Source organism: Macrosteles quadrilineatus, unplaced genomic scaffold (assembly GCF_028750875.1).
Source record: "Macrosteles quadrilineatus isolate MER2022 unplaced genomic scaffold, UCM_ALF_1.0 Scaffold_3__2_contigs__length_128488019, whole genome shotgun sequence".
NCBI classification, from domain to species: Eukaryota; Metazoa; Arthropoda; class Insecta; order Hemiptera; family Cicadellidae; genus Macrosteles; species Macrosteles quadrilineatus.
In genome coordinates, this window is record NW_026542596.1 from 118,704,192 (window position 1) to 118,813,033 (window position 108,842).

At 35.4% G+C, this 108,842-nt stretch overlaps 3 protein-coding genes and 1 non-coding gene across 5 annotated transcripts; 1 reads left to right on the forward strand and 3 right to left on the reverse strand.

Annotated features, from left to right (window-relative positions):
• Nucleotides 1-25,888: 25,888 nt before the first annotated feature.
• Trnal-cag (transfer RNA leucine (anticodon CAG)) lies at nt 25,889-25,972 on the reverse strand. Its single transcript has one exon. It is a non-coding gene; the product is annotated as a tRNA-Leu (tRNA).
• A 4,355-nt stretch (nt 25,973-30,327) lies between these two features.
• Nucleotides 30,328-45,758, reverse strand: LOC128990559 (uncharacterized). Its single transcript, XM_054412979.1, has 2 exons — nt 45,513-45,758; nt 30,328-30,922 (listed from the first exon to the last, which is right to left on the reverse strand). The coding sequence occupies exons 1-2, from the start codon at nt 45,688-45,690 to the stop codon at nt 30,438-30,440; spliced, it is 663 nt and encodes a 220-aa protein (XP_054268954.1). The 5' UTR covers nt 45,691-45,758; the 3' UTR covers nt 30,328-30,437.
• A 12,775-nt stretch (nt 45,759-58,533) lies between these two features.
• On the forward strand, nt 58,534-82,626 carry LOC128991063 (fatty-acid amide hydrolase 2-A-like). 2 transcript variants are annotated; one of them, XM_054413791.1, is made up of 11 exons: nt 58,534-58,621; nt 67,477-67,653; nt 68,117-68,336; nt 68,926-69,143; nt 74,768-74,879; nt 75,832-75,995; nt 77,318-77,464; nt 78,158-78,262; nt 79,890-80,057; nt 81,100-81,282; nt 82,437-82,626. In XM_054413791.1, exons 1-11 carry the CDS (start codon nt 58,586-58,588, stop codon nt 82,536-82,538), a joined length of 1,632 nt encoding a protein of 543 aa, XP_054269766.1. In that variant the 5' UTR covers nt 58,534-58,585; the 3' UTR covers nt 82,539-82,626. The 2 variants fall into 2 exon arrangements, with proteins under 2 accessions (XP_054269766.1, XP_054269765.1); XM_054413790.1 differs by lacking the exon at nt 58,534-58,621 and adding an exon at nt 64,440-64,524.
• Nucleotides 82,627-83,050: 424 nt separating this feature from the next.
• On the reverse strand, nt 83,051-91,455 carry LOC128990461 (protein pinocchio-like). Its single transcript, XM_054412831.1, has 4 exons — nt 91,314-91,455; nt 86,233-86,358; nt 84,590-84,719; nt 83,051-83,627 (listed from the first exon to the last, which is right to left on the reverse strand). Exons 2-4 carry the CDS (start codon nt 86,355-86,357, stop codon nt 83,502-83,504), a joined length of 381 nt encoding a protein of 126 aa, XP_054268806.1. The 5' UTR covers nt 86,358; nt 91,314-91,455; the 3' UTR covers nt 83,051-83,501.
• Nucleotides 91,456-108,842: the final 17,387 nt, after the last annotated feature.

Genomic DNA, 108,842 nt, shown 5'->3' on the forward strand with positions numbered 1-108,842 from the left:
AAAGAGTACACTGAAATTTAATCCACCTCACAGCTTCCAAAGCTATTTAGCTCTGAAAGTCATTCGGTTGGTACACTACTTTTGCTCTTTATGTCCTACCTTCACATCATATTACGCTAGGAACTATCTCGAAACCATTTTACACATTACTCCAGGCTAGTCCTAGATTTCTGTGGCACTATATCATTGCTAAACACCATTAAGAATTGATAGGATTACAACCCGGCACCATTGGGGCCGAATCCCAGCGCTCTACCCCTATACAAGCTACACACGGCTTTCCAAATAGTGGATCCAATTTTTTTTTATGATAAGTCTAAGGATTTGTTTTGGGATTATTTATATCCGACCCGGATAGGATAGGTTAGGTTAAGTAATCAAACATTTTAAATGAAAGTGTATTTTCTGTACAAATAACCTAAACTGGTTAAATGGATATAACATAACTCAGCTGGTCTGGTTTGTATAAAAGAATATTATCGAAATGATAAAAAGAAATATATTTTCTGAAAATTTATACATAACCCCAACCCATAAGAGGTCTTATGAATGACACACAACCAGGAAGATATTTTCAACAATAATAATCATAAGTAAAACGAAGGGCTGAGTAGCATGAGTTAAGTTTCTACTGTTATAACTTTGAGTTGGATTGTTAGCAAACATACGTCATTAGGTAGTGACGTATTACGATGGCATCCATTATTGACCTCGGTTGTCTGACCTTTACACCTGGGCAATGGACTGATTGATTGATCACTACACATCATGTGTGGTTGCCATGGCAACCTATGTGTGTAGAGATGCAAATAGACTGTGCTCGTTGTAATGGAACTTCATTAACAAAGAATAAATAAATGTGTGCATAAGTTATTTTTGAAAGGTGCTGTGTGTGTTGTGGTGACATTTATTCTGTTACGGTAATTCTTTTATACGTCACAGTGCTATTTAAGTTTACAAGACCATTAAGTAATTTTGGTGGGAACATATTTTTTTTCAAACGAGAATAAAATATTCTTGTTCTCAACTGTTACAAAGTTAATACACATATGTCAATGTAGAAATAGACATGTAAAACATAATGGAGACTATTTGAGTAACTAAGGAGTTGTCGACAGTTTCGTAATATTTTCCCTTGGCTTTGATTTAGAAATAGGTTAAAGGACACCATTTATTTAAGTTAGGCTTATACATTTTTTACACCATTTTAACTTTAAAGCAATTTTAAGTGGTTATACAACTAACCCAAACAATTATAAAACATCAAACAAAAGTGTTTGTTGTTAATTACTCTTTTTATTCTAGTAAATGTGACATAACTATTTTAATGATGAATCCATCAAATATTAAAACATATTTTGGGAATTATAATTAGCAGTAAATAGTACAGAAATATTAAAAATTAGTTGGGAAGGGAAATTAAGGTAAGGGGAGAAGGACAGTGCCATATTATAATTATAGTAAAAATCATACAGGCTATTGCTAAATCAATTACAAAATAAATTCAAAAACAATTTCATCATTAACGATAAACAATAAACAGTGCGAGAATCAAATAATGAACATTGGCAGTGAAGGCAGAGTAGGTGAAGAGAGTGGGGAGTGGCAAAACTCTGCTACCAAACGCGAAACAACTTTCTGTTTGCTTACATTCTCTAATTGACTTGTTTCAATTCATTCTTTTTATCGATCTCTGTCAGTAAATTGTTTTCAGAGTTGCGTATTCGTAGGATGGTCCAGTTTGTTGAATCAATGTTGTAATCAAACAACCAAAATATTTAGTACACTCACTGGGTTACATTTTACAACCATCAACTGTAGTCAATCAAGTATTAAAAGATGCGAAATTGTGAGTGTAAACTCTTTTCCGTACAATCCATTTATAATCATGAATTGCAATAATTACTGGGAACACTTTTCATGGGGTTTCATGGTGGACAATGAGAAATTGTGTAAAGTAGTAAAGCCAAATATAATGTAAGTTACATTAATTCCTATCAAGTTCAACGTTATGTCAAATTATATCATTTAAGTCATATTGTACATGTTACATGTATATTAAATGTTAATTTTAACAATTTTAACTTCTATTCGTGAACGTACAAAGTGAGATACTGTACACGATAATGATTGTGAAGTGAGTAAAGTGTATGAGTGTATGTATAAGTGTAAAGTGGATGAGCAAAGTGAGTTTTATTGTATATCCATGGAGTATGAGTAATGTTTCCTACCACTGCATGGAAATGATCACATTGTCACACCTGCAAACACTACGCAAAATAGCTGATTTACGCTCTAGAGCGGGAATGGGCCTTTCCCGCTCACTACAGCTGATTTACCTGTTGGCGTTTCTACACCAACCACAGCCACAGATCAGGTAGGCCTAAAACTTATAGAACTATGACTATTCTAACGTGTTCACCAACTAGCATGGTCGAAATATGAGATTTGTACAGGTTCAAAATTAGAGTGCCCCATTTTTACTTTAAACACTTAAAAGTTTAATAATTATCCTTGTTAAACTTTTGGAAGAGTTTTAAAATATGAAAAGAAACGAAACTGTTGTTCTTTGCTTATTTATCAATATATGTTGATCAAATTTGGTAAAAGTATTTATTTAATACTAAGCTAATAACAATTTACGAAAGAATCTGACATTTTTAAGAAAATTTGTTAAAATAAATTAGGCAAATGTAAATTAGCTAAGTATACGGAGGTATTATTATTAGGTATTATTTGAATGGGGTGATATTAATACATTTAGTCTAGTGTATAACTACAACTACATCAATAGAATGCAAGTTTTCCCAAGTTTCCTGTGTTATTTTAAGTAGAAGACGGCAGCCAAGTCACGATTGACCCAGTTTGCAGTTTATTGCTGCTGAGCCATTCAACTATTGACCCTTTTAACTTTTTGAACACTTAAAGGGTGGATATAAAGCAAATATTTGATACTAATGAGTATGATTCCAAATGCTAGAGTGCTACCTAATACATCAATGAATTTGTGGAATTTACAATCATTGAAAAAATAACAGCTACCTAAACATGGAGCTACAATTAGCACAATTAGCTACACTTATCTCAATTAGTCACGATTATCACAATTAGCTTTACTTAGCTCAATTAGTCACAATTAACACAATTAGCTACCCTTAGCTCAACTACAGTTAGCACAAATTAGCACAATTAGCTACAATTAGTTACAATTAGCTACACTAGTTCAATTAGCTACAATTAACACAATCAGCAACACTTAGCTAAATTAGCTATAACTAGCACAATTAGCTACACTTGGCTCAATTAGTCACAATTAGCACAATTTGCTACTATTAGCACAATTAGATATGTGTTATTCAGAAATTAGCTCAATTAGTCACAATTAGCACAATTAGCACAATTAGCTACAATTAGCATTATCTATTGTAACAACCATTCGATCAAAAGACTGCAATAAAAAAGGATTTTAACCCTTCTATGTATTTTTTGAACATTCTATTCTGACGATAATGATAAGTGAACAATATATAGATATATCCATGAATCCTACAGAAATGTATGCCTCACTATCTTCGAAAGTTGAATAGTTGTGGATTTGTAATTTAAATTTTGTGTTGTAAAATAAATAAAACATAATTATGGTGCTTAGCCGAAACATATAACATGTATGATCCTCTTTTGAGCTATTTGTAGAATGAAATAATGTACGGTATTTAAAACATAGCTTTGTTATCATAGGAAATTTACATCTGGTACAGGGTTTACAGATAACTGCAAATTTGTATAACAATTTAGACAGTAGTTAAAAATCTCTTCACGATATGACAGTCACATAAGTTATTAAGCGGTGTAGAACGAATGGTTGCGGCATGTTTTCAAACAGTAGAGTCAATGCCGCAGGATCTACTGTAAATAAAACATGTGGCTCCTCAACCACCCAAAACCCCCAACCCCCAACCCACCCAAACCTACCTAAACCACCCTATACCACCTCGCACCCTTGCAACCTCCTTAGCTCGACAACCCGATCACGTTTTCCATCTTCATTAACAATTGATCATTCTTCAATAGTCTTTTAACGTTGTGAGTATTGTGTTACATAATTTGTTAAACTTCGTGTTGTTATTTTGTTGGTGGTTCTTCATTGCAAATGTTAATAATCGGATCGGTCAAGAGTCAACTTTTTTGTTGAGTTTAAAGAAACCTTCAGTGTTCCATTAAGAAAAATTGTAAAATTAGTTACACTCCCATATCTAAGTGCAAACAATCTATATGTAGACAGGTCACCAAATAAATGACAACATAGGTGAAAAACAACATAGGAGACCGAGAAACAAACCTAGTTCATATCATAGCAAACACGACCAAACTGCAAACACATATATAAAAAACAAATAAACAAAAATACAATACACTACAGTACAAGATTACAATTATTGTACAACAACAACAACAATTATTATTGTTTACAATATTACTTTAGACTTTTTTTCATTTGGGGGTTATATGTTTTTTTGTTGGTAAAAAATTATACTAAATTTACCTTGTATAAGGTAAGCTAGGATTCTCCGTTCAGTAAAATGCGTTTCTCATTTTACGTTCTTTCTTTATGTCTGTTAACTATATATCCCGAAAAACAAAAAGATATAGTCTAATAACACTGGTAACAATATATTTACACTTATACTATTAACTCACAAGACGGGAAATACATATCAAAGTTGGTAAGTGGTGATCGATTTCGATTAGGCACTCCAATCGAGTCTCGACATGCGAGCAGATCTGTCGCGTTCACCACGAATTAGTTAGTAGGCCTACTTTTAAATGTATTTTTGTACCGGTAATGTGTTTTTGTGTGTGTCGGAAAGACCGTGACGTGACCATATGGTTTAGAAAGTTTTTGTAGTACGATTTGACAATGACGCTTTGACGTCGAAACGCGCGTAATCATATTTTTTGGACACATGGATCACTTGGCGATCAAGGTAATGTAACCTTATATATATATATTATCATCAGTGATTCAGTAAAACAACATACAACATGAAGTTAACACGTACGATGAAGAAGATATTCTAACTATATATCTCCAATCTTGAGGATCCTAATAGTATAATTACTTAACCATATTTTAATCAGCTACTACATGCTATTTGTGTTTTAAACTATATCTTACTGTCTCAACAATTTAATGTAAATACAACTAACTAGTGACAACCAAATATCTTGGCTGTGCTATTTTCCTCTTCGGTTGCTTAGCCAAATCTTCCAAACATCTATTCAACTAAATACATAATGAAATAATAATTCGGGGAAAACCATTTTTAATTCCATTAAGGAATTTCTCGTAAAACATACCTTGTATAACAGATAATTTTTAGCGTTACTGAGATGCAGAATTTATTGTAAACGTCTAAAAATAAATTACCGCGCAGAACCTTAAAGAACCCTGATATTTTATTTAGCGCTATTTAGGGCCCCCAGAAAGAAACAGTTTTGGCCTAGGAAACCAAGTATCCTTCAGTTAAACAAATGCTACAAAAGTGTAATGCAGGAAAGGAATGTTAAGAAAATGTATTTACTTATTAATACATTACTGTGTATTGGCTACGCAAAACTAAGGAGAATTAAGAACAAAGTCAGCAACTCCATTAAGGGTAGTTGACAAGCTAATGGGAGAAAGTGTGTGTCAGATTGCTTATGCCATTTTACCTTATGTTGTTTGGACCGTTATACATAGGACTTATTGCATGCTGTACATGATTATTCGTTTGAAGCAGCAGGTCGACAACAACAAAAAACATGTCTTAAGACAGTGCAATTTAGTGCATGATGGTGTTCTATCCAACAAGTAGCAAATAAATAAGTATTCCTGGTAAAATTTTAAATAGTTGACTTAAATTAGGCTTAGGGTTTTTTTTCAATCTTAAAATTGCCATATGCACGAATTATATAAATTTAGGCCACCTAATTTTCTTAAATAACTGCACCAGATCCTTAATTGTGTAACAATATTCTCAATTGAGATGAATATCTTTGAGTCCAAAATAACCACTCGAATATAAACATGTCCAAATCAAACTCAATTTATTGCAGTTATCAAAAGTAGGCTTTTTATGCAAAATGTTACTCCAAAGTTTGTTCTACAGCTTCAGTGACAAAAGAGCACTAAACTCTTGAAAGTAAACTCAATGAGAATAATCATTCTTAATGAAGATAGAAAACGTGATCGGGTTGTCGAGCTAAGGAGGTTGTGAGGACGAAGTGGTTTAGGGTGGTTTAGGGTGGTTTTGGGTGGGTTGGGGGTTGAAGGGTGGTTGAGCAGTGGCATGTTTTATTTACATCAGATCCTGCGGCGTAGACCGTATTGTTTGAAAACATGCCACTACCATACTGTTTCAACTGTTTCCGGGTTTTTAATGTAGGCTTACACATATTTTTTTGATATTCTTCTAGGCAATCGTTACCTCAATGATAATGGTATAATAATTATTTTAGTTACTTTGTTCATGATATATTGCCTACACATATTACTCACAAAGATAATGTCAAAACTTCATTTCAATCTTCCAAAATTTAGTTTATTTTCAATTTTTACTGTCTCGTTAATCTAAAATCCTACATTCTATTCCTTACAATTCAGTAGTCTTTTCTAAAACGTTTATTAGAAAAATAATGAACATAATTGACAACGTATTTGTTTATTAATATGAGGATATATCCAACATATAAATAAGCAGATATGTTGGATATAGTTATTCAATAGTTACCAGTATATAGGTTAGGTTAGGGCAAGATAACCGGAATATAATTCAACCTAACCTAAGGGTAACCAATTTAGGTGTGGTTAGTATAATACCAAAGTACCGAATAATTTATTTTTGTAAAAAAATACAACCGACTTCAAACGCTCTAAAAAGAATGAAATAATTTCAATAAAGTAAACTTTTGTATTAGGTAAGCTCACGTATTTTAAGTCGGCGCGGCTCTATGATGATTTTTGATACAAAATTGAAAGAGGGTGTCCATATTGCAAGTGACTATCTATAACTAAAGGTGTTAATCTGCATGTCTTTTTCATAGTTATGCGTTAAGTGTTATTTTATTACCGTAATCAGAGATCGGCATTAGAGTGGTATTAACGATTATCTTTAAAAATCGTATAACGCATTTAAATGTTTTTTAATTGGAAAAGTAACGTTTTAATACTAAACTAGCTTCTTTTCCCTATCATAATATCAAACTAAATTAGTTTCCTATTCATATAGAACATTTGTGTGTGTTATTTTCATAATGCATTTATTCTGAAGTAGGCCTAAACATAAAATACAAGAAGATATTTCCTTTAATATATAAACAAAACAGTTCAGTATGTTTTTTTTATATATTTATGTTAAGTTATCCAGCTACAATTTATTAATTTTCAAAATACACACACAATATTTAGTTTCAATCATATTTGCAGTTTAAGCCGCACCGACTTGAAATACGTGAGCATGCCTAATACAAAAGTTTACTTTATTGAAATTATTTCATTCTTTTTAGAGCGTTTGAAGTCGGTTGTATTTTTTTACAAAAATAAATTATTTCATGATTTTTAGTGACTGTATAAGTTTTTATATATTAAATACTTGAGGATTTTTGATAAGCAAAACTGTTTGACACAATCAAAAGTTCCACAGAACAATCATTATTTTAAAACTGCTTGAGTCACCTTTTCAGGTTACATAATCAATGGGTATGAAAATAAACATTTTTAGATATTCCTTAAGAAGGAAAGAGTTGTCCATTACATTAGGCCTAATGACAAACTAATTGTCTTTTCTAGATACATTGACATGTCAGACATCATCGTTTCCTGCAATCGGTGTACTTCTACATTATAAAAAGAAATACAGTAACGTCTCAAGCCTTATGGAATGAAAGTTATTCCTCAGCTACCAGCACTAAAAAATCCCTCAAAAGTGGAAAATTGGTCGTTAACACGTATAGTACCTTTGGAAAATATTATATAAAAGATTGGTTCAGCTTAAAGTGGTGTAAGTCATGTAGGGGGTTTTGTTTGCTCAAGATATAGCCTAGTCGAAATTGCAAATCATCTTCCTCTAAGACTTTCCAAAGCAGGCATAATAGTATTGATATGATATAGTAACTGGGTAGAGAATATTAATAAACATTCCACATCTGCAAATGAAATATGTATATGAAAGATTGGTTCAGCTAAAAGTGGTGCAAGCCATGTAGGTGGTTTTGTTTGATCAAGATATAGCCTAGTCGAAATTGCAAATCATCTTCCCCTAGGACTTTCCGAATCAGGCATAATAGTATTGATATGATATAGGCCTAGTAACTGGGTAGAGAATACCAATAAACATTCCACATCTGCAAATGCATGTTTAGTAATTAAAATATTTATCGCTTTTAAGACAATTGACGATTATGCACTGTCACACTTCTTCGGTCGTGTAAGGAATAATTGCATTTAATTTATATTTAGACCTGTTTTACGAATGCTTTGGTTTTCACAATACACCTTTATTTGTCAATATCATACAGCTATTCACTGAAACATATATGTTTTTGTAAGTCAGAATATTCAATACTAATAACAGAATTACTGTATACACAAATCAGGTCAAACGTTAAAATAAATTTTTTATAGTAACCAAAACAAAATGCATTTTTCTCAATGTAATTCAAAGGCTCCATGGCAAGAAATAGTTTATTGATCAGTGAAGCAACTGTTTTATGAAGAATTGTCTGTAGCTTCATTTAAATGGTTTCAACTAACAGCTGTAGGAATGTTATTATTATTTATTGCCTTCTCTGCACAAATGTAAACAATCTGCACAAATGTAAACAAAACAAATGTTGAATATTTAAGGTTTTCAGAATATTTCACCGAAACAAATATTATACTTAAACATAATATATAAGGTACCAAATAGAAATTCTCCTGGTTATTTTGGTGGTGGAACCACACTGATCGGTAAAAGAATCACAGAGAAATTGGTGAACATACATAAAAAAAAAAAAACATCGCCACAAACAAATTGAGAACCTCCTCCTTTGTTGGTAGTGGGGAAGTCGGTTAAAAATGAAAAAAAACATGCAAATACAAGTTAAATTTTACGATTAAATATTCTTAAAAACAAAAGTAATATAATTTGTTATAGGTATCACTATAAAGCATGAACGCTATATTTGGAACCAGTATAACAATCATCAATACCAGCAAAATGTGTTCAACTCAATAACAAGATCCTCAATAACAGATCGCCCTTGACAAAAAGAGTAATTTTCAAATACCTTTGATTCTATACCCCTAACCATGTTATTGCCTCGATAAGAAGTCAACCTTGATAATAAGTCTTATTTAATCCAAAGGAGCAACTTGTTATCAAGGTTATACTGTAAATCCAAAACCATTAATAAAATAACGAACAGAATCAGTGAAGTTCGAAGGAAGATAAAAGGTTGGAAAATAAGCTGTTTCATTGACAGAAATCGGTAAATGATATTGAAGAGTAAATTGGAAACAAGTCCATTAGTGACTGAAGCGAGTACTGTATAAACATAGATGTCACTCACTACTGGAGGAGATATTTCACCAAATCACCACTTCCTCCCCCCCCCCCCCAACCACCGACCACCTATACACCCTCTAACGCACCTATATTATACACATCTATGGAACAGCTTTGCCCTTATGGTTTGTTATGGGACCTACGGATATTAATTACTTAATTTAGTTTACCACGAGTAAAAATACAGTGATGAACCTTATACACGCATTTGTTGTCCAACTGATATAGAAAGTTTGATTCAGTTTGCAAAAGAATACCAGATTTCTAATTCGATTTCTAATTCCAAACAGTCTAGTAAATTGCTGATTGGTAAAAGTAAAGTAAACGTCTATATCAATGATACAGAACTATAAGAAAACATTTGAGGGCCTCATCAAAATAAACATATTTACATCTATAAGCTACGTTCTAATCTATAAATGTATAATTGTTACTTAGAACTTGCATACAAAACACTAAAATCCCTAATGGCTATACAAATTTAACTTTGAAGACAACCATTATTTTTAGAAATGTTAAAACGTTTACTTTAACGAAGTAATGAGCCCAGGATGGAAACCTTACATTACGATTAACCGAAGATAATTGGTTCGTTTAAGCTTGTTTATAATATTTATACAGGGTGAATTTTAAATGAGTTCCCCCCCCCCTACTTTTTTTCTACATTTCTTAAGATATCATCTCCGGACCACGTCAGATCATTGTTGAGTAGTAAGTATTGGATACAAATTTTTTTTTTTCAAATGTAAAGGTAGGGTTGTGACCAATTATTTCAAACAAGAATTTTACGCTGATTACAATGCCGCAATTAGTTTTTAAAAATCTTGATTCGTTCTAAAGTTATGAGGACTTTTTATAACTTTATTTTTAGCCCATTCTAACATTGTGCATTTACAAACTAAGACCATAATCTCAAAATAGTGCTAGATAAAGATAAGTATACACCACCATTCATTGTCGACATATTTTCACTTGGTTATGACGGATGTAGTTTTTTCAGCCGCCATCTTGGAGCCGCCATTTTGAAATGTGATCAATTAATTTAAAAATGAAGGTGGTGTTGTGACCCATCATTTTGAACTCTTTTTTTATACTGGACTCAATGCTGCAATCCGTTTTTGGTTATCAAGCTTTCTTGATGAAATATTAAAATACTCTTATTTAAAATTTCAATATTTCAAAATCCAAAGATGCAAATGAAAAATTGATTGCGGCATTGAGTTCAGCATAAAAAAGTAACTCAAAATGATGGGTCACAACACCACCTTCATTTTTAAATTAATTGATCACATTTCAAAATGGCGGATCCAAGATGGCGGCTGAAAAAACTACATCCGTCATAACCAAGTGAAAATATGTCGACAATGAATGGTGGTGTATACTTATCTTTATCTAGCACTATTTTGAGATTATGGTCTTAGTTTGTAAATGCACAATGTTAGAATGGGCTAAAAATAAAGTTATAAAAAGTCCTCATAACTTTAGAACGAATCAAGATTTTTAAAAACTAATTGCGGCATTGTAATCAGCGTAAAATTCTAGTTTGAAATAATGGGTCACAACCCTACCTTTACATTTGAAAAAAAAAACTTTGTATCCAATATGGCGGATCCAAGATGGCGGCCAAAAATGTATACTTTATACTTTCTTATGAAATGGCGACCATACTATGTAGGTATTTTAAGCCAAGTATGAATATATACCCAGTCAAAATGAAGTACTTACTACTAAACAATGATCTGACGTGGTCCGGAGATGATATCTTAAGAAATGTAGAAAAAAGTAGGGGGGGGGACTCATTTAAAATTCACCCTGTATGTATTACTTAAGCTTTTCATCTCATTTACTATGAATAGTAAGGATTAATCTTTATTCGCTGAAAAATTTATTCACCTCACCAATAAAATAAATCATTTACTGTTTGGAGACCTTTCTTACAAGGGTGATAAGAATCAAGCCTATGGATTTCTATAAAAGTTGATTTTCCTTATGGGTGTGAATGTTAAACATAATTAAGTGTTTTGTAAAAACCATAGATGGGAAAACTCCACATATTGATTTAAACTTTAAACGTGTTATGTTATATTTTGAGTATGTAGGTGTAGGTAACAAACTGACATGAATGCTGCAGACAGATAAACAGGTGGACTTGTCAAAGAGGAACGTTGAGAGGCTAGAGACTAATTGGTCAGTAGTTGAAAGGCTTTGACTTGAGACTAATAAGACGAGTCTTTGGTCGGTGAAATAGAGTATTTCACGTGATATGTTGACTTCTTTAACTAGGTACTGTCAAGGAATTCAAAAGTGATGGTATGAGTGAAATACATTATGACATTTGCAATTGATTCAGATGTTTCGTTTGGATTGTAATTTTTAATTTATAAAAACTTAATTTCTAGGGACATAAATTACTTGTAATTACATACGTTGACGAAAATTGTTGGAAAACGTTGGAAGAGAGAGAGTTGGAAGTTGGAGTGGTTGGATAATGGTTGGACGATGGATGGTTACATGAAAGCATTTTAAAAATGTTGTTGACTAAATCAAATCAATATACAGTAGACTACTGTCCACTTAGGCAGTATGACATTAAGTTAAAACATCTTAAAATGTGCCAAGAGCTAAGTTTGGTGTAAAAAACCCATTGATTTTGAAAATTGAAATATTCAAGACTATTTAATACTTTGAGAACTCTATCTATTTCAAAGTAAATTAATTATCGTTTTTTATCCGTCCATTCTTATTCATTTGTCTCTTGCGTAAACCAATGTTATAATCATCCAATTCACCTGGTAAATGAGAAGTATATTATAAGGCTATTACATGAGTCTATTACTGAGGGCATATATTAAAGCGAGGAGGCAAATGTGTCTACTCTTTAATCAGTGCTGAGGATATTAAGTGATTTCTAAAATAACTAAATTGTATAGTAAAAATCAAAGAAAGCGATGTTTATGCAAAACATTACTCCAAGCTGTCCTCACAGCTCGAATGGAGAAAGTATACTAAACCCTTGAAAGTAAACTAGAGAATGATCATTGGTTAATAAAGACGGAAAACGTGATCGGGTTGTCGAGCTAAGGAGGTTGCAAGGGTGAGAGGTGGTTTAGGGTGGGTTGAAGGGTGGTTTGGGTGGTTTAGGGTGGTTTTTGGGTTGAAGGGTGGTTTTGGAACGGCATGTTTTATTTACAACAGTTCCTGCGGCGTTGACTCTACTGTTGAAAAACACGCCGCAACCTTGAGTAACTTAAGTTATGGTTCCGCAGACTGCGGAATTTCCGCCATGCGGTGCGAAATTTTCCTCTGCGGAATTACGACACTGGTTCAATGGAGTTCCCTGTGTCTGGTTCCACTGACGTGCGTTTACGCGTCCGGAATTTACGGTTCCCTATGGCGGACAAGTCATACTGATATGAGAGCATTTGCAGTGCGGAATCCGCCAGCGGAGACTAACCATCAATTATTATGACCATGCAGTTATTGCAATTATATGTCTTGTGCGGTCAAAAAAAGGTGTTGATGGATGTTTTCATCGACCGAAGAGGAGGAACTTGTCGAGTTGGTGAGTCAACATTAAGTGCTGAGGAAGTTGAGTCACCTGGAGTACAAAAACATCACAAAAAAGACATACTTTGGTATACAATAGGAGAACAACTTGGGATCACTATGAGTTGACACTAATAAAGATCGACAACATCATCGTCAATTTCATCATAAAGCATCAAAGCATCACGAGGTTATTAGAAGTGTTTAACATACTTTGACTGCAAGAAACAGCTTTTTCCACATTCAGACTGGGCAAATAGTGACGGAAACAGCTAAATTCAAATACATTTGTTTCCTTTAGTAAAAGAGGTGAAGTCTCTTCAACAACAAACAGAACAGTTCTGAAAGTATTCACATTTCAACCTATTAATTAATAAGAATTGAATACAATGCTTACCTTAGTCCCAACTGATCTCAAGCAATTAAGAAATAAAGAAAACCTGCTATACAATAAGATGTGGTAAACTTTACTCATTACAATCAAGTAAAACGCCCAAAGATACGATGTAGCTGTTTTCAGTTTGTAGAAAAGTGCTAGTGAAACGATGGCGGAGCAAGAAGGGGATTTATTTGGAAGATGACCCAATATAAAACAGCCTTCTCTAGACCCCCTTCGCCCACTAGGCTGGGGTGGACGAAGGGTAGCTTATTCTCAGTTGCATTACTCTCAACTCTCTCAACCCTCTCTCTCTTTATGGCTCTGATTGATCGTTTCATTTTCTGTCTTGATAATGACTTTATAGTAAATTAGTTGAATTGATTAAAGTAGTATTTGATTTAACTAAGACGTTTATAAATCTCAGAATTGTAACTTTAGTTATAGAATGGTAAGTAAGGTATTTGTAAATAGCTTTTGTATGTACAGTATACATATATAGATATTGAACGACGATGAAAAAATATTCATGCAATGGTTATTTAAAGTAATTTTCAACTGGCATTTTGATATTAGTAGTCCGATTTCTATTTTCTTTACGTTAGTTGTTTAGTTTTGTCAAGACATGTAAAATGATACCAAACTCGACCATACTTCCTATTCGAAAATTTTGAGCTAACCACACCGCCACTTCCCCTAAGGACAAAATTTTGAAAATTAACCATAATGTTTGTAGCTAGTCATTTTTAAACATGTTGCCGCAAACTGATTGCTAGTATCTCAATTATTTAAAAAGTGAAGGGGGTGCAAGTTAACTTTCACCCACCCTCATGGCTGTTTGGATTTAAAACATTTTAGGGCGGATTTAAAAACATTTTAGGGCGCCATTTTGTTATTATAATATATTATTATGATATATATTATTATAGTGGTCCAATTTTGGTTTTCTTTGTGTCAATTGTTTATTTTCGGCAAGACCTGTAAAATAATACCAAACTCGGCTACACTTGCAATTTGAATTTTTTTACCTACTTCCTACCCACGCTACACACCTAAGTGAAAATTTACACCTAAGTGAAAATTTTTCAAAATTTACAATCATTATTGTAGCCCCTCATATCTGTGAAGGTTGCCAAAACCGATTTCAAATATCTCACACGGTTGAAAAGTTAAGGGGGTGCAAGTTACTTTTCAGCCACCCTGTATAAACATGGCAGAAAAGATTTTCCTCTACGATCTCCAACTTGATTTGCTCGACTCCACAATCCAGAAGAAACATCGCTAAGTACTGTAGTTGGAGTACAGAGCTGGATTTGGCTTTTACATGTAGAGAAAATGTGTTTTTTGTAAATTAAGTGTTTATTCGACTTAAAAGTACCGACATATTAACCATATTTACTATGCATTACAAGCAATGAGTAACTGGCACCAAACGCTTTGTTTGACTATTTAATACATTTTCTAAAACAAAACTTCAAAAATCTCTATACATAAAGTGTTTCTTTGGCCGTGTATTAATTGTACCAAGCCCTCAAAGGGTTCAAAAAATGTTACTTAGTTCCGACAAGCCCGAAGGTACTGTGTTCATCAGCCATTAACTGTATTACCATTGACATAGTCAATGGTATTACTATAACTACTTATATTGCTGTCTATATCACATGCAGCAGTCAGTGTACGTGTGATCACGTGTAACTGTCACGTGTACGACCACGTGTATGTGAGCGTAGATGATACAGTATTGTCTACAACCCCTACAGTTATACTACAACTGTCTCCCATGATTAATTCTGTGTTTATCAGCCATCAACTGTATTACTGTAACTACTGATATTGCTGTCTATATCACATGTAGCAGTGAGTGTACGTGTGATCACGTGTAACTGTCACGTGTACGACCACGTGTATGTGAACGTAGATGATACAGTATTGTCTACAATCCCTACAGTTATACTACAACTGTCTCCCACGAAGGTAATACTGTGTTTATCAGCCATCAACTGTATTACTGTAACTACTGATATTGCTGTCTATATCACATGTAGCAGTGAGTGTACGTGTGATCACGTGTAACTGTCACGTGTACGACCACGTGTATGTGAGCGTAGATGATACAGTATTGTCTACAACCCCTACAGTTATACTACAACTGTCTCCCATGATTAATTCTGTGTTTATCAGCCATCAACTGTATTACTGTAACTACTGATATTGCTGTCTATATCACATGTAGCAGTGAGTGTACGTGTGAGCACGTTTAACTGTCACGTGTACGATCACGTGTACGTGAGCGTAGATGATACAGTATTGTCTACAATCCCTACAGTTATACTACAACTGTCTCCCACGAAGGTAATACAGTACTGTGTTCATCAGCCATCAACTGTATTACTGTAACTACTGATATTGCTGTCTATATCACATGTAGCAGTGTGTGTACATGTGATCACGTGTAGCTGTCACGTGTACGACCACGTATATGTGAACTGTAACACAGTTTCATGTTACGTAAATATTATGATTACAGTAACTAAGGGGAGTAGTCATGAATTTTGGTTAATCTCATTAGTTAACTGACAATTACTTTTGCTGGAATGCTGGCATTTTCTTCAGTCAATTTTGCTGACACTTATCACACTTATATAATGTGCAAATAAATAAGGTGCTATGAAGAAACTTAACTTTTTAATCGATTTGTCATGTTTTTAGTTCTATTATTTGTATGTTGTATACAGTATTTTTGTTATATCTACATCGCAATTAAAAAATAAATGATTATGATGTTTACCATGGATTATGTTGTGAATTGTACGATAATACCATTCTATAACTATACCTTTATCATTTAATTCTTGTTGACCGGCATATTAAAGTGTTTTGAAAATTACCATTCCAAATTGATATATTATATATTTTATTATCACCGTGCTTTTTGTAAACACTAACAGTTTATTGAGACAAAACACAATTTTGTAAAAAACGAAATACCGTACAGTAATTAAAGTTAAAATAAAAGGAGAACGTTATTATCATGCAGTAGGATCGTATATGATGTATATATTGTATGTGTGTGTGCTCTATAGAGAGCTTATCTAGGTTAAGTAGCAATTATCGGACTTAGCAGATGTGGATATAGTCATGACTAATGTGTTGACATGTTGTATAGTCTGGACTGTACTGTCTTGAGTGGAGTATATTAGTATAATTAGCAATGTAATTTAGATTTAATTTAAATTTCTAATTGGGTTATCCAGTGATGGTAAAAGCTCATTTAATTTGGTGCACGGTAGTTTATCTTTAAGCCTAAAATTGAACCATACTTTCTAGCTACTTAATGTAAGTAATAATTTACTATATTATTCTATATAAGAATGCTGCACACATTTTAGAGTTTTTCCATTCAAGATTTATGGTAGTGTTATGTAGCTGTATAGTTAATTATCACAAGAAATAACTAGTCAGTTTAATTTCTGAAATTGTGGTAGTGATTAAAAAGATTAATAGAAAAACTCCGAATTCAAAATTAATTTAAGTTTTGTTCATAAAAATTACAATAAAATGTATAGAGTAAATCTTCCTTTCGATCGAGTATAGTCCTAGCTTAGTTACAATATTGTTTTTCTCCATATCATTAAAATAACTAGAGGTTGTCCAGTGGTCGAAAACTCGATCGAAAATATATAATGTACAGATTTCTCTATTATCACCTCAAGCTGTAAATAAAACATGTGATTAGAATTTTTCCATTTGTTTTGATATTCTGTTTATATTTCGTTGTTATATCGTCACTAGCATGGCAACCCATAAAGCCCATGTTAATTTGTTTTAATTTAAATTCATTTTTTGTGCTTTTTTGAGCCTATTTTATTTTATAAAGGGATTCTGCACATCTGCAGGAAAATATCTTTCTAGCTGAGAAAAAATGGTTTAAAGAAACATGCCTGCCTATTAATATATATAGATACTAAAGGTAATATAACTTTTCCTACAGTCACTCGACAAAGTTGGCTTCCTTGTACTGTTTATAGTACAGAAAGCTGCTAATTGCTGTATATTTATACTTTGCCGTACGGTTTATACTTTGTCGTACGGTTTATACTTTGCCGCACATCAGGATTCCAACAAAACAACACAAAACAGCGTAATTCTATTATGCACGTAATCCGTGTACGCTTGGAAATAGGTTGGCAACACTTAAAGATAATAATACTATGAGCAGCTGATTGACTTATAACTACGATTTAACCTGTCATTTTGAGTTTATAGTTTCGGTATTTCTGAACTTTCTGGAATTTCTTTTAAACGTTTTTAAAACATTCCTACGATCTTAATAAACAAGAAAATACCTTTAAAGCATTTTTTAGGCGCGGAAACCACTTCAAATTACAAAAACATACGGAACTATATTCTCAAAACGCGGAGCACATTTCTTGCCGAGGAAAAATAGCGGAGTGATACAGACCGGGTTCTACTTTCTCTAGGGCACCTATTTGTGTTGCCAGCTGAACCTAAAAACGTGTTGTATAGTGTTTGAAAGACTTATTATTTATATGCTTTATATTTATTTATTTATTTATTTATTTATTTCCCAACGGTTTACACCAGTTTACAAGAATGTATACAATATTAAAAAATGGCAAAATACATGCAACAGTGAGTGGTAACAGCAAGAACATAATTAATGAACAAAAATTAACAAGTAACAAGTAACAAGTAATAGATACTATATAATAACAATCTTGAATAACAATAACAATAGCAATAACAAAAATAACAAAATGGACAAGGAAAGACGATAAGTTAACAATATAAATTAGAAGCAGTGAAGATAGTTTTGGATAATAGTACAATGTGGCAAAAAATTTGATTTTACAAAAAAAGACATGACATGAGAGGTGATACTTGGCAGCAACAACAGGAACGATTAATTCGACTAGAGCTAAGGAAGGTGAGATTCTACAGTTAGTGACTAGAATTATTATCACATAAGCAGGGAGGCGACCTTTCTCCGGAACGAGGACAATGAGTCGTGGAAGAAGTCCAGGTGGATTGCGACATCACTCCCAGTACGTAGAAGTCTCGAAAGGCCGCTGTTAGCTGCATAGTAGGTGGGTTGGTAGCGTCTACGGAATATCGTTTTGGAACGGGTTCCTGTTGGTATATGCAAGTGGATGCCGCAGAGTAGATCCGGACAGTCCAGGAGCCCATTAACCAACTTGAAAAGTGTCAGTAGGTCCGAGTGTTGCCGCCTCACGTGAAGAGGGGTGAGGCCAAAAAAAGATTCGACCTCACTCACAGGAGTACGTAGGTAGTCAAACCCAAGCCTACATCCAAGAAGTCTGACGAAGCGGCGCTGGATGCTTTCCAACTGGTTAATGTGGTTCAGTTGATGAGGGGACCAAATTGTGGAACCATACTCAAGTATTGGACGAACAAGGGCTTTATATAAGGTCACGAGAGTAAGGGGAGAGTTGAAACCCTTTGTTGATCTTAGGATGAATCCAATCATGGAGTTTGCTCTTGCAGTGATGTGCGTAATGTGCTCCGTTAGATTTAGAGATGGTGTCATAATAACTCCCAGATCTTTAACTTTGGAAACCCTCTTCAGAACTGATTCATTGAGTGTGTAGTCGTGTATTAAGAAGTCCGAACCCCGTTTGAATGAGATAACTACACATTTGTCGACATTCAACTGCATAGCGTTATTTTTGCACCAGTCTTCAATGTTGTTGAGAGAGTTTTGGAGATAAATTTTGTCACGGTCACTTGATATCCTACTAAAGACCTTCATGTCATCTGCAAACATGAGAAATTTTGAACCTATTACAAACTTGATGTCATTTATGAATAGGCTAAAGAGTAACGGGCCAAGGTGGGACCCTTGAGGAACACCAGACAATACTTTGAATGGGCGTGATGAACTGCCATCGCACTTAACAATAAGATGTCTTCCTTTTAGGTAACTATCGATCCATTTAAGCAGGGAGCCACAAACACCATAGCCATCAAGCTTAGCTATCAGAAGGCGATGATTGACCTTGTCAAATGCCTTTGACAGGTCAAGATAAATGCAGTCTACTTGGCATACATTATAGTGACTATACACAGTTACCTATGTATAGTGACTATACATTATAGTGGCATAGTTTATAGTGACTGTAGGAAAAATAGAATGTGTTACACGAGTGCAAAAGGCCTTTGCTGCACTCGAGATCATTCCACACTCGCCTGCGGCTCGTGCGTAAACATTGCTCTCGTGTGCAGCAAAGTGCCACTTTACCCACTAGCTACACAAATAACTATTTCCATTTCTAATCTATCATTGTTGGTATAATTCAACAACGATTATAATTAATGGCCATATGAAACTTGTGGACATGTGTGGCAAAGCAGGACTGTTAACATTAACACACACATTAACATTAACATTAATGGTCGTCCTGGTGGCAAACTGCGTGGCCTCCTCAAATACTAGGCAGAGGAGTCTAAACGGTATACATAAAAATTGCGCAAATACTAGATTATACAATTAGTGCCACTTTTGTTTCGCTATGGCCTTTTAGCAATGAATACAGAACCTTATAAGAACTTTATAAGGTTTTATATTCATTGCTTTTTAGAGGCTTTGCCCGAACTCTTCACACTAGGGCTGCCCATTCTGAAATTTTGGCGAAAAAAAGCTGATTGTACAATGTCTGCAAAGTTATAGTTCATTGCATTGATATCAAAGAAACCAGAACCAGTGTGGCAAAGTTGTCATGGCAACTACATGTTAATGTGTAAACAATCAGTCCAATGTTCTGGATAAAAGGTCAATAATACATCAGAGGTCAATAATGGATGTTAACGTGCGTTCAATAACTTATAATAAATTATGTACAGGTTATCTTTATAATATAGGGTAGTGAGTGGTTGCCATGGCAACTACATATGTTATTGTATAAACAATCAGTCCAATGTTCTGGATAAAAGGTCAACAATACAACAGAGGTCAATAATGGATGTTCAATAACTTAAAATAAATTATATACAGGTTATCTTTATAGGGTAGTGAGTGGTTGCCATGGCAACTGCATATGTGAATGTGTAACATTCAGTCCAATGCTAAGGTGCAAAGGTCAACGATGTATGTTGACTTAAAATATCCGTCACTAAGTAGTAAGTTGTGTATTTACATCTCAATCACAAAGTGATGTTTCCGTGAAAACTAAACCGGATGGGTAATCAACCAATTCATGAAACTTAGTCAAAGGTCGGTACATCTTAAGTCAATATTATCAGAATTTTTACATTAAGTTTACATCAGCCATCATCCTAGCAAAATTTTCTGTTATAAAACAGATTAAGCTCAGCAAAACGTATAACAAATATAAACATATAACAAGTAAATAACAAGAAGATACTTGCCGACTCCACTGGAGACTATTCTGGCACACATAAGGCATTGTCAATCAGCTGTTTCCTTTGATGTTAATTGTGTAAGACAACTCATGTCTAAGTGCATCCCATGAAGCTCAAGATGCATTAGTGATACAGATCAGAGCAATTAATGCCCCAGAGTACTATAGCTAAGTCGTGCATTATTTGCGCCAAGCCCACAAAGGGTTTTAAAATGTTCCTTAGTTGCGCCAAGCCCAAGCCAGGTAGGTGTGAGTTGCCGGCAGAAAGAATGTTCTTGTTTACGTGTCCTAACCTATCCTATCCTAATCTAACCTAACCTAACTTAACCTAACCTAGCCTAACCTAGCCTAACTTTAACTAACCTAACGTGACCTACTTCGTTATACAGTCAAAGAGGGCCACCACTCGGCGTGGTTAATGACGTATCTGGTGGTTCCCTGGAGTAGTTGGCGCAATTCAGGAATACACGACTACCTGACTCAGGTCAGATGGCGCATTTTTAAGCCCACCTTATCTTCTGCCTCTTCCAATGCTGCTCCCACTTCTATGATTTCCTTGGTTCTATCCCTCCTTGGGCCTTCCTAATGGTCGTTTCCCTTCTGGCTTTCCCATATTTGTTTCTTTTAATAGTAAGCCCATTTTCTCCGTAGTACGAGTCCTGCCAACCTTAATCTCATTGCTTGCACGTGTGCAACTACATCAATCTTTATACATATTCCTTATCTCCATACTACGCCTTTTTCTCCTGCGTTGGGTCATATATCAATCCAAAAGTTTTCAAAAACAATAATTTTGCGTTCATTTGAACATTAATATTTCAAATTATATTTTATCGAAGATTATCTATGACTATATTATGCTTTATCAATTTTATATGCGTAATAATATTTTATATGATTAAACCCCAAAATACCTGGGCTGAGATGAAAGTGAACGGTAAATGAGTAAGTGATTTTAATATGTTTTGGAAATTTACTAAAACCAGCTTATTCTTCATGTCCTGTAGCATATTTATAAAGAACAATACAAAAGAACCTCTGAATATTTAAACCATTAAAGGTGTGTAAAAAGGCCCTTTCTTAGATTAAAGAACATTGAAATGCTAATAAAAGAGTCTCGTCGATTGCACCAAGTACTGTGTTTTAAACTAGCATTGAGTAAAATTTTAGAAATATAGCCTAAACATCTTCCACCTATTCATATACATTACAATAATTACTGCATATCATCGATAGTTAAACTGTTTAACACATATGGCCAAATTAATTGATTGCCCAAACTATGATCAGAGGCTGGTTGCCATGGTTACCATGCAGGAGAGCAGCCCATTCCAATACATCAACATAAACAGTTGCCTCCAATGTCTGCGAATAAGGCAATATTACATTTACTTGCACTCCGTTATTTCCTTGTGCATTTCATTGGCTGTGAATTATGGTTTGTGTGTCATGTATTCTTTCACACAAAATGTTCCTAGAGGGTTTCTGAACATAATTTGGAGAGTAATGATGAAATTTATCTATTTTTAACAGGGCCAGTTGTGATCACATGACCACTCTCTTACACTTAACCACTTAAAATTAAACATCACAATCTTAATGGTGGTGTCATTATAAACTTTTTGACACAGTGTAACATATTTACTCCGATTTATTATCCATCGCACGCAGAGATAAAATAAGTAAAGCATTGGGGACAGTAAGTGTAAAATTGTTAAATCGAAATTTCAAACATTAGTGATTGTACATCCTTATAGAATGTGGAATGTAAAGACTTTGTATTTGGCTTACGACTTAATCGTATTACAAGAAAATAAAGTACTACATCAAATCCTCCCATAAAGAGCTAATGCCAGTGAATAGTTTAATTCGGCGTAAGCAAACAAGCTAAGCATTTAAAGTCAAAGATATGATTGTGGAAAAAGGTTAAACAACTACTTGATAGTTAAAAGGAGCAAGACTATTGGCGGAAAGTAGTTGTAAGGGTTGCCATGGCAACGACCGCAGTAGATGCATTATAGATGGCACTACTGTTTCTGTTACATCCATCTTAAGGTTCCTCTATGGAAAATCACAATTAGTGATTACTTTGCTGATGTGTCTTAAAAATTAGTTGTAAATTATGATTGCAAAACGGTTACCTACCGTTCTACTGTTGAAAATAAATAGACGACCCACAAACAGTTGGACTTAATGCTGTATGCATCACTGGCTACGTCTACGAGAAAGATTTTCTTGCATTTCATTGGTTGGAACTGTTAGGTACACTTTAGGCACAGACAATGGAGTTATTTAGGTACAACGGAATAAGTATATTAAATCATTATTGCATTGGCAATTTACTTCGGTTGAACCAGCTACGAAACTTATATCCCAACCTAAGTGTAGCAACAACGCATGAGACAACACAAAAGCTGTTAAAAGTGAACAAATATACTTGCGCATAAAGGTTAATGAATTTCTTGATTTAAATAAACTTATCAAATTAAAGTACATTATGCCTTATTTACTACTATTGTTGGTGTAAAAGCAATGACACCATCGAATCCAAACGACGTCACACCACGTCACCAAGTCGTGGTCTGGTGCGACGACAACAATCTATTACACGCGACACAACAGATAAACACCTCTCTCTCTCTTCTCTCTCCCTCCCCCCCCCTCCCTCTCATCCCCTCCATTGACAGCCATCCTTCCTCACAACGGTAATCCTTCCCTTTCTCACAACTTACTTTGACAGGCACCACGACGTCTACAATCTATTACACGTGACACAGCATAAATATTTTAGTAAATATTTTCATCATCATAGTTTAAAACGATTAATCGCCAGAAAATATTATTTTATCTCATACCACAGACTAAAAATCCCAGAATAAAGTGTTACTTGCCCCAGTCTACGCTTATAATCATAAAATTTGATATATTTTTCAAGTGTATGGTAGTAAAACCTTATAGCCTTATAGAAAGTGGAATTTATAGACCTTGTATTTGGCTTACGACTTAATCGTACTACATGTTTACCCTTTATTCTAACCTTCCCACATCATCATCCTGTTGGGCTGCGTTGAGTCTTTGGATGAAGGGAAGTAGTAATGTAGTGAGTTGCCCAGCAATAGGCCTCCTGTCAGGGACAGTATCAGAACTCGTCCATCCACCCACAAAGATAGTAATCAACTACTTCAACCGATATAATACCGTCTAAATTAACTTGTTCGTAACTTCCATTCATCAATATTTCATCTTGCATATGACGTTCACGCTTTTAGCCTTGTTTGTATCCTATATACCTATCGATTGATACTATCTTATTATCTTATATGTTAAAAAACTTTTGCAAAACTAATGACAGCTAGCCTGACCATACTACTGGACCGATTTACACACGGGTTGTACCAAAAGATACGTTATCGGTCCTATACAGTGCACGTTTTATTTGTATTTTGAAAATAGTTATGTTAATTGGGTCAATAATGGAAATTAAACTTTTCTTATGGAGATTTTACATGGGGCCAAATTTGTAAGCTTAGTTACGAAAGCCCTTACACCATACAACTGGACCGAATTACACACGGGTTGTACCAAAAGAAATGTTATCGGTTCTATATGTGCAGGTTTTATTTGTATTTTGAAAATATTTATGTTAATTTGGTAAAAACATGGAAATTTAACTTTTCTTATGGAGATTCAACATGGGACCTATTCTATATATTAATAGGTCTATATATAAATAAAGACAAACATGTTTATTAAACCCATTTTTTCTCAGCTCCTGTGCATCGCAGGGAAATCTGTAAACAGCCAGTTTTTTACTAAGGTAGAACGTTAGAAAGATATTCCTGTAGATTTGCAAATCCCTTTATAAATTAGAACAGGCTCAAAATAACCACAAAAAATCAATTTAAAATTTAAAAAATATTAACATGAGCTTTATGGGTTGTCATGTCAGTGACGAAATAACAACAAGATATAAACAGAAAATCTAAACAAATGGAAGAAATTCCTGTCACTTATTTTATTTACAGTGTGGTATTAAAATGAAGTTTTCACAATAATATACGAGTTTTCGACCATGTTTTAGTCCTAGTTATATTTTAGTGTGTTTATTGAAAATGTCTTAAGTGCAGCCAAAGTATTAGAACATAGAGCAATGACAAAATTATATGTTCCAGTGCCTTACAACTGTGAAACACTCCAGTTTATACATAGATGTGTTGCGTTGTGCCTTTTCGATGGTACGGCACTAGTGAAAACGTCATTCGCCGGCCAAAAATAACTTTGGACATAGAAACCATTACTGTAATGCTGTAACATAATTACCTGCCATCTAACGTCACAGCCTGCTTTCTAAAGTTGTTCTGTCATAAAGTTGTAACTGTGAGTTAATATTCGCATAAATGAAGGATGAATGAATTTAACTACCAAAAATTGTGCTGTCAATGTTGTCAGTTGAATATTTCTTATAAATAAATTAAAATTATTGTAATTTAAGAAAACCACCCTTGAAGAGACTTACCTAACCTTCTAGCGACTGTCGTTTTAAATGGCTTGTAATCGTTTAACCTACGGTTTGAATAAATAAAAAAAGGGGTATTTTTAAGGGAATTTATTACATAACTTAATTAGTGCTATGATAAAAAAAGTTCGGTTGAGTAGGTAAATACATTTAAAAACATGATCTTAGTGGTGATATTTTCAATATAAAAAAGTATACATTGTATAGTTCGTGCTATAGTATGTATATAATATTGACATATAAAATCAGAATGAATCATAGCCCTAGAAATATTTTCTGCGTGATTTCACCTTCTTAACAAACCTACTGTACAGATAATAGCCTATAAAAACAACAGTAAGAAAACATGATTTTATCAGTAATGTTTGTTCTTCGAAAAGGCTCTAATTAGTCAAATTGATAATTTTACACCGTATTATTGCGAAAAGTATGCTAAAACGAAGAACGCACTGCAAAATATTAATGTCAGAAGTGGGATTCGAACCCACGCCCACAGAAGTGGACTGCGACCTGAACGCAGCGCCTTAGACCGCTCGGCCATCCTGACTTGTATTTACAAACTATTATCTGTCGTCAGCGCACAAACGACAGGGCAACACTATTATTCATGGGAGTGACGCCATTTTTCTGTACCAAAGAGAGTGAGTTGAAAACTTTAGAGTAATTGTTGAAAAGATGTAACCAATCAGCATTTACTATAACCTTCAACAATGGGTTCTTGGAGGAATTTTATAAGTTGTGGACAATCGATTTCCCACTACTAGAAGTAGAGACACATACGAGTAACTTGGGTATACTGTATTTGATTAGACCATGTAACCTGCCCTGTTTAGTTGTTCAGTTTTTTACTGGAGGTTCAGACTAAGGTTCTAGCTCATGAAGTGAGAAAGACAATATAACGAATAAAGTGTACAAATAATTTATTCTGTTTGTTTATAGTTTACACCGCTTGACAAACGATTGCAGACATTTTCCATCACAATTAGTGAACAAAACATGTATATTTAACTGATCGTGACAAGATGTTTTCGAAATAATTTCTTAATGAGATGTGTTACTTTTTGGCATACATGTAACTAATGTCTTGATTAATTTGTTTGATAAGGTTACACAATGCAACAAGAAACCCCAAAACCCAAACACTAGACAAAACAAATCATTCAGCACAAAACGCGATTCAAATCCTAATCACGGCGAAAGAGCGGCGGCGACAGCGGGAAGAAAAGAAGAACAAAGCCGCATTGTTGCCAACAATGAGCTAGACTTCTCGTAGCTGTGAGCGGTTGTACACCGACGAAATATAAATGGCAGCGAACCCCCGGAGAAATAACATTCATTTGTCAAACGACCACGTGACCCAGCGAGCCAATGGGAGGCGCTCACCCCCGGTCGATAGTAGTATCGGCACACGATACGCGACGATGGCACATTTTGATTTACCCCCACTCCACAGTGCTTATCTTACTTACACATGTATTATTGAAGTGTTATGCAAGAACTAACCTCTTTCTACACCCCTAATCAGGTGTGTCATTTACTATGAGACTGTATTGACGCGTCTCCAAATCCCCCCTACCGCTCCCACAACCCTCAGACGGCTTCTTGATAACTGATCCCTCCCCCCCCCCACCATCACTTCCTTGTTTTCATCAAATTGACCTTCTTTCAACGTTTTACTTAGTTTTAACTAGGTTATACGATAATATTTTTGTTTTAGAGAATTTCAGGGATTAAAGCTATTACAGTACCGTAGGTCACATGGTTCCAGGACCGATGTATTTTCTGTTTTTATGTTCCCAGAGGCCAAAAACACCATCCGTTCAAATTCATTAATATTTGTTATGTGTGTGTGTGTCCGTTAGCACGATAATTCGAGCAAGAATATAGTACAAACGTGTAATATTACGTTTATTCGAACGAGTTCACGAACCAGCATGATCAGACCATAGGAGTGGGGTTTTTATGTTGGGATTTATGGGGTAAAGTTGGGTTTTGTCGTTTTTGGGCCTCAAATCATAAAATTTTCCAATTTATCTCTAGAGCATTTTGAAGAACTTAAAAAACAAATATTTTTTGGAAGTGTTTTTCTATGGTTATTGATTACGGTGAAAATTCAAACTATTGTTAATTTAAAATTCCTATGTTGTTCTGGAAAAGTAAACTGTTGTAGTTGGCTTCTTTATGGATATATTTCGATCAAACTTGGCAAATATTTTAATTTTATTCTAAGCCATTAATGTTTTAGTAAAAAACAATTTATTACCCTCCCTGTAGCAGCAAACCTAGGTACTCGTTATAAACCTATTGTTATGTAAATAGATTAAATTGAAAATCAAATCAGGAAATGGAAATTTGCATAGCCTGCAGGTTTGCTGCGGTGGCAGTATTTTTATTTGTTTGATTTTGGAGTACTTTTGGTTGAAAACGAGTGTTATATTTTCCTTCCACCTTCCAAGGTAATTAAAATGTATAATTAGGAGTGGTTAATGTATTCTTTTCATCAGATTAACTGCACTATTCATAGGAAACTTGTTGGTTGCCTGTTTTAACGCACTCTCTACGCATTCTCATGGTTATTAGAGGACAAGTGCGTGTATCTCGGTCGGCGGCAGGGGAGCAACAAGTCCTGAACTACTCGACTGCCAATCTCTCAGTGTTTGGAGCACATTTTCTAGGTTTTCCTACTCGACAATGTTGTTCTGAGAAAGGCTAGTATATACAAATACACCTTATATTGCTCAAGATTTGTACACGATGGACTCAAGACATTCATACCTAACCAACATACAGGTGGCAATGGTCCAAAGAGGATAGTGTTTTGTGCAGGGTTAGGCAACTGCTTGTGTGCAGACATCGAATTTTTTTTTGCCGACTACCGTTTTCCAATGGGCGCCAGGACGAACCTTTTATCTAAGAAACAAAGACCGAATCCTAATATTCACAAATGGTCAGTTTGTAAAAATATGTTATCCACATTTTCTTATTTAAGTCCTTTTGGAACGAAAGGAACTGACTGTTTTAGATAGATCTCCCTATTTTTCATCATACGGTTGCGCTACAGTATTATTCTTTTTACGCGTCTGGTGCTCTTCTTCGCTGGATAAATTAATTGCAAGAGCAGTAACAGAAATTTGCAATAGTGAAAATTATCTACAATTGTGCTGAATTTTTGACTATCAGATAACCTCGAAAATCTAATATTCTATTTAACTCAGCAAAAATACTAAAGATACCTGTAAACATTGATATATTGTCCTAACCACTTACTCGACCTTATAATTCCTTCATAGAGGGTTGCTTCTACAGGGAGGGATTTACATTGTTGTCCCCAACATCACAAAATCATCTCAAGAGTGGAGAACCCTTCTCCGACCCTTCCTTCACTTTTGGTTTTAGGGTCTTGATAAATACGCGGGATTTTGGGGGAGTGTCCGCGCCACGATCCATTACCATTCTGATTTGCGATTCCATTTGGTTGTTGTCCCTCACCCTCGTTTCCCCGAGTCGAATTTATTTCAATATCCATCAGTTCCAAACGTCCTCAGGGCGAGTTTTACATATTGCTTGGTGACGCGGTTCGCGAAATTCCAGTTCACTTGATCAGCGGGAGAAACGATGTTTTCGCTGTAGAAAAACGCGGGACTTACAGAATAAATTGTACCAGCTAACTTACCTTTTGCTTTCTCCCTAGCTTGTCAACATCCCTCATAATAGCATTGACTTTAAATGGGTAAGCGGTGAAAGTAACAACATTATTGGTAAATCGCAAATATTACGATACATTTTTAAACTGTAATATCATAGGACGTAGATTAAACATACTCGTTGGTTAGTCTGTGGTAATATTTACAGAATTTTTGTTGTACCATTTTGCTTGGAGTTGAAAGGACCACAACATACTATCTTTTAATCAAAATTCTTAGCCTTTTATGAGGAAATCCTTTTTTTTCAGTCATATCATGAGTTTTTATGGAAAAATCGCATATAAACTCGAAATAAAAAATAACACCTGGAAGTAACCTGAGTTGGCCTACACACTTACAAAATTCCATTAAAATATTCACCCATTTTCGCCCAAAACTCGAAAATTAGCATTACTTTCTGCATATGCCCTATGCATAGAGAAAGAAAGTAAAATGTCGAAACACTGACAAAAGACACCTCCCTCGCCCCAGATTGGGGTTACAACAATTCCAAGGACTGGTGAGGAAGGGCCATCGAAGTAAATAATACGGTAAATAAATAAATAATGTAAATAATACAACGATGGGAAGGGCCCGTCCTTTCGCAGAAGGACTATTTTTAGGGCTCTGTATTCGTGCTAAGCCGTCAAGTGGCTCTAGAAGCAGAATGCACGTTGGACTGAACATTTAAATAGGTACTTAATTAAATATGAAAACTGGCTATCCTATACAATTTGCTTATAGCATTAGTATACTAAGAGATTTAATGGAATAAATAAAAGATATAAGTTAAGAAAGGATTTCATAATACGTAACTAACTAGGCCTTTGAACAATTAATATTTTTTTCACCCCCCCCCCCAAAGTTCATTTGTATTAATTATAATAATTTCGAATTACATACCTTGCAGATTGCATTGACTTGTTTTGTGGTATTTAATTTCATATTTACATCTGGCTTTCCTTGATTAAGACCAAATGCATGTTATTCGCCAAACGATCAATAAATGTCTTTTACCTCAAGTCCGATATATAATTCTTGACTATGCTTAGAGATTTTGTCTTACAGAATATTTCTTTTGAAAAATTAAAAGTGTTGAGCAAAGGGTAAATAAATATATGAATCGTAAGTGGTTGCATTTTTTTTTATTTGCTACGTAATATCAAATAATGATATAACTGTAAAACAGGACTAAGAAGAAAATGTAATTAACCTCTGAACATTTACCAATAATTTCTGATTGTGGACACTGGTTGTGTATATACAAAGGGGTGGATTTGATTATGGTTGTGGCTAAACCCTGTCAAGTAAACCAGGAACATATTATGGTTAAGTAAATTCAATTAGGGCATTTAAAACATCCCTTCGAAACTTCAATTTGTCTTGAAACGGCATCGCCCTTAACATAGGCAATAGAGATTTGAAGAAGTCCATGTCGTCAGAGTCACAGTCTTGGATGGTCATTATCCTGGGCCTGACTTCGTTCACAGAGTTTTCCTCGAAGTTTTCCTCCTCGGCTTTTCTTTTCCTGTCGACCGTACTCGAAGAACACTGTAAAGTATCTTCTATTTGTGGTTTCGCATTGCTGTGTTCATCAAAAATTTCTTGGACAAAGTCTGCAGCATCGAAATCACTGTCGTCTGCAGATGGAGACGGGGGTCGTTGTGAATGATTCGGGTTGGATAAAAACTCGAGTTGTTTGGCGTAAATGTAAGGCTTCACAGCCCTTTTCTTGCTTGTCTTTTTATCCTTTAACCGCATGAATCGTACGTAGGCGTCTCGGATACTCCGCCATTTTGCCATGACTTCTTTGTCTGGAAAAGAAACAAAATGTATTAATGGTTGTTTTTGTTTGGTATATTGCAGGTAGCCTAAATTGAATACACTTAATTGTTATCCCTTAAGGCCTACGGCTGAATTCAAACATCATCGGATGCGCTATTAACTGTCCTTGCATTGGGTCGATGAATTTACAATGTACAAAGACGGGTGATATAGATAGTAAGCCGTGTATGATATGTTAGAGCCAACGCTAATACAAGGCCGCGGCGTTGGTGTGTGGCAACGTCGCACCGATCGGTAATAACAAACGTGTAAACATAAACATTGCGCAGAATATCCATTATCCATTATTATGAGATCGCAGTGCTTCACCGTGTGCTTTCACTCACATCGCGGAGAGCCGCTTTTTACCTTTTACTGCTCTTCATGATCATCAACGGTCTGGTAGACAATCCTGAACTACTTCAACTGGTTTACTTCCATCTCCCAGTCTCCACCCGGAGATCTCCCTTCTCCAAGCATCACCAGCCAACTGCCTACGCTTATCATAGCACAGTCCCTATATAGTTAACATCGTCTGGGGAATGCAGTCCAACTTGAGTTCTTAGTGCACCACCGTGTGCTTTCACTCACATCGCGGAGAGCCGCTTTTGACCTTTTACTGCTCTTCATGATCGTCAATGGTCTGGGTAGACAATCCTCTGGTTCAGGGTGTATACTATTTTATTAAAGTGAAATTCCAGGTTTTTTCCTGGTTTTTATAAGTTTTTACAGGTTCCCGCGTATTTGTTTGGTTTCACTTAAACTATAATCAATTTAAGACTTGCAGCTTAAGTATACAATATAAACTTACATCAAATTTGTTTCAAAGTCCAGTGAGCTAGTGTTGAAAAAGTAATAATCCTTATTATAGTAATCATTTTCATTATCATGATTACTTAAGGCCACGGAAACATCTTCTCTCTCGATAGCAGCAAAATCCTGAATATTATCTTCATTTTTTATGAACACATTATCAACGGCGGCTAAATCCTGAATATTTCCTGCGGTCGTGTGGTCGCTTCCCACAGTGACGTAAACGTCATCATAGAAAAATCCTGGACATCTCCCGCGGTATGTATACATTATCGCCGTCTCTCGCGATCACAGAAACGTAATCATCGTCATCCACGATCGCGGCAAAATCACGAAAATCTTCCGCGGCCGTGTGGACATCATCATTGCCTCCCGCGGTCACGTAAACGTCATCGTCATCGACCGCGATCACGGCAAAATAACGAAAATGTTCCGAGGCCGTGTAGACACCATCATTGACTCCCGCAGTCACGGGAACGTCATCGTTGTCGTTCACGATCTCGGCAAAATCATGAATATTTACTGCGGCAGTGTAAACGTCATCGTCGTCTCCCGCAGTCACGGAAACGTCATATTCGTCGTCGTCCGCAATCTCGGCAAAATCATGAATATTTACTGCGGCCGTGTAGACATCATCATAGCTTCCCGCAGACACGTAAACGTCGTCGTCATCGACCGCGATCACGGCAAAATAACGAAAATGTTCTGAGGCCGTGTAGACACTATCATTGACTCCCGCAGTCACGGGAACGTCATCGTTGTCGTTCACGATCTCGGCAAAATCATGAATATTTCCCGCGGCAGTGTAAACGTCATCGTCGTCTCCCGCAGTCACGGAAACGTCATATTCGTCGTGAGCATATCACGCGGCCATGTAGAAATCATCATCGTCGTCGTTCGCAGTCACGGCAAATCACGAAAATCTTCCACGGCCGTGTAGACATCATCATTGCCTCTCGCAGTTATGGAAACGTCATCGCCCTCGTCCGCGATCTCGGCAAAATCATAAACATCCGCGGCCGTGTAGACATAATCATCGTCGTTTCTCGCGGTCACGGAAACGTCATCGTCGTTTCCCGCGGTCACGGAAACGTCATCGTCGTCGGCCGCAATCACGGCAGAATCATGAGCATATCACGCGGCCATGTAGAAATCATCATCGTCGTCTTTCGCAGTCACGGCAAATCACGAAAATCTTCCGTGGCCGTGTAGACATCATCATTGCCTCTCGCAGATATGGAAACGTCATCGCCGTCGTCCGCGATCTCGGCAAAATCATAAACATCTGCGACCGTGTAGACATAATCATCGTCGCCTCCCGCGGTCACGCGTCATCGTCGTCTCCCGCGGTCACGGAAACGTCATCGTCGTCTCCCGTGGTCACGGAAACGTCATCGTCGTCTCCCGTGGTCACGGAAACGTCATCGTCGTCTCCCGCGGTCACGGAAACGTCATCGTCGTCGGCCGCTGTCGCGGCAAAATCATGAGCATTTCACGCGGACGTGTAGATGTCATCGTCGTCACCCGCAATCGTGGCAAGACGCATTTTACGACTACAATCTTCTACCGGGGCTAAAATAAAAATCCCGGAATCGGTCCAAAAATCCTGGCTTTTTCCCGGTTTTTTCCAGGTCCCTTCAAATTCAAGGTTATTTCCCGGTTCTTCCGGTTGTCCCGGTTGGTATACACCCTGTTACTTCCATGTCCCAGTCGCCCGTCTTCACCCGGAGATCTCACCCCTTCTCCAAGCATCACCACGGGGTGGCGGATTTTTATCCCCCTGGAATTTTACCCCCTGGGCAAACGTGACGTCACAAACCAGGGTGTAAAATTCCGGCCGCGAAATTTTGAGTTTCAGGGTGCAGCACTAATATATTTTTGCAATTATGATAACAGCTAATTTGGAGAACTGTCAAAGTAGGGTTGTTTACAGTAATGTTTATGTTTTTATTTTAATACATTATTTGTGATATTGTGTGAATGTGTGATAATTTACTTTTAGGGAATTTCCCATATAGGGAATTTCCCATATAGGGAATAAACTATTACCGTAGTACTCATGGTAACACCTGGACCCGGGCCCGATTTACTTTTTCGTTTTGACCAAAAACACCATCCGTTCAAATGTATATATGTAAATTTATATATTTCTTTATATATTTAATGATTAGGGAGGAAATTCCAAAAAAATTTAAATTTAAAATTCCCATGTTATTCTTATGAAGAATAAGTCAACTGTTAGTTGTAGTTTACTTGTTTATGAACATATTTTGATCAAATTTGGAAAATACATTCTTTTCTTACTAAACTACAGTATTAACATTTTACAAAAAAAAAAAACAATTTTTTATCCTCCGTGTTGCAGCAAACTGAAGTACTCGTTAAACTAATTATATTTAAATAGGGAATAAATGTGATATTTTCATGTAGACATTTTAATGAAAATCCAATCAGGCAAATGGAAATTCGCTAAGTCTGCAGGTTTGCTGCGGGGTATTTTATATTGTTTAGATGCAGTGGTGGAATATAATTGCTATGGTAGATGTGTAATTAATACTATATCTGTAATACTATAGCATACCGTAAATGTAAAAATAATAACCAAATTCTCTCAAGCCTAATACTCGCCCATTGCAAACGCAAAGCTAGAATATAACTGCAAAAAGCGTTTTTTACTTATACGCCAACCCCGTACGAAGAACGGGCACTCTGCTACTAGTAGTAGTTAAATAATTGAACCTAAAGATTGCGCTTATATAGATTACTGATGGAATACGACCACCATTTTAACAAAGTCAAACTAATTGTTTTCTTAGTTCTTTGTTTCTTAACTAATTTAAAATTAATGAATAATGTGTTTAATAACTAGAACATGTCCATTATATTGTGACGACTTAGTGGAAGCAATGGCATCTTTTATGTCACATGAACTATTTCAACAACAAAAACTAAAGGGCCAAATATAATATTAGATTGTAGCGCTCTCTTTGTGAGTGGCTCATCATTCAAATGTATGTTCGTTGTTACGTTATTATAGCGTTAAATCATTATTTGTACCAAAAGTAGCAGTGGCGCCGGACAAGCGTGTGTCTTCACACTAGTACGGTTTCGTCCGGCGCGCGCCGTACGGCACTCCTGAATATTTATTATTTTCTGTTCAGTTCTGTAGTTGCGATGTTAACACCACGGCAAAAGAAGGTTTTAGCCATGTACCTAGTATGGAGGCTAAGAAAAAGAAGAAGAAATATTAGGCGATTTTGGTTCACCCCTTGATAATCACCTTAATAATCGGCACGAGTTTGGGGCATCAGGGTGTTATTTGATTCCTTACGCAAAGATCAAGAAATATTCTTTCCTTATTTTCGAATGTGCAATACGAACCCAACTTACCAACCCTCCGAGTAAATCTCATTAACTACGCCTCAGTGAATACTCTACTTAAAAGTTCAAATAAAATGAATAGGCTAATTTAAAATATAATAAATTCGTCAGATCTGGAAATATGTTATTGTAGAAGTTTAAAAAAAAATTATAACGTATAAAGTAGTAATTTAATACTAAATATTCTCAGCTAGTTATTAAAAGTATTTGTTTAAATACTTTATGATGGCCGATTTGCATGGGATGAACATAAAAATATATGTTTTGTGATAACTTTAAATATATTATTTTCTGATACAACAATATAAAATTTCTTAATAACTGTTGCACCCTCTTGGTCAGGTAGTTTGCCTAAATTGAGACAGCATAGGGGTTGGTCCGTGCGGCGCGCGCCACACCGTGTGAAAGGGTGAAAGCTCCCATAAGAACCAATAGCCCTTCGCCGAGTTGTCCGGCGTAGACGCCGCGCGGCGCTGTTGTCCGGCGTAGGTGCATCCGGCGGTAACTCGAGAGCCGTGCGGCGATTTCACCGCACGGCGCGCGCCGCATCGTGTGAACGAGGGGTAAATGTTTTCTTGTCCACTGCCCTAATGTTATACTTGTGATACCTAAACAAATGACTATCTTGGTAAACTAATCAAAACTTTCCCAAACTGTAAAATATATTTTCAAACAAAAGTTAGCTTTGGAAAAAAACCTAGCTGCAAATCTTACAATGGCGACGGGAGTTCACTTCAGAATCCAAACTCAGTCAATGGATTCAGAAAACTGGTATATTCCTAAAAAGCGGGGTAGAACATCAACAATACATAACTATACAACTGTTCATTGATGGTTAGCGTTAGCTTTCTAGCCAATGGGTTTTAACAATGGAGTACGTATTTAACACTATGGGGTTTACTTAGTATGTATGACGCGTGTGTAAAGGCAGTGTGTATGATGAGACGCAGGTGACGCAAGTTCTGCGCCGCGCCGCTCTCCGCTGCGTCCGGGCGTCGCATGTTTGTGCGGCGGCCATGGCATCAGTCGGGATATCAGGGCTACTAACGCCTCTTTCACACGACGCGGCGCGCGCCGTGCGGCGCCCGCCGGATCCGGCGTAGGGCTATGGGAGTATATGAGTCCTTTCACACTGTGTCCGGCGCGCGCCGCGCGGCGAATTCGCCGCACGGCGCGCGAGTTACGCCTCTTTCACACGAAGCGGCGCGCGCCGTACGGCGTCCGCCGCGCGGCGCTGCGCCGGACAAGCGTGTGTCTTCACACTAGTACGGTTTCGTGCGGCGCGCGCCGTACGGCACTCCTAAATATTTATTATTTTCTGTTCAGTTATGGCTTTTAAATGAATACTCCACTTAAAAGTTCAAATTAAATGAATAGGATAATTTTAAATATAATAAACTAGTGCACCTGTTGCTCGAATTTGAGCAATTGCAAAATATTAAAGGAGTTTTTTTACGAATAACTGTCACTATTTCCGTTGACGTGTGAGAGTCAACTCAAAGATAATGTAACCAATCACTCCACTCCAGTTATCGAAACTGGAAACGAACTCACTCTGAAAACGAACGCTCACTCCACTCCATCTATCGAAACTGAAAACGAAAACTCTTGTGTGTATCATGTGTGTACTATGAACAGCTGTAATTAATACAAATTATTCGTCCGTTTAACTAAACAAAATCTTGTCTTCATAAGATATACATTGGGATTTTGATAGCCTGAGGGGCAAAGCCCGAGGACTTTTACTACAGGAATTGGTGAAAGGGGGCGTGTACACAACAAATACTTAATTTTGACACATCGTTTGTAAAAATCGGTTCATTATTAACGGAGGAGTAGTATTTCGTAGAAATCACCTTCACGTATTATATATAAGTATTCGTCATATCTGAAAATATTGTATTCTAGAAGTTAAAAAAATGTTTCATTACGTATAAATTACTAAATTATTAATTTAATACTAAATATTCTCCTCTAGTTATTAAAAGAAAATTTTTGTTTTAATACTTTAAGTTGGTCGATTTGCATGGGATTAACATAAAAATGTATGTTTTGTAATAACTTTAAATATATAATTTTCCGATACAACGATATATAATTTCTTAATTAACTGTTGCACCCTCTTGGTCAGGTAGTTTGCCTAAAATGAGGCAGCGATGGGGTTGGCCCGTGCGGCGCGCGCCGCACCGTGTGAAAGCTCCCATAAGAACCAATGCACCTTCACCGAGTTGTCCGGCGTGGACGCCGCGCGGCGCTGTCGTCCGGCTCAAGGTGCATCCGGCGGTAACTCGCGCGCCGTGCGGCGAATTCGCCGCGCGGCGCGCGCCGGACATAGTGTGAAAGGACTCATATGCTCCCATAGCCCTACGCCGGATCCGGCGGGCGCCGCACGGCGCGCGCCGCGTCGTGTGAAAGAGGCGTTACCGCCGGATGCACCTTCAGCCGGACGACGGCGCCGCGCGGCGTCTACGCCGGACAACTCGGTGAAGGTGCATTGGTTCTTATGGGAGCTTTCACACGGTGCGGCGCGCGCCGCACGGCCCAACCCCTACGCTGTCTCAATTTAGGCAAACTACCTGACAAAGAGGGTGCAAAAGTTAATTTAGAAATTATATATCGTTGTATCGGAAAATAATATATTTACAGTTATTACAAAACATATATTTTTATATTCATACCATGCAAATCGGCCAACTTAAAGTATAAAAACAAAATTTTTCCTTTAATAACTAGAGGAGAATATTTAGTATTAAATTAATAATTTAACAATTTATACGTAATGAAACATTTTTTTTACTTCTACAATACAATATTTTCAGATATGACGAATACTTATATATAATACGTGAAGGCGATTTCTACGAAATACTACTCCTCCGTTAATAATGGACGGATTTTTACAAACGATGTGTCAAAATGAAGTATTTGCTGTGTAGACGCCCCCTTTCACCAATTCCTGTAGTAAAAGTCCTCGGGCTTTTCCCCTCAGGCCATCAAAATCCCAATGCATATCTTATGAAGACAAGATTTTGTTTAGTTAAACAGACGAATAATTTGTATTAATTACAGCTGTTCATAGTACACACATGTTACACACAAGAGTTTTCGTTTTCAGTTTCGATAGATGGAGTGGAGTGAGCGTTCGTTTTCAGAGTAAATTCGTTTCCAGATTCGATAACTGGAGTGGAGTGATTGGTTACATTATCTTTGAGTTGACTCTTGTCAACGGAAATTGTGGCAATTATTCGTAAAAACCTCCTTTAATATTTTGCAATTGCTCGAATTCGAGCAACAGGTGCACTAGTTTATTATATTTTAAATTAGCCTATTCATTTCATTTGAACTTTTAAGTGGGGTATTAATTTAAAAACCACAACTGAACAGAAAATAATAAATATTTAGGAGTGCCGTACGGCGTGCGCCGCACGAAACCGTACTAGTGTGAAGACACACGCTTGTCCGGCGCGCGCCGCTTCGTGTGAAAGAGGCGTAACTTATAGGGATTTTTATATTTACTTCAATCGTAGTAGGATAAATACACAAAACTTGCAAACTGGTGCTCAGAAAAGAAAAACAATAGCACCTATCACACCGGTGGCAACAGAAAGTGAAATGGGGGAGGCAATGCAGTACCGTGCTGGGCTGAGTTTGTTTTAATCAGTTGGCAGCACTTGACAGCGCCGCTGCGGCGTGCCGTAAGTATAAAAGCTTCCATATAACGCAGGCGGCCACCAGTGGCCTCGTGTGAAAGGGCCCTAACGCAATGCACCTAGAGGCTGCACGTTTCTGCGGCTCGTATGTGCACCGTCGTGCATCTAGCTAGCCGCAGCGGCCGTGCGCCGTGTAACGGTAATATGTTACCGTTACACGGCAGAGTAAGCACCCATGCACCTCAATGCACTTAAGGGCCGACGAACGCAGCGGCGTGCGGTTACGCATGCAAGGCAAGTTTCACAGCGCAAGCCACGCAAGTACAGTACACGAATGTTATGATCAGCAGATCAGCGCATGTTGGGGTGCAGGACACGCACTACGCCAAGGTCGACGCTATTTTATTCTATAGCGCCATAGAATAAAATATTTAATCGTTAGCATATGATTGTTTCCAGTAACAATAAAGGACTACAACGTTTACCACATAAACCCTCAGTTGTGGAACGCGACTACAAATCAAGTATACTTTTGACTCGGCAAGACATTATTTTTATCAATCTATCAGCGCTTTGTACCGAGGTACAAGGCACAAGAATGGCGTAAGAAAGACCCTTTTTGCGACAGTTTAGTTTTCCACACGATGAAAATAATAACGGTAAAATTAAGTCATCCCCTACACTGGAGTACTTGAGGTAGGTTGGGAACCGGAGTTTTGCCAACGGGTGTCAGGTAGATGGGGGGATGCCGTCGGCCACCTCTTGGTGCGGAGATTTGCCAACGGTGGGGGCGGGAGAAAGAGAGTGTGAGGGAGGGAGAGAGAGCGATTGTCAGGGTTGTCTACGCTTGGGGTTGACGACCAGGGTGATCACTGCGTTCATAGGAATGCAGTCGCATTGGGAGGAAATGTATAAGATTTTTGAGCCAGGAGCACTCATGACACATCGATTCTTCGAGTGATTATTAAAGAGCATCCATCTTTCTCATAACAGGAAAACGTACATATGTCCCCTAATGAGTTGAGTATTTATCCTTGTAAATTAATGTTTTCTTATACAGTAATTTTCAACTTTATAGTAGCATACTCAAGCATAGTAGTATACACGTGTCTTTAAGCGTCTTATTTATTAGATGCACCAAAAATGTTCTTAAACTCTTCGCCTTAAATAATGAAAAAAATTCAATTTATATTTGCACCATTAAGTTCACCTAAACAAATAAATTAGCTCTAAGACGTTGCTATATTTGACAAGAGCTGTGTCTAAAATCCTGTTTTCATGCTGAGATAACGCTTTTATTATTTATATAATTATTTAAGGCTTGCAGTTATATCTCGCGTTTTCCCATATATTGACAACATTTTGTGTATCAAATCAAATGAAATAAAAATATATATGGCTTCGTTTAGTTGAGATTTATCCAATATTCGCTTACAAATCCCACTTAGAAGGTCCTCGTAGCAGAAATCCTATCCTACTAGCGAAAACTTAGGGAATTAGGCCTAAAAGAAATCATATTTAATAAGTTTGTACTGCTGAATTATTTTTATTGATAAAATAATTATCTGTTAGTAATTAAGAATTAAATATTACTTAAAAATATGTTTGCAAATAAATATTACCGCCGTTGCGTCACAAAAACCTTCGTAGGTACTCAGCGAATTGCAAAGTTTATAATACAACTTATGTGTTATAACTTGTACTGTACCAAAATGTATTGAGATATTTTCACTATATTATTATTTGAGAAAGGGACTTCTAATTGTTGGTATTTAAACCAGAATAAGAATGGCGGATGAGTGTAGGAGGATTGTAGTGCGATCTGGAGGATGATGAATGATGAAATGTTGCTTTGATGTCTTCTGACGACGCCGATTTTGCGATCGTTGAGAGTCAAATTCAATCAATCGTTAATCATTCAAATTCAAATCTTGTAACAATATTTTCTTTCTTAAAGTACGGAAACGAATTGACGCAATGTCCAGATAAATTCGCGTACACGGTAAAAGTCACTGATGTTCACTTTTTTACAGAAAATAGGCCAATTATAGGAAAACCAGGAAAACTCCATTTTCGACACTAGTAACGAAATAAACCATTCTAGAGGTCGTCCAGTGGTCGAAACTCGATCAAAAATATGTAGGCCTACAGTTAGATTTTTTAGCTAGAAACGGTTGAGGTACGTTGGAATATCTTTGAAGATGAACCTTTTTGGCTGTAGGGAGTGTGATCATGTGTTAAATGTTCACATGTAAATTTTAAGGTTAAATCAAAACAAACCAACTGGCATGTTGTCAATTAGGGACAAAGTTGTATTACTTACGAAATAATGTTCACTTAAGATCAAATTAATTAATTTAGTATTACCTATGCCATTGTATGATTCATTAGAATAGATTCATTGTTTGTTTAGGCTGCTGTGTTTTATAAACCAAACTCAAATCTTGCTATACCTCGGCCTATCGTATAACGTTTCACTTTTTGATACCTGGTAAACTTATCAGAATCCATAAGTGAATTATTAGCAATACAATTTAGCTGTTAATTATAATTTAACTGTGTCAAAGCTCAAAACGTTAGGCTATAATTTCATTGAAAAGTATTAAAAGTATAAAGGCTTATCTCGTCATCTCGAGAGTATATAATTCTGTTGACCCCTAACTTTAAACCCTTAAAAGGTAGCCAAACGAAACGTAAATTATCCCAACAGTTTATCATGTGTATCCCAGTCACAGCAACTACATTATTCTATTAATATAATGATCGACATTAATTTTGAAAGAAGATTCAATATTTTAATATTTGCTCATGTTAAATTATTTTCTTTTTAAATCAACCATCACTTAATTTGAAGACCATAATTAAATAACAATTTATTCATAAGTTGATTTGGTATTAGGAATCACGTTTTTATTTCACTGTAAATATTCTCTAATGACCAAGTGATTTTATTAAAGTAAAGTAAGTACATTTAACGATTGGCAATTGAGTATTATGTATGCCAGTTTGTTTGTTTTGATTTAACCTCAAAATTTGACACGTATGAACACATGATCGCACTAAAAAGGTTCATCTTCAAAAATATTCCACCACAGCTTAACCACTTCTAGCTAAAAAATCCAATTGCACTGAACAGACTTCTCTATTTTTCACCCCAAACTGTAAGTTTGCAAAATCCGTTAGCATGGCAACCCATAAAGCTAATGTTAATTTTTTTTATTTCAAATTCATTTTTCGTGTTTATTTTTTAGTCTATTTGAATCTTTAAAGGCATTCTGCACATCTACAGGAAAATATCTTTCTAACAGTATGAGTAGATTTTCTCTGCGATGCACACGAGCTAAGAAAAAAGGTTTTAAAGAAACATGCTTGCCTATGTATTAATATATAGAAGATAGATGGTTACAACAATGTTGCTTATAAGAAATGTACTATTAAATATTTGTTGGTATTAAAAATTAAGAATTATAAATAGGTACGGAACATATACTGTGTAAGTTAAACAAATATTACAAGGGTAAAGAGTTGATGTTTTGTAAAACTATGCTGTTTCCGATTTTAAATTTCTCAATGACTGCCATTTTGAATTGCTTGAACGTATACATGTGGTAGTCAACAAAAAGTAAGATCCTGTTAGTATTCATACCTTGATCGACTTTAAAGTTGATTTCAATAATAGTTTAAAAGTTAAGTGGAATTAAATAAAAATAACAAACAAACCGACATGCAGAAAAGTAGCCATTTTAGACCCATGTTTTTAAATATGTTTTTTATTAACATAAAATACAAGTGGACAACATTTTTCCAGGGAGTTTTTATACACCCTGTATAATATACACACATAACAATTAACAGTTATAAACAATCTGGAAACCTCTATCTACTGAAGTTAGCAGTTGTCTCGCACGTGACTTAGAAAATATAAAAAAACGTCACTAATGAAGTTTGCATTCAACGTTAAATGATTGCATTCTGTTACGGTTATGTAAACCAACCGTATTTACTATTAACCGCATTTATTAACTGTATTTTGCTAATGCAAAATAATTAATTAATGTGGCCACTGTTAAATGTTTATTTTAAAATATCTTACGGGTACTTTCCTGTTAAAGGGAACATTCATTATTATCGATCTGATTTCTTTCGATATATCGATAATTTTGTTTTCCTTTACGATCCATACCTTCTGTTTTAATATCTTCAAACACATTTAAATTACAAATTGTCATCTGATCTTGTTTAGGCAAAACATAAATAAGTAAAACTGTTTTAAACTAACCTAATATAACTAACCAAACTTGCTGGGTTTGCTGTATCATTTAAAATGTCGTTTGATAACAGAAAAGGCATGTGAGTAATATGAAACGGAATTTGGAAATTTTACAGCAAGTTTGGTTGGTTAGGTAAGGTTAGTTTAGAACATTTTCATTTCAATATAATACTAGTGTACCTGTTGCTCGAATTCGAGCAATTGCAAGGCATTACAGGCATTATTTAAAAAAAATTTCCGATGACTTTATAAGAGTCAACTCAAAGATTATAGAAATACTAAAGATGTACACAACAGTTAGATATAATTAAAATTTTTTGTAAATATCTTATCTTTTTTCAAAAGCTGACTTTGTTTTTTAGTGTTTTCTAGAAATAATCAAAACCCATTGCAAATACTTCATTTTGACAAATTTAGTAAATCACAATTTAAATATTAACAGCTGTTTCATTCAAAAGTAGTGTAAATGTATGCATATGGTCGTGATGTAAACAAATCTAAAGAGGGGACTTTAAAGGCCTCAAGGGAATTTACCTTGTTTCTCTTTTGATGGCTCATCTACAGACAAAGACCTTTCTTTAGAGACCCCTACCAAGTTTCTACGCCCAGCCGTTCTCTGAAATTAGCAGTGACAAAACCCCGTTTTTCCTCCATAAGAATAACATGGGATGGGAATTTAAAGGCCACTGGGGCAGAGCCCCAAGGGAATTTACCACATTTCTCTTTTGATGGCTCATCTACAGACCAAGACCTTTCTTTAGAGACCCCTACCGAGTTTCTACGCCCAGCCGTTCTCTCAAATTAGCTGTCACAAAGAAAAACAGTTTCAAATTAATATATAGATTTTTAAATTGTTTGTTGATACTGAACAATATTTACTTATCGTAGTTGTCAGCTGACATCTCGTTCATTATCGGATCAAAAATAGAATATCGATGTATCGGAAAGAAATCATCGATAATAATGAATGTTCCCTTTAACAGGAAAGTACCATTTTACGCAATGCGGCCAAGGCCAAAATTAGTACAGCAGCTACTATGGTTGTACCAACTATTATATTAGTTTTCTGAATCTAACCATTTGAATCCCCAGTTAAATGTATGTAAATATTAAAACATATACATATTTTAAATAGCGTATCCTGGAAGATGTTATTACGGAACATGTACGTTTTCATTTTACGGAAAAGGCGGATACACTTAACAATCACACGTCCTTTCCACAAGAAACAGTGTGTCAAGAGTGCTTCCTGGCTCAAAAATTCAATACATTTCCTTTCTCAGTCAGAGGTGCATAACTGCATTCCTTTGTACACAGTCAGCATCCTGCCTGGTTTGTCCACCCCTAGCGGAAGCCACCCTCACGGTCACGTGTAATCTCTCTCTCTTCCATCCCCCTCTCGCGCCAACCCCCAACCGTTGGCAAAACTCCGCAGTATGAGGAATTCGCGGATGGGGACCCTTTCTACCTGATACCCGTTGGCAAAACTCCTACACTCAGGTAGGTTGGCAGCACTGCAGCAGATGACTAGGTTCAGGTTGGCAACAGTGCGTGGGAGTGCCGTCCCTCGTTCCTTCCGCGATCGTGATATTCCATTGTTCCACCCCACACCCCACATAGAGAGCTGAAACCCTACTGTACTGAAGTGTATAAGTATAAGTGAAGTGTGTAAGTGTGAGGCCCTCTCTTCCTCGTGCGTACTTTTTTGATATAAAAACGTTCTGGAAATATTGAATTGAAACATCTATGTTTAGAACGTTCAGAATATCGGTATTTATAATCAACAGACACCGAAACTTAACCAATGTTAATGTTCTCCGCCAACATCGACATAACTTTATAAATGTTTTAGAATACCGATATAACCAAATCGGGGTTACTGCTCCACAGCACAGAATTAGAATGATTTGCATTAAAATTGTTCTTCTGAAATTATCTATAGCAGATTAGTCATAAAATAAATGCTCTTACTCCCGGAAAGTAGTTTTCGTATCTTTCATTACCGGTTTAAACGGAAAAGCTTTGTTTAAAAAACAGTTAGAATAATCGGTGGATATCGTTCTACACCTATCGATATATTGGAAGCAATTATACTATCAATATTCAAAATATAAACATCAATATTTAGCATAGTGAATGTGTTCTGTATGGCGTAATCACGACTATTCAACAAACCGTAGACTACTTAAGTTACTCAACCATTCGACTTTTATACCATTCGTATCTCCATCACATAGACGCATCTAGGTGTAATGCATGAACGCACAAATATGAACGTTTAAACTTATTTGAAACGCACGACGAGAAACACAACAAAATGGCAACCATTCACACAAACCCGCCAACAAAACATATACAACTACCCCTACTTGCTGGAATCTGTTTGTCATACAAAACCTACAATAGGATTTTTCAAGAAGATAGCACATGAAAGAAATTTTAAAGAAACAATAACTGTTAACTTACACACAACGTCCTGTTCGGCTGGCGTCCTTTCCTCAAAATCCATACAGAAAAGGGAGCACATTTCATACCACTGATTCTGTCGGACACTTTTGTCTTTGTAAGAGTCAAAAGTCTGGTCCCAAAGTGCTGGTCTCTTCTTAATCTCCGCGATGAACAACTCCGGATCAACGTTGTTCATCTTGTCGTATCTGCAATGTCGACAACGCAAACGAAACTTCTGATCGAAGGAACGCAACGCACGCTGATGCTCGACGCGACAACACTGCGCGCCGCGCGCACTGCGGACTGCGTACGTACTAGTGCCACGTGTCTACTTGACGTGCACTCCCTTCGACTGTCAACACTCGACTCGCACTTAAATTCGCACAGGGCCTGATTAGGCTGGAGTGCGATTTAAGTAGGGCGCCAAGTGTTTTAGGGGGGTGCCAGACGACTAAAAGTTGGGACCGGGGGCGTAAAGATGTTTTATTCCAAAAAAAGATTCGCGCAGATGGGGAATGAGGCGGGGAAGGGTGGTTCAGCAGATTTTCATAATCATTATATTTATAGTAATAATTGATTTGTAAAAACATTTAACGATACTTTTTGTTACATATAAATACAGATAAATGCTGTAAACTAATTAATTCCATCTAAAAGCCCTAATTGAATTGTTTTAGGCCTAGGTGATTAACAGAGTTAATTTAGAAAGTACGCATATTATTGTTTGGTATTGGTTTTTTGATATTTACTTTTGATTCAATACAATCATATGTTTAATAAAATGTGAAATAAATACATCTTACTAATATTATAAATCTGAAAGTTTGTGAGTTTGTGTGTATGTTTGTGTGTATGTTTGTGTGTGTGTTTGTGTGTGTGTTTGTTGCTCAATCACGCATAAACTACTGTACGGATTGGGCTGAAATTTGGCATGATGATAGCTCACATTCCCGATTAACATTAAAGCATATTCTAATCTCAAAGACCCTTTCGGGCTCCGCCCCAGTGGCTCTGTAGTTCCCCATGTTAATCTTATGATTTTTCATATTTAAAAGGAATTAATGAATCTTAACAGCTGTCTCAATTAAACAAGTTGGTTCTGTTCTATGATGTTCAACAGCATAAAAGTTACAAGGATTACCAACAGGGTGCAGCACTATTAATTTTTTTTTAAATTTATGACAACAGCTAATTTCCAACCAAAAGGTGAGTGAGCGTAGCGAACGAACTTCAACCTTGAGGCGAGTTAGCGTAGCGAACTAGCTAACCTGAAGGCAAGTGAGCGCAGCGAACGAGCTCCAACCTAAAGGTGAGTGAGCGTAGCGAACGAACTTCAACCAGGACGCGAATGAGCCATGCGAATAATTATGAAGCTAAACGGGGCGAAGCCCGCGGGTACAGCTAGTTATCTATACTATTATATAAAAATCTAGTGGTGTCTGTCTTTATGTTTGTTACTAATAGGCGCATAAACTACTGAAACTGACTGGGCTTAAATTATACAAAAATATAGCTACCATACCAAGGACCTTTATAGGACTATTCACACTTTAGATAAATATTGTTCACACCATTTGCCTTTTCACAAATTTTTAAATCGTAATTTCATATTACTATCCATAGATTAGTTATGATGTTTTCTAATCTAGAGGTAGCTACTACCTATCTATATTATGACTTTTGACACTTCCTGTGGATTTCACATTCTATTCTAATAATGAATAACTTTTTACGAGCGTCATGGTCATCGCATGTATATTTTCAACCAAGTTCCTCTTAACTAAAACCTACCTTCGACATAAAAATTTATTTATTTATTGCTCTTTACAATTGTTACATTGTGTAGCATTTTTACATTGTGTGATTCTAATATTTATAATTACATAGGGGTTATTTTATAAAATTACACTTTAAATTAATTTTAATTTAATTTTAATTTAAACATTAACATTGTTTAAATGCCGTTAAATTTCCTAATTCTAAGCTGATATAAGATTTCAAAAAGCACCATTTAAACATACATCAACCCCAACGTAGACGCATCTACACATTAATCATACGGACGAAGGACGGGTACTCTGCTAGTCTTAAATACAGTAAAAAAGTTTTACATTCCTTGGACAACCGATTTGTTACTATTTTTAAAAGTTCCTAATCAAACCATGCATTAATTTATTATCAGTTTTCTTTTGTTTTTAAATAAACTGAATATTAGTATAATGCCTTTGGCCATTTTTAATTTTAGAATTCAGTAAGTTATTAGTATTCATACTTTGAAATTTTGAAAGTGGTGGCAGAGAGGAGGGGTAGTGGTAGGGAGGAGGGGGCGCGAAAAAACGTCAGCCTGCTGGCGACTAGACCCTGGATTGGATTCGCACTCGCACTCGCAGTTCACTAGTTCACACTTCACAGTTGGCAATGGTAGTCACTTACTAGTCAGTCAGGTAATAAGAGAGAAAGTAGCTGGAGGTTGGTATCAGTGCGTTGCCTGAAAGACGTTTGTTGTGTCCGTTGTGCCGCGCGACTAACAGTGTTGCCACTACCACTACACCAACTCTCTCACTCTCAGTCGTCCGTTACCTCTCCGTCGAGACCGAGTTTATTGTCCTATACGGCGTTTAGCCACCGACAACTACTGTATAGGGTTTCTCGTCAGTCTACGGTCGAAGACACCACGACACGACAGGAAACAATAGATTCGCAGTAAGTTATGGCGATGGCACAACTGTCTGAAAATCAGGACATCTGAGCTGACCCAGCTGACTTGTCAATGTGATGCGTTGCGTTGCGTTCACTACTCTATGATCAATTTTCTCGACAAAAGAGTGTCGGATGATTTTAGCCAGCCATTTAGTGTGCTAGGGTGTTATGAAAATCTATCTATATATTTAATACGCGACATGAAACTTTGTGAACAATAAGGCTTTTTTGTTTTAAGATTTAACCCCACATATTATATACCAAAATGTTCGTCTAGGTGTGTAGATGTGCAAACTGGTTTTAGATTTTCGAAATATATCATTTTAAGGGCGTGGGGTGCCCTCAAAGTTCCTTCCATAAGGATAACGTTGTGATTGATTTGAATGTTATTAAATTCTGAAACAGATGTCAATACATTACTGAAAAAAATTAAATCCCAGCTATTTTGTTTTATTTTGAAATGTAAACAGTTTGCATGTTTTCAAAAATAATTAGATACCCGGCAAAGAAATGTTACCTATTATAGAGAAAGGTTTTACATCACATTTTTTTATAAACATGCCAAGGACCCGACGACAAAGAAATATTGCTGGTCGGACACGACAATACGGCAAGCAATGCAAAACGTAAGGAGCCCAGACGAGGAGCTGAAACAACAGTTATAGTGGCAAAGTTTACTTAAAAAATTACACTGACAAATACAAGAATTCACCAGCATTCACTTGGCGAGATGACATTAAAATGTCAGAAATGTGCTGCGCTACATTTTAAAGAAGAACAAAGAGGACGATGCGAAGGATTTTAATCCTGCTGCCATAAAGAAAAAGTGAATCTACAACCATACCGAGAAATCAATAATATCCAGAGCCTACTTAAATGGAGCAAATCATTTGAGCAGAAACTACAAAGAGAACATTAGATCGTACAACTCTGCGCTCGCAATGGTCAGCACTCGAGGTAAAATTGAAGAACATAACGGTGGAGGGCCTTTCATGTATAAGGTGCACGACACAATTTATCACTCAATTGGCACCTTTCAACCGTCAGAAGGGGAGCACATACATCGAAACCGCTGTTTAAGGAAGAATGCTAAACAAAGCTAATGGCTCTTGCAGCACTGAACTCATGCACATTTTGACTCATCATTTGGTTGATATTAATCCATACGCGCAAGTTTTCAGCATTATGAGCTCCGTCCAGCAAAATACTCTTACTGAACAACAAAAAGAACTTAGAATGCATATAGCCAACGATCGAGCTCAAGACCAACGTCGATACAACGACGCAACTTTTAACGACGTTGTTATAATATCCTAATTTATTATTCGTGCGAATTCGCAAGGTTCACCTAGTGATATTTACTATCGTATGTTGTTCCGTATGACCAAGGAATGGAGTACAATTTATTAATTTCCTTAATTTTGAAAGTATTTATAACAAGTTTACAACTTTGACTTTGAATTAACGTTTAATTTTTGTTCAATAATTGTTGTTTATAATGTAATGGTAGTTTACGCAACGATCGCGTAAAGATAGTGTTTACGACACGGGTAGAAATTTAAGGCACGATCCTTGGTGAGTGCCTTAAAACTTCTACGAGTGTCGTTTTACGCGAGTTGCGTTCACTACTTTACATACGACAGTTTTTTAATCAATCACTTCACTACTCTTAATTTAAGAGAGGTTATGTTTTCGTCTATTCTCAGTGCCAGTGACGCAGCGAATCATTGAGCGCGTTCTGGGAACATGTACCGGTGCAAAAACTGTGTCGTTCTGGGAGACCGGTGAGTTAACCTAGCAGACAGCTATTTCCTCTTTTTCCTCCACGGAAATTGGTACGGTGCATAATACACCGGCGGATTCTGATTGGTCAGTTTCTTTGACAACAGCTTGCAGCCACGGCAAGATGGCGGGTCCACCGAATAATGTTCATTAGTTTTATAGGTTATGTTGCGTAATGAGTGATTATAATTTATTCTATGAGGGGGTTAAATTACGTATTAAGTGAATAATTATCAAATAATTTATTCTGTGAGGACAAGTTTGTTTGGTTTAATATTATAAAGTAAATAATAGGTGAATGTGTAAATTATAATCCAATGTGTACCGTAAACCGGTGAATAACCGTTCTGGGATACCAAGACTCTTGCCCCGGGGCGGTACCGGTGAGTTAGTCACCGGTTAATCTGCACCGGTGCACCGGTACATGTTCCCAGAACGCGCCCATTGTTACCAACACTAGCAGAACTTATTAACAATTAAATTGGTCTAAACAGATGATTAGTTGACATTCGAAACATTACAATTTTACTTCTTCTCTCTCAATCCTTGTACCTCATTGGTCCGATACCCGTGTTGTTATGTAAAATACCATGCTGTTATGTGAATCTTTTCAATTCTGAGAACTGAACTGAATCGGCTACTTAAAAAAACGGCCGTAAGTAAAAATATATGCAAATACATTACAATCTGTAATACCCTGGTAGGTAATACCTCACAAATACATAGGCCTACACCTAGGAACCTATTTCCCCACGACTGTAGTTAGCTACGAAGGTGAAAACTAAAGAACCACTTTAAAACTATCCAGATTTGATACTTCGAATACTTTGAACAGTGGCGTCATTTCACAAATTCCTTGGGTGGGGGGGCAAACACCGGGGGCTATGGAATATCCCCCAGGAACCAAGGGGGGTCCGGGGTCCTCCCCCTGAAAATTGTGCAGTTTTGAAACAAAAAAAGAGGGGTTTAAGCTTATTTTAGTTGTCAAAAGCACTTCAAATTAAAAAAAATTATGAGTAAAATTTATTTAAATTTAGACAGAAAGTTAATGAAACTAAAGAATTATTGACAACTAACAGACAAAAACACAATAATTTTTTGTTGGTAAGTTAGTCATCTAAGAAAAATTCCATGATGTATTAATATTATGTTTGTTATAAGATTCATGACCAATTTCTCTTAAAGTACAACATTTAGCAATAAATACGGTTGTTCATAGCCTATGATTACAACAGTTTATTTTGGTTTTTAAATCAAATACAAGTATTTAAGAACTTAAAAGCAAATCAAATTTAATCACCAATAAAATAATTTGACACAAAAGTACAAAAGGTTCTATTTAACTATATTAAATTGGTAGTCTACAATGTTCAAAATAAATTACATAAAATGTATACACATGTATAATTTTAATGCTTGAATAATTCATAAAAGTAAATGACAAAGCAATGCTTCTAAAATATCTGAATTTTTATGTATATATATATATAAACTAGAAGTAAGTGGTTTATCGTACAGCACCAAACAGAAAAAGTAAATGAATAACAAAATTACTAATTTATGTAAACTCAAAATGAGCTATATCTAAGACAATAAAACAAATATAATTTTTGTTTCAAATTACTGTGCAAGAGTATAAAGATTTTTGTCTGCTGTGCATTTTAGGATTTGACAGGAGAAAATATTTTTTTATTGGCTAGTACAGCATATTTTTTTCTCTAGCCCAGGATCCAGGGGGGGGCAAATGACCCCCTGCCCCCCCCCCCCCACAATGACGCCCCTGACTTTGAATACTTCGCGGCAGCTATATACCTAAATCAAATCATATTAAAATTGTTGAAGTGATAAAAATATTATTACGTGTATTCTGAGTAATACACACAATATCTATAACATACACTTACTCAACCAAGAACCAACAATTACAATATTTCGAATTTTCTAATGTCGGTCTCGACCTGAGTTTCCTAAATTTTTGAAACAACAATAGTGATGTCGTCATCGTTAATTAATGTAAATTTTAAATTATTTTCCCATGATTTCAAAAGGGCCGATAGTTGTACCCGGGACCAATTTTCTTTTTCGTATTAATGCCCCCAGAGGTCAAATGCACCATTCATAAAAATGTATGCATAATAGGTTAGGTAAAAGTATAGATACCCTCTTAACTTTTCAACGGGCTACACCATGAAAATGAAACTCTGCCAACCTATGGGTTAAAAGTGCGATTTTTGGTAATTATGGGAATTTCACCCTGGACCTAACAAAACAGGGTACTTAAAAGGGGCTACTTCTAGAGTATTTTGATTTATTTCAAAATATTAAAAAAGTGTCACAGCTGTGTTATTTTTCAAGCGATTTTGATCAGGTGTCATTAAAGTCCCGTAAAAATAAAAATGGTTGAAACGATTTTTTTTTTAGTTAAAAATAGTTAATCCCTCCGATTTAAATTATCTATACAACTCTCAAATAATTATTAAAGATATTATAAAATCAATTTACAGGCAAGTAAATACAGTACAAAAAATACTACTTAACTGAAATATGAATTGGAGATTTGATAATAGAGCCGTTCGTTTTATACAATAATCAGCCTCAGTATACAATAATTAATTGTCGTAGTCTACACAGCTTTGACAATGACAAGTCACAAATAAATGCAATCAAGTTATTTTCGAAACAAACTGTAAACGCATGGCCAATAAACACCAGAAAAACAACATAGCAAAAAATAACAATGTAGCAGCAACTTTCCAACACCTGTGTGGTAAATACTTTAATTTCAAACATACTTGAGCTGTTTACTAATGGTAGTTTGCACAATCGCCGCTTGTGTCGCTAGCGCCCAGGCTCGCAACAGTTCGGAGACTCGCCGCCAGGTGTCTCTTGTATCGACTTTGCAAACCACTGTCGTTTGTTTATTTATCAATCAATTAAATTGCATAAAGCAAATAGTACAACAACCAAACTTGTTTTTAGTTAGACAAATAAACATGCAATTTGTTTTAAAAAGCAAACCCTTTTACATTTGAAGCCGTTGTGGTTAAGTGAGAAACTTCTGTATCTGTTGACACTCGCAGCGATTTGTGGTACTTGATACATAGACTAACCCCACTTAACTCTAATCCTAATAGGAGATGACGGTAGAACGTTACGTTAGGGATGGCAAAATTTTTCGTTTTGTCGATATATCGGGTTTCCGATATATCGGAAGCAATATATCGATGTCTACGATATATCGACCCCCAAAATATCGATATTCCCGATATATCGGGACAACGATACATCGAAAATTTTACTTCGCTTTTCTATAAGAAAACTGCTTATTGTAATTACAAATGTGCAGACACAGGGAACATTAAGTGTTATTTAAGTACATAGAATCACGAAAAATGTTATCTTTAATTTAGATTAAACATCATGAAAAAATTAAGTTATACACTTTTAAACTACTCAAAGGTGTTTTACACTTTTGTACTTAGAAATGTGGCTAGGTTAGGTAATGCCAAACTCTCTAAAATTGTTTATCACAGTTTAATTGAAAGTCATATAAAATACCCCATTGTGCTCTGGGGTAATTCAAGCAAACATAACCTGCAATCTTGTTTTGAACATTTTAGAAACCTAGAAATATTAACTGTTCCATCATTGTTCATTTTTGAAACTGTTTTATATGTTGAGGAAAATAATTTTGCTCAGCCTCATAATCATAGGTACAACACTAGAAATAGGGCCCTCAATCCATCAGGGCAGGGCAGCCAACTGAAACGTTTGTAGACGAAAAGAAAAGAGAGATAATTTAAATAACAAATAAACCACTTTATAATTAGCCTATATTTAAAATATACATTTAAAATGTTATATGGGCTTGCGATTGGAACTTAAATTCCCAAGAAAATTTAAATAAAATGACAATTTTTTGTCATTTTATGAATCCGATATATCGGACCCAAAAACATCGATGTCTCCGATACTATCGGGAAGAATTTGTCGATGGCAATATATCGATATATCGGGGCCAGAATATCGATGTTTCAAAAATATCGATATATCGTTGCCATCCCTAAGAACGTAGAATTTAGGCATTAAGTAATGCCGTAATTTAAAACTCTTTGAAAAGCCGAGAGTCGTTTCTCTGACCTGAGTTCGATGATTGGCTTGCAAGTCAAGTATAGCAGTATAGCAAGCGTGTGTCGGATTCAAAGGAATACAATCACAGTCTAACAATCCTATATATAATATGAGTAAAGTTTGAATAATTGTTACTTCGATCTGGGAATCGGCTCTAGCAAAATAGTTTATATTTACGGAGTTACTAATTTCTATGTAAAAAAAAAGTTCTAGACCAGTAGTATAGCCAGGAAAAATCTATTTTCACCATAATACGAGTACAAACTTTTGAAAATTTAACATGGGCCTTATGAGAAAACATTCCGCCAGTGTTGTCATTTTGTTTACATTTTAAGATATAACTCGACGTTCTGTACGCACGGGCACCTCAGCTTGCGCATGCGCGGAAAGCTCCTGAAGCACTTTCCTAGGTAACTGTTACTTCTGATGTGTCTTAGCTTCTAACATACAATTTTATCAACTTGAGACAGTGAGAAAGAGAACGACTCGACTTTGCGTTCATTAAATCGTTTGATGTATAAGGATTTGTTCCAGGGTAATGAGTTTCTAATCCATTCTTATAAATCTATTCTTATATTATCCACAGCTTTATTAACTGTTTATTAAATACTTTTGCCAATATAAACGAGCTATATATCTTATTTTTTATATTTTTAATGGTTTTAATTATAATTATCAGCACTGAATTATGCCTACTCTTTTCGTTGGCTGTCGTGTCGTGTCGTTGTCAATAAAGTCGTCTGATTCTGACTGATGTCAGATGTTACACTGAATCAGTCACAGGGATAATAATTAATTGTAACTTACCACTAGCTTACCTCCTGAAGATCAATCTTATAATATGTTATTATATATTTATAATATGCAATGGTTCAAAAACATTCATAAATAATACAAATATTTTTTAATTGAAGAACAGCTAAATTGCATATTTCACAGTTTCATGCAGCTTTTTCCATAACTATGAGGTAGGTTTATTTTAATCTAAAGTTTTATCATGGATTATTTATTCTAAAACTATGTCAATGATTACAGAAATAAAAAAGAGATTCAATAACCGTTGCTGTATCATTGCGGCTCTGCTTTGGATTTTTTAAAGCGTCATGTATGTTATTGATATATTTTCATGGAAACAGTATGAAAATTACGATATATGGATGGTTTTTATGAATTCGGAGGCTATTTTTTATAAATTCGAACTGTTGAACATGTGTTGGATAAACTTAAAATAACTTGCACTTTTTTTATATTTAGGTCAATTTAGTAATAATTGCGTCTTCTACATCACTGATTAAATAAAACTAAGAAAAATATAATACAACTTAGATGTACGCAGTATTTTTTTGTTTCTAAAATCAATTAAATATATGTTACTATGTTTACTTAATTATTTTAAAATCCCTATAATCTTATTAAATGTTTTCGAAAATCGCCGCTTGTGTCGCTAGCGCAGACAAGCAGAAAAGAAACCTCCAACCAAAAATCTTACTAATAATTGGGCTTTAAATGAGTTATCCTGACTTATGAAAGCGCTGATCTTAGTCAGTAACAAAGCTACACAGATCATCTCACAACAATCTACGCTCATCCTTCACTCGTTGTTATATGGGTTGAAATACACACATGGGTAGCTCGCAATCCTTAATGAATATGAATATATCCTTTACAAAAATTAATGTGGTATAAAACGGGCATTTCCTGACTCGAAAAGCGGATTTTTTTTAGTCGTATGGGCTGGACACACCGTAACTACATGCGGCATAATACATTATTGATTAATAACAAATTCATGACATAACGTAAATGTATACAGGGTGTCCCGGAAGACTCTGGATAGTTTTGTATATTTGTTCCTCAGGTCAAAACAATGCAAAACACCACATAAACATGGGTCTAAAATGCCTGGTTTTCTGTCTGTGTGTGATTTTCACAAATGTATCCATAACTTTCGAAATCCTTAATTTAGCGATTGACTTGAAACTTTGTACGTAACTAGTGACAGATAGACTAATCTTTGCATAAAGTATGAGATTTGTAAATTGTACCAATTCAAAATAGCGATAATTTAAAACTGTATTTCTTAAAGGCGAGTGATGATACATAAAACTATCAAGAGTATATTGTGTTTTTAGGACATTTTATGGCAAATCCAACACATTTTTTACAAAAATGCTTTCTCTTGATTGTTTTTGTATCATCACTTATTTCAAAAATATTTAAAGAGAGAAAATTTAAAATGACCGCTATTTTAGATTGGTACAATTTATAAATCCGATACCTTTGCAAAGGTTATACTTACCTGTCACTACTTACGTACTAAGTTTCAAGTCAATCTTATGGAGTTCAAATGTTTGTGAAAATCACATAGACAGAAAACCAGGCATTTTAGACACATGTTTATGTTATGTTTTCCCATACAAGTGGTTCCAGAGAGTTCTGGGACACCCTGTGGCATGTATCGTGCTTAATTTTAAAATATTAGTTTAGAGGTAGGCCTATATCAATGCAATTTACATAAGAGTATGCAAGCCAATCGTCGAACTCAAGTAAGAGATTGACTCTCGGCTTTTCAAACAATGATTTATTATTATTAGTGCTAGAAACACATCTTATCTTTGGTCAATTCAATTGTCATTGGAAATTGGGTACCTCTATGTATCAAGTACTAACAATCGCTGCGAGTGTCAAAAGATACAGAGGTTTCTCAACCACAACGGCTTCAGATGGAAAAATTCATTATTTTGTAAATAAAAAAACTTGTTTATTTATGTAACGAAAGCAAATTTTGGTTGTTGTACTTTTAACTTTATCCAATTGATAAATAAACAAACGAGAATGGATTAAAAGTCTGTGGAGGAGACACCTGGCGGTGACTCTCCGAACTGTTGCGAGCCTGAGCGCTAGCGACACAAGCGGCGATTGTGCAAACTACCATCAGTAAACTGCTTTTAGAGAAGGGAAGTTCGGATCGGTCGGTACTTGTTCCCAGTAGGGAAGCACTTTTTATACAGTAGGGAGGGAAGTCCCTACGTACGTTCGTAATCATATCGATCTATCTATTGATAAACCTATGGTGTATTTTGCTGTCTTAATTTTAATTTTATTTTTAAATTTTTTTAAATATTGCTACAGAATAAAAAGTAGATACCGTCACTTCTGTAGTAATACTCCACAACCGGTGAGACTATTTCAATCGTTAAATCATAGTTTTTCTGCTTTTCACACTCAATTACAAATTAGTCTTCAGCAATAGAAAAACGAATCTACATTATTCTATGCTTTAACACCAAATAAAATGTTTATTACAACTTCCTAATCACCTCAATGCTTTTAACATTTATGTAAATTATATTGTTCTTCTCTACCACAAAAGTTCACTATGCAACCACTAGTCTTTTTAAGGAATGTGTTATTAGTTAATGTATTTTCGTAATCATTGATTTAAATGGATGCGGTTCTAGTAAAACTAAAACCTATGAGGTCAAGGAAACTAATTTTATGTAAGTCAATGTCAGAGCACATTTGACAAGGATTTATAGCTACTGAGGAAATGTGTTCTGGCTTATGTAAGGTGGCATTAATCAGAAATCGACTAATTTTCAACCCGTTTACTTTGCAGAAAATGTTATAAAAGCCTAGATTAATAAGCCAGCATATTTGTATTTTTTCAGTGACCGTAAACACCTCTATAATAATGGTTGGATCTTTTCATAACAAAACTTTTCCTGAAAGTTATATTTTTTAAATTTTAACTGTATACTATACTAATGTTTATTTTATAGCATAGTGAAAACATAGCACTCGCTCTACAGGCTAAAGCGGCTTATGAACTCACGATAAATTCAAATAACACCTTTTTTGAGCCTGCAACTACCTTAATTCCGACCTACGGCAATATTAAATCGATCCTTTAGTGAATTTCCCATAGCCTATAGGAATGCGCTATTGCCGTATATGGTAAGACCTGGGACATGAGGGAAAATCCTTTAGAATAATGAAATATATTGTGTATATGTTTGGGTTAAGTTAGGTTAGGTTAGTTTACTTTATATTATATAAATTAATTGACAAGGGTAAACCAGTTTTATTAATGGACCTTTTTTCCTACAACAGCGTATTTTATACTTTGCCTACAGTGGCAACAGGAATTCTATAGAATGATTAGGCAAAGTATATAATGAGCTGTATTTCATATGCCTGGTTCATTTTATGCATTGAATATAGGCCTACTTCACCTGTAACATTATACAATATTGTAAGGTTCCGAAGACGAGTCGCGAGTTCCAAGGAAGAAAACAAACAGGATAAGGATAACAAGGACAAGATGAATGTTATTCTTGATCGTCGTCGTCGGCCAGCCAGTGAGTTTCCTTGACAGTGACCAAGGTGGACTAGTGCTACAACGGTACTTGCACCTGAGGTCAGTTGTACAGACACTGTTGTAGGTTGTAGTGGTGTTGTTAGGTACTTCACGACAAATGGAGGACGAACACACACAGAGGCGGAGTAGACCAGTGAGTTATATACTTAGTTATTGATAGTTAATGAAATAACTAAGGATAAATTAGGGATGGCATGGATTGGTTCGACAAGTTGATACCGGAGACTACATATTTCACTTTCTCTAGTGAACTTACCAGCTCGTCATACTATGTTCATGCCAGTAGGCTTTGTATATGGACCACCTTTAGCGTATTTTTATTCGAATAGTAGGTAGTTTAACTGGATTGAGCTTATGTCCAAATCATATTTTCTCTCTTATTTTTTCGATACGATAATTTTTCTATAGTTCTCAACGAGTTATCTTTCAGTTTATTTTTTTTTATTTAGTGTAGGCTATGACAGAAATCAGAAATCGAAAAATCACTCTGTCAGATGCTTGATTAAAGTAACTATTTAACCTTTTAGGTTTAATTGTTGCAAGGAAGTTGACAAAGTTATAGTTATGTATTGAATTCAATCGAAGTAATCCCAAACTATAGAAAATTTGTATACTTATTGAATCTTTTTATATGAGAACTCAACCGAAACTCAAACACTTTGAAATAAACTGCATCAGCAAACTGACACATACTTTTCTCCCATCAGCTTGTCAAAACCCCTGAAATGGGTAAGCCGTGGGATCTTTTAAGGGGAAAATCATAAAACATGCAATAAATTGTGAACAGTAATTAATTATTGTTAGGGTAGGGGAGACCGGGACTGGTTGTCACATGGTCTGGTTGTCACAAGTGTTGTAGTTCCTCTATTTTCCACTAGAATGCACCGATTTGTGCTTCAGCCTACGCAGCATCCTTCCGTTGTTTGTTCAAAGTAGTATCAGACCCTTAAGTAAACAGGTGGTTGTGTTGTGTCCAAAAATTTTTTTTCAACTGGCTGAGTAAGTTTTTCTTCATTGACATATTACAATACTGTACTGTAGTACTTAAGTAATTTGTTTATTGCTAAGGTGTTTATGAAAGGTCACATTTAGAGGTATATTTATGTGTGTTAGAAACTAGGCTTAGCAGATAGGTTAGGTCTGTGGAGCCGGCTTTTCAAAAAATATGGCGTCGGGGCTGGTTGTCACAAATTGACGGGGGCTAGTTGTCACATGTGATAAGCAACCCCATATTCGTAGACTATTGTTTTTTTTTTTTTAGAAAAAATATGCAAAGGTATATTTTAAATCTATGCAACAAATACCAAACACTCCAAATCCATTCCTAAAAACATTCTCAAAGGAAAGGGATGGATTAAAAAAGAGGTGCGCAAAAACACGAAAAATCAAGGTGGACGAAAGTTCTGAAAGTAAGAAGACGACTCATGTTTTTGTATAATATGTTTGGACTCCTTCACAAATAGCCGTCCGGGCGTAGAATGGGTTCAGTGCATGGAATGTAAACTTTGGGCTCATAGTGCTTGCACAGATGGATACAAAATTTTGTCTGTCGAAAACGTGAAAGCAACTTTGTTGATGCAGATAGTGAATGACGACCCAACCTTAATAAAATGGACAGAATATGTTAATTTTTCAATAATTCTTCTTTGAATACTTCTAGCTACTTACAGTGTTCATGAAATGTATTTGTACTTAACAAATAACATAAAAAAACAAATATTTTGTTATTTTGACTTTGACAACAATTTTCTCATATAAAATGTATGTGACAACCAACCCCAAGTTGTGAGACAACCAACCCCGACCCAGGGGCTTGTTGTCACACTTGCAAAAATATATAAAATACTAGAGAACCCGTGCGGCTCAATGAGCCGCATAGTATGAAACATAACGCCGAGGAAAACGTTATGTTTAAATTCGAGTAATTCTAGTTACATCTTAGAGTTGTTTAAACACTTGTTGGAAACTAATTTTATCTCTATTTGTGTCGTCAAGGTTCGCCTACATTATTTCTGCTCTCAGTTTTAACCTATAACTTCTAATGAATGCTAAACGATCTGCTTCAATTCGAGCTAACATGTTGCAACGAAGTTTTTCCAGCATTGAGAATTTAAGAAAATTGTTGCCTAGACATCCCCCTAATCAAACGAATTTTCTCCGTAGAGAATCCTGAAAAGTGGAGTGATATCAACCATTTAATGTGCTCCATTTTTTACCCACAAACTCTGGGTTATCAACTGGAAAGCCATAATATGCTTTGAATAGGCTTAAGCAGCATCACCATGAAATAGGTTAGATAACAATATAAACAATAAAAACATAAGGTCCGCCAAAATTTGGTATAATCTTACTACTTGAACTTATCATAGTCAAGGCATTATTATTGTTTGTACTAATTTTTTTGAGATCTGTCAACTGTCAGTGTCAGAAGTAAACATTTCTCGCATGCATTCATTTGATCTGACATTAGGCAAGTTTATTTTACCATCGTGACAACACGATGTGCTTCGTATATTTTTTCCCTTCCATAGTAAGTTGCATAGCAGAACTGGCAAATACTATTATTCATCTCACCAAGTGAATGTGTATCTGGATGGGTATCTGTTAGACCAGGCCTCTCTTTTTCTACTCTCCTTATACGCATAAGATACCTTATTATTAATTGTCTCCTCCTCCCGTTTTCAATATTTCTTCTTTGAACTTCAGGCATTTTCCGTTCTTCCAACAAAACTGATTAACTTGGTCTTAACCTACTGAATATTAAAACATCCATATTTACTCCCAAAAAGCTAAAAGGTTTCTTTTTATAAACAGCTGTTTTTTTGTTTTTAAATTTGTTCTATGTATTTCTTATGGGGAAAACCCGACCTTTGAGAGGGTCTCACGCCCTTAAGAGTAGACATTTTAAAGTTCTAAAACCTTATTACAAAACTACATATTGAGACGAATCTTTTGACACCTTAAACGTTGAAATTGGTCCACAAATAAGGGAGGAGTTGCGTTAACAAAATACGGCTTCACGTATTATATATATAGAGATATTTTTTAATATACTTTAAATCACAATAACGTTTTGAAAATTAAAGCAAACGTGCACAAAAAGGTAAAAATGTAAATGGGATAAAGTTCAACTCATTTACTTAAGTAGAAAAAAAAAATAAAAAAAAAATTTAAAAATTGCGACAACCAGTCCCGGTCTCCCCTACATCATTCCATACATTTTTGGTACTTGGTAGATAAAAGGACCATGAATACATAACGTACTAAATTTGAATCAAAAAGGTTCGAGCCATTTGGTGAACATCCGATTTCCCGTTATGGGATGGACTTCAAAATTAAAAAAAATATAACTTCCAGAGATATTGTTAATTAGTACTCACATAGAAAAATGTAATCAAAATCGCACCACAACAGATGTGGTCTGTAGTTCTGTTCACATCCGGCTGTATCACTTTTGTTCCGTGGTTTAAGGCAAATTTCTTTACATTTAAAGGGCTGTTTTCTTTACATCACTTTTGTTCCGGGGGTCAGCAAGTAGATTTCGGGACCAGCCGGAACATCACTTTTGATCCGCGGACATCTCTCTTGTTCCGCAAGAGAGGGGGCTGTACTCTCCCTCACCCAAATAAATACTCTCTTACGCATTCCTAATTCTTTCATTCATGCGGACTTTAAAACTCGTTAAATTATCATTTCCTCCTTAACAAAAATATCAATAATTATAATAATTTAACCTGACTAACCTACCTAACATATGAAAGAAAGAATTGAGGATAGCGAAAGAAAGGATTTAGGGGATTTAGTGCAGTCCCATCTCTCACGGAACAAGAGAGATGTCCGCGGAACAAAAGCGATGTTTCGGCCGGCCCCGAAATCTACCTGCTGACCCCCGGAACAAAAGTGATGTAAAGAAAACAGCCCTTTAACTGCAGAACAAAAGTGACACACGCTCACATCCACACAACGACATCATTTCGAAAACAACTTTTTTGAGTTCATGGGATCTAAAACTCAAACTCGTACATTTGGACAAAAATAATAATTACTCTACATAGAAGAAAAATTAAAATTGATGTGATTTATATTTCTCTCGAATTAACAATCACTAGCTTATATACAGTAGGTATTGTAAACTTAACAAAGAAAGTGATTATTTTTACTAGCCTTTATACTAATATCCGTTGGTATCCATTATTATGTATTTGTCATTTATTGATAAAGGATTTATGCTTGAAATCGAGAAACAGACATGCCAGTTTGTGGTTAACATTGACTTTATTATTGACTTTAGCTAGTTTCATTAAAGGCATTGTAACCAGACAGAAAGTCGTAAAATTGACTATAATGACTAAACATGCATTAGTTACATCTGTTGAATCGTGAAACTTCAAGGTAAAACTAATATTCTGTTTACTTCCCTACTTTGAATTATTTACAAGTTGTGAATCGTTATCTTTCGATCGTCAAATGTCGTCAAGAACTAATTATTGATGTTTAATCTGATCCTTCCTGTATTCTAAGTCATAAACAAGCTCTCAGGATATTCTGATGTGCCTCATTCTAAGAAACAGAATGGTAATATTTCTTGGCTAATTTCTCTTGTAAGAACATTTATCTAAATTGCATTCTTCTTTATTTTCCTGCGCTAACAATAATACGAAGATTTTTGACATGGTATACCAAGGTGTTATGAATCGATAAGTCATAGAGAAAAAATACGATTGAGTCACACAAAAGTTCCAATTGTAAATAGAAAAATGCTATACATTACTGATCGCCTACGTTTCGCAGACTATTTTATTTTAATATTTTGTCCGTTGAAATGGAAGAATTCGAATATGTTAACATTGCATGTTTGTCTATCGGTCATAAAAACTTGAAAAATTAATACGGTTATGTGTACTGTACACAATGTGTATGATAAAATGAAGACGAAAAACTTACATAAAACACCCCCGCCACAGCAAACCTTAGAGCGGACTTCCATTTGTCTGATTATATTCAACTTATTATATTCCTCATTTATTCCCTATTTAAATAACATTATGATTAAAGAGTGCTTAGGTTTGCTGTTACAGAGAAGGGAAAAGGTGCGTTTTTATGTCAATAATAAGTTATTGTATGAAATAAATACATTTGCCAAATTAGATAAAATATATCCATAAACAAAAAAGCAAACTAAACCAGTTAACTATTTCTCCGTAACATAGCATTTTTTTACAGGGTTTTAAATGTTTTCGGTCTAATTTTTATCGTACCGTACAAAAACGTTTCTATGTAAAATATTTACGATGACTGTAATAAAAATGTCACATTATTACGTTTTAAGAGTGAAATAAAAAAACCATTTTTGAAAAATCTCAAAGCCCCATAATATTTTGTTCTTGTTACCCGCATTAATTAAATCACGCTATAGGGTACTAGGCTATGAAATAAAACAGGAAGTTGAAAACATCGTTGATTATGTGTAGGTTGTTTGAGATTAACCTTAAAGGTATTTTAATCCTTTAAAAGGTTATTTAGTTTATTTATTTATCAGTCCTAATTACCTATCAATGTTAACTCTCCATAGTTTTATTTAACTGCATATAAAATCAACAAAACAGACCAATTTATTTACCTCAATAAATCTCCAATATCAAAACAACTTTGTAAAATGAAGCATGTTTAATAAACATCAAACACTAGAAACAAACTACCTTAATGTTTTACAAACAAAGCACGTACAGTTTAGGCAACACAAAGCGCAGAGCACAGTGTCGCCAACCTTAAATACGTGACCACCGAATTAACCTCTGCCACAGCTTATACAGCAGGGTCTCATAATGTTTGTCAACAATTAGCTTCATTGTTGAACCATATGATTGAGAAGGGGAGAAGAGGTGGTACATCGTGGGGGGGGGGGTTATCTATCAGCTGTTCCAAGGCCAGGGAATCCCCACAACTGTTGTGACTGTCTGTATGAGTGCATGAGTGAGATCTACTATGAAAACAGCTGTGCAGGGAGTGCTCCAGCTAGCTCTACGAGAACAGCTGGTATTTGTTATCATTGTTGTATTTTTTGTAGTTCCTGATCTTAGCATAATTCACTTGAATTACCGGTACTCGTATGATATTAATGTAGTTTTTAAAGTAGTTTAGAAATTGTTTGGAATGAGTGTTCTTTTGGGGGGTTAGCTACCTACACATTTTCTAAAAATTTTAGAAATTTTTAAACATTTATTTTAGTACCTATTTAGGAAATAATAACTACAAAAGTACTACTGGTGGAATAAGTTGTCTTCGGTTAGGTTTTTGATCAGGAACTAACCCTTCCAATATTTGAGGCTTCACTTATAAATACACAATCAATATTAACATTTTACTCTGAAATATGTCACCTATACATTTCCAAATTTACTTACCTTGGCTTTTCTGTATCCAATTAGTTGCATCATCTACTCAAACTAACAGGATTTAGCTGTCAATTCCTCTCTCCTACTCTTTAAGTTTATTTTAGTAGAAACCTAAAAATACTAACTAACTTATATTTATGTTGATTATATTTTAGGAATTTTTTATTTATACTTTAGAAATTAATTTTTTACTTAAGAGTGTTTTTAGAAGACTAAATATTTATACATTTCACAGTCCAATTATTCTTTTGAAACATGTATTTTGTGGTCAACTTATGGTATACATGGAGGTTTTTCATACAATTATCTGTTTACGATTTTAAAATGTACCTAAAAAAATGTATTCTATATCCTAATATACAGTGGTAGAAATGGTATTCATCAACCACAAAAATGACGAGATATCTCAAGCTATGCACATTGCAAAACAAATTCAATTAACTTCTGGATTACATGTATTTGAAACCTTTATATCTTTAGTAAGATCATTAAAAAAAAATGAGGGTTAGCAATTTAAGAAATTTTTAGTTGATTTTTAAAGTAAGTCTCATTTTCATGCTGCCTCAAAATCCATTAAATTTTTTAAATATCAACTAATAAACCTCTAATGAAAATACATTTTGATCATAAGCCAGCATACTGAATAGTACTAAGAAGCAAATGAGTCTAATAACATTTGAAAAGAACATCTGTTTCCCAAATGCCACAGTAAACATAGGCCTAATGTAATGTTCACTTCCACAATCAATGAAAATAAAATTCTATGAAAATAAAAGGCCTACTGTAGTTTCAGAAGGAAAAAACTCTACACAATGTGTTTTTTTTTGCTACATAGTATATCAGAAATCACAAAGCAGAAACAATAAAAGGCCAAAAAGCAATGACCCAAAGCCTTATCAGTCAGCTGTTATCAGAGGTCTATTGTTGCAGCTGAACTTTTACCTTTGTTGTCTGTGGTTCAGCAAAATCTTATCACAATTTTAACATTAAACTTTTATTTTTAAATAAAAGTAATAATGGGACATTTTCAAATTGTGGAATTGTTTTTACCAGCATTCTAGAATATTTTCTGCAATGTAAAAAATATAGATTTTTTATACATACTACCGATGTTACTTATGATTTAACTTTAGACATACAGGTACTTTAATATTGTTCTAATGGGTGGTAATAATGTTGGCTATTTTACATTAATATAAAAATAAACATTTCATGTTGTGACTAGTTTGGAGTGGTTTTGTCGTAATGACGAATAAGAATAATTGTATGACAGCAAAAGCACCTTAAAAATAAACATACTGTATTTTATTTCGATAAACTTTTTTCCGGTAAAGATATAGGTATACAGACTGTCCCAAAAGTCCCGGACCGGTTTAATATTTTCTAAACGACAACAGATAAATCAATAAGATTTTGCACAACAACACCACACCTAAAAATCTACTTTTTTAAGGAAATATCAATTTTCTGTCACATCATGGAGACGTCCCACAAGGAGTCAGAAGGAAATCTTAAATAGAAGCATAGGTTGAAATGTACATCAAATTAAAGGTCTTTGCTAGCAGAATATAATGCCGCAAATTTGAACTCAAACGGACAACCGAGTCAAGAATGACAGTGGTTCAAAGATTCATCTAATTTGCATTGCTATTATACGCTTACTCCTCGGGGGGCACAGCCTTAGAATCGGAAGAAAATTGTTAACGTAAGCATAGGTCGATATGCACATCAAATTAAAGGTCTTCCCTTGTAGATTACAATGCCGTAAATTCAAGCTCAATAGAAGGCCTGAATAAAAAATGGCAGTCGTTCAAGGATTCAAAATGGCAGATTCAAGAAATCTTTGAACGGCTGCCATTTTTTACTCAGTTATCCGTTTGAGTTCAAATTTGCAGCATTATATTCTGCTAGTAAAGACCTTTAATTTGATGTACATGTCAACCTATGCTTCTATTTAAGATTTCCTTCTGACTCCTTGTGGGACGTCTCCATGGTGTGACAGAAAATTGATATTTCCTAAAAAAAAGTAGATTTTTAGGTGTGGTGTTGATGTACCAAATCTTATTGATTTATCTGTTGTCGTTTAGAAAATATTAAACCGGTCCGGGACTTTTGGGTCAGTCTGTATATATTTATATCACACATTATTAAAACTGAGCAATTAACTTGCTGATAAACAACATTTTTAAAACATGAATTTGTAATTTTTAAATAGTCAACGTTTCGAGGGGTGTATTGGAGTGGGAACGGATGGGAATGGCGTTCCTACTCCAACTTTTCAAATAGTCCTATATATTGAGCCTATTAGAGAGTTCTTAGAGAATGAAAGCTCCCTCTCTGGACATTTTACGACCATCCCTCTGAACGTTCTAACTATTTTTTTTTTTAGTTTATCACCATAAAATCAGGTATTGCCTGTGATCAGGTAACAATACTGACTTGGAAAAAGTTGCACCAACACATCCCTACCTGTTACATACCTTATACCTTTCAAATCCCAAAACAGGGTTTATTTACTGCAATACCGTTAAGACATTGGACGAGACTTGTTTTTCCCGTTACCATGGTTCTAAAGGTGTGCTACATTCTCCAGCTGTTCTCATGGGTTGCTCGCAATGTGACCGGGATGTCCGTGGGTGCGCTACGCTGCGTAGTGTGGCCCGTGACGGCTGTGAGTGCACTCAAAGAGCGCAAGACTGTTTCTCCTGTCACGAACCCTCTCCTGCTGCTGACTGCTGGGGAGCTGGCACGTCGAATCAGGACCAAACAGGTAAAGTAATAGTCAATGGTATAAGTTTAGTTGTGGGATCTTTGTGCTGCTAGGCAGTGTTGGACTGATGGGCGGAGTTGCGACTATGGTGGTGAATTCAAGGTGGTGAATTTTTGAGTCTAAATTAGGTTGGAAATTTTCTTTTTTTCTACAGGATGATGGCTTTATGAAACTTAAATATATATAGATTTGTAATAAAGAAGCTAGATAACTTTGGACGTGGGGACAGTAGGCAGTGGAGTACGCCTACAGAGGTTAACCGTCAGTAAAATATACTAAATTGTTATATTCTAAGCTACCTACCACTCCCTACAACTCCTTTTATATGACTAACATAGGTCAGTTAATTGAGTGTATTAACAAATTCCTTGCCTCCTAGTTTAGTTAGGAAATAATTCTTGGTAAAAAGACATCATTATATTCAACTAGAGAAACAAATTATCAAAGTTCTCATAATTTTCAGGTATCCTGCTCAGAAGTGGTGGCTGCTTACATAGCTAGAGTACAGGAGGTCAACCCGTTGGTCAACGCGGTTGTGCAGGACAGGTTCGAGGCTGCTCTCAAAGACGCGGCACTGGTCGATGCTCTTCTAGCCTCGGGCCAATATTCTGAGGCTGAGCTCGAGGCTAACAAACCTCTTCTGGGCGTGCCATTAACAGTAAAGGAGACTATCGCTGTTAAAGGTAAATGTTGAGTTTTGATTTACTAAAAGTGTTACCTTTGTTTGGACGGGATGTTAGAAACTAATTGAGCTGACAAACCGCAGTCTGTGATAACATTGAAATAAAAGGGTCTTTTAAAACCCAATTAAGTAAAAGCTCTGACTGTTGATACAACTAGACATTCCATCCATCATTAATTTTGTCACCGTGATTTTAATAAAAACCATCATAATTGATGTGAGCCACCAACAGATTGTACTGACTCATTGTTCTTAAATTATTGTGAACGGACTCATCAGTTTTGATGTTTGTTAGTTTTCACGTCCAGTGCCTTTGGACCACTGAAATCTGTCATCGCTTGCTGATTGGTTCCTGGAATCTGGTACCCAACTTCAGCTGCCTCTCTATTAGGTATCTTAGGATCTGAAGTAAATTACAAAATCTTAAATATATAAAATGAAGTAGGTGTACGCGTACATCTATTGAAATGTTGTGAGTTAACAAGAGGAATTTTCTCCCTACTCCAGCAATTTTAGTGAGTATTTGATAACCACAAGACCCCTCGATTTTAAACGTCCCCCTCCGAAAATCATAAAAAATCTTATTGCAGGTATGAGTAACAACGGTGCCTTCAGTCTAGTGGAGTCCCACATAGCTGAGGAAGACGCAGACATCATCAGACTACTGAAGGCAGCTGGAGCCATACCCATACTGGTGTCCAACACACCCGAATTGTGCATGAGCTGGGAGACCTTCAACCCACGGGTGGGCACGACCAACAACCCGTACGACACCCGACGCACACCCGCTGGGTCCTCAGGTGGGGAGGTATGTAGAGAAGCTTTGAATTCAGCAATTCTATTCTGGGTATTTTGTTAGGGTTTTTAATTTTAGCGTTTATTAGAAAAGAGTTTAGATATTGCGGGATAGATCAAAATAAATATAACACTGATTGTCATTCATGAGGCTATGGATAATGTCTAAGCAAAGATGGCGACTAAAAGATGCATAAGTGGAGAATAGATGCAGAGCCGTCTTTATAAAATGCAAGGCCTGGGGCAATACATAATTGCGAGGCCTTGTTTAACCAAGCTCACCGGGGGGTCTGGGGGGTACGGAGGTCCCCCCCAGCTGAGAGGGGGGTCCGGGGGTCCCCCCCCCCGGAAAATGTTTGTAAAATTATACTTGTAAAGTCGTAATTTTAAGCACTTTGACAAAAAAAATGAATATTTTACACTCTGAAAATGGGCGTGAATATTATTGCTAATTACACATATTATTGTTCCAATTCCAAAGTGGATATCATAAATATTGCACACGAAATTCTTCACAATCATTAATAAAAAAAAAATTAACACTTCTCCTTTACTGTGGATTGTGAATTGAATTTACACTTTGTAAATTAAACAAAGTGGCGGGACGACAATTAATAGTAAATGCTCATAGGCTAACTTGTTTATGTACTTTTTGTCAAGATAGGTTTATTGTGTTTACGGCAGTTGGTCTGTAATGGGGGTTTTAAAGGTAAAAAAATTACCTATAATTGTCAATGAGTTTTTAATAATAATTTAAAAGAGGTAGTATCATTACAGCGTAATTGATTAACAGTATTACTTTTTACTTTAATGACAAATATTGTCATAGGTTTATGTTTATTGCGAAATGCGAGTAGTTTACAGTCAGTCTTATCCACGCTGATTATCCATTCAATCCAGTAAACATTTACATCTGTAAATAAATTTAACTTAATTAATCATACAATAGAAGTTTAATGGCACCAGTACCAGTAAGAGTAAGCGTATGACTCACTCACATTCACCGGGGTGGCTGCCGCGAGGCTCGGGTTCCGTCATCGCCGCCGAGCTGTCAAACGTTGTTTGATATTCTTCTGTGTTTTAAATGTCGTTCGTAGGTTTTTAATTGATACAACAATTGATATAGGTTAATTCATAATAAATAAGACATATTTTAGGCACATGTATCTGTCTGTCATTTATTTTTTTATTTTCATTCCAAAACATTAACTTATTTCTAGCGATAGTAAGGCATCGCCGGGCAGGCCTCGCCAGGCAGGCCTCGCTGGGCAGGCCTCGCCGGGCAGGCCTCGCTGGGCAGGCCTCGCCGGGCAGGCCTCGCTGCACGAGGCCTTCTCCGGCGCGAGGCCTGGAGCGGCCGCTCCACTCGCTCCACCCTAAGGACGGCGCTGAATAGATGGAAATAAAGTTTAGAGTTACCTAAACAAAATGTGAAAGATCAATTGGGTCCAGTTTCAAAGGGAGTTTAGATTTTACCGGAGAAACTGGCCTTCTCCCAATCACTTCGGTAGAATGAAACATGGAAGATGAACAAGGCTTGTGTGTAAGCTACTAAAAGTTGAATCAGTCTTTTAGGAAATCAAAGTTTAATGTGTTACCCAGTTTTAAGAACTTTTTTTGATTAAGTTACCTTATGTTTTGTTGTTTGCCTTTTAGCCCAGTCAATAAATGCTTTTTATCGCAACTAAATGGTGGAAAGCTGGATTTTGTATATGTGATAGAACCACATGAGAAGTGTATTTTCCCAAAAGTCCCCACTTCTACCCCTTGAGCTTTCCCCCCCACCCCCCTCCAAACATAGAAATTGCAGTGTTTTACTTAATTGATCATAAGTCGAATACTATGTCAGCTATCGAGCTGCAATTTGTTTTATTTTGTTTCTGATTAGTTTTCCTACAACTTTTGTATTTATAACATTTTTCTAAAACCAATACTTAGGGAGATATAAAATTTAAACTTCGTTAAAAGCTTTGTTTCAGAGTGCAAAATTTTGTTTTTATCTATGTATACTTTTAATTAGAAATAATACGCAAATATGGTTCAAACAAAAGTTTTAGTACGTTTTTCAAGGTTTACAAATATATTATTGGTTAGTCATCTAGGTGACCGGGTGAAATGCTGGGCGTCGGCAAAGAGAGCGCGTGCGGGCTAGTTGAACACCTCTGCGCTGCGTCATCGCATCTAGCCCAGCCAATAAACGCACAAACTGCCTTTTTTCGTAGCTAAACAGTGGAAAGCTGAGTTTGTTATATGTGATGGAACCACTTAAGACATGTATTTTCAAAAAGTGCCCGATTCTCCCCTTGAGCTTTCCCCCCTAATCCCTTCCAAACCTGGAAATTACAGTCGTTCACTTTACTGGATATAATTAAAATTCTACGCATTCCATCGTAGTGAAATTTGATTTGTATTATTTATAATTAGTTTATCCAATTTTTTTTACTGAAAGGTTTCTTATAAGACTATATCCAAAGAGATATAGCATTTTAACTTTTTTTATGTTTATGTTTTAGAGTACACAATTTTGTTTTAGCCTCTATATATTTTTTCGAAATAAATTACGCAAAATGTTTTAGAAAGAAAATTTTTGTATGTTTCTTAAGGTATATAAATATATATTTGTTTAGTCATCTAAAAAAACTGATGTAGTGTGGGCGTCGGCAAAGACAGCGCGTGCAGGCTTCGCGCAGCGCAGCCCCGCCCGTCGATGCATAATAAGGACCGGCACCGTTAAGTTCTCAACTGTTTCATAAAAATCCTAAGACTCCCTAATTTGTAGCTTACTTTACTACCAAAACAATCTGTTTCCAATCGAAACAGTGACTAAATGAAGTACCTCGCGGTCAGTAAAAACTTTCATCGACCCACTAATCCTTGATACAAACTGCGTCATTGTTATGTCCCTCTCTTCACGCTTCCCACTAGTAAGGGTTAGCTTTCTGCTCTGCCATGAGTTGTAAGCCTGTGCTAAAATAATATCACGAACAACGTAGAAAACTGTTGGTAATATTTATAAGCCATTTTTAATCATGGTAATGTATACAAATTATAACCAGTCAATGTTAAAAATAACTTTTTTATTAAGTTTTTAATTTAAGATAACATGAAAACAATCAAATATTAGAGAACATAACGTCAACCAAGATTCACAGTATAGAGTCTCTAAAAATGATTGATCTCGACCACGTATTAGTGCCGTAAAGCAGATTCGTAATACATTGATGCAAATGTTTACGAAAAAACCCCAATTTGATTGACACATCTACACAATATGTTTGGAAAGGAAATTTGAATAATCTATCTGTATGTATCCCGTAAATAGTCTTGCCTGCATGTATGGGGACACAAATATAGTTTTTTATTTACTTATTGATAACTTTTGGATATATGCCTTATTACATTAATTAATTGGAAAGTAAATAAAAGAAAATACGTCTAATAGCCTAACAATTAAAACATAAATTTACCCTTATAATGTTACTCACAATTCTGTAAATATACATAAAAGAAAAGATAAAAGAAAAAGAGAAAAAATGAAAGATGGTAAGTGGTGGAAGATTTCGATTCGACACTCTAATCATCCTCAGACCCATAGGCGAATTGGGTCATCTCATCATTGGGTTCAGTAGGTTTCTTACGCAGCTTTATGTAATGCAATGTTTGTATCCGTGTACATTATTGTCAATAGGTGTAGCCGTAGACAGAAATAATTAAAACTATTATTATTTCAAGTGAGAAACGCGTTAAAACTGACAATAAATTTTTTTTTTTTTTTTTTTTTTTTTTTTTACTGTTTAGATCTTTACTGACCGCGAGGCGCAGTTAGTATAAATCTTGCGGAACAAAGCGAGTCCCATTGGTGGTAGATAATGGAAAGCACATTGTAATGCAAGGAAGAGCAAAGAGTATGTTTTTAAGTGATTTTTAAAGTATTTATTAGGCCTAGTGTTCTATACCTCAATCTATCAAACGTCTATTGGTCAAAGATGAAGAAATCAAGTATTACAGGTATTGCAAGTATAACAAGTAAGTAGGTAGAGATTAATTTACCTGAACCAAAACTGGTTATTATAAAGTAAATGATTGGGTTCCATCTAAATAATAATTGTTTTTGCAGTTCACGGTTAAGCTTGGATACAGATTGTTTTGATAGTAAAGTACAAAGTACAAAGCCTTAGCATTTGTATACAACCACAACCTTTGAGAACTTAGCGATGTCGGTGCCTACGACGCGATGCATCGACGGGCAGGGCTGCGCTGCGCGGATGCTTTGAAGAAGCCTGCACGCGCTCTCTTTGCTGACGCCCTCACTACATCAGTTCGTTCTGTCGACTAACCAAATATAAAAATATATTTATAAACCTTAATAAACATAGGTACTTAAATTTTGTTTCTGACACATTTTGCGTAATTTATTTCGAAAAAATATATAGAGGGTAAAACAAAATTGTGTACTCTAAAACATAAACATAAAAAAGTTAAAATGCTATATCTCTTGGGATATAGTCTTATAAGAAACCTTTTAGTACAAAAATTTTGGATAAACTAATTATAAATAATACAAATCAAATTTCACTACGATGGAATGCGTAGAATTTGAATTATTTCCAGTAAAGTGAACGACTGTAATTTCCAGGTTTAGAAGGGATTTGGGGGGAAAGCTCAAGGGGGGAATCGGGAACTTTTTGAAAATACATGTCTTAAGTGGTTCCATCACATATAACAAACTCAGCTTTCCACTATTTAGCTACGAAAAAAGGCAGTTTGTGCGTTTATTAGCTGGGCTTGATGCGATGACGCAGCGCAGAGGTGTTCAACTAGCCCGCACACGCTCTCTTTGCCGACGCCCAGCTCTTCACTCGGTCACCTAGATGACTAACCAATAATATATTTGTAAACCTTGAAAAACGTACTAAAACCTTTGTTTGAACCATATTTGCGTATTATTTCTAATTAAAAGTATACATAGATAAAAACAAAATTTTGCACTCTGAAACAAAGCTTTTAACGAAGTTTAAATTTTATATCTCCTTAAGTATTGGTTTTAGAAAAATGTTATAAATACAAAATTTGTAGGACAACTATTTAGAAACAAAACAAAACAAATTGCAGCTCGATAGCTTACATAGTATTCGACTTATGATCAATTAAGTAAAACACTGCAATTTCTATGTTTGGAGGGGGGTGGGGGGGAAAGCTCAAGGGGTAGAAGTGGGGACTTTTGGGAAAATACACCTCTCATGTGGTTCTATCACATATACAAAATCCAGCTTTCCACCATTTAGTTGCGAAAAAGGGTGTTTTATTGCATTCATTGACTGGGCTATTTGAGTTCTCAAAGTTCACTTGATAACGTATCTCACCACAGGGTGTAAAAGGTTCTATAATTAAAAATAAGTTGTCCTTACAGTTTGGTTTGGTTAAAAAGTTGCTGCAATCAACCGAAATTGGTGATTAACATCAGCTTACTCTGTCGATGACTAAATTTAACTCCTCTAAGTTTTATTCTAAAGGTTACAATTACATAGAGATGGGCTGCCTACATTTATCATTAGTCAAAGGTATTGCAGTACTTTTATTAAAACTTTTATTGAAACTAACATGAAATATTAGAGTCTAACCTAGTTTGCTTTGCAGGCTGCCTTGCTTGGCTCAGGTGCCTCTGTGATTGGTGTAGGCTCGGATATCTGTGGGTCCCTCAGACTTCCGGCAATGTTCTGCTGTGTCTACGGCCACAAGCCTACTCCAGGTTAGTATGCCAAAGGTATTTTGTTGATAGAATAAACATATTCTTGAAGCTAAAGAGTCAGACTTCATAACCAGGCATTATATCCTCAATAAGGAAACTATTTCTATGACAAATCCAGTAGGATTCTATCAAATAGTAATATCAGTACCTTTGTCATTTTCGTCTACAACAAAGTTATAGTTGGTTAAAGGATCTGTTGGATTAGCTTGAAACTTAGAGCATAGAATTTTCCTACTCAACAGAATGAGTGTCTTTATGATGAGTTTTAAATGAAAACCTGTAAAAAAGTAAGATTGGTAGTAAAGAGTAGCAGTAAGGTGCAAAGTACTAAGTATAGTGTCTAGGTTGAAAATCTAACATCATCCCCCTCGCCCTCATGTATTACAATGCTCCAGTTGGAGGAAGACCGTGTCCTGTGTGATAGGAATTTCCTCACAGTGCTCACCGTTGCGGGGGCTCTTCCTTGCTTGTAACAAGTATATATTTCTACCACAACGAACAAGAGCTGAAAGCGTACAGTTGTCTCATAAGCAATTTTCCTCTGTGGTGGTACTAAGATAAGAGCTTAATTAGAGGGTTGGTTGTCTTGTGTTTGTTTAAGCCGAGAACTATTTAAATTGCATTGGCCTACCCAGCTATTTTTTAACCTGACACTTACAAATAAATGCTGTCACCAAAATCATATTGACACTCATATAAGATATTTGCGCCTGTTATTTTTTGTGTGGTTCGTCTCCATATATATTTGTTTTGAACATTAGCAAAATATATATATTGTTGTGACAAGTAGGTAGGTATTCAACCAGATTGTTCTTGAATTTAAAGTTGTACAACAAAAGTACAAATTAAATACAGGGGCTTCAAAAGTTGTTATACCGTCCCACAACAAACTAAAACATATACATTAAATTCAATTATTTTACTATTTGTGTGTTTAATCCGTTGCTTTCAGGTTACGTAAGCAACAAAGGCCACAGACCAAGTTCTGACGATGAGAGTTGGGATAGGTTCTTTACCCTAGGGCCCATGTGCAGGTTTGCTGCGGATCTCCCCATTATGCTGCGAACTCTAGTCAATGACTCGTACAAAATACAGGAGCTGAGGCTAGATGAAGAAGTGAGTTATATATCCAAGTCTGTTAGAAGAATACCCTTTTTTACTCTTGTATTTGATGTCATCATGTGGTGCACTTAACATTATCAGCATAAAAGAAGAATTAGAGTTAGAGTGCAAGCCAGGGCTGCTATAGTAAATGGGCCTGGTGGGCCTGGGCCCATAGGGGCTCCCCAGCTGATTATATAAATAAATTATCCCGGTTAAAGAAACAGCTGATCTTGTAGTCTGAAACAAAGCTACAGAGATCATCTCAGGCCAGGCGCACACAGGCGATTCTGAGTCTAGCAACAGTTGCCTGACTAAAATGTTCACCATTGTTTTAAATTGGAGTGCGTACACCGAGGAAATAGTCTAGGAACAGTTGCGCAACTGTTGCAACCGATGTTCCCGGATCCAATTTGCCAGAGACAGCTCTGCGACTCAATTGTCACGGGACTATCGCTCCAGGTTTGGTATCCATTGAAGCAAGTAGGTATAGACGCACACACATGCGACTAAATTTTCGCTGTGTCGCTCAGTCTCACCCCCAGGAATTCAACTACTCGTGGCAAGAATTGTCACAATTGTTTGCTCTCTTTATGCTGTTTGATGTTTTTAGAAAATTATACTTAAATATGAGTCTCCGTGATGAGGATGTTGAACGATGAATTGATGAAGTTGAGAGTCTTTATATTTAAAGTCATTGAAAGACTATTCGGATATTTATTTGAAGAATAAGTTGAGGGATGAAGTGTCCTTAGCAGTTACTAAAGATTGGAACAAAAACCCAACACAAGAGGATAAAATCAAACAGCAGATTGTGAAGTACACAGCAAACTTTTACTATTGAGTCACTGAATTCAACTCCTTCATCGATAGGTCAAAAGAAAATGCCCCATTTACTAGCTAAAATTCCTAAAGTACATTCCACCATTCTTCGTGCCTGTTGTTGAAGACTTGTTTCACGACTAAAAAGTTGCCTTTGTGCGCACTCCAGCTCAACTGATGCTAGAATTCAGAGTCTCCGAGTGGGTTGCGCAACAGTCCGCCAATTAGTTGGGCAACTGTTGCTAGGCTCAAAGTCGCCTGTGTGCGCCTGGCCTCACGTGACCTACACTCAGCTTGCATTCATAATCAGCTTGAAATTCTCACCTTGGGTGTTGTCTCAGTGTTATGATAGCGATAAATAAATTATAAATGATAATCTGAAAATAACCCAAGAGCATTATATCAGTTCTTTTCTTGAGTAGAAATATGACAATGTTTACAACACTGCCTCTTATCTGACCATTTTCATATCTAGTATTTCTTCACCAATATCTGTGACCTGTTCTGGTTTATAGGTAGACGTTTCTCGCCTGAAAGTATTCTACATGGAAGACGACGGCCCAGACAAAGGTTACACGGATCCGATCAACCCAGAGATCAAGTTTGCCATGAGGAGAGCCGTCACCTATCTTCAAGACAAGTACGGTATACAGGCTACTAAGGTTTGTGTTCCAATGTAACTTTCTTCTCTTTTACCTTGATGTACTAAAGTTTGCTTTCCTGTAGTTTTAAGAATATTTCAACGATCAAAAATCTTTATTGCCGTTGATCCACACATTAAGCAAATACCTACCTAACGCTTACAATATAAATGAGATATTACAAAAATTTTTTAGGAGACTGTAAAACAATACTTGGTGTTGAGGGGCTCAAATGTGCAACTACATCATGCTTGTCACTCTGAATGATTCTCCGTAGCTCCTATCTCCTTTCAAAACCATCCAGTTATACTTTCTATATACTGGTACTTCCAAAACAGTTTTATTTGTGATATTGTATGTACATATGAGTTTATTTGTTACAAATAAATAACAACCAGTATATTTGATGACTGCTGTGTCTACACGATGCCAGCTGGCAGGCAGACTACTTGCCTCAGGGACTTGAAATCTGCCAGATAACCTGCGTGCTCTACTGGCCTCGTGTGAACGTGGCTTCAGAGCTTTATGTAGCTCATCAGTCATCACCTTTCCTTTCAAGATGTCACATCTTATGTGATTACAGCCCGTTACAGCGACTAAAAGCTTATTGCTTAAGAACTTTTGCGGAACTTGTATAATCACATAATTCATAAATTGTTTAAGAAATTCTTCTGACATAGGCACGATTTTGTTTAAACATCTTTATTTTTGTAGGCTAATATTCAAGGGCTGACTGGTATTGTTAACTATGCCACATTTATCATGGCCAGGATGAAGGGAATACCAAATGTCTTTCAGAAAGATGAAGCGAAACCAGATGTAAGTATATTTCCATCCTATATAATCAAATTCGCATTACAGTAATAGTATGTAATGAAGCTTTCTTGGACAGTTGAATAAATTAAATGTAAAACTTAAATTCAGTGATAGTGAAGTAATTAAAGTACACTAGTCATACTTACTTACCAGCACCCTACTTCTAAAATATTACATGGTGCGACCGACAAATTTAGAATGGATTTTTTGCATCAATTATATAAACTAAATTTGGATAAAACTTAAAAAATAGAAAAAAAGATTTGCAGTGGGTTACTACAAAGTGGTGTATCCTTGCGCTCATTCGACAAATAGAGAGGTCTACCTACAGCGCCTGTTTGAAAGCCTCCAGGTCTAACTCTCTCCAGAAGTGAATTGTAGAGCTTGCTAGTATAGTAGTTATAGCCCCTTTCGTGTCTAGGCATGACACCATCCCGATAAGTCAAGGAGATGGCCATGTCAAGTATTGTGTATGCGTTAAGCGTTAAGTCTTCCCATTTTGAAAATTCAGCATAGTTTTCCTTCAGTAATACTATGCTGTTTAGGATGTAATGGCTGCAAATGGTCAGTACCCTAATGTTCTTGTAGAGAGGTACAGTTGTCAGTAGACTTAATCACCCTCAGTTATTTTCTGAAAGAGAAAGATGTTGTGTGCCGTGTGTGTGAGGAGGGACCCCAAAGTGTGATGGCATAGCTTATGTGTCTTTGGAAGAGAGCACAGTAAGATATTATTTCTAGATAAACAGCGCAAGTTCCCTAAGAAGATACACAACTTGACACACACCTAGCCAACATGGTTCCAGAAGCCCATGAGTTTGACAGCTACTTCACCCAGGTGGCTGGGCTTAGTTTGCATAGCAATGCATAGGTTTTGTCTTCCTTTATTTTTAACAAGTTTTGGTTGAACCACTCAACCAGTAGCCTATATTTTATGACTGCTGTGTCTGGTTCTAGACAGAAGGGTTTTTGCCTCAGTGTGTCACTGGTTCATGGCGTTTCCTCTGATGATTGGTACAGTTTCGTCTGAAAACAGGAGAGTTTGTTTTTTAAAGACAGGTTGTTAATGACAATAGTGAAGAGGAGTGTGAAACGGACTGAGCCTTGAGGGACTCCATGCAGCAAACTGTTAACACCAGTGATTGCACTGCCAAAGGAGACAACTTTTTTGCTGCCTTCTTGGTAGGAGACAATATAGTATGTAGGTTTTATCCTGTACTTCCTAAGCTTCCATAATGGCATGGGAGACAACATAAAATGCCTTACTACATAGGACATGGAACACATTTACAGTTCTATCCATAAGGTTAGGAAGTATTATGTCTTCTGATCACTGTTCTTTGACTCTGTGACTTTATTTAGTCCCTCCTTCACCCAGTGGAGTCACCCAATGCTCATCATATTGTGCGTGAAGTAGAACAGGAACACAAATCTTTTGTGACAATCAGCTTTTAAATTAATGAAGGATATCTCTGCCAGAAGCATAAATTTTATTGGTGATCACATTGATGATCAAGTAATGCAATTAACTTTATAAACAATCTCTTTAAGAATCCATTAAAAGTGTACAATTTTGAAATAGTTTCAGCAGTGACAAATATTCTGAGCGTTTTCAATTTAATTGTCAATTTAGGAATGGAACAGTGTTTTTTCTACGTTTGCGAAACGTCTGGTCGGCCAGTCATCATCTTCCTTGAGCTGTCTGATGTATGCTCCTCTTAAAACTCTGGTGGACAATGTACCTCAAGAAGACTATGAGATAATGCTCAAGAAAAAAGAACACATTATGAACCAGTTCAAGGTAATAAAATCTAAACATTCAAATTATAAAATAAAATTAATACTATTTTGCCTATCGATAATCTGTTTGGTTGTAATAAAGCTAAAGCTGGGTTGACCTAGCAAAGAGCAGAGTGTGAAGAAGCAATTTTCTTCTCATATAACATTAACACATAACCATCAAACATCTAAACATTAGGCCCTACCATTAAATTACCTAAAACAAGATGAGATTGGACTCTGCTCTCCTCGCTCCTCTTCTGCCCCTTGGAAACCCAGCCATTAACAATATTAATATCACACATGGTGGGGAAAATTGAAACAGCAGGGAAGAAAAAGTCCCCTTAACTATTATTGGTACAAATAATATGGTCAGTAACAATTTCTTTCCTCTGGTTTTTCCTCGGGTTAATCACCCAGTGCACATCAGTGGAATATAAGAAAACACACTATTTAGGTAATTACTGGAAGGAGTAACACAGGCCGGGGGTTGAACGTTGAACCATATGTCAGTGGTGTTGAGGAGTCTGTTTCAAACTGCTTGTTACAGTAATCAAAACCTCCCCAAGATCGGTTATTTCTACCAACGCCCCAAAAAAACTTTTAGGCTTAACCTTCCTAAAAGTGCTATCATTGACTATATATAGTCAATGGTGCTATCTATGAACATATTATAAAAGATAAGTTTTCTAAGAACAATTTTAATTTGGTTGAAACAAACTTAGCCCAATTGTGTCTTTAAGATCACAAAGAAATAAAGGTACAGAAGAAACATTCAACTTAGGTGGTGTCTAGCACTATAGTCCCTGCACAAAGTCCAACACCATCCTCATTTACTACAATGTTCAAGCTGGAGGAAGAACCTGTGCCTTGTTTGATAGAAATTTATGTATAGTGCAAGCCGCTAGGACTCTTTGTTGCTCGTCACAAGAATATTTCCAACATAACATACCAGAGCTGAAAGCTCACTGATATCTCATAAGCGTGTTTCCTCTGTACTTTAATTCTCTGTGTTAAGACCAATTTTGCGACCCCTGTTAGAGTTAACTCTGTTTTGTGTCCAGGAGTTGTTGGGAGACAACGGAGTGTTTCTGTACCCCGCTTTCCCACAAGCTGCGCACTTCCACGGGCAAATCTTCTACAAGTTCCTAAACACCGCGTACCTGAGTGCTTTCAACGTGCTGGAACTTCCAGCTACAGCTGTTCCTCTAGGACTCAACAGAGAGGGCCTTCCTATTGGCATACAGGTAACAATGTTTAGCAACTGATAATTAATTTTATTTTCACCACACCACACAGTAAGCAGCTGTTTTATACAGTATTTAAACCAGAAAGTTTACCAGAAAGTAAAGTGGAAAGTATTTGAGCCAGAAGCAACCATTAAAGACAGCTGGAATCCAGTAATTTTACCAATCACTCTCACAGTGAAATAACTAAGTTTTGTTTTCCAGCAAGGGTAGATTAGGTGAGTGGTGGCAGGCCGCCGTTGTGACTCACACGTCTGATGCCACAAATGCCAGTACGATGTTTATGGCACAGCAGATTGCACAGTGTGATCTGTGATTTTTTAAATTAATTTAAATATAAATAAACCTGATGATACAGCAATTCTTTGCTGGTTTAATCAGTTTTGTGACACAGGAAGTGTTTTGAAAGGACGTTCACCTGGCCAGCTAAAAACAAGTGATGAAAAAGTAAAAGAAATCCGAAAATCCTGCATCGGGATCCCAAAAAATCAATTTATCAGCAAATTATTCAGTTAAACATACCTAATTTGATACTCTATGATGTTATTCATGAAAGATTGAGACTTTGTGCCTGAAAAGTTCAGTTAAGACATCAGATTAAACCTGCTGATCGTAAGCATACATACTTAATTAGCCCGTTTTATGCTCATATGAGATTGATGCCATACCAATCCAAATTTTAATAAATTTTTCTGAATTTTATTGAAGTATTGAAAAAAAATTTAGTTCTTTCCCCTTCCATTTGACGTTTAAATCGTTTTATTATCTTTAATAGTGCCCAAGCAATGGCCGTTTAAAGTCCCTGCATTCTCTTTCGTAGACCCTCAGTTCTACCAAATTTAATATTCTTATTAACTGAATTAGGTTTACCATTGTAACATATTATGACAAGTTTCCTAATTTTTAAATTTTTTAAAATTCTGTTTAATCCCTTTTAAAGCACTTACTTAACTGTAAAAAAGTTAACTGTAAAAAGCTGTATGTAACTGTTAAAAATGACACTTCATGTATAAATTCTTTTGTAGAAAAGTCTAGACTAAAAGCCCTAGCTTTCCTTGAAAAAACGTACACCAGTACTTTACGAATGCACTAACATATATCGTGACTATTTTTTATGGTTAACCATTTCATCCAGATAATATTTTTTTCTACAGGTTTCTGCATGGCAGAAGCAAGACAGATTGACCATGGCCGTAGCTGCTGCCTTAGAGAAAGAGTTTGGGGGCTGGATTCCTCCAAGTCAAACCAAAAGATAGATTCTTCATTAAAAATTGTTATTATTGAAAATGTTATGCATCACACTAAGTGAAAAGTTTACTTTTATGTGAATTTAATCATCAATAAACTTTTGTATTTAAAGACAAGTTTAATAATATTAATCCATTATTCTCATGATGCGAGCATAAAAGGAAATGCCCTTTATCGATGAAATCTATGCCAGTCTCTTTACATCTTAAAAAATAAGCATCAAAACTATTATACCAGATTTTATAGACCATATTTCTTTAGATTTTCCTTTGCACACTCACACGCCTATCAACCTCATACTTGAATGGGAGGTCTTGATGAGAAACTTCTGCAAATAATATTAGTTTTTCTATAAAGCTTCCCCTAAGGCAACACACCTTTATTAAAGGGTCGTATTTAATCGCCATCATGGTGCAAAATAGACGTAACATTTAAAATTGAAAAATGAATTAGGGAAAGAAATAAATACAAGACTGTATGATAATCAACATTTACTAGACAAAATACTTTTATATGAGAATGTGGAAATTCAAACTATCACAACATTAATCTTACGTGAAACAACACACTCAAAGGTATAAAAGTACATAAATAGTAAGGCCTATAAATATTTTCTAATATACAAATTTATATTTACATTGATGTTTCACAATTACAGTTAAATATTTATTACAGTTTTTTTAGAGAATTTCAAGAATGAATACCTATTTGTACAAAGGTCATTTTACTCACAATGACCCAGATTATTTTTAATCCTTTTACAACTCATAGAGACTGCTCAATTTGGTTGAAGATTTTACTTTATTGAAAATAACAAACAATTTTGCAAGTTAGGATTAAGTTTTACTAAAGAGGAATAGAGAGGATGCAACATTTGGTCACTGTTGGAAACAAAATATCTACACTAAAAGTCATATTCACAGCTCCGTACTGCACAGTTGTGCTATATTCTCCTATAACTATAATCTTCATTAAGACTTGAGATTCAGTTTTGACAGATTTTTGCAGATCGATGAATCTTTTTCCTGTGTTGTTCCAGACTCAGAGGTCTTTTTAAGGCATTCTCCCGTCCAGCGAGCTTTTCCACTAGCATGCGACTGTAACAAACAACCTTCAGTTAACAGTGTTACAATTAAAAATACAGGGTGTCAATAAAAGAATATTACAGTTAAGTTTATAGTTAAGTTTTGCTGTTGCTTCTTAATTTACAATGTGTATCTGTGTTGGTTGTATCAGGTACACGCCTAAGTTTACTTTTACTTTTGTTTCCGAATTAGTTTATCTGAATAATTATTGTGACCTAAAATCAAAATTGATGACTAGCAGATACATATAGACAAAGTTGGCCAAGACATTAGCTTCCTCGTTTTCCCGACATCATCCTGTGTTATGTATTCTTTAAACACACCTTAGTTGATAAATTAGAAGAGATAATTATAGATGGGATTATAGATTGGTGGTGGGTTATTCAGACTTTTAACCAAGCTGGACAACTTGTTGTAAGCTATGCATCTTTTAACACTAATACCGAAACCCTACCCAGGCTGACGCTAACCGAAACCCCCGGTCTGTGAGACCCCGTTTGAAAATAATGGACCCCGCTTAGAAACACACAAACCGAAACCCTTGGCCTGCTTGACCTCGCTTTGAAATACACTAAGGCTGGACTTCTGAGACGGGAATGTTATGAACAGACAACCTGTCAAGGTACGGCACCCACGCAAAATGAACAAACAACCACCAGAGGTAGGGGAAGAAAAGGGGGGAAGGTATTGGGGGAATGGAATCCCCCAAGTAAACAGTGTTGCCAACATGCGTTTGTGAAAATTCCCATGGGTCTGTCAGACCGGGGTTTCGGTAATAGTTAAGTTTACATCAACTATCCCAGTGAAATAAAACTAGGTATAAAATATAATTTTAGACACTAGTTAACACACTCCGTTACTGGCACATTCAACTGTTCTTTTAGAATGCAATTGGCTACGTTGGTCCTTTTAGATAGGGTGTGCTTCAGCATACAAAGTCAATACTAAAACTTACAGGATCAGTTTATCCTTACCAAAGTAATGTCTCTTTTCCACAGCGAGTTGCACTGTCCATCACACTGAGGGCACGGCCTTTGGAGGGAATATCCGCCACATTCGGCACAATCCAGACACACATGGTCCTCCAACCAGCTGACTCCACACCTGCAACCCGACAAAACAAAATTTAGTTAATTTATTGTTGAGTAAAATAAGTAAACCAGCAGGTTAAATAACACAATGGCAATGAGTAATTTGTACGTTTAAGGTGTAGCTAATTTTAAAGATCAAATTAACAATATAAAACAAGATATAGCTATTTCACCAAATATAATCCAAACGGTAAGTATTTATACACCAAAAATCACCACATCATCTTGTTTTAATTTAGTATTTGGTGATGTAATCATTCATAAGTTTGACAAGTTACAACATTCATCTTTGGAGCTCAAGATGGAAGATTAAACTGATTGTGAAGCAACTAATTAGAGACAAGGACAGCTCACATAAGTCCATCTCAAGGAGGCATGTATACAGTATATTGGATCCTAAATCCATATTTCTCCCACGAATATATAGGTATATATATTTATTAATTACCGTTATCATCCTCTTAAGCACTAAATTAATTCTTTTTTGAAGGTCATTGTTGGTAATGGTGAGTAAAAATTGTGATAGAAAATGTTCACAATAACCCTTAAACCACTTAATTAATCTTAATATCTAAATATGGTTTTGCACCTTCAAAGATACTAGGTGATGAAAACCGTTTGTTACATTTTTCAAATACTTTGATATTGGTAAAATCCATTCGTTAAAGAAGAGGCTCTATCTAATTTGACATCAGACAATTTTATCCAAAGTTTTTATTGAGTGCGTTTCACAAAATCACATTAGTCGCAGAATAAAGAGTTTATTATTGACTTTATTCTGTGCTGAAGGAATCATTGCATTGTCAATGTAGGAAATTACTTAATATTTAAACACAACACAAGTGTTTAACTACTGTAGCAAACCATGAACACAGTCTATTATCTCTGAACTTTATCACTGGAGATACTTTCTGTTTATACAACTACAAGAATATAACTGAAATTACATTCTTCTGTTTCCTGTATGCATTCATAAAATGGGTTGAACATTTTAAAATAAACCTTTCAACATTTGGTCCTAATAAGAGTAAAATTATGTACAAATGACGTTTTTGTATGGCTGGAAAAATATATATTTTGATTGTTTACCACATTTACTCAGGAGAAGTGGGTATTAAGTTTAGAGCAAGGACTTTGATCCTCGAAGTTACAGGTTCAAATTTTCCCAATTACCAATAAAGTTTATCCACATGATAATGCCACGACATTTAAGTCTGAAGCAATATGTAACCGGTTCCATGCTGGGACCTAACATCCTAGGCTGTGAAGGTATAACCAGCAATAATTTGGGAGTGAACATATGAGTTTTACCTGGCGTTAAGGGGCATTTCCATATTTCTAAGAGTATAGGATATAAAAACCATATTTACTCAAAAGAAACACATTTTCAACCTTTCCATTATGGGTCTGAAACATATTCCTAATAATAATAGTCTCAGTTTTTGCGAACATGAGAACCAGATTTTTAACTCATCTCCTCAGTTTTTTGGTGTGAATAAATTAGTGTAGAATTTTTGTAAACTTACGTAAAACAGGAATACATCTGCAGCCTGATCTCTTCTATGGACAGAACTGATGTTTCCGTGTAAAAGTCTGTTTGTTGGAATCCGTGGTTGTACTGAGAGTTTGGATGAACACTTGCTACTGACATTCTGCAACGAAAATATCCATTTAAAATCAGCGGATTCATGAAACTCTAGACAATGTCTTGAGATTCGTAAAATATTGAACACTCTTCAGTTTGGATCCTGAGAAAAGTCAGTAGCCCCCCCAAAAAAATGGTTCTCTGGACCCAGCTGTCCTTGATCATTGGGCTTTCAAATAATATTGCTGAATAAATAAACAGCGGATCTAGTCAGTAACAAAGCAACACAGATCACTCCATACTACACTCATCCTTCATTCATATTTGGGTTGAAATACACACCAAGGTGTGTGTCTGTCTTAAAAATAATAGTTGATTAATGATTAATGGCATTGTCTACTCACTGCCATTGACTATATAGTATTGACTATATATAGTCAATGGCACTGTTAAGGTGGAACATAACTGTAACTATTTTTGTATTTATGTGTTAACAGACAAATTTTAAAAATATGAAAGTAAAAGAATAAGAATACGTAAATTTCTTGAATAAATAATTGTAGCTTACATTGTAAAAAAAAAAAACACAATTACAAAATGTATAGAAAAACTGAGGTACCAGTTTCTGAGAAAAAGTATCTTAAAATCGTACAAATTAAAATTGCAGGGATACTCTTAAAAGCTTTTAACCCAGAAGGCTTGTTGGAAACATCATTACTGCAATTTCTTCCATGATCCACTACAACTTACAGTTGGTTGCATGGGAAAATTATTACTTTTCATTTAGGTCCTTTGTTATATTTATTTTTTCAATAATGTTGACCATACTATTTATTCATACTTCAACCAAGTTTGAGTGAGAAGATAGGAGAGAGTCGCATTATTTGTTTACCTTGTGAAGTAAAATAAAAATGATCTGAATATAGAGATGAAGGCTACAAAAATCAAAATTAACATAATTTGCCTTTTTATAGTCAATTACTGTACTAAAATCGAATACTCAATAAATCAGGAAATAACAAGATGACTCAAAAAATGTTCATACAAAATAATTGTTCACACATTTAATTACGTAGGATCCGTCGTTTTTTCCATTAGCTATTTATTGTAAGAGCATTGACCTTTATCACAAAAAGATTGACTAAAACAAAATATTTAGTCTTAGAGAACAAAACACCACATTAAAGATATCCAATGACAACAAAATGTTTTTTATGTCACTGTTTAAATCAATATAGCTGTCTTTTATATCTTAACATCACAAAGATGCATACAACTTTAAATCTATAAGTAGCCGTAAAATGACGAAAATAACCGAACTTCTAAGAACAAAGATAGATTGAGAGGAAATCAGGGAATTCTGGGAATTATTACGAAACATTCTGTAGGAAACTCCAAGAAGTGTGCGTGTGTCTGTGTGTGAGTAAGATATTAGGCGAGTGTTAGTGTTAGTAAAGTTGTTTACAGGTAAACAGGAAACCCTGCGCGTGTTTCCAGCGACATGACGGTGTTGGGTTTCACCTATATTTGGAGGAAGGCGAGACAAAATACCCGATTATTTCACTCCTAATCAGGACAAGTTATTTTTAGAACGGAAAGACTAATTGAGTTTGGAAGTCGAGAAGTATCTGAATAGAGATAATTCATTTAGAAATCGTTGCATGAGTTGTAAATTTGACTACCGTGCAAGAAATCAACTGAGATTAATTTATGATAAGATGAAATTAAAGTGTTACGTTGAATTTCCAATATTTGGTTTTTAACAAGTTTTGTTTCTGGAATTTCCTTGACCAAATCTCAAGGAAATGTAGATTATTAAGTTATCAAATGAGTGTGGCCGGCAAAATCGCCTATCTTTAACCATTCGTACTAAACTAAAAACTAGACATATTTCATGATCTATTGGGATTTTTCTCCTCAAATTTAAGATTATATTAATTTATAGATTTAAATATTCCGATATTTTGTTGCTTCGTTGTTCTTTTGACAGTGATGTTAAGTTTCAACATTTTTGAACCAATAATGTTTACCATTGGTTTTGAGAATGCGGCAAGTTGACTCTCGTACTAATAAAATCAGGTTCTTAGTTGAATATTTTATTTTAAATTTTACATTGTTCACTAATTTTAGGTTATGCCATAATGGAACAAGCAACAGTTTATACTTTTTTCTATTTGATTGCGCTTATACGTAACCAACATAACCTTGAGAAAATACCTGTATGATTAAATCCGTCTGGATTTAAGTTAATATATATTTACTTAAAAAATGTCACTGTTCGTACATGACATGATTATACCATTTTTAATGAAGTACCTTCATTAACTAACACCGTTAGTTAAATTACCGAAATTTAACGAACTGCATTTAAACTCTTATGATAAAATGAGAAGAAATATTAACATTTAAAAGTTCCCCATATAAACCGGGTGGAAACATAGTACGTATATAACAGATTTTTATTAGATTTTTTAAATCTATAGTTTGTTTTTAAATATAAAATTTTACAAAATTAAAATGCATTTGTACACAGTCTAGTTTTACGGATAGTTACTGTAAACTAAAACTGGCCAACCTACAATGGTAAGTTTTTAATCAACATTTACGAATTATAAAGTAAATACCCCCGCCGCAGCAAGCCTGCAGACTAAGCGAATTTTCATTTGTCTAAATTGATTTTCAATGAATCTATCTAAATAACATTAGGTTTAACGATTACCTATAGGTTTGCTGCTAGAAGGAAACGATTTAAGTGGAGGTTTTTAGTAAAATATTAATAGCTTAGCATACAATAAATAAATTTGCCAAGTTTGGTCAAAATCAAAATATATCCATAAACAAACAAACTACAACATTTTACAATATTCTCCATAAGAATAACATGGGAATTTTAAATTTACAATTTTTGGAATTTTCTCTGTTACCAATAACCGTACAAAAACAATTTGATGTACTAAATTATTTGTGTTTTTTTAAGCTCTTTAAAAAGGTCTAGAGAGAAATTAATATATTTTGTGTTTTGAGAGACAAAAATGAGAAACCCCATTTTTCACCCCATAAAGCCCCCGTGAAACCCCGTTCCCATGGTCCGATCATGCTGGTTCGCGAGCTCATTCAAGTTTATCCCGCCTTAAACCAAATTTCATCAAAATCTGACAAAAATTACTCGAGTTATCACGTTAACGGACATCAAATTTTGGTACTTATATAAAATTTTGAACGAATGGTGTTTTTGGGTTCTAGGGACCTCAAAACGAAAAAATAAATCGGTTCCGGGTCCGATTACTATGAGTCTTACTATGAGACCTACGGTAACAGCTTATTCCCTATAAGGGAAATTCGCTAAAACGAGGAAATTTCACACTTTTGGGATAGAAAAAACTAACATTATATATTGAAACAATGAGAGAGCGAGAACAGAAAGAGACCAGACAAGGTCGATAGGGAAAGTTCAGCTACGTAGTCAACTAATGCAGTTTCTCTGTCCTTTCACAAGATACAAGTACACTTTATCTGAAACTATTTATAATATAAACTAAGAAGTGAATAGCATTGATAGTCCATAAATACATAAGTGTACGATGGAATTCCTTGGCTTGTGCAGAAGAAGATGAACTTGCATGAAAATTAAGAAAATGAAATCAACATGGAAAATTTTGATTTTTCAAATCCATCACGAATGCTGCAGTTGGTTGGATATGTTAGTGTCAGAGCAATAAAAATTGTAGACATAAGATAGCAGCATACAGTGGCAGCGACAATAGCGAAACCCAGGGTTGAATGGTTAAATGAGGGCATTGTCAATTGATACTCCGACTGCATTCTTATGTCTCTTTTAGAGGTCTTAAATTTGCAAAAGATTCTCAAAGAAGTTCGTGCAAATGATTCTCATAAACGTGTAATAGGCTATGTTTGTAAAATAATATTAAAACATACTGCACTTTATACGTAAATCATAAAAAAAACTAAATTTGAACTGTGAAAAATACACAATGAATTTAAATTTTAGGTAATAAACTAAGCAATGTAATATAAACCAGATAAACCAGGACGAAAATAAAATAATATTTACTTACAGGATGTTTCTATCATAGGTGTCGCACATTTCGATTGTCTATTCTGATGTATTTTGAATGTGTACAAATTCGACAGAGATTTATCTTAATGCTAATCATTGACGAAGATTGATAACGAGTAAACAAAAACAATCGCAATCGTGTCAATCAGTAGCCATACGTAATCACTAATCAGTAGCTACGTAAATCTCTTATCAAACACAGATTTGACGTCAAATATATAAGGTCGTCACCAGTTTTATTTATTTCGCGTAAACATGATGTTAAATGTTAACAGTTCGAAGTGTTTATATCTTTCACTGTCGGATAATATTCCAAATGTTGTGTATCGACACATTCTGCCTTTCCTCTCAGGTAGCGATTTCTTGTGAAATTGTTTTGTTTTTGTTTACAAAATATCACGAATTGCATGTTTCAGTTTCAGCGTGAACTGACGTGAAAGTATTTCAGTCTTAAGTGAAAGTTCTGGAGCACACGAAAGTTACAGAAAATCCCTGTTTCAATGTCAGTTGCTAAAATTATTGATTTTAGGAAATTTAAGATAGTTAAATATGCCAGTCTATTAGTTTGTAATTAGGCACCTTTCTGTACTAAATTTCAATTAAAATTCCCAGGATCGTTTTAAAATTTTATATTTACATTTAAAAGGTTGAATCAAATTCCTACCTTAGCTAATTTTGCACTACACTTATCTCCATCCATACTTGGCTTAATACCTATTTACGTATGATTCCCATTTCATTTAAAAATATTAAAATGCGCTGTTTTGTTAAGCACAAATGACTAAAAATATTTTTAAACTCCACAGCACATATTGCAAAATAATGTCGAATTTACTATGCATTATAACTTTGTGTCATAAAAAATAAAAACAATCATCACTAACTAAGACAATGAAATCTATAAAAAAAATGTGTTAAAAACCATTAATTGCTGTATAACTTACCTTCACTTTGCGATAGTCCTACGAATTACACAAATATATCACAATGTGTTGCACTTGTGTAGTAAAACCAACTTAGTAAACTTAACACAACAGATGATCGACAAAGGTACAACACCTTTCTTCGACCAGTTCTCTAGCTATACTAACGGTGAGGTGAGCAAAGAGTTATACTGTAAAAGCGAAGTCAGTAGCCGCGCTGTGGAGGGGGCAACCGCTGAAATATCCCCACAGTGATGGGAAATTACCCGTATAATCTTGAAATTTCCCCCGGGCGTCATTATCTAATTAGAGAATTAGACAGTTAATATTCCACTGCACATTATTAGGTTCCTGTCAATATGGAAAATAATGCTTAATGTTTTTTAAGTGAAATGTTTTAACTCAACCCGTCTTAATCACCCATGGAGAATTTGGTTGTGTTGTTATTCCTAAAATTTGCAAAGTATTAGAGCTTAAGTTAAGTATAGACATAGACTAAACTTGCTCCTTAAAGAATCAATACTGAATCTTTTTGGACAAGCTGTGTAGACAATATTGTAATGTTAATTCAGGCCAGTTGATGCAAAGGGTTATTTTGTTGCATACAACTTTTTCTTTCTTGTTTTATTAATATTAAAACTGTTTTACCAAAATATAAGTAGCATCTATAATAGACTTGCTTCTGGTATTGTATCTAAATCGTACACGGCAAAGTAAAATCTACTCCAAAATTACATATGAACATTGACTCAATTAGCGTGATCAAATAAAAAACCTTTTTGAAAATAGCAACAAGTCTATAGCAACAAGTCTTACAACAATATCACTTTTACTTTATGACGAAGATATAGTCCGTAATCCCAAAAAGAGTAGGCTATACAGTATTTTATGGATAACGCACCACGGAAATGTTAAAACCCCTCTATTCGTCTATGTTATCCTTATTACAGAAACAAAAAATTACATTATCAGTTACTAAATGTGTATTGTTCATTTGCCCTGTAGACTTGTACAGTTTTGATTGAACATTCGTTTGTTCGGGTTTGGTTAGTTCGTACAGTAGTTGCAATTCACTTTTGCGAATTTCTCAGAAGTTTCAAACCAGTTTGGTGTAATGGCTGCATGTACGTCCACTATCGGGTAATTTCATGCACGCACACACACTGATTACATACATTAAAGGATGGCTGTGCATGTACGAGCAGGGCCGGATTTAGCATTTTTGCGCCCCTAGGCCCAAAACAATTTTCCGCCCCCTAGTCTGGTCCCAGTCAGGTTCCCAATCAGGTTCTTTCAAACCTTTATTAAAAACTATATCACGACTATAGGCTTAAGTTAATTGCTTGAGTATCACTCTTCGTCGGAATCGTTGCATTGCAAGTTTTTTTTTAAGAATTGACTTGTTTAGCATTAACAAAATGCCGTCTTAAACACTTTTAACAAATTTATGCCTTTACTAAATGCTCACGTTTGTGGCCGTGGCCGCCGTGGGACTGAACTGAAACAAAACAACTCAACTCACCGAGCATTCATGCAAAAAAAAAAACATGGCCATTGATTCCAATTCAGGGTCAAAAACATGAACTCCATACAGTACGTGATACCATAGATTAAACATACTCCTTTAGTAGATTTGTCATCGTTTTGGATTAGCCTAGCTGAAAACAATTCTTTTTATTTAAGGAGTATGTTTTATCTATATTTAAACCTAGTTTATAAAAAAAACAACAATCTAATCATTAAAAATTGGTCGTCTCCTGTTTATATTAAAATAAATTAAAACCCACATCATAGAACTAAACCAAAAATAATAGAAACAAAATTACGTGATAACTAACATCAAGTGTCACCAACATAAACTAGACATTGACAAATTTTGAATTAACAATGTCATAAGAAGTCGACTTGAGTGAGTTACATTTAACCTATGGTTGTACTGCATCTAGGCTTTGACTATTCAATGATCTAGGTTATATTTCCAAAGCAAAACAGAGCAATATTCCGGCCAACAATACCGATTCTTAGGTCTGAGGAGAAAATTACAGCATTAATGGTGCTTTGAAGGGTATTGCATTTTTCTAAAATCTAATGCAAACTGAAATTAATATTTTTTCGTAAATTTTAAAGGTAAATTCATTGTTGATTTGATATTCATCACACCGTATTATATATTTTTATTAGTAATAACTTTTGTTTTGTGAAGTGAGGGTGGTAACAATGTCTACCACGCATGCCCCCCTAATCACTCTGATCAGATAGTACCGAGCCCGAGCCAGCATAGTGGCAGTGCAGTGGCAATACGATGCGTACCGCTAGGGCAGGGCGCTCGTCAACGTCAACATCCCTACAGCCTACTCCCGTATAACCGGTGTTCGCCACCAATTTTGTAACGAAATTGATGCGTAGTTCCGAAAAATAGTTTAAAATTCCTAACAATTATTTCTTCTTATGAACCTCAGAATCATAACGCTTAAACAGGCAGTTTTTTTTTATCAACTAAGACTATTTATTTTCATTTTTAGATATAAAAAAATCCTCTCGGTCGTGCGCCCTCTGGGACCTTGCGCCCATAGGCCCGGGCCTACCGGGCCTATTGGGAAATCCGGCCCTGTGTACGAGCATGAATTATACCGAGCTCTTGCACTTGCATTAAATTATTCAATTCTTAAAAGTTGATTTTCAAAGTTTGCAATGTTACAATCTTAAACTCAGGTTTTCTTCTAAAATATTATATTCCACCCAATATAAAAATGTAGATGGATCTAAATTAAATAGGTCTACTTTGAGGATTTTAGTGGTAATTTATAGTTCTGTACGGATTCCGTCATTTGCATACAGCATGACAAAATTAAACATGTCAAATGCACGAAGCTATACCAAAGAAAGGGGATCATATTAAATATCCGAAATAAATCCATAGGTAGTAGGCCTACCGTGAAATAAAAATCATTATCAGTTCCGGGGTTTTCGCAAACCCGCGCCCCCCTCCTAATGTTTAGGCCCCCTTCATTACACGAAGTGTCATCCCTAGTAGTCAAACACGTGGCTATCTTTGAATGGTGGTAAATTAAATTGTGCATGTTTAGAATGATTTATGACTCGGCCAATAACCGTAAAACAATAGAGATAATCTTAATGTAGTGTGATACGACAGCCATAAAGTTGCCAAACAAAGTGTTACACAACACGTTGTATGTATACAAATAGTTCAATGACCGCAAGTAAATGTATCGAGTAAAATGACTCATGAAAATATGACAGACGCGACACAACTTCGAGTCTGGCTAAAGTTTGTCGAGTAAACAATGTGATGAATCAGCTGATTTAGATGTAAAATATGTATTTGCAGCTGTTATTAAAGTTGAATACTCCAGCCATAGAAAACCTGCAGATTATAATTTTCCCGAATGTATTTTTACTGAAATATTTCTTAAAAATTTCAGATTTATTCCCTAGTTTCATAAAATTGGGTTTTACACGTAGGCTACTTAGGGTTTTTTGCTACAGGGAAATATTAATAGCTGAGACTAAAATAATGAATTCTACCAAAAACTTTATACAGATAAATCTATAAACAGGCAAACTACAACAGTTAACCTTTCTTCCACAAAAGTAACACCTACGAAATGTTATGCTATGAAGTCAAAATGAGCAAACCCAGTTTCCACCCCATCAATCCCTACATACCGGTAAAACATTGTCCCCATGATCCGGCCTTGGTCTTGCAATGAGACATATGGTAATAGCCCTATGTGGGAAATACACAAAAAAAGGAACGAATTAGGTTAATGGGATAAATAGAGAAAAAAACACTAAGCGCATATTTTTTAGAACAACACTTTTTATGTGATGCTGCAAAACAATCTTAGAATGTACTGTATAATTTTGAAACAGCCGACCAGGCAACAATTTTACGTGCGATTCTGCAAATAACCTTACTGGCTGTTAAAGGTCAAACCGTGGCTGAAAAGCGTAACTAATGATTCAATAATGAATAATGGTAACATAATCAGTCTAGTTTACTATGCAAATCTTCCACTGCTACACACCCGACTGGACCGCAGAACATTCTGATTACGTAACGTTGGTTATATAACGCAATCAGTTCATTTGTGGACTGATTAGCTTCGTTGTTTTATTATTTGTTTTGAAAAATTTGCAAAAAAAATGCATTTAAAAAAGCATGGATGAATATATTTAATTTAGTGACCGTTCTTATCGCATGAGAGCCTTCTTTCAAACAAAAACCTTTAGTAGAACATAATTATCATTAAGTGGAACGAGTGGAACAAACATACAGTAGTAAAATGGCATCAATTTGTGTACATGGTCTCACGCTTAACAGTCGCCGACTTGCTGTGCCGATTTTCATCACAAATACAGAAAATGTAAAATATATTGACTGATATTACCACAAGTTCATTATGAAAGATTGTTTTTTATTGGTTTATTTAGTTAAGATTTTGTTGGCACGAGTATTTGTATATGTCATCATTATATTGTATATTCAGGATCCAAGTTTGCGCGCGTACGCTCACTTCAGATTTATGCGCTCACTGCAGCAAGTTTAAAATCACCTGCTTTCTGATGCACAGCATATTTTGTCCTCTTATGATTTGACAAATGTGAATCATATAATATGTTCATAGTCAATGGTAGATCTATCATCATCGAAATGAAATCTATGAATGTTGGCGAAAGCTTTGTAATTCGTACAAATTTCACCATAGGTATTTATTTATTTTTGAAATATTTATATTACCGAAACGAAATATAAAAATAATAAACAAACACACTTCGTTGTGTTAAAAGCATACACAAGCGTTTCGTTAGCAATCTACAAGCCCGCTGACTGCTATATCGAACCGTCAAGTGTAATTCTTTGACGGCCTTGTCCATTTCTTTTGACACGATGTTTTTGATAGATTGAGTTCTCAGATACAGCTGTTGCTGGATCACCCAGACAGTCCTTGATTGTCTGTAGACATGCTAATGTATCAGATGTAAGGTGACCTCGCCTAGCCTAGCCTTGGACCAATGATGTAAGAATCAGGAAGTGGCTTCTGACCTGTCCTTGTCCTGTCGCATCCTTCGACCTGAATCCTGAACATCCTCTGCCTCATTACCTCCTTTAGTGTCCTTAGTCCTTAGCTTGCATAAGACATCGGAACTGTGGCGCAACTAAATTTAGTAAGGTCCCTAAAGAGGATGTCAAATTTTAGATTTTTTTAAATGAGAGGTTACCAAGTAATATTCATAAAACGACCACAGAGTGTTATAAATTAGTCCTGACCTGTCTGGCACTAGTCTAGATAAATTATTCTGGGCATATTAGTGGTGAACGCTCTATTGAAGTGTCTACCTCTGTTTGTAGAATCCCTGCAAACCCTTAAACAATACGGGCTGTGATTGTTTTATAGCTTAGTTTTATTTATGTAATATTGTAGTGGTGAGACTATTTTTAGTCATACTGCAGCTATTTTTAAATACATGTTGCTGGTCTATGCTGAGTACTATATAGTACGCTAGGGAGTAAAAGTCAGCTGTTGTAAACTTCAATTAATCAATAGCCTGTATCGAAACTATGTCCAGATTGAATGTGTCGATTGTAGCTTATTGTCGCATTCTTGTCAATAGTTCAACAATCGACAAATCGAATGTAATCTAACACAATCGTAATAAACGAAATGATTGAATCTCTTACTAAACTAAACAGCTGTCTGTTTCGGAGCACATGAAAAGAGCCCGAAATTTTAATCCCCAAAAAGGTTCACTAATCTTAAGCATGGAAAGAGCCCGGGTCTCCACAGGTACCTGAGGAGGAGGACGCTGACTCGTTTTCTGAAATAGTGTTGTGTTTGGTTGGGTTAGGTTAGGTTAAGTTAGGTTAGGTTAGGTTAGGTTAGGTTAGGTTAGGTTTGGTTTGGTTAGGTTAGGTTAGGTAAACAGACTATATATTTTAGTAATGTAAATATCTTTTAATAATCTATATTTTAATAATGTATCTTTTTACAGTGTATCTTTTAATATTGTAAACAAATTCATGTATTTCAATTGTGTTATTGGTTCTTTCTCATTTGAAGACTCGTTGTGAAAGTTCTAGGTTTTTCACCGGTAGGTATTGACAGCCTAATGATTTGACAGCCTGAGCTCTTTTCGCACCGTCCTGGGAGGGACCTTGGAGGTCCGGGTTTTTGGGCTCTTTTCATGTGCGCCCGTCTGTTTGCATTAGCAACATTGGAAAGAAGTCAGAAGTCGTCTTGAAAGGCTATCTTTACATGAACAGTATTTTGGTTTTGTTACTTAGTTTCCTTAATCATGCTCTTATACATACATATAATTCATACATACATATAATTCACATACTTATAATACTGTACATCATTCCTTATACATATAAGCATCATTGCATATGCTCATCATGAACAATATAGTTCATCCCGTGGGCGAAAGCGTCCTTTGGACCCTCGCTCGTCACTTTGCACCCTAATGATGACTATATCAAATACCACATATTATAGGTTAAGAAGGGTTTGTAACAAAACAATACGAAACAGAGTCAGATAAATACCATAGATAAACACACTCGCTAAGTAGATTTATCATCCTTATGCTGAAGCCAATTTTATTGTTAGTTCTGTCCGATGCACTATAGAGGTCGTGTTTGGTTTACATCTTGTATCTTGTCATTTCAATAATTTAAAACCTCGTTTAACCAAATAAAATATTTAATCATAGACAATAACTCATCCCATAGTTATAAAAAAACAGTAAAGCACAAATCATGAAATTGACCCTAAATAGAAACAACATTTCATCGACACTAGCGATCAGTGTCACCGGACATGAACTAGACACGAAAAACTAGCTTCAAAATGTACAATGGGATAGGAAGTCTACTTGTGTTGGTTAGTCTATGTAAATACCTACCAGGAAACCGCAGATTTTGAAGATGTCCTCATTATCATGCTATACAACTATCAACTAATAGTGAGTCCTCAACCTTCGTAAAAGACCTCGCCACCGATGGAGTCTCTATTTGCAAACATTGAAAGCCAACACTCGAAATATGAGTTTGTCGTGAATAACAACCGACAAGGTTGTAAATGCACCTTGAGCCGTTTAACCGCAGCCGAGTCATATGGTATACGTTAGAAAAGATAAATTAATACCTACGTATTAACTTGCGTAAAAAATATTATTTATTCGTATGGTTTAATGGTAACTCATCATACTCTAGGTAAAAGTTGTTTGCGTAGCTTTAATAATAATATTTAAAACTAAAAGTCGTAGTGAGTACTCATTGTTGAGCTGTTTATTTCTGTTTGACTCTTGATTCTCGAAAATGTTTTTCAATATTCGTGAAATATTTAAATGCACACACATGCAAGAATTCTATAGATCTTTATATTGCTCTGAATAGAATTCATATCCTACTATGAATAATAATTTTTAATTTTCTGATAAAACTATTTGATATAATTGTCAACAATTTAGTTAACAAGAGATTGAATTATTTAAAGTCTGAATATACAACACTAAAATGAATGGAAATTATAATTGCAAAAAACTACGGAAGAGCAAATGTTACAGAAATAATTTTATTTATTTGAAACATCCTCCTATACCAAATTGGTTATGAACGATTATCATCATATACATCCTTAATTGTTCCTTATCTACGGGAATATTCAAATAATTTCTCTACGATACAGTTTTATATTTTTAACACAAATACACCAAGACCAACTAAATATTGAATATTAGAGTTGCAGCTTTCAAACAGCAGAACTGAAATACAAGCCGACTTGACCGCAAGGCCATTTCAACGCCTTCATTTGATTATCCAACCTCGAAGCACAAAGTTATAAATACCGGTGAAGTTTAAAGGTCATAGAGTATGAAGTGAACAGAAGCCCAAAGATTGCAGCCAAGTAGTTTCCATAAGTGTCGGTACCAACCACGCCCTGTACCGGTTCTCTCATTGAACAAAGGCAAACTTGAACTATACTTGCCTTAAAACGTGGCCACAGTCAATAGGGTTCCATATATACAGTACTGTAGTATTTCTTCACCGGCCTAAAGTGATTTTTTCCTACCTCAAGTTTTTACGATCGAGGTGAAGCCGAGGATGAACTGTATGATGAACTATATTTTTCGTCACATTAACTATTCAAGCAAGTTAAAAAAATACTTTTCACGTCGATACAATTTTGCTAATGCAAGCCAGCAACTGTTAAGTAAGTGATTCAATTATTTCGTCTATTACGATTGTGTTAGTGTACATAATAATATCGATATGTACTATCGAACTATTGGCAAGAATATTACAATGAGCTACAACCTATTTTATTGTAATCAATACATACTTTCGATGAATGCGATTGCTAACAATTGGTTTTTACAACTGAGTTAACAACAGCTGACTTTTACTCGAAAAGGACCGAAATAGTATATTTCGTACCTAGGGCTGAAAATGAGGTTTTGCCGGCTCGAGATAGTTTTTAAGTTCGAGACGAAGTCGAGAACTTAAATCGATCGAGAGCTGCAAAACCATTTCGGTCCGTGGTACGAACGCTATTTTTCACCACACTATACCCTATTACCACTATTCACCACTATAATAATGCACACTGATAGTCAACACAACTACAACTTTAAGGTTCTTGAAGAAATAATTTGAGGAATCAGCAAAAATAAAAATAAATAGTTTTGGCTGTATTACATACGTTAATTGGTGGCTGAAAGTTGCCTTTTGCTGGCCATGCCAGCTGTCATCGTAATTTGGGGACCGAGCAGGTTTTTACAGGCCGAGGCCGCAAAATCAGCTGTCCGCTTACTTACTTAAAACATGAATGCATTTTAAATACACAATCAAAATCCACATCATTGCAATAGAATTGTGTTATTGTCACCGTTGCCTAGCAACTATTTATTTTTATTTTTGCTTATTCCTCAGATTATTTCTTCACATAACCATAAAGCTTGTAATTGTGTTGACTATCATTATTGCATTATCATAGCGGTGAATAGTGGTAATAGGGTATAATGTGGTGAAAAATAGCGTTCGTACCACGGACCGAAATGGTTTTGCAGCTCTCGATCGATTTAAGTTCTCGACTTCGTCTCGAACTTAAAACTATCTCGAGCCAGCAAAACCTCATTTTCGGCCCTAGGTGCGAAATATACTATTTACTCCCTGGAGAGAAAAACTGCTATTTAGACCCGCAACGTATGAATTAAAAACGGCTGTTTTTATTGCAGTATAACGAAATATTCTTTCTAGATAGTTTTCAAAATAACGTCAGAAACTTCAATAGTTTAGACAAGATAAAGTAGATCGATACCTTGTCAAAAATATATAATCCATTCATAACGCATACAAAATGGCGTATTTTTGCCAATTTATATTTCTGTATCAGAAAAGATCAAAGATTAAATTATGAAGTTTATATTTTTTTATCAAGAATTATCAACTTAATTTAAAGTATAATTTCATCTGCGTAGTTTCATGTACGTGAGTGCGAGTGCACCGCGCCTTTGCGTAAACTATTTTCCCCTCTTGTCAACGCCAGTGGGATTTTAACGACGACAATATTCAATCACTTTTAAGGGGAAGTGACCCATTAAAACACATTAAAGTATTCTTGTATTGTACTTTTAAAATATTTTTACTTAATAAGACTATGTACGTTTTGAAATTTTTTCACTCTAGAATCAGCCTGTAAAAAACAATAAAGTCCAAAAACGTTAAAATGTAGACCTACCCTAAAATAAGTTAACGATATGATAATGCCGGGCTCTAACGTCAACGGGCAAGAAAAACACGATTAGACATCAGATTATACAATCAGACGAGTCGTATTCGCGTATTTTTACCATCCGAAGTTTTCAACTTTAAACTCTACATTATACCACAGACAATTAGGTCTATTCTATGTGATTAATTTATGGTGGTGGTGGTGTTTGACTGTCCGCATGTATGAATATGAAGTTAGTTATTGATATTAAATTAGATTTTCATTTATTTTGAGTAAATGTTCTAACACTGGATTAAAAGTTGACATAATCGACAAAACTGTTTATTGTTTAGGAAGCCGAATGATTAATGTTTTAAATCTGAAGGTCGCTGGTTCGATTCCAAGAGATCGTTCCCAGATCCAGATGTCATTCATTGGACTATCTGTTAATGAAGCTATCAAACGAAAAGTCGACGATAGAAAATAATTATCATTACCGGTACCTGAGTTTGGACAGTTCTCTTACAAAAGGCGTAAAAAATGTCACACGCGTAGCCTATATGTAAAACGCTGTAAAACAAAAGTAACATAAAGAAATAACATCATGTGTCCGATAATTACATTGAATAAACATTTGTGGATACGGAGTTGACAAAACCCTTCAATAGCTTTGTATCTTATCAATCAAAAGAGCGAACTAACGGACAAGAGCAGTCAGTTATTCCCAGATTGGAAAAATTTAATATCATTAGTTCATACTGTTTTGACCATGCTGTTAGTAATTGGCCGACGTACATGTTTGTTAAAGGAAAGTTTGAATCAGTCGTAATGACGTGCTAATAATTACAGTATTTAATTACTTGGAATCAATCATCCTATGGTGCTAATGATGGTCCTATGGTGGCCTGAACTAATGATGTAGGTACGGAAAGTGCAATGGAAATGTTTGTACAAGCCTTTGAATGAGAAAGTGTTTAGAACTTTGGAGATGTTTGTGCTCATGCTCTTTACAAAATATAATGACTTTGGCAATCATTAGTAGTTTATTTCCGTAATTTAAAAGTTGTTTAAAAAAACAATCTAATATCATATACAATTACTCTTCTTCTAGTTAACCAACCAAACATTAAAGCACAAATCATGAACCAGAATAATATAAACAAAATCTCTTCGACACTACTGACACTAGCGATCAGTCACCGGACATGAACTAGTAATAAAAAACGAGCTTCAAAATGGGAACGCGGACTTCAAAATGTACAATGGGATGAGAAGTGTACTTGTGTTTTTGTGTTGGTTGGCAGCTTCTGCTTATCACTAACTGGAAAATAGTTTATTGTGTTTTACTACCCTTTTTTACTGGACCTTCTTTTATAGAGAATATTTTAATTTAAAATAATAATAGAAGTTGTGTATTGTGTCCTTGTTGACTTTTGTGAGAACTTACAATTTCCGCTACAAAAAAAATGCTTGCATAACAGTGCCATAGGAGTCATGTGTGAGTGTAAAGTTGGTTTCGTAATAAGTATACAAGTGTGGGCGCCACAGATATTCAGGGCCTCTTCACTTGAAGAATCCATCAAGACTTGGGCTTAACCATACTTGTGATGAATTGATTTAATAATGTACATTGATGATTGGACACTGAAATCAGGCACTTAGATTCTCAACAATCAATCAAATCAGCTGTAGCAAAGAGTATCTGGCACACCTAAATAGTTGAGAATTTAAACCATTGAACACTCATGCAAAAGAAATGTGAAGCACGTGAATTTTGAAGATAAGTTGTATTGAACAACTGGAAACAGTAACACCGTAAAATTTGGGTTCTGAAGACGTGTTCTATTTTAATACTGTAGTTCCTGCAGCCCAAAATTGGATCCATGAGATCTTCGCTATAATATTTCACTATACTTGTACGTACAAACAAAAAGAATTTATGATAAGTAAACATGTTATTTAGTTTCTCAGTATAATAACCAATCAAACGGTATAATACAAATACCCCCGCCGCAGCAAACCTGCAGACTAAGCGAATTTCCATTTGACTGATTGGATTTACACTGAAATGTCTACTTAAAAATATAACATTTATTCCCGATTTAAATAGAATTAGTTTAACAAGTACTTAGGTTTGCTGCACCAGGGAGGGTAAAACTTTTTTTTTGTAAAATGTTAATAGTTAGTAAGAAATAAAAACATTTTCCAAATTTGATCAAAATATGTTCATAAACAAGCAAACTACAACAGTTTACTCATTCTCCATAAGAATAACATGGGAATTTTAAATTTACAATTTTTTGGAATTTTCTCCGTAACCATTAGGCGCATAATAACGCTTCAATATACTAAATTATTTGTTTTTTGAAGCTCTACAAAATGGTTTGGAAATTAATTGCTAAATTTTATGTTTTTTGGGTCAAAATTGGGAAAAACCTATTTTTACCCCATAAAACCCCCCGTAAACACCCGTTCCCATGGTCCGATCATGCTGGATCGCGAACTCGTTCGAATAGACGTAGGTTTACACGTTTGTACCAAATTTCATCAAAATCGGATCATTTTTGCTCGAGTTATCGTGCTGACGGACACATATATATATATATATATATATAAAAATATATATATATATATATATAAATATATATATATATGAATTTGAACGGATGGTGTTTTTGGCCTCTAGGGACCTCAAAACGAAAAAAAAAATCGGTCCCGCGTCCAGGTCTTACCATGAGTACTACGGTAATAGCTTATTCCCTATATGGGAAATTCGCTAAAACAGTTGGTTCTAGCAGTAATTTTCAAAAAAGTGAGGAAATCGACTACATTAACCGTAGCCTTCGTGACAAATTTACTTTTTTAAGTGAGCTTTATTATGCTAGCCAGTAAAAAATAACAAAACGAATATTCGACTCCAGGCACCATTTAATGAAACTACAGTCCATATAAATGCTGACCTAGTTACATGTATAAGGACAATCTATATTCACATAAGAATCGCTGACCATTTACAGTACATATCTAGACGATTTTGGGTGTGTTAATACTGAATACTGTTTTTATAGTCCATTCACATACTGTATGCGGGGAAGGTTTCCTGGGTTCCCCAATTACTTATTGGCTTATTTAAATTAAAGTTAGTGTGAGGTAGAGGAGGAGGAGATGGCATAGCTTCCCCTAAAACCGCTTATATATTTGTAAGCGTGAACGGAGTTGGTTAGCGCCTAGCAGTTTAGTGCAAAAACAACGTGTTCAATCCTTGACATTCTCACAAGAATTTAAAGTATTTTACCACCTTCTCTGTTAGCAATTTTAATGACAAAATACGAGTACATTTGAAATGGATACCAACAATAATTCCTTATCAACTCATATGTACAGAAAATGGTTAATGGAGAGATACAGGGTGTGACGTTACCTCGACCCTCCTCTGAGGTGACAAGGTCTTCTGTCACTTTACATCTGATGGGGACAAGTTGAAGTGTACAATGGCTGGAGGAGATCCAGTGATATTTACCCATTGGAGTTGCGACCCTCGAAACAAACATTCCACTATTGGCCAAGTGTCACCATTGTGTCTGACCCTGATGTAAAGTTTCTACCCTATATAAAACCAATATTTATACGAGGGCCCGTGCGCAAAATGTGCACTTCCAATTGTTCAAAACGAATAATGAAAAGCCCTTCTAGCTCGAAGATTACTTTATTGCTTAATTTTATGTAGCACGTATAGAATGAGTGATTAAAAGAAATACCATATTAAGAGTATATAGACTTCCAAATGTATTTGAAATCTACACCTAGAGCTAAACCAAACAAACTATAGATATTGTATTTTACTTTTACAAGATAAATATTTTTTTCCGTTACTTAAAAGTCTTTGAGTAGGTACAGACGATAACCTTGATTCTTTAAGGTGTCATCATGGATTGTCGAATATGAAAACAGTAAGACTTTACTTACGTAGGCTATATTCCCTAACTGACATCGTAGTTCCAGTAGAAGGCTGGTTTAGTTATAAACATTATCATTGGTCATCCCCATTATATTTTGTATTTTATTAACATCACTTTGTATCTCATGTAAGCCTAATGTATTCCTTTATCATTTATTGCACATTGTGACTCTCTTTGTATCTTTGTTAGTTAAGTTGGGATCACATCATTTGTCCGAGTTTTCAACTGTCCGAGTTTGTTAAAAATTACAAAATATTTGAAAAATCATTTGTCCGAGTTTTCAACTGTCCGAGTTTTGATAAATAACTAATAATTATTAGATAAATCAACTGTCCGAGTTTTCATTTGTCCGAGTTTTTAAATTATTTAAAAAAATATAAAAATATCATTTGTCCGAGTTTTCAACTGTCCAAGTAGAGGCAACATCAAAATGTGACAATACGCGCCGAGACTAGCGTGTCTAAAGCGCCTTTTCAGAAGTCAATGTGAACCCCTTCTGTGAAGGAGTCAGGCATTGTGCGAGCCGCGAGAGCCCCTTACGTCGAATTAAGAAAAATTATTTTGATTTTATATAAGACTAATTTTACAATTATTAATTATAAAATTAAACTCTCATCACCTAACACAACCAACCAAACTTGCTGATAATATAAAATACCCCCGCCATTATTATATTATCAGCAAGTTTGGTTGATTGTGTTTGGTGATGACAGTTTAATTTTATAATTAAAAATTGTAAAATTAGTCTTATAATAAAAATAATATAATTTTTCTTAAGTCGAGGTGAGGGCCTCTCGCGGCTCGCACAATGCCTGACTCCTTCACAGAAGGGGTTCACATCGACTTCTGAACAGGCGCTTTAGACACGCTAGTCTAGGCGCGCATTGTCACATTTTGATGTTGCCTCTACTCGGACAGTTGAAAACTCGGACAAATGATATTTTGATATTTTTTTTTAATAATTTAAAAACTCGGACAAATGAAAACTCGGACAGTTGATTTAACGAAATATTATTATTATTTAAACCATACTCGGACAGTTGAAAACTCGGACAAATGATTTTTCAAATATTTTGTAATTTTTAACAAACTCGGACAGTTGAAAACTCGGACAAATGAACCTCACCCGTTAAGTTATATCATGTTCTTATGTCTGATAAACCACCAACTGCTAAGTAACTTGTATGTAATTTTTAATATCTCAATTCCACTGAACCTTTTCTTGAATATTCTGTTATATTAAATATCTTTTGTAAACAAGGGAGATGTCATATAGTTATATAATATTGCCATACCACTTGTGTACGATCCTCTATGATGATGTCACCAGTTCGATGACCCCGATCTGTCTCACTAATAAAGATGGCTTATTCCAAACTAGTTGCGCTCGTTAACCATGAAGATATTTAATTATTAATTAATGCTACTAACGCCTCAGATTTTGTTCAAATTGCATATGGCATTTCTTCTTATTATATTACTATACTTATTACAGTACTAATTCGTCTCTATATTACGAATATTGAATAATAACGCCATGTTAGCAAATTCCGTTGCTCGGTGCAACCCACATATTTAAATTAGAATTATCTTTCCTTGGAGATGACGGTATTCAAAATCCAGATTAAATCATATATTATTTCTCAATAACGGATTTTTCACCACTTAGCGTACATCATGTAAAATCTTGGCATCATCATCATCATAATCTTACTTGAAATACGACCTATGTTTGGCGTTGTTTCCCTTTTCCATTCTGGACTAGACCCAGCACGTCAGTTTAGTTCTAGCTCTATAATAGCTATTTGCGAGTTTGGTATTTTCCTAGGTATACAATAGAGAAGCCAATTTGCAATGAGGCCCCACGGTTATGCTTTTTGTCAGTGGAAAAACAAAATCGACCTTGAGCACTTTGCGAAGCGTGAGAAGGACGATGTCAACGTAATGAATGTGAGAATGTGTGACCAAACCACACAATGTGCTTTGTGCACAGACTAAAACAGAATTCACAACAACGTACAAATATTTTAAAACCTCTCTTTTTACGATTGGTGTCTCGTCTTACACTGTCAGTACAACATGATATTAATTCAGTTGTACAACACCATACTTTCAGTATATGGGATCAGTGAAAAATTCTTAGTATCTGATGGGTGGGCTATATTATTTCAAGTCTAAGATATTCTTCAGCACTATTTATGCTGAAACTGTGGTACTGTATTTTAAATTACAACCAAAATTATAGCACCTCTATACGATCCCTCTGTTTCGTATTCTCTTCTTCTATACGCCTTTAAAGCGTCCACCGCTACAAAATAGTAAAACGTAGCCACGAGGGTTTATTAAAATTAAACAAACAAGAAGATTGTAAAAAAAGAATTCTTCCAGTAGGATCACGTTGACTTCAAAAGATTGTATTAGATTTCAACGACACCAAACACTCCAATGATGGGTTAATGTTGAAGTATGTTGAAGTAGTGTAGTGTAGTGTGGGGGAGTGTTGAAGACAGATTTAATACTGATTAAGACCAGCTGATAACACAACAAGTTTTGAAAAAAAAAAAACTTCAGATTACTCACGATCGAGCCAGTAGCCTGCTGATTAATTACTTGTACACCTAAAAAGCTGTGTAAAGTCATCGAGATACCACGAGGTGGCCGAATGATGAGGCATCCAATAGCGGGACATGAGTGGAAATTTAAAAAGGAGTTTATTTTCAGACGGTCGGCACTCGGCAGAATGGGCCAGTTTATTGAATAATCGCGTTTTCAACGCCGCCACACCGCGTCCGCGTGGCCGTCCAAGGTCTTCTTCAAGTCTTTGTGTCGACTCAAAAGCGAATGAACGAACCCGGATCTTGCCTATTTTACAAATTTTAGGAGGGCGTTTTTTGAAGGTGAAGGAATGCAATTTTCGGAAAACGCCTAGTAGTGTTTTGTAGAAAATTTCATTCCTGACCATGAAATTTCTTTCAAATGTTTGGGAACAGTTTCAACCTCTTACCGTTTTTGAGCTATAGCCATAAAAAACGTGTTTTCCTAAAATGGGAGGGGGGGAATAAAAATTTTGAACTGCCATCACTTTTGATTTTGATAGGATTGACGTAGAGACCTCTAGTTTGCGCCATTCTTGTTTCATGCCTTCTCATTTGATATATCAAAAGGAGTACCTTGCAATTTAACAATTACAAGTTAAGAGTAGGGGGAGAAAGAGAACATAACGTTGAAATACAACAATTGTGACCTCTATAGATGATTCCCGCAAATAACATATTTCTATCTATTGCAGTTTTAACATAGCCTAAATAAAGAAGCAAGTAAAAAAAAACACCCTGTATGACATTATTAGTAGATATTTATTTTGTCATTTCAGCAGTCTTCCGCTTATAAACTTCATGTTAATCGATTGCGTCCAACATACACTCCAAGGTTAAGTTGACAAGCGATGATTCGACACTTTCTTTTGAAATTCTGCCCAATTAAAAGATGGCGTCAACCGTTGCGCGGTCGTCTATGACTTGGCACCGATGTTTGGTGGTCGGTGAACCACTGAACCAGCAATAACCGGCCCAGAACGGTTAGAAGCTGATCATGTTAAGTAGCCAACACTCAACACTTGCTGTAATTGGACGACGAGATGACTCTTGTTCATATAATTCTGAAATTCTTATACAGTTTTTAGGACGTATCACATCTTTAAAACACATGTATCATGGGTAGGTGGAAGGGATATGTTATGGGGGAAATCACAAAAGTTGCGATAACTTTTTTAACAGCATTTTCACACATTAATGAGGGTTAAATACTTTTGTTTAGAATTAATTTGAAAAATGAAATAACATGGATTAGTA

What these genes read in the sequence shown, in the direction of transcription:
- LOC128990559 (XM_054412979.1), bottom strand. Translation starts at nt 45,690, where the DNA reads ATGAACAACGTTGATCCGGAGTTGTTCATCGCGGAGATTAAGAAGAGA. An exon ending in AGCCGAACAGGACGTTGTGT is followed by an intron (nt 30,923 to 45,512) that starts GTAAGTTAACAG and finishes TTTCTTTTCCAG; the next exon opens with ACAAAGAAGTCATGGCAAAA.
- LOC128991063 (XM_054413790.1), top strand. Translation starts at nt 64,474, where the DNA reads ATGAAAACAGCTGTGCAGGGAGTGCTCCAGCTAGCTCTACGAGAACAG. An exon ending in CTGGGTCCTCAGGTGGGGAG is followed by an intron (nt 69,144 to 74,767) that starts GTATGTAGAGAA and finishes TTTGCTTTGCAG; the next exon opens with GCTGCCTTGCTTGGCTCAGG. An exon ending in GCCTTCCTATTGGCATACAG is followed by an intron (nt 81,283 to 82,436) that starts GTAACAATGTTT and finishes TTTTTTCTACAG; the next exon opens with GTTTCTGCATGGCAGAAGCA.
- LOC128990461 (XM_054412831.1), bottom strand. Translation starts at nt 86,357, where the DNA reads ATGTCAGTAGCAAGTGTTCATCCAAACTCTCAGTACAACCACGGATTC. An exon ending in CAGATGTATTCCTGTTTTAC is followed by an intron (nt 84,720 to 86,232) that starts GTAAGTTTACAA and finishes GTCGGGTTGCAG; the next exon opens with GTGTGGAGTCAGCTGGTTGG. An exon ending in GGAAAAGAGACATTACTTTG is followed by an intron (nt 83,628 to 84,589) that starts GTAAGGATAAAC and finishes TGTTTGTTACAG; the next exon opens with TCGCATGCTAGTGGAAAAGC.